The following is a 139003-nucleotide window of genomic DNA, read 5'->3' on the forward strand; positions in this document are numbered from 1 at the left end:
ACCTCTTTGCCAAGAAAACCCCAAACGGGTTTGTAATCAATCGCTCTCCTTCCGTATCCGTCACCAGCCGCTGCAAAGGCACTTCAGCCTGGGTGCGCATCGCCTCTGCCTCCGGAGCGCGTCCCGGGAGCTGGGGCATACGCTGAGGCACGGCAGAAAGTAAGGGCTGGGGGGCGGTCCGACCACGGCCTGCCCCGCCCCTTCGCCCTCCACACCTGCCAGGCTGAGGATGTCTCAGGTGGCGCCCTTGGGGAAGAGCTGCTCACGATGATGGCACATTGATGATCGTTGCATCCCCTCGTCCACGCTTGGAGGATGGCCCGCCTGGGGACAAAGGGGGGCCCGGGACAAGGCTAACCTGATTTCGGGAGTGGGGCCCCCACCGGCTCTCCCCGCTGTTCGCCCAGCCCCCAAATGAGGCAGACGAGGCGTAGGAGCTTAAGCCGGCTCTGGCCGTCAGCCGGTCACTCCCCCCGACACGTTCTAGCCACCCCGAGTCCCCCCAGGTTCTCCAGACCCTCGCCCTACTCCAGGCGGCTTCCGCTGAAGAAGCCCAACCACAACAGACTCACATACGCCGGAAGAGGCTTCTTCTGTCAAAGAGGCACCGCCATGTTGGCTTCCGCCAAAAAGCTTACATCTGACTGGCCGGACACGGCCATGGAGAACCAATAGGAATATCGGAAGGGTGAGTCAGGGCTACCCTCGCTTGATTTCTGGGAACTGCAGTTTAAACGCTGGTAACAAACCAGCGCTTCCAAAGAACGATTGGATTTTGCGTTGACCCCGCCTCCACTCCGCTTTTCCTAAAACGTGAGGTCACCTCAGAACCCTGCCTATCTTCGAGGGCTTTCATAATACTTCAGAACGAAGCTTCTGAATCTTTCTTGCTTTTCGTACCCCACTGGTAATCCATGGAGCCTATGAATCTCTTCTAAGAACAATGTAGTTTTTTTTCCCCCCATTTTATTTAATTTTTTAAAATTTTTACCCAGTTACATTCTAATAGTTTTTTATTTTTCCAAATACATGCAAATAGTTTTTAGCATTCACCTTTACAAAAACTTGTTTTTACAATTTACAAAACAATGTTTTTAAAGACGCAAAATAAATTATCAAAGATAAGAATGGAAACCAATTACACTAAAATATTTTTTTTTTTTGATCGTTCAATTATTCCAGATTAAGAACCTGTGAATTCTAGCAGTTTAGATGTGTGAAGGCATACCTGGTCGTTTCCACGAGGTCGTGCTCACCAGGGATGTGATGAAGATGGAGGATTGCTCAATATTTTCCCAACTATCTGCCTTTCCCAGTCCCTTGTTCCCTCAGCTGTACAAATTCTGCTTCTCCCCACTTCGTCTCCATCCTCACACTCTTACTGAATAGTTTTTTTTTTTTCCTTTTCCTAGGATCCCAATAACTACTCTCCTTTCTGGAAAACAAAGATTTCTGATAGAAATAGCTTATTCATAATTTCATCAACTATGCCTGTTTCTCCTGCTTTCCATTTCCTTCTCCTCAATTCCCAGGGAAGCCGTGAGGTAGAGAGTCTGAGGGAGCCAGCTTAACCAATACCAAAATCACTTAAGAAGCATTTAAGTTTCCACTAAGTGCCAGGCACAGTGCTAAACAATGGAGACAATAAAGGAAGGTGGAACAGCTCAAAGTCTAATGTGGAGGAGGAATAACATGTAAACCGCCATGTATAAACAAGATATATACAGAACAAATTTGGAATCGTATCACAGAAAAGCCACTCAGATCAAGGAGGTATTGGAAGGGCTTCATACAAAACTTGAATGAAGCCAAGAAAACTGAGATAGTGGTGAGAAAGGAGAGCATTCTGGACAGCCAATGAAAATGTCCTGAGGTAATAGGGCACTGATGCAGTTTATTGAATAGGGAAAAGGGTCACTTTGGTGCCAGGATCAAATGTAAATTATCTCTGGCTTTAAAAGACTTTCAGCAGCTAAGGTGGCAAAATGGATAATAGAGTCCTAGCCCCAGAGCAGAGTAGAAATACAATCTCAGCCACATCTAGCTGTGTAATCCTGGGCAAGTCACTTAACAGAGACAGAGAAAAAGGGAGAGAGCACTTAATAACTGTCCCCTTCCTATCTTTCCATTCTTTCTAAACCTCCCTTCCATGTACTTTGCAATCTAGGGACCCTTTATTCCTTATGGTTCCTTCATTTACACTCCTATAACCCAATTCAGGGCATTTTCATTGGTTGTCCCTTATCTCCTTTCTTCTGTCCTCTCCCCTTCTACCCCAGTTTTCTTGAAGTCTCAGCTAATGATCCACTGAAGCCTTTTCCCATCCTTTTTAGTTCTACTTCCTTCTATATGTTGTCTCCTCTTTACTTTTCTTTATATCCCCAAACCACAGCATAGTGCCTAACACACAGTAAGCATTTAGTCAATGTTGACTGATTTTTTGAATACCCAATGCCTAGCACAGTACTGGTCCTTAAGTTTTTGATAAAGCACTTATTGTGTAGCTCATGAAAAGGGTTTGTCACTGAAATAGTTCTTGAGAAAAAAATTGATAACAGGTAGCACATATAGCTCCCCTTTGAGGTTAATAAATTGCTGCACTTATCTCATTTGGGATGGTGACTGGAAGTGCCCTATGGGAGGACAGGAGGGAAAGATGGAGCCCTCTCCTAAAAAGGGCTCAAGAGTGGGAGAATGGCTGTAAGAGAGTAAATAAAGATATTCACTGAGGACATCTGGTTGAGAATGGACATTAGGGGACAGAGGAGGGGTACAAAGGGCCAGGATAGAATAGGATGAGACAGAAAACTGACCTGCTAAGTGGGATGGAGGAAGGTGTCTGGCCCAGAGGCTTAGCCTGCAGAGAACAACAGAGGGCCAGGCCTTGGAACAATCCCATGGTCTGTTCCATAAGGACTGGGTCTGTGATTTCACTGGTACACAACTCCTGGGTGAGCAAACTCCCTTAGCAAATGCAGGCTGTCACCTCCTCTGCAACTAACAGTCTTAAAAGAGTTGCTTAGGGCACAGTGAGGTTGTTTTGTGCAATCACATGGCCAGTATGTCTCGAGGTGAGACTAGCACTCAGACTTTCCTCATTCTAAAGTCAGTTCAAAATCCACAATGCCATGTTTCCTCACAAGATATATCTCACATTTACATGGTACTTTAAGATTTGTAAAAAACATGTCCTTTGAGCCTGACATCCCTGTGAGGTGGATGCTCTGAATTTTACAGATGAGGGAACTGAAGCCGAGACACTTCTGCAGCATAAAGGCAACAGAAGCATATTATGTGCTGGAGGGATTTGAAATGTATACTCTTCTAAGTTACTGAAGTGACTTTCTCAGAAAAAAAAAAAAAAAAAAAAAAGTGGTTTAGGAATATTCCTAAGCCATTTCCTCTCCCTTAAAAAAGGCAAACTGGGAAGTTCCCCCTAGGCACAAGGCCCAGTTGCCTCTTCTGTTTTCCAAAGTGTAAAGTTAACAGATTTTGAAGGGATGACATCAAGAGAAACAAACTCCCAGCTCTTTTTCTCCTTCCCTCTCAAAAGTTGGGTCTCACTAAGGAGAGAATGGGAGCCTGCCAGTGTTCAACATTTCTTATTGGGTGTGGTTGAGGGATGGCCTAGTTGAAAAGTGATCAAAGCTTTAAACTTTGTACTAATCCTCTATCCCCTTAACTTAATAATCAACTTTTTTGTATCACCAAAATTTTTCAGTACCCACTCCCTTTCAGAAAGCTACCCCATATAAAAAAATAAAGCTCATCTATATAGAAAAAAAAATATTGGAAACTAACAATGTATTTTCAGACAAAGAAGGTAATGGTTTGAGAGGCAGATTAAGTGAATAAAGAAAATGAATAATAAAGTCTGGAAAAGAAAAATGCAATGGACTACATAGACCTCCTAAAATTTGAGAGGGAGAATGGAGCTGTCTCATTTCTCTTCTTTACAATCTTGCAATATTCTGCCGTTACAAACTTGTTCCTTCTTCACTATGTTATTATAGTGATTATTTTTCTTGGCTCTCTCTGCATCAGATCTTCTGAGTCTTTCAATGCTTCTCTAGTCATAGTTCTTTATAGCATAGTAAACCACCAGCAACTCATTTTACCATTCCCCATTGTTAAGCATTCACAATGTTGCCAGTTCTTTGCTACCACAATGAGTGCTGCTATAATTTGGTATAGGTGAGAGACTTGTTTTCTTATCAGTAATCTATTATGGAATCTCTCTGATCATGGACATTTCACTTTGCATAATTCTAAATTGCTTTTCAAAATGGTTATCGTGATTGACAACTCCACTAACAATGACCTAATGTTGTCTAGCTTCTCACAAACCCTCTGCATTGTCTATTCTTTTTCCCAATTTGAAGGATGAGGTGAAACATCAGGATAATTTTTTCTTTTCAGTGACTTGGAGCATTCCTTTATAATCATTTACAGTTCATTGAGAACTGTTTGTTAAAATCTTTTAGTAATTTATTGTTCTGGGAGCCAGTGGCTGCTGGGGATCTAATTCTGCCTAGCAGAACAGATCCTTTCATGTGAAAGGATAAGGAAATTTGAGAGGCAATTGCTTTCTCTGACCTCTCCTCTTCCCTCCAATAATTATTTCATTCCCAATTCACAAGCAACATCTGTGTTAGTAAAGGCTGCTCTGCAACTCCTTCAAGGGTGTTATGATTCACAGCTGTGGGGGCTTTTGGAGAATCATCCTGCTCCTTCACACTTAGGCATGTTCTTAACATACAGGCTGAGACATCTCAGAGAGCAATGCCTCGTTGCCCCTAACAACTTATTGGGAAGAGGCATTTGGCATATAACTAAACATACACATGTTGTTTATATATCTTGGAAGGCCATCTCTAGTCCATCCCAATTTATATCTGGCCACTGGACCCAGATGGCTCTGGAGGGGAAAGTGAGGCAGGTAACTTTGCCCAGCTCTCCCTCACTTAAATCCAGTTCATTTGCATATCATGGCATTATCTCCCTGCCGTCATGGTCCTCTTTAAGAAGGAAGGACAAACATATCTTAGAAATGAAAACCTTGTATGAGAAAATAGATGCAAAAATTTGTTTTCCTATTCTAACTTCTTTCATTCTTATTCTAGATAGAATGTTGTTTGTACAAAAATTCTTCAGTGCCATGTAACAGATTATCTACTTTACCTTTTGAAAATTGACTTTATTGTGTGTTTTATTAGGAATACATTTCCTACCTGTATTTGTGAAAGTTAAATGACTGACTTCTCTTCTTTTTCTAGGATAAGATCTTTCCTGTCATGTCATGTATCCATCTTGAATTTAGTATGGGACATGGCATAAAACACTAATCTTAGTATTATTTTTGCCAGACCACTCCTCACTTTTTCTCAGCAGCTTTTCACAAATAGGGGGTTCTTTCTTAAGTTAAATGTTTCGCATTTATTAAACACTGAGTTGAGCTCCATTGTTATTGATTTTTCCCAGATTACAATGACCTGTTTTTTCTATTCTTTTAGTAAACCACAAATCTTAAAAATAATTGTTTTGTAATAGTTTGAAGCTTCAAGCACTATTGTTTTTTTCATCATTAACCATTATTTTCCTTTTTTAGTTCTTTTGTTTCTCCAAATAAATAGCTGAAAGAATATTTTATACTTGAGATCAGACTGTGCCAATATAAATGATAATTCTAACATTACAGTTTAAATGCAATACACATCAAACTGTCAGAGCAATACTCTATAGAACTCAGTAAAACAATAAAAAGTCATTAAAGAAATGAGTTATTCCTTCTAGGTCTTGGCTTCCCATTCTGGAATATGGGAAAATATCATAGAATCTAGAGATATAAAGGGACCTTGGCAGCCATCTAATTAAACCCACACTGGGAAAATCCACATCACAGTATAATAATAGTATACTGAGAGGATAACAAGAGAGACTGGTCAGGGAACAGAATAACTTGGAAGTACTGGAAAACATTTTTATAAAGGACTTTGTCAATTACAAATCTGTGAGGTAGGTAACATGTGTATTTATTTTCCCCATTTTACAGTTAAAGAAAGTGAAGTCCAGAGAAGTTACATGACTTTCCCCATGGTCATACAACATGATTCCACAAAAAATGATTAAGAACCCACCATGTCTAACAGGAAACATGGTGAAGCAGATGAAAAGCCAGCCTCATTCAGGAAGACCCGAGTTCAAGTTTTGCCTTTGATACTTTGGCTAGTTTTGTGACCCTGGGGTAGTCATTTAATCTCTCAGTGCCCTAAATAGTTCCCTTTATAAAGACTTTCTAAGATTACAGGTTGGCATAGCAGGTGCCAATCTTCATAAGAAGAGAGTCGAATAATTGGCATTTCTATAGTGCTTTAGACTGGAAAAGTTCTTTACATTCATCCACGCAACTACCTTGTGAAGTGGGGTGTGTTGTTATCCTCATTTATAGATGAGGAAACTGAGGCTGAGCAAGGGTAAGTGACAGGAAATGTTTGAAGCAGGATTTGCAGACAGGTCTCCCTGACACTGTGCTATCCAACCTTGAATGACCTCACCAGCGGTTCCCTATGGTCTGCTCTGAAAAATTGTAAGACGCTGTGCCAAGCACTGGAACATAAAAACAAAAACAGCCCCAGTCTTCAAGGGATTTGTATTCTACTAGTTATGGAGGGGAACAGAGATACAATATATACATAAATAAATACAAAGTGATTTCAAAAGGGAGTGAGGAATAACAAACTAGGGGGCAGGGTGATCAGGAAAGGCCTTGTGAAGAAGTTGGCACCTGAGTTGAGCTCTGAAAGAAGCCAGGGATTCCAAGAGGCAGAGGGGCAAGGATGGAAGGCATTCAGGTCCTCCGTCCCCAGATAGCAATTGTTTGCATCAAGATTCAAACCCAGGGCTCTTGACTCTGTTCTGTGACTGGAGGTGAGAGCGCAGTACTGATGGAAGGGATTGTCCTTATCCTTCTACAGTGGTACTGGATGATTCAAAGCAAAAGCTGATCAAGGAGAAACAGGAGCAGTGGCACAAGGATGATTGATTCACAGGAGCAGCTGCCACAGTCCATCCCTGAGGAATGGGACTTTATTCATCTGGTAATGGAGGCTTACTGAAACACCAATGCCCAAGGCAGCCATTAGAAGTAGAAATGCAAATTTTTGTTAAGGAGAGGAATGGAAAGGAAACCAGGGATAGAAAAAAATGCAAAGAGAACAGATAGATGCTGAGAGAAGAGACACTGGCCTTCTCCTGATAAATAATCAGTCATCACAATAGGAGAACTGCTTGATTTCTCAGTTGCTCTGTCTCTCCTGTGGCTCTCTCTGTTCCTCAGTTTCTTCCATTCCTCAAATTTAATCCAAAATAATAATAATAATAATAATAATAATAAAGGACTTCGGCACCTATGCTTTCTCAGAGTGCAGCGATGGCTTTGGCAGCCACCCGTCGTCCCAGAGGGAGACTAAGGTCTGTGATGGCCAGAACCACCTTGGGGCTGGACATGGCTGACACTTTGACCAATTCTGATACCTGCACAGAGAAACAGAGGTAATTACTGCCCTTTTCCTACTGTGGAATAATGATTAGCGCTCCCCCCTCCCTGTGAGTGTTAGGGGTCTATGCCCATCCTTCCCCAAATTCACCCCCAACAGCACAGAACAGAGCCACTAGCTCACACTCCTCTCAGTGGGACACGTGAGAGAGAGGACAGTACCCTAAGAGGAAGCCCAGGGCCCCCCACCTCAGCCCCCTGGCTTACTGTGGTGAAAGGCATGAACTGCAGGATGCTGCCTCGGCTGCCCTGCTCCAGGCAATCCACACACTCCTCCATGAACCACTGCACAAACTGGGTGTGAGGCCCCGCTGTCCTGGCCCCCAAGATGGAGGAGATCAGCAGGAACAGGTTTGCTGGGCAGGGACAGAGACAAGAGACACAAGAGGTATGAGGGGCAATCTGCACTTGGAGAAGAGGGAGGGCAGAGAGGCAGGGAGAGAGCAAGAGGAAAGGAGGAAGGGGGTTCAGGGAGAATGACAAGAAGGAAGGGGACAGAAGAGAAGGCAAAAGGGAAGAAACAGGAGGACATGATCTGGTTCAGGGGACTACAGGAGGGATTCAGAGGAAGACTAGCAGAGGGTCCCCACCACCAGGCAAGGGAAGGTGGAAGAAGGGAACACCTCTGGGGCCCACTTGGTCAGGCTTAGGAAGGGAAGGCACTTACCGAGGACTCGATTCAGAGGGTCTCTCATATTGACTGTGTGCAGCTGAGAGGCTGAGAGAGAGCTGTTCATGGACCGGTCAGCTGTAGAAGAAACGGGGGAAAAGGGCAGAGCTGAAGACACTGTTTGCTCAAAAACACTCCCCCAAGGGAAGCCCTCTTCAAACCCTCCTGAGGCCTCCCCAGCCTCCCTTCCCAGCTGACTGGGGAGGTAAACCCAGGAAAGGCCCTTTCTCACAGAAGGGAGTCTCCCAAAGAAGGCTCCTGGCCTAAGGGAAATCCCACAGGGGATACAATTCCTGAGTTGTCAACAGCTTTCCAGGAAGAGATGAGGAAAAGAAAGCACAGCTGCACAATGGCAAGAGTGCATTCAAAGGAAAGTGCCTAAGCGGGGTGGGGGGAAGACACATCAGTGCTGAAGAGACAGGGGGTGGGATGGGGACAACAAGGGAAGAGGAGCCTGGAGTTACCTGCAATAACCAACCTTTACTTTGTGCTGATAACCTGAAGCCCTAGAGCTTGGTGAGTGGACCTCTAAGGCTCCCAGCTCTCACTTCTCTCAGGGCATGGGGGTCAGGGAGAAGGAAGCTGAGACAATGGGGCACAGAGGAATGGACACAAGATGGGAGTTAACCCGGCTTTAACAAGTGCCCACACTGGCTTCCCTCCTGGTGTCATCAGTGGCAAAGGGATCAGAACCAGGCAAACCCTGGCCATCAGCCACTTTCCCTGTGCCCAGCTCCTTACAGTTCCCAGGACCAGGAGGGCACCAGGCCAGGACCAGGAGAAACAACCTCCTTGGGGACATCTGCCCTGAAACCCAATTTCTGTCCAACTGCTCTAATGAACACTCTCTCTCTCAGGTCAACAAAGACCTTCTAGTTGTTAGATCCAGCGGCCCGTTCTCAGGCCTTTTCCTCCTTCAGGACCATCTGACACTGCTGATTTCACACCCACATTCTCCTGGCTCTCCCCACTCCTACCACTGTCTCCTTTTCTATCTCCTCTCACAAAATCACAGACCTCAGAGGCCATCCAGTCCAATGAGAACTTGACCAAGAGCATCCCCATCAAGAGATCATCTAGCCTCTACTGGAGGCTGCCTGTTCTATCCAGTGGTTTTGGATTGCCCTGATTTAGAAAATGGGGCCTCAGAACAAACCAAAATCTGCCTCTTGTACCTTCAGAGTTTTCTCCCAGCTCTGCCCTTCATGGCCAGGGAGAACAAGCCTGAGCCATCTACTGTCACAGACAATCCCTCAGATACATAAAGCTAGCTAACTGACAGGACCCCTCTAAGTCTTCTATCCTTTAGGTCTCTCAATGAGATGCTCTTATGACAAGTTCTTCAGTTTTCTCCCCTTCCTATTGGGCCATATCCTCCACAAGTACCCTTTACTTCCTCTCTCAGTGCCCGAAGTGCTAGGGGAACCCCAAGACTGTTCTTGGCTACCTCTTCTTTCCCCATTCTCTGCCTTAGCAATCCACTATTATTTCTATGCACATGGCTCTCAAATATCTATCTTCAACCCTTCCTCTCTACAGAGCTTCAGAGAGGCATTTCCAACTGCCTTTATCTAAAATAGTTCCCTTTGGATGCCCATCATCACCTCCAACTCACTGGGTCTCACCCAGATATGCCTATCTCCCCTAAACCTGCTCCTTTCTGTGATGTCACCTTCAACTCATGCTATGTTCAAACTCTCATAATTTCCTTTATTTCTTTTCAACCTGTCAGGTCCCAGCAATCACCATGTCTTCCCAATTATAGCTGACACTCACTTTTTCTAATGACCAAAACAGTTTAGCATCTCCTTGCCATTATGTAATAAGAGATCTGAAGTTTAAGGTACAATGCTCTCCTCTGTGTGTGTAATACACATATAATCTACATCTGATAATTTGATTCATTCATAAATTTTTTAAAAGTTTCATTACCGATCCTAGATTCCTCAGCTTCCATGGCTCCACCTTCTACCTCTTACATATTCTCCTTCATATTGATGTTGGGTTAATCTCTTTTATGTACAGATCTAGTTGTATCACTCCTCTGTTCTAAATGCCACCCCCATCTTATTCCAAAAGGAAGAGGAAGGCAGGAGGACCACTGGGCCTGGCAAGCCACAGTCAGAACTGAAGAGAAATATTCATAATCAAGTTCAGACTTGTTAGCTTCACATTCACAATATAAGTATCATTTTGTCTTTTAAAAAAGAGAAAAAAAAATCTGAAGTGCTAGCAAGCCTTCAGGAGACAGGAAAGTGATGTCAATGAGAAGCACAGGGGAGTTGTGATCTACTTTAACAGAAGCAAAGGCATCTGCTTATTTTCAGGAAATTGGAGATTCCCATGATATAGGTTGTCACTTCTCAGGCAGACTCTGGCACAGCCAGCAAGAAGCCAATTTTTAGCAAAAACCAGTCCCAAGGCAGCACTATCACCACATACCACTACATGTTCAAGAGAGACCAGATCACGGGTCCTTATGCTTCACTCTTGTTCCTATATGAACCTGGTCATGAAGGCAAAGATGCACCTGACATGAAAGTGTCGGAAAGTACCACCAAAGGCTGGTTTTCATTAGGAAGAGGGCTACAAAGGTAAGAACACCATCTGGAAGGAAAATGATTTTCTGTCCCAAATATTTGAGTAGGTACCAAAAGAAAGGACTGCAGAAACATTCATCAGGATGGGGTGATGCAGCATTGCCTAGTATAGAAACATTAACCTTAGTAAAGGGGAGTCATAAACTGGCCCCAAAGAATTCATGCAAGGGGATTAGCACAGCATAGTACACATTGGACCCATCAGGTCCTGGTCAGAAAGCTCCATTGATCAACTTGGTCAACACTATGCTGCGGTGGAAACAATTTCTTCTTCTCCCCAATCACAGTGCTCCTTCCTGGGCCTGGGAAGCCTGTTTAGTCTCCACCCAGCAGTCCCAGGTCCTCTCAATCTTACTCAAATTTGAACTCAGATTAAAATTATCTATGTTGTACCATATTTTTATTTTGTCAAACATTTTCCAGTTACATTTTAATCTGTTTGGGGACACATCTGGGAATTATCAAAAGGGAACTGAGGACTGGACCTCACTGGTGCTAAATATATAGATTTAGCAGTTATCTGTAGAAAGATATTAATGAAAGCCAACTGAGCAGGAGCTGTGTTCAACATTTGACTTTCACTCCAACCATTTACTAAATCTTCCTGCATTTACCTCAACATCTCTCAATATCTTCATCCCTTAACCTCTGCTCATACCACAACCACCACCTAGTCCAGGCTCTCACCACATTTTACATGCACTAACTTAATAGTCTCACTGTTCTCCCTGCCTCCAGGTTATCCTGTCCTCAGTCTATCTGCCACACAGTTGCCAAATTGATATTCCTAAGGCACAAGTTTGCCCATGTCACTTGCCTTCTCAAGAAGCTTCAGTGATTATCTATTGCCCTTAGGCTAAAATACAAATTGCACTCATTGGTGATTCAAATCCCTCCCAATATGGCTCCAGTCTATGTTCCCAGGCTGTTTACATATTGCCCCCCCCCTCCTTCTCTTCCCTCTTCAGCCCACATGGCCACCCTACAACAGTAGGGTGTACTGTACACAGCATTTCATCTCCCACCTTTGGGCCTCTGCACAGGCTGTTCCCCATCTTCCTGCTGTCCCATATGTCTCCCCCAGATCTATCACATCTTCTTCCTTTTCTGAGATTCACCCTAAAGACCATTTCCTTCAAAAAGCCTTTCCTGATCCCCCTAAATGTTGATGTCTGCAATTGCAAGGCGTGCAAATATTTTAGCATATATCTTAAATTTACTTAGGCATGACCAGTGAACATTTTCCTAGTATGAGGAAGTTCCATGATGGCAGGGTCTATCTTAGTAGTCTTTCTAGTCTCAGTACCTAGCAATTCTTGGTATGTAGTAGATGCTTAACAGATATTTGTTGTCTTGTTACCTAGTGTTAACTCTTGAGAAAGGTTATAAATTATCTGGGCCCCATTTTCTTATCTGTAAAATTAGGAATCTGAATTAGATAATCTTTAAAGTCCACTCAGCTTAAACTTCATTATCCTATTAATACTAAATATCTGTTAAAAGAAACAGTAAGTTCCCTCAAAGGAACCTGGCAAAAGTTTGCTATTGGGTATCTCCTTCTAGGGTGCCAGCCCCTGCCCCTGCCAAACCATACTCACTAGGGCTAGAGAGAACATTGGCATCATCCTCATTGGAACTCAGAAGTCGCATTAGCTTTGATGGCTGTGTATCATCCAGAGGAAAGAGGCTGATATAGTCCTAGGGAATAGGGTCAGAAGGGTTAATGTTACCCAGAAACTAAATAATATGATAAGGAGACCAACCCATATATCTACTACTAAATATCCTTCCTCCAACGAGAGGCCCTCCAACTTCAGAAAAATACAAAGAACCTAGCTATGAGACAGGAAGAGGCTTCTGCTTTGAGGGTCCTTTTGACCCTCCAAATCAGAAATCCTTCTGGCTATTTTTGTCTTCCTTCTCATTTGAAAAAAGAGAATGAGGTGATGGAAAAACAGCTATTACCTCTCATGAAAAGATGAAGTCCCTGGTTCAATTTTATATTCATTTTTTAAAATTATAGAAATAACCTCTTGAGTCCAGGGTTCCAGTTTTGGGCTATACTTGTTATCTTTTTATTATAATTATTCACAGTACTCACTTCAATATCCTCCCGATGTCTCTTCTTCTGTCGGGAAGATGCCTGCCCCTTGTGAGTAGAGTAGGAGCTCAGGGCACACCACACTGCCAGCCTAAACAAATAATTGCAAGGAGAAAGAGGAGAGAAGAGGAAGTTCATCAGAAAATAAGCAAAGTTATCTGTATCTTCTAAGCAAACCCAAACTAACAATAAAGAATGAGTTGTATGAGACTGAATTTGCCCTTTAGCACCTTTGCTGTGACATGAAGGGAATAGGTTCTTCTTTCAGGTCTGATCTGAAGTCACAGGGTTTGAAGAAGGAAGAGGGGGGAACCTTACTTGGCCAGGGCTGTGCCTGGGGGATCCATGAGACTCTGCCACTTGGCAGAGTCTGTAAGAAGTCCAGGAAGGATGTGACCCAGCAGGACCAGGGTGACTTGCTGCATGTCTAGGCAGAAGATGCTATAGAGCAGCTCTACGGCTCGAAGGGTATACTCCTTTCGAGTTTCCTTCAGCAGCTCCTGGAATAGGGAAGCAGAAATAGGAACATAAGTTCATTCGAAGGTTAAGAATATTAACCTGACCAAGAGGATGAGTGGTACCACAAACAAAACAGGGAAATTTAAAAGGAGGGGTTCATGGCAAAGGGGAAGGGATGTTTATGATTAGTTAAAATTTTCTTTTTATCAACTTAACAAGATAAGATTTAAAAGGGGGTGGGGAGGAGGGAGATAATCTACTGTTCAATAAACTCAAAGACTCTGGCTTCTGGGATATAAGAACTCACTATGAGACAAAAATTGCTTAGGAAAATTGGAAAATATAACAGAAACTAGGCATTGACTAACACCTGACATCCTTTATTTACCAAGATAAAGTTGAAATGAGTTCATGATTTAGACATAAAAGGTGATATTATAAGCCAATCAGAACAAGGGCTAATCTAACCCTCAGATCTTTGGAGAAGGAAGGAATTTATGACCAAAGAAGAATATTATGAAATGCAAGCTGCCTAATTTTGATTATATTAAATTAAAAATATTTAGAACAAACAAAACCAATGCCAGAGAGATTAGAAGAGAATCAGAAAACTGGGAAAACATTTTTGCATCCAAGGTTTCTGATAAAAGCCTCTTTTCTACAATATATAGAGAATTGACTCAGATTTATAAGACTACAAGCCATTCTCTAATTAGTAAATCTTCAAAGAATAAGAACAGATAATTTTGAGAGGAAGAAACTACAGCCATTTTTAGTCATATGGGAAAATGCTCTAAATCACTATTGATTAGAGAAATGCAAATTAAGACAACTCTGAGAAACCAATTCACACCTCTCAGATTGGCTAAAATGACAGAAAAAAATCATAAATGTTAAAAGGAAATGTGGAAAAACTGGAACACTAATACATTGTTGGTGGAGTTGTAAGATGATCTAATCATTCTGGAGAACAAATTGGAACTATGCCCAAAGAGCTATCAAACTGTGCATATCCTTTGATCCAGCAGTGCTATTACTGGGTCTGTGTCCTAAGGAAACCGTAAAAGAAGGAAAAGGACCTACATATGCAAAAATAAATGTAGCAGCTCTTTTTGCAGAGGCAAGGAACTGAAAACTGAGTGGATACCCATCAGTTGGGCTGAATAAGTTATGGTATATGAATGTAATGGAATACTATTATTCTATAAGAAATGATGAGCAGATTGATTTTAGAAAAGCCTGAAAAGACTTGCATGAATTGATACTGAATGAAGTTAGCAGAATCAAAAGAATGTTATACACAGCAAAAACAAAATCATGTGATGAGTAAATGTGATGAACTTGGCTCTTTTCAACAATGAGATGATTCAGGTCAATTCCAATGAAGTGTAATTGAGAGTGCATCTAGAGAGGACTATGGGGACTGCATGTGGATCACAACATAGTATTTTCACTTTTTTTGTTGTTGATTGCTACTTGCTTTTTCCTTTCTTTTTTCCCCCTTTTGATCTGATTTTCTGTGCAGTATGATGAATGTGGAAATATGTTTAGAAGAACTGTACATGTTTAATCTATATTGGATTACTTACTATCTGGGCAGGGAAGGAGGGAGAAAATTTTAGGATACAATGGTTTGCAAGGGTGAATGTTGAAAACTATCTTTGCATGTATTTCAAAAAACTTATTAAGAAAAAAACCAACCACCAAACTAGACAGTGTATTCAAGAGTAAATACTATATTTTGTTTAAAAAAATAAATATGGTTTCTTTTCATTTTTATATTGGTCAGTTTTTTTAAATCTCTAAGCATCATGAATTTAATTTTGAAAATGCTGACTTTGAGGTGCTAAAAGGATATCATCGCCAGCTATCAGTGGAGAAGCAGGGCTAGAGTACAAAGAAGAGATTAAGGCTAGATCAAGATTTGGGAGACATCTTCATGAAATGATCATTGAACATATGGTAGCTGATCAGATCACCAAGGGATTAAGTCTATAAAGAGAACAGAGGATAGAACCCTGGGGAGATACCCAAATTTAGAGACCACTAAATAGTTGAGGAATCAGTAAAGGAAATGTAAAGAGATCAGTCAAATAAGAAGAGATTCAGGAAAAAGTAGTGATCCAAAAGCTAAGGAGCTAAGGATGAGCAAAGAGTTTCTAAAGCTTCTAACTCAAATAAGATGAGGGCTGATAATAAAATGCCATTGGATTTTGCAATCAAGAATTACTGGCCAAGAAAGAATGACTATAATAGAGTTATAAAGTATGAAACCAATTAGCAAAGGACAGAAAAATCAGTGGTAAAGAAATGCGAACTACCCGTATAAAGATTCAGTTCTAGATAGGTATTTAACAGTGACAACATGGAGAGCAACAGAATTTAAGATGGTTCTAGGAACTGGTAGAGTCAAAGGAAGGAGCCAGGAAAGGAGAGACTGAAAATGAAAGAAGAAATGACATAGGCAATACATCAAAGGGAGGGTGGAAGGAAGAGATATTAGTTTTGAAAAGAAAGAAAGATTAGCTCATATTCTCAAATTGGAGAAAAGAAATAGAAAATGTATAAGTGTTTTAAGTTGTGTTACATAGAGATAAGGGAGCTTATAAGAAATGGTCTAAAATTTCTCTGTAATAGGAGACCAGGTCACCTACAGAGAAAGAGGGTATTAGGGATTTAAAAAGAAATTCACTGGCCAATTTAGAGTTTAAAAAAACATACAGATGAAACTGAAAAGCTTTTGCAGTATAGCTAAGATTAGAAAAATTAAGAAAAAATCAGGAAATTAGGAATTAGAAAAATTAGGGGAAAAACATTTTGCATCAAATATCTGTGTCAGGGAATTGACACAACTATATGAGATTCCATTGGATAAATGGTCAAAGCAATTATCAAAAAAAAAAAAAAAAAAAAAAAAAAGTAAATTGTTCATACCAAATGAAAAACTGCTGGAAGCATGACTTACAAGACAAGAATACTAATCAATTGTTGGTGGAGCTATGAACATGTCCATCCCATTCTGAAAAGCAATTTGGAATTATACTGGAAATAAGACAAAAATGTTGATTCTCATTTCTATATATATCCCAAAGATGTCAAAGACAGAAAGGAATGTACCATACATACTAAAAATATTCATAGCAGGCCCTTTTTGTGTTAACAGAGAAGCAATAAGAAATTAAACCAGAAAAATATGCCAATTAAATATGGAGTGGCTAAACAAACTGTGATAATATAAATACAATGGAATATTAATATACCATAGAAATTGTAAATATGAAGGATTAAGAGAACTGAATTTACATGACCTCATGGAAAGCAGACTAAGTTGAATGAGGAAAACAATATATATAAGAACAAAACTCCATGCCTGGAATATTATCCCTCACCTCCTGTTACTGATTTCTCTGACTTAGAGATCTAACTAAATTTTTTTTCTTTTACAAAAAGCTTCTCTTAGTTCTAGGGCCTTCCCTCTGTATTTTTTCTATATATTTTGTATATAATTTGCTTTGTACCTATTTATTTGTAAATCTCCCATTAGACTATAAGCTCCTTGAGGGCAAAAACTGAATGTTACCCCTTTTTGAAGCTCTAGGGCTTAGCACCCTGCCTGGGACTTAATAAATGTTTATTGATTGGTCACTGAACATCTAGAAAAGAAAACTGTGATCGTAGTCACATCTTAGATTCATCAAGAACAAGTCATACAAAACTAAATGCATTTCTTTTTTTGGTAAGATTAGCAAACTGTTAGTTAATAATGATGATGAATTAGATAGCCAACATTTATATAAGGCCAACTGTGCGCCAGTCATGGTGTTTCACAAATACTACCTATTTTTATCTTCATAAAAACTTGGGAGAAAGGTACTTATTAGCTCTACTTTAGAGGTAGGTAGGGTGTAGATATAGTTTAGATGTGACAAAGTTTCTCAAGCTCTTCTTAGGGATAAAATGGAGAGATGTGAGCTAGATAATCTTAACTAAATATATTTCAAGAGGATGAATGACTGGACCCATCCACAGAATAGTCCTGAATGGTTCATTCACCATACATTTAGAAGGAATTAGATCTCTTTCCAAAAGCCTTCAAGCTTGAATGACCCTTTTACTGGAAATGAGGAATTCAGAGATGAGATTTTGTAGTAACCTCTGCACCAAATTGATGAGGATGTATTCTTTGCTCTGGGATTTTTTTTTTCACTGATTTTGATAATAGAATAAATAACAAGCACAGACAATTTCATAATGACACAAATTAGAAAAGGATCACTAAAATACAAGATGACAGAGTAAGGATTCCAAAAAACATTAACATGATACTGATTAGAGTAAACTAATAAGGTGAACATTAATAGAGAAAAACAAACTCTTATGCCAGGTTTTAAAAAAATGAACTTCAGGGATGTGACTAAACAGCAATTTCTATATAATTGATCTGGGGAATCTGTAGCTTATTAGCACAACTTCAGTTAATAGTGTGATATGACAATCAAAAAATAATCTAAACTTCAGACTACATTAAGACAGGCAATAGGGAACAGACCTAGGGAGCTGATGGAAGCACCACTATATTCTCTTTTGCTCTGATCATACCAGTGATAGGAATGGGCTGAAGCTGAGCAGATGCACTGAGGTCTGGTCTGAGCACTTAAGGCTAATTAGCAATTGGCCAATACTCTATTAATTTATGCTTGGAGAAAGAATCGCCCCGCCCACTTTGTGCAATTTTGATGTGTTGTATAGGAGATAGAGGATGAGGTGGGTGGAGTTTGAGAGCCAGAGGCACTGCTGGCTGGATTTGTGTCACAATTGCTCTCACTTCCTATCACCATTCCCCTTCACCTCCACAAAGAATAAAGATCAAGGACTTTTGCTGATCCTGACTCCAGCTGATTTTAAAATACCCTGGGTGCTAAATGTGGTCATCACAGCCAATGGAAAGAACATCCAGTAAAAAGTAACAAGATGATAAACAACTCATGTCATATTAGGCTAAGTTAAAGGGACTCAGTTTGAGGAATGAATCAACAGAACTTATACTACACTATATGCCAAATAATTTTCTAAGGACAAAGAAAAAGAATGAACCAATCCCTCCTTTTAAAAAGCTTATGTTGTACTTTGAAAAGCACTAACTTATAGAGGTGAAGGAACATGAGAATCACCTCAGAGAACTTGAAGGACTACCATGAAGTCACCAGTTGTGTTCTGCTTAGTTCTGGAAGAATCGGCAGCAATGAGCTGAAGTTGTAAAGAGTTGATTCTGTAATTAGGAGAACAGGGAGGGAGAGAGAACTTAAAGATTAAGAAAGAACCAAGAATAGATTTAGAAAGAGTAAGGCAGTTGGAGAGGTAGAAGAATGTGATCAAAAAAGTGTATTTCAGAATGTGGAGAGGTAGAACAATTTGTGTTGATGGGGAGATCCAAGATGGCAGTGGCTAAATATTTGTACATGAAGAGCAAAGACACTAAGATTGATGAACTGGGAGATCCTGGAATCTGAAGTGTCATGAACATGAATAATGAAATCAACAAGAATGAGGGCAGCGGTTAGGATAGCAAGGAAGATTGTCAGCTAAATATTATCACCATTAAAAGAATCCATACAGATCAAAATCTTTATAGCAGCACTTTTTAATACCATAAAAAAAAGATTCTTTCCTTCTTCATAGAGAATGTTTGGAATAACAATATCAATAGATAAAAGGATAAAAAACAAATTTTCACAGGAGGCAAGAATGATCTAGTTGCCATCTGATGATAGGAATGGGGCATCAGAGTTGAGTGTTGGTTGGTTGGGATATAATAAATGTTCATTAAAGACTTCTTAAAGAGTGACTCAGATCAAGGCTTTCTCTTATACCCAGAGTTGTCTGGTTTATTCCCAGCCCAAAATACATACCTTGACCAAGTTGTTGCAGAACCAGTAAACACCACCCATATGCAGCAGGGTGTCAAAGACATGGATGGATCGGCTATCCACCCAACCCTTCTCCAGAACCTCTGCAAAAATGCTTGTCAGAACCTCCTTGATAGGTCTTTTGGGGGGCAGAAGGTTCCAATAGGGCATTGTATCCATGCCAGTACATGGGAACTTAATCTGTGTGGCTGTCTGCTGTAGAACATCAGCGCACATGTGCTCCAGAATTGAACTCATGATCACCACCCTAAGGAGATAAAGAATACAAATATGAGAATCTGCCAAGAAGGGGAAACAGCACTAAGGTCAAGTACAGCAACCCCTGATCTCCAAAGGATAATGGTACCGAAAAACTGAAGACAAATAAATCTACACTCTATAGCGGGAACAAAAAAGAAACTCCTACCAGTACTACACTGGAAAAAGGACCTTACATCAAAATGGGAAATATCTCTCCTTCTTCCAAAGCATTCAAACAGTCCTCTTTCTACCATAGGCCATTACCAAACCCTTGGTCTAAATATAGATACCTAATGTTCTGAGATCTAAGAATCTAGGACTAAGATAGGAAATGGGGCCCTTGATTTTTCAGCCTCTAGCCCAGGACTGGTCACCCCTGAAAATTTTTTTTCCAAAAACAAAAAGGATGCAGAGAATATTCTTTACAGATATTCCAGAGACTGGCTCACCTGGTCAGAAATAGGGATAGGAATAATTCAATTAGGAATAGAGAGGCTTTAAATAAAAATCATCATATTTAAATTGCTTGCTAAAAGTTCCCAGAACATTTAATAGCCTTTGGGATACTATCACTATACATGCCACAGATTTTCAATCTCTACCATCTAGTTTCTTGCTTTTCATCCAGAATTTTAGCAGGCGAAATCTTTTAATAAAAGAAAGCACTAGATGAAGACTCTTATATCATGGTCAACTTTCCATTGAGGGGAACAGAAAGCACCACAATGGGAATACACTCTACAGTGTCTGTAAAAACATTTTAGCTGCACTTTGCCAATTTGTCCTTTTACAAGACATTCAAAACTATAGCTGTTTTTTTTTTGTTTTTTTTGTTTTTTTTTTAAGAGGAACTCAATATTTGCTAAGTGAATGAACTGAAAGATGCCGAGTTCTCCAGAACCCTAAAAATCCCAGGAACAGGGAAGACGAGCCAAGGATCAAAGGCTGCAGAGGAAGACACAGATAAGAACTCCCTCCCAAAGATGCAGAATTAGCAGCACAACACAAATGGTTGGTTTTTCTAGCCCAGAAAGCATCACAGTGATTGGAGGCACAGTATGCAGAAGGGCAAGGAAAGGTTGGGAGGGGAAAGGGAAGATTACAGACCTCTCATTGTAGAACTGTAGGGTATTCTCACTGGAGAGAGGCCCTACCAGTTGTCGAATCATCTGGAGTGATTTCTCCCGCTCATCCAGGCCCAGCATACGGACATGGGCCACAAGCCAAGCAACAGCACACACTGCCAGGCTGCACACCTTTCCCTTGATGTTGTCTGTGATTTTCTGGGAGAGAAAACACATTTGCTGCAGCCCTGCCCTTCACCCTGGACACTGCTTGTCCTAGGGAAGCCTCAGAGCTCAGCCCACCCTCATCCAGGGAGCCCACACTGACAAGGAGGGATGGGAGGGACTTAAGAGAGAGTTAGAGATCTAGAAGTGACCATGGCTACAGAAGGAGAGGCCCTGGATCTCAGAGTCCTACAGACGGGGGGACCTCTACCCTAAGGAGACGCAGTGATATCCAGGGCTGGCAGCCGGCCCTCCAGGGAAGAGAGGAGTGGGACATGGGCAAAATAAGAATGTCATATGCTGAGACCAAAGGGCATTACTGGGGATGGAGAGGGATGGCTACCTGGATGGACTCAAAAGCCAGGACTCCATTCTCCCAGGCATTCAGAATCTCCAAGATGGCAGCTGAGATGCTGAGACAAGCCTCGTGCCACTTCAAAATCTGCCTGTTGGGAAGAAGAGGGAGGAAGGTCACCAAAATGGAGGCAAGAGCATGGTTTTGAAAGAGAAGGACCCGACTCCTGCCCCACTTGCACCCTTCCAGGCCACCTACACTAGCTTCGTTTCAGAGGTGTTGTTGAGCAAGGCAACTAAGGATTCCACCTTGGTGGAGTCAGGCCGGAAGCAGGGGTGGTCAGGATTCAGGATCTTGCCCTCCTCGGGCATACACATCTGCATCCAGGTCTCAAAGAAGGGCACTTCACCCACAGTGCTTGACTCTGACAGAATGACCTGGATGGAAGAACAAGGAAGGAGAGGGATAAAGTATCTCCCCACCAGGTAACCCTGACCACAGAGATGACAGGGGAGTATGACAAAAGCTTTCAGAGGATTCCCCCCCCACACTTCTGCCTGAGGCGGCCTCGATCCCCGACATTCTCTCCCCCCTATGGGACCAGCCACTCTTTCAGGGCAATGAGGAGAAAATAAGGCCTCTGCTTCCATCTTGTGGTCACTGAGGATATGACCCCAAAGATTCTACACGAGCCTACAGGGAGGAAGGAAAGAAGGGGAGAAGAAGGAGGGGTCCCTCTCTTGAGGGCCCGGGCACCCTCCACCCCTGGCCCAAGTGTCGCGATTCCTGAGAGCTGGTGATAGAGGAAGCTTCCTCTGGACTTCCCCTCCCACCTCCCCGAGCCCCCTGCCACCCTCCCCCCCACCCACTGCCCACTGCCCTTCCCCTCTCACTGACCTCAGATCCATAGGTCTGGGCCACATGGCACAGCATGAGGAAGGAGATGTCAAAGAGAAGCGCACGCACCGAGGCTGCTTTGGCTGTGGGAAATGGATGCCCAAGTGAGAAGTCTGGCTCGCCCAGGGCTGGGGGCAAGAAGGCTTCAGCTCAAGGAAGGTCAGGAAGAGAAGGGCTCCATCACAGGCCTGAGACTCAGGCTCCTTTTCTTGGGGTTTCACTTGGAGCATCATTCCTCCCTTGAATTACAGGGGTCCCCCAAAGGTTCTCATGGAGCCCCCCCCCCTTTATTCCCCCCTCCTTCCCCAAAAGCAGAATCAGGGTCACAAAGAGCACAAGTGGGCACAATTCTACCAGAACCCTCTCTGCCCGCCCTCACTTGCTCCAGGCAGGGTCCTTAAGCTACCCTGATTAGTCATCCCTCACAGAGCAAAGACCACACCCTCCCCCCACCCTGACCCCCAGCCCCACCCCAATGCCCCCTGTTCCTAGGGGACTCTGGGGGGATGCTGGGGCAGAGGCCAAGGAGATCACTTACAGTTTTCACCATTGATGTGCTTTGTGAACTCATTCAAGCTGTGGAAAGAGGGGACCTGGGTCAAAAAGGAGCCTGGGGCAACAGAGACAGTGGGGAGGGGTTGAAATCTATGCTTCCTGACAGTATCAGTCTTAGCATTTGGGTTGTAAGTCACATCACACCAAAATAGAGCTTCATCACCACAACCTCTACAAATATCAAAGGCCAGCTAATGGTAGAAACAAATTCTAGTACATGGGAAGGCGGCCTTCCCCTAGAGAAGAGCTAGAACAGGATTTCACAATGAATTACTGAATAATGCAACAGTATGGGCTGGAAAGGCCCTTCAATACCAGTTAATCCAATTGAGGTATTTCAGGGAAGAAATCTATGCCCAAAGGGCCTGAGATCACAGAGCTTCTTAGCAGCAGAATCAGACTTTCTCTAGGTCACCAGATCTCTTACCTCCCTAGTGCAAAGCTCTTCCCAATCCTTCCTATTCTAACTTGTATTTGGTTAAGGACTGATCACTCCTTTGCCCAATATTTAAAGTGTTTTTACTTTCAATGCCATGCCTGCCTCCTATCTTCTTCCATATTCTCATCAAAGAGAAAATTGAGACAAGAGATAAGAAAGGGGCAACATAGAAATCATGACTCTGGACTTTCTATGCATCCTGGGGGCCAGTGCAAACAGAACAATTATTCTGGGGGTTCCAACCTTCTGTCTTTAGTAGATTCACCCATTACCCAGGGAAATTTACCATCATTTCCCAGATATTAACACTTTGTCTCTTTTAGACTTTTATATCCAACTTTCCATTTTTGTTGTCTTTCAGAGTATAGACTCCTAATACTCACCTAATGAATTTTCGGGCAAAAGACTTGAGTTTTCCAGTGGCAGCAGCAGCAGCTAAGAGCAAATCCAGGCTCTTCCCAGAAAGCATGTGGCCAAGAACCCCCAACAGCCCTTCTGGGGACTTGGAATGATCTGCATCCATTGTCTAGGAAGAAGGACAAGAAGCTAGGCTCTGCTGGGAAATTCTCAATACCCCCCAGAGTTCTTGTCTATATCCTAAAGACATAGTTTTCTGTTCAAATCCCTCAACTGTAACAGGACATTGGGCCAACATTCTCTTATCCTTTTTTCCTTTTCTGGAAGGTCCTTTTTAAGTTTTCTTTTCTGATAGATCAGAATGAGATCAATTTATCAGTCACACAATGTAGGAAGGGGCTGCTCTCTAAAACTCTCTGGAATCGTGGGAATTGCATAAAATTGGGAAGAGGAAGACAGAAGCTAAAAAATGAATTTCTTTTTTCAGGAGGGAGACACAGTCAGGGAGAAGAAGTCTCAAGAAAGAACTGAAGTGAGGAGAAACCTTGAGAATGTTGGTGACCGTAGGCTCTGCTCGAAGAATCAGCCCTGGATTGGGTTGGATATTGGCATTTTCAGCTGATTTCAACCAAGGAGACTGTTCTCGATCAGCTATCCTGTGGAGTGGATGAGAATAGAAGGAAATAAGAGTTAAGTTCAAATCCTGATCTCCTGATCAGAGGTGGCTAGGAGGTTAAGGGCCTCCCTTGGCCACACACACAAACTCAAACAGGAGCCAGAAAGGCCCCATCCCGATCCACAGGCATAGGGAGGGGAAGAGAAAACAGCCAGGCTGGGCCCAACTACAGGCACACTCACCGCTTCTCCGTCAGACTGTCTTTGTTCATTTCTGAGAGTAGGCCTTGTTTACTACACTCCTGGAGTAGCAGGTTGATACAGTCACAGCTGGGGAGGAAGAAGAGGGGCAGGTGGGAGGACAATGTTGGAACAGACACACAGGAGAGCCTTTAGGGCAGAGGGAATCTGGCTCCTTCAGACCCACTCCAGCTCTGGAAGCAGAGATTTCGAGAAGCTTTTCTGGGGACCTGAGAAAGGGGAGCAAGGAAGCACTAGACTGCACAGGCTGCAGGTCTGCTCGGCCCATCTGGGACTTGTCTACTCAGCTAATGAGGAATCCTGTCTCACCAACATCTCTCCTCCCAGTCTTTTCCAGGGCAGGAGGCATCTAAGGGGGAAAGGGGGAATGAATCAGGAGATGAAAAGGCTTGACTTGTAACATGCTCAAAGTAGGTCCAGGTGAGCTAGGAAGGAGGGGGCCCTACAGAATGGCTTCTCTTGGGCACATTGACAAGACAGAAGCCAGGGGAACACTCACTTGCACCGCTGATCAGCCCTGTCTAGCAAGGGTGTGAGCTTCAGCAGGAACTCAAAAGCACAGTTGACATCTTCAGTGAAGTCCTACAAAGAGCCAGAAACCCCAATCTGGGCTTGATGCCGCCTTTTCCATTTCTAGTCACACATGGCAATGCTAGGCACAGGTGTTATTTTGCTAGGCCTGTGGCCCAGGCCAACTGGCTGGGTGTGCCCGCTGTTGTGATGGAAAGAGAAGTGGCATCTTGCCTATTCTGCGGAGATGGTGGGGATGTGTGTGTACAAGTGTATTTACCTGGGGTGAAGCTATTAAATATAACAAGCAAAATCCATAGCATTTGTAATATACAAGTTCCTGATCTAAGGGCAATCAAACTATTCAGCTCCCTCAAGAATTCCCTGTTGCCCAGATTCAGCATTCATCACAAATTTCCTGCTTTCTCAATAGTATCCAGTTTCCCTATTGGGCCATAAATGTCCTAGCTCTTCTCCAGCTCTCCCAAGGCAGCACCTTATACCACAATACTGAACATGTGCCCTTTCCAGCCTGGGGCAACTTACCTTGTCCCCTTGAGGGTATTTTTTCAATTTCACCAAAACCTGAGGAATCTAGAGAGAGGAATAAGGGAAAAAAAAAAAAAAAAAAAAAAAAAAGGCCACAGGGAAATTAATTTCTTCTCCTTTCTTCCATCTGGCCCAGAAAGAAAAGTTCCATCATATACATATCTTTCTCATTAGCAGACAAAAATTCAGAGGTGCTAGACCAAAGAAAACCCAGTTTGTGTCAAAGTACCCTGTACCACTGAGCTTCCAGCCTCAGAGGACTGTGGCTTAGGGTACATAATTACATAAGCAAAATCAGCAACAAGTATAACCCCAGACAAGGTATGGGCAACTGTATGTGTTTCCATCTTCTGGCTCCCACCAAACCTTGTACCACAATGTGGTCCTGTTGAACTAAATAGGATTCTTTTGGTGAAGATCAAAGGGATCAGCTTTATCTAATTTAAAGGTCAAGAAAAAAGAAGAACCATCTGGATGAGGCTAATTTAGGGAGATCATTTGATCCCAATCCTTCCCCCAGTACCTTGAGGAAAGTGAAGGCTGTCCACTTGAGCTCTTCAGTGCCTTCAGGAGATTCAATGAGACCTACAAAACAAGCCTTCCAGATCTCCAGGATAAAGAGCGGGGACGGAATACGCTGTAGCAGAAAACAAAAACAATAATGTATATTTAGGATAGGACACCAGACAAGAACCTTACTCTTCTAGTCCAAATCAGCACTAGCACCAGCATGATTCCAACTAGAAGCTCTCTAAGGCCCTGGGAGATGTCATGACTTTCCCTGATCACAGAGCCAGCATATACCCCAAAGAGTCCTTGGGCCCACATTTTCCTGATTTGGAGGCCAGTCCTCTAGTCACAATGTATCCTCATAATTATAGGAGTGTTTTAAAGTTTCCAAAGTACTTACTTTACAACAACCTTAGGAGATAATCAATTTTAATACCTTTATCTTACAGGTGAGGAAACAGAGGCCACTGGATCACAATAAAACACCTACTAAAATTTTGAACTCAGTCCTTCTGAGTAGTGCCAGAATGCACTTCCCTAGTGTCCATTCTAAGAATTAAGAGACTGAGAGATAATCTCCAAATATATTAGAATGAGGGCCTTCAACCACTGAGCTCTCTCTTCCCCATAAAATAAAGGATATGGAACCTCTCAGAAATTGTTCAGAGGCTTCTCCTCACAATGCCCAACAAATGCAGTTCAATGATCTGATTTTTAGCTGGCTGGGCTGCCCAGAGATGAAGGCAAACACTATCTTCACACCTGCATCCTCTTCACCATCATCAACTGTTCAACCAATGGCTGCATCTCTCCTGTCAGGTTCATGGTGCCTTCCAAGAGGACCACAGCATGCACTGTGGGAAACCCAGTCTTGTGCAGCTGCTCTGAGTGCATAGATAGCATGATGGGAATGCTGAAAGGAAGATAAACAGATAAAGATTAGGCAAGAGAATAAAAACTATAGATCAGAGAAGAGTTCAAACCACTATTGAGACATGTAGATGGTAGGAACTCTTGACTTTTCCCAACAGGTTCACTGGACTGGTATATTTCCCCCACCCTTCCTTTTTAAATTAAAAACAAAAAATCTTAAACATCATACCGATATCTTTTGGTTTTACATCACATACATTTCCCAACATATTCCTCTACCTACTCTCTCACCTCCCAAGAGCCATTCCTTATGATAAAGAAATTAAAAGACTAAGTACCTTCTTACAAGTGCTCCACACTCTTCTGCTTGACTCTGGAGATGGGAATTGTTCAGGCTGGCAAAGGTGTCCCCAAGTTTTAAAAGTGACTGCTCAATGGCTGTCCAGGAAGCTGTTAGAGAAAGACAGGATGAGATGGAAAACACTGGCCTCTGTAAAAGTTAACAGTTCATGATATTAGGTACTCCCAGAGAACAATAGGGTATGTACCCAGGGACCTGAGTGGTAGCCTGCACTTTCTACCTTTTTCTAAACAGGACAGGAACAACAGTAGCTATGATTCCTAGAACGTTTTTCAATGGCTCTGGCATCAGGCTGCTAATACCACTACTATATCCCAAAGAGATCAAAGGGAAAAGGACCTATATGTACAAAAATATTTATAGTAGCTTTTTTAGTGCCGACAAAGAATTGAAAGTATCTATCAATTAGTGAAGGGCTAAACAAGTTGTGTTACATATTGTAATGGAATATTATTGTGGTACAACAAAAGACAAACAGGATAATTTCAGAAAAACCCAGAGAGGCTTATATGAGCTGCTGAAAGCAAAACCAGAACATTGTAGCAGTAACAGTATAATGATGATCAACTGTGAAAGCTTTAGGTACTCTAATCAAGACAATGATCCAAGACAATTTCAAAAGACTCCTGATGAAAAATGCTATCCACCTCCAGAAAACTGATGATTTCAAAGTGTAGACTGATGAATATTTTTTTTCACTTTGCTTCTTGCTTATTATTTTTTAGGCAACATTGCTTGCCTTCTCAATGGGTAGGAGACAGATGGAAGGAAGAAAGAAATTGGATCTGAAATGTTTTTTTTTTAATTAATAGGGGTAGCAAGATAGGGCAGTAAATAAAGCTCTCGTCCTGAAGTCAATAGAATCATAATATTATGATCAATGAAGTTATTGGTATTCATCAAGGAATTCCTGAGTCAAACTGAATCTTATAACCATATATACAAAAACAAAATATAATCAAGATCCATTAAGATTCTAACCTATTTTAGGGACACTAATACATTGTTGGTGGAATTGTGAATACATCCAACCATTCTGGAGAGCAATTTGGAACTATGCTCAAAAAGTTATCAAACTGTGCATACCCTTTGATGCATCAGTATTACTACTGGGCTTATATCCCAAAGAGATCTTAAAGAAGGGAAAGGGACCTGTATGTGCAAGAATGTTTGTGGCATCCCTCTTTCTAGTGGCCAGAAACTGAGTACATGCTCATCAATCGGAGAATGGCTGAATAGATTGTGGTATATGAATATTATGGAATATTATTGTTTAGTAAGAAAGGATCAACAGGATGATTTCAGAAAGGCCTGGAGAGACTTACACAAATTGATGTGAGTGAAATGAGCAAGACCAGGAGATCATTATATACTTCAACAACAATACTATATGATGATCAATTCTGATGGATCTGGCCACCTTCAGCAATGAGATGAACCAAATCAGTTCTAATGGAGCAGTAATGAACTGAACAGCTACACCCAGTGAAAGAACTCTGGGAGATGACTAAGAACCATTACATTGAATTCCCAATCCCTCTATTTTTGCCCGCCTGCATTTTTTGATTTCCTTCACAGGCTAACTATACAATATTTCAGAGTCCAATTCTTTTTGTACAGCAAAATAATGGTTTGGACATGTATACTTATTTTGTATTTAGTTTATATTTTAATATATTTAACATGTATTGGTCATCCTGCCATCTAGGGGAAGGGGGGAGGGGAAGGAGGGGAAAAATTGGAACAAAAGGTTGGCAATTGTCAATGCTGTAAAATTACCAATGCATATAACTTGTAAATAAAAAGCTATTAAAAAATAATTTAAAAAAAAGATTCTAACCTGTTTTTATCTGGTAGCCATCTTTCTAAACTTTTCACATTGAAAAATTTTCATAATTCATGTAATTCATAATTTCATAAACCAAACAGAAGCCTGCCCTCTCTGTAAGTAACATCTAGATAGTTAAAAATCTGGGCACTTTAGTTTTCACCTCCAGAGACTCTGTCTGCTCCCACAGTCCAGGTTTTTCTTTTTTGCCTCTGGAAGTTCTGGTATTACATAAAATAAGTAAATGAGCATATGACACATAAAAGCATGCCATTATGCACACTCAAAAGTTCATTTAGGACAAATATACATGACAAGAATTAATTTATTTCCAAATGACAAACTAATAAAATAAAGAACAGGCTACTAAGTAAGTTTTTACTCTTTGCAGTTTTCTATTAATTTTCTCATACCTATAACTGCCTTGTCTCCCCAGTTAGAATAAGGAAGCTCCTTAATTACAGGGCTATGTATATCTTATATCTACTCTGTATCCATAGCAGCACCGAACACATTAATAGTCATGTTGCAATTCCTCACTAAACACCTCTTGGTTGACAGAACGGGATGAGACTGGGTTAGATGACAGTGAGATCCCTCCAAATGCTTAAAACTTTAACTGTATGTTGGGAAGGGTGGTACTATAGTCAAAATTCCCAAAATGTGATCTTTATAGGAAGAAAAACAAAGATGATATGGGACAGTTTCACAACCCACTGAAAAGGACAATGGCATCTCCATCTCCTCTGACATCATAAATAGACATGGAAATGGTGATAGGTGAAAATGAAGAGGCAAAGACAACATACAGGCTTCCTCCAGTTTGGCAATATGCAGCAGGGCTCGATTCTTGGTGCTGCTGAGGATCTTATGAAGTCGTTGAAGACACATGGTGAGTTGTTTCTCCCCTGCTGTGGTCCCCTCCCGAAGTCGTTCTGCTGAGGCTATTGTGCATCGAAGCAGCCAATGAAGAGCACTTAGGAGTGCACGACACAGACCGATGCACTCCTCTGCCTTACCATGACAACTGTAAAAAAATGAATATATCCCACTTGACTTTGAGTCTCCTTCTCAGTCTAGTCACATGGCCTGTCTCTACCCCACTCACTAAAACAATGGTTCTTAACCTTTTTTTAAAAATCCTGGACAACGTAGGTAGGTTGATGAAGCCTATGGACTCCTCAGAATAAATTTTCTAAATACATAAAACAAAATATGTAGGATTATAAAGGAAGCCAATTATGTCAACTATAAATATCAAAATATTTATTTTTTAACGTTCATAACTCTAAGTTAAGAACACCTGTATAATTCTGATTAGCCCCAACATGACTTTTTTCCTTACTCTGCCTTGAAGGCTTTCAGAATTCTTCCTCTGGGAACTAAAATTACAGAGGTCAAGAACAAGAGTATGGTAAGATGAAGCAAGGTATAAATAGTCTATCCAACTACTCTCAGCCTTTGCTAAGTGTATTTCAAAAATTAAAAGTTAACCCCTATGTTCCCTATGAGGAAGAGAATCCATCAAGTTACCTTAGTCGATCACAAAACATGTCCATGATATCCAGTAGGGCCTGGATACAGAGATCCCGGGAAAAATCATCAAACTGTGGGAATAATAGAGAAGATAATGTTCAAAGCAACCCTTTTTTCAGATCATGGGACTCTACCCTTTCTCTCCTGGTGACCTCTATGAGAGTTCGATAACTTGCCCTAACCTTTCCCCTTGAAGTACAATTCTGCATTGCCAACTGCCTGATGGACATTTTGACCCAGATGGCTCTTCCTAACACTTCAAACTCAACCATGTCCAAAACTGAATTCATCCTCTTCCCAATAAAATACACTTTTCCTCCAAATATCTTTATTTCTATTGAAGATACCACCATCTTCCCAAACATCCAGGTCTAAAATCTTTAAATCACACTTCTAACTCTTCCTTTCCCTTTATCCCCTATTTTCAAACAACTGCCAAGTCTTACTGATTATAATTCTATAACATCTCTCCCATCCATCAATGTTTCTATCTCACACTGCTACTGGTTCTGATTTTTATCATCTCCCACAAGGATTAATTATTATAGCTTCCTAATTGATAAGTAGTTGTCAACTCAAATACATCCTTCACACAGCTGGGAAAATAATCCAAGGCTGAGTGCCACCTCCTTGCTCAAAAACCTTCAACAATTTAACATCAAATGAGATAAAATTTGTAAAGCACTTAGCACAGTGCCTGCCCACATGGTAGGCACTATATACATGCTTATTATTCCCTTCCTGATTCTTCCCTTAGTTTCCTATAGCTTAAAGAACTGCAATATTCTGACCCTAGAAATTAAGAACCTCTACAATCTAGTTCCTACCTTATTTTGCATTTTTTACCTTCACATATATCCCCTATTTTAATCACCTCAAATATTATTTCTCAAGTGAAGTCCTGATTCTATGAATTTTTCAAGTCATTGCTCATACCTGGAATGCACTTCTCATTTCCACTTCCAATTTCATAACTTTCTTCAAGCCTCAGCTTGGATACCACTTTCTCTTGAGACATTTTCCCTGATGATTCCATGTTACTATTCTTTCCTTGTGTAAAATATTCCTACAGCAGCACTCTGAGCTTTTTATGCCCACTTTACTGCCTACTTTGTCTTATGCTTAACTTTGTATAAATCATTTCCTGCTGCCAACAGAAGAATGTAAGCTTCTTGGGCTCAACAGTTTTTTTCATTATTTTCTCAATGTTTATCATGTAGGCAATTAATATCTTTATTAAACTGGATGGTAAAGAAAGAGTACTTCTCAAGTACCACTTCTCAAATGCCCTCTATCTTATTTTGGATTCACAAGCAGTTATATCCAGAGTCTTTGAACACCAGAAATTCTTACTTAGTGGACAGATCCCTGTATTTCTGACAGGTAAAAATAACGTCTCAAGGATATACCTGATCAGAAAAAGCAAAACTGTAAGGGACTTTATCATCTTACATGACATCTTACAACACCTCCCACACCATATCTAATTATAATGGAAAAGAGAATAACAATATACCTTGCTGATGGCTGTGAGTACCGTTGAGTAAGACACCATCTGAGAAAGAGAAACAGATAGGAATGAGAAATAAAATTGACCTGAATAAAGGAAAAATAATCGCCAATTCAAATGGTTTATAAGTAAATGCTGCTAATCAGAAGAGGTAGGCTTAGGAACAAGGCATGTCCTGGAAATCTTAAGTCTTCCAGGAAGTACTCCCAATTCATTCTAAGAATAGTAGGAACATGCAAATTCCTTCATTCAATGACAAAAATAAAAACATTGATACAACTATTAAAGAAATAGTCGGTGAATCTTCTAAGGTCCTATGTTTACATTCTAACTCATTTATCAATTATAGGCAATGGTTCATAGATTGAGGATGTACTAGGAAAAATATATGGAATTATAAAGTCAAAAAGATCCTTAAATGTTGCTGGTTCAATCCCCTCATTTTATCAATGAGAGAACTGAGGTAATGAATTTGTTGAACTGGTAGTATAACTTGATTTGCTTTAAGGACACATTCTTTGTAATACATACATTCCAGGAAACTCTGATAACAACAACAAAAAAAATGTCTATTAAATGAATACACTTAAATATCTAAATCTTTTAAAATTATATATTGAAAGGGAAGTAACTTGTAGTGTTTTTCTTCTTTTCTCTCTGGGAACAGGTTTCTCGGGAGGTTTTCTGGAGGCAGTCTTAGTTTAGTTAAAAGTAATAATCACCCAAATGCAACCAGGTGCTAAAAGTTCAGATCTTTTATTGTCTCCAATATAGCCCGGTTAGTTTTCTTAGAGGCCTCTCTCTCTCTCTCCTTGGTTCTAAGAGCTCTTGCAGCTTTGTCCCTTGCTTCTGCCTCTGCCTCTGCTTTCTTCAGCCTTCAGCCAGCACCTCCTTGCCTGGGGCTGGGCAGCTTTCTGGAGAGCTTTTCAGACTAGTGCTGGTCTCAGTGGGGGAAGTGCAGGAGCCCAGCCAACACAGCTGTGTGAAATGAAGTGAATCTGGTTGCGCCTAAGAGAGAGGGCTTCTCCTGAGCTGACTTGATGCTCCCCTCTCAATGTTTTCAGCTCAACTCCCTGAAGGAGCCTTTGTCCGTTTCTTATATATGATCTCTTCTGAGAGAGTGGGATTATGGGTTTCTCCTAGAGTGCTCTCTGGCCCTGAGAGCTTCAAGGGAGGTGTGAATTCGGATATCTCATACTAAACCCTGCAATCTCCCAAATGTGTGAACTCCAATGAGTACTTAAATACTTCTTGCTTATATGAGCTCTCTAAAGGTGTGAACACAAGCATTGTTTCTATCAGTTGTACTTAGTACCTTGTTTCAAGTTCTGGCCCATAACATCTCCTTGTAGGATCAGATCAATCATACTGAACCATGCTAAATTAGATAATTATTGTTTCTATCAACTCTAATGACTTAACACTTTGTAAAGATTCCAACAGTAACTGGCAAAAAATATGATTGCTACTATTATTCTTAATATGTATATCAATAGTGTACCTTCTGAAAATTTTATATTTTGTAACCATACAAATATAGTTGAAAAAATATAATTTAAAGAACAGTAATTATATTGGTGTAGGTATCTGTTCCACCAATAAAGATTACAACCCTTTTACAATTTAACCAAGCCCATTTCTAAAGTCTTCTCAGTTTGAAAGACCTATCAGAGTTAGTCCTCCAAGGGCATAACCCTCAAGAATCCAGGATCACCTACATGATAAGACATCAGAATTAACTGGTAGAAGATCCAAACATATAAAAAATTAAAATATAATAATCAAGCACTATTCATGGTCAAAAATGTAATGAATTTCAAATTACTGGGCAGTATGTATAAAATGAATGTCCTGTTACTTATGACATTAGACCTATGTCCTTGTTGCTGTTTGTCTTTCATTCTCAAAGAGGACCATGTTATCAGGAAGGTGATGCCATCACTGACAAATGAATTGGATTTAAATGAGAGAGAGCTATTTGAGGTCACCTGTCTCACTCTCTCCTCCTAAACCATCTGGCCATCTAAGTCCAGTTGCAAGATATAAAATGGGACAACTGGAGATGGCCTCAGATGCAATGGGAGAGACCTTGACCTTATTTAATTAAGGTCTTTCACAGGTTTGTTTGTCTCAGCCAATGCCCATTCAGTGATTATGGCCTATGACTAGTCAAAAGCAATGTATTGATCTTTGTTTGATATTAATTTGATGTAAGAGTTTAGCTAAGAAATTAAAGAATAATACATAGTATAAAGAGTCAAGTATTGTTGGCAGTTATGGAGGTAAGAACTCAATGATAAAACAGGATCCCTAAATTTTATTTAATTATGTGTTACCATTTGTTAAGTGAATAAATAACAATTCACTAATCTTTGTTTGATATTAATTTGATATAAGAGTTTAGTTAAGAAATTAAAGAATAATACATAGTATAAAGAGTCAAGTACTGTTGGCAGTTATGGAGGCAAGAACTCAATGATAAAATAGGATCCCTAAATTTTATTTAATTATATGTTACCATTTCCGTTAAGTGGATAAATAACAATTCACTAATCCCTTAGTTACTGGAGCAATTAGTTGAGTGCAGTAGAAAGAGTATCAGGCCTGCTGCAATCAGAAAGACCGGAGTTCAAATCTGGTTTCAGACATTTACTAGCTGTGACTTTGGGTAAATTACTTAATCCCATTTGCCTCAGTTTCCTCATCTGCAAAATGAGCTAGAAAAGGAAATGGCAAACTAACTCCAGTAACTCTGCCAAGAAAACCCCAAATGGAGTCACAAAGGATTGGATAAAACTTAACAACAATAACAAAGTCCTTCAGTTCAGAATTCTGTCATTAAGTAAACGATACCTGTAACCAGATCAATAAAATACAAAACAGTAGGGAAGCCAGAAAATGCTTTTTTTTGGCAGTGTGGTTATAACACATCCCACTACAACCACTCCAGTCCTTAATATCTCTACTGGAATAATAGACATTGTCTAAATCTTATCTCCCAGCGGGCAAAGGCTCTATGCAATTCACAATACTGTGCTGACTAAGAAGCCACCACTTTTTAAAAAATAAAACTATTTTATTTTAAAATATCACCTATTATTATTTTACTCTGAACTCAATAAATACCAATAAATGTTAATGTTCTCAAGCACCAAGAACAGAGAAGAGGATTGTACATGGAATCATAAAATGTCTTAACTGTTTTAGAAAAGAACGTAACGCCAGCCTGTTAGTTCCAAAACCGTCCCACTTGCCTAGATTCCTTCTGAACCTTCTTTCAGAGCAGGCCCTTATTACATGATTCTGATACCGTTGTTCCCTATTTCATAAATTCTTTCCTTTCATAACCATCACCAACCGCTCCAAGGGGACTTGGCGCTTAATGGACAAGACACGCCTACTTCCGAAGGCGCATACCTGGGAACTGATGGCGTACTTCAGGTACGACAGAATGAGAGGGTTGGGAGACGGTCCGATCATGGCCTGCTCCAGTAGGGCTTCTACAAAGAGGGCAGAAAAGCACTTGGGGTGACTCGGGGAACCCTTCCTTCTCCCCTCCCGACAGCCAGCGCGCTCTCCCTCCCCCCAAACCTGCAAGATTGAGGATGTCCCAGGTGGCTCCTTTGGGGAAGAACTTCTTCATGTTGATGGCCCACTGATAGTCGCTCCACCGCTCCTTCCAGGCCTGCAGGATGGCCTGCTTGAGATTTACTACCTTCATGGCTTCACTCTGAGGCGGTGGGGACAAGGGTGGCTTTGGGAGGTGGGATCCCCCAGGAGCTCCCCTCGTTTCTCGCCCAGTCCCCTGCTCCGGAATGAGGCAGCTCTGAGGCTGGGGCTGACCAGGCAGCAAGGGGTTAATCCGGCTCGGACAGTCAGCAGCAGCTCCCTCAGTACGGGGGTCCACTCACCTCCCCTCATACGCTGCTGCCGCCGCCACCCTCCGAGCCCTCGAGCCAACTGGAGCGTTCTCAGCTTCAGCTGAACTTAACCACAACAGACCCACACACACCGGAAGTGACTTCTCTAGTCAGGAAGCCCGGCCATTTTGGCTCCCGCCAAAGAGCTCACATCTGATTGGCCAGGCGGGGCCACGGAGAGCCAATGGAAATACTGGAAGAAGGGAGTTTTGACAACTCTAACTAGATTTCTGGGAATTGTAGTTTTAGACGCGGCGAGGGAACTGAGTGAGGTCGCTAGCGGAAGCTCGACCTGGTCCCGCCCCCAATTATCTTTTCCTAGGACGCTGACGTCATCGCACGGACCTGCAGTATCTTGGCTCCTGGCGTCTGTATCAAGACTAGAAGTTCAGAATTTTTCTTGTATTATTTCTTGTACCACTTTGACAGGCTGGTAGATGCCATAAACTGTAACAACGTTTTTAAATGCATGAAATAAAATGCGTAAGACTACAAAGGAAATCAATTCTACCAAAATGCAATTAAAATTTTAAAAAAGCAAATCTTGAGACTGAAGTTACGCATCCTTGAGCCTTGCTGCCTTTTGTCACGCTCCGGGTTGGGGGAAGGGGGTGGAAGAGTGCACTGGATTCTACACCTCCCGCCCGGCTCGAATTCTCCTGTGTGGCTGGGGACGCGTCGGGAAAGGAGAGGAGCCTTTATCCTGGTTTTGCAGAGGACATTGTGCCTTAATGTCCTAACTCACCCCCAACTATCAACCTTCTCTTTTGAACGAACAAAGGGGAGCTAGGTACGAAGCGAAGGCCTCGTTTGTTCCAAAGAGGGAGTCTAGCGGGTGGGATGCCAGCTGCCCCACACCCAGCCTTTCTGAATGAGCCGAGGGGAAACTGAGGCACGAAACGCCGCTGTCCCGCTTATTTGTAAAGGAGCATCTCGCCGCCAGGATGTCTCGGGCGCGCAGCATTTCAGATGCCGGTCTTCCCCTCTGGGAGCAAGGACCCAAAAAGCAAAAGGGGCAAGGCACCCCTCCCCCCAGCCTCCCGAAGGGAGACTGCTCACCCCTTGGCAGGTAGAGGGCGCAGTGGATGCAACACCAGCCCTGAAATCTGGGGCTGAGCTCTTAATCCAGACTCCAGGCAAGGCAGGTCATTTAACCTTTGTCTCTGTTTTCTGTAAAACGGGAAGATAGCACCGACCTCAGGCGGTTATCTTGAGGATCAAATAAGATATCTTTCAACACTTTGCCAACATTAAAACACTATATTTATGCCGGCTACAATTAGTGTCTTGTGCCCTTCCCTCTCCAAAACTCCTCGTATGTCCCCCTCTCTTTTTGCTCCCTACCCTTCACTAGTTGTCTCTCTCATACTCTTTCTCTCCCTTTCTTTCTCTCTCTCTCTCTCTTTCCCTCTCTCCCTTCTCCCTCCCTCATCCTCTCATTCTCTCCCTCTGTCTCTCTCTTCTTTCTCTCCCCCCTCTTTTTCTCTCTCCCCCTTTCTTTCTGTCTCTTATTCTCTCATTCTCTCTATCTCTCTCTCCCTGACCCCCTTCCTCCCTCCCTATCTCCCTCTGTCTTTATTCCTCCTTCCCTTTTTTCCTCCTTTCCTCCTCCCTCCCTCTTCTCCACTCTCTGTTTTTCTCTGCCTTTCTTCCCTCTTTCCTCTCCCTTTCTTTAATCTCCTCTCAATGTCTGTAAAGCTTTTATGTTACTTCTTCACTGTGTCCCTCACTTTGTCCCTGGTCTCAATGGTCCTTTCTCTACCTAACTCCACCAAGAGCTAGAGAACATTTAAATATTGTAGAGCCAGCCCCTCAGCTAGTGAGAGTTGGGCCCTTGGTGGGAGGGAAGAATATTTAGAGGATGAGAATATCTGCATTCAGAGTTTAGACCCTCCCTCTCTGGCAAAGAACTCTGGATAGCTGTCTCTGGGGCCTCCCCTTCCCCCATTTCCAGTTCCAGACTAGAAGACATCCTCTATAGTTCCCTCATTTCTCCTCCCACTTCCCCTCCTCCCACACCAACTCTTTCTCAAAGATCAGGGAAGGGAGCATTTTCTGATCTATCTCTACTACTGTCTTTGTTTTAATATCTTCTTCCCTGAACAAGCTTCTTGAAAACCCCTGATTCTCTTTAGCCAGCTTCCCTCTTCTATTGAATACAGAGACAACCTTCTGCTAGAACAACTTCCAACTCCCCACTTGCCCATGCCCACTGTAAGGCTAGGACCACTATATCATCACTGGAATATTTACAATATGACAAGAAGACTGGATATCGATGGCTGCCATAGTGAAAGCTATATCCTAACTACACTCAGGTTACCAACAGCCTAGTCATTTCCACTACTAATTCAACTTCATTGTTATCACACTACCCCCCTATCCTTTTTTAAAATTCACTTATAACAAGGAACTTAAGTTACTGTTTCTTAGACTCATTTTCTTCTCCTTCCAGAGCTAGAAAGAACCAAAGGAGGAAAGGGCCTTAGTGTTGAAGAAAGGGTCAGTTTTTGCCCATTGGGGAAAAAGCCCATGAAGAAAGAATGATGTCACAACATCTGGTGCAGCTGCGGAGAGACTGGAAAGGAGTCTGGGAAAGGTCAATGAGGAGTCAGAGTATGGGTTGGGGACGTTGCACCACCCAAACTAGGAAGACAGGGATAGAAATTCTGTTTATAGTATGGCATAGGAGTGTTAAGGAACTCAGGAGGAGACCTGAGAGACATCCACTTATTTTGCCTCAAAAGGAGACAAAGTCTCTAGGATAGATGCCTCTAAATGTAGCACTGCTTCCTGAAAAAATGCCCAGGTGCCAAGTGAGGGAGTCAATTGGCAACAGATAGAGAAAGGAAAAGTCCAGCAAAGTGTCGTCCCCCCACACACACACACACATACACAGAGAGAGAGAGAGACAGAGACAAAGACAGAGACAGAGACAGAGACACAAATAGCTAACATTAGGTCAAACTTACCTCAGAAGTAACTGTTTTGGGACAACAACAGTGGATAGCACACCAGCCCTGAAGTCAGGAGGACCTGAGTCTGATCTCAGACACTTAACACTTAACATCTAGAAAGGAAGATGCCTATAGCATAGTAGATCAATTTGTAAGGGAAAAAGTCAAGAATTCCTTTCTTTCACCTCTGACTAGGAACTTTCACTGTCTTTGTTTCTCTTCTTTTGTGCCCTTCCTGTCTCTATCACTCCCAGGGTGGAAAAAATGAGTACGGACAAGCAATGCTTAATTCCCCCCTGGAGCAAAAAAGAAGTGAAAGATACTGTCCAGGGTGCTGAAAGGTAAACTTGAACCCAGATCTTAGAACAGCTTCACCTAATCTCAGTCACCAGAACTCCTGAGAAAATCTCCTGCCCTCATTCACCGAACATGTTCTCTTCAGCAGGAAGAGGGAAATTAGTCACCCAACCTTGGAAACCAGAAACAGAAGAAACCACAGAATTACCGATTTACTTTATTTCTGCATCCATGTCTTGATAATTAACCTTTGCCACATTATCTCTTCTTCCATCTCTGTCTCATATTCTAATAGTAAAGGACCAACATCTCCTAGACAAAGTGTGTCATCATAACCCCTCTTCTAAACTTAAACTATGTCCTTTAATCTAGAGGTTCAGGGGATGGGAATGATTAATAGTTAATTAGTGTGGATATATATGGGAGGGATTGTAATAAGTTTGGCATAAACTAGAACTTGGATTTATGGGAGGAAGAGAGAGTTCCTATAGAAAATAGGAATCAGAGAGAGAATCTAGGGAATCCATGCTTATCTCACTTGAAGATAGTCCAGAAAAATCTAGTTTGATAGAAGGCAGAGGGCAGACATCCTTTACTTCCCTCTTGTTTTATACATAAAGTCAGCCTCTTGCTTGTCTTATGCCGTTTTCTCATTTAGCCTTTTTCCATAGTCCTTCCTCTAATACCCTTCTCTGAGTTTTGAGTCCCTAATTGGGGGGAAAGGGAAATCAGAGACCAAGGGATCAGAGAAAGCAGGGGTAATTATTGTGGAGGACTTAAGTGGCCTCTTTACTACTTATCAGGGTAATTGCTTGATAATTTCCCAACTGTCTGCCTTTCCCAGTCCCTTGTTCCTTGAAGTTTACAAAATCTACTCCTCCCGCCCCCCCCCATCTCCAACCCCACTATATATTCTCATCTAACACTTCTCTTCCATCCTTTCCCTAGGATCCCAATAACTAATCTTCTTTCTGAAAAGATAAAAATTACTGATAGAAATGGCTATATTCCTGGTTTTTATCAACTGTGTGTCTCAGTTTCCCTGCTCACCCTTTCTTCCTCCTACCTTTCAGAGATCTGCCAATCCAAAAGGCAATACCAAGAAAAGCTGGAGAATTTGTTTCCCATTTTATCTGCTAGTACGAACTCTCTTTAGGCCAGAGAAGTCCTTGGGATGGGGTAGACAGAAATCTTATTTCCAGAATTAGCTTGTGAGTGCCCACTGTCTCCCACCTGTCACTAGGATAAGGAATGGTTTGGGGGCACAGAATTGTATGGACTGTTGGCTCTTAGGAAGAGGTCTTCTTAGGGAGATAAGTATCTAGAGCCCCTATTGATAGGGGAATGAGAGAGAGAAATTATGGGGGTACTCTATAGTAACAGACCCCAGCTGGGAAAGAGGAGGGGTTTGGATATTGCTTCTGTCAACAAAAGCCAGAGAACAAGCTGTTCCTGCTGGCTGTTTCTCTAATTTACCAGAATTAAAGAAAAGGGGGTCCTTTTCCTGGCTCTCCTAACCTAAAGATATTATAATGCTCTATTCTCCTTTCCCTCTTCTTCTTTTCCATCATCTCGGGGTGGGGGGAGATAGAGGGATAGGAAAATTCATGTTCACTAACTAGTAAGCTAAAGCTGACAGGGTCAATGGGTAGAAGACAAAATTCTTGCTGGGTAGAACTGATACCAACTTCGGCCTCTATCTTCATACTGTCTGGTCCCACTGCCCTTGAGAGAGCAGGGAGTGAATTGAGTCTGGGAAAAAACTGAAGGTTCCAAGGGGGAGAATGGGTAAGGGATAAAAGAGGTTAGGCTGGGCTGGGTGCCTCAGTGTTGGGTTGACTCTAAGTAACTGGCATGGTACCATCACTCAGGGAAGCATGCCAGTCATTTCCTGCCCTTGCCCCTGTCCCCTAGCCTAGACTGAGTGCCAAGAGAAAGGGCCTGGACTAAGGTTGGGGGAAGGGAAGAAGGTTAGAAAAGACAGGGCTAACTTGCTATGGGGTGGGGGAGCTTCAGTGTCCCTCATCTGCCATGAGATGAGCATAGTAGATGGATTACAGTTACTTCCCCTGGCAGGACTCAGTCTTTTGGGGCTGGAAGTCTCTTCCTGTTCCATTGTCCAATATCTCCAGGACTTCGGTATTTAGGTCACAGGGGATTGAAGAGGTAGTGAGGGGCACATGGAATGAGACATGTGGCAGCTTCTCTTCTCCCTTCAACTCCATTCTTCCCTCATTCTTATTTAGAGTCAGGACTCTGACTATGCCTAGCCTCTATCTCCTACTGAAGCACCTGGGTGTCAAGAGAAGGACATGAAGAAATGCTCTTAATATAAGGGTGGTTCGCTTTACTTCTGAGCTCTGTACCCCTGCCTTCAACATAACTGGCTCACCTGCCTGCAGGAAATGTGGTCACTGGCGAAGCCCTACCTAGGTAATGACTCCTGTGTTGCATTCTCTATGCACTGGAATCCTGTAATATATTCCATCACCCTCACAACCTTCTACATTGCAACTTAATAGTGTAACCTTTACAAGATAACATTATATGGTGAAATCCTTCACATCATCACTATGAGAGAAAGTGCATTGAAAAAGAAAAAGCTATAGATAGATTTGTCTTCAGAAGACCTCAGATTCCGATCCTGACTCTGTATGATCTTGGACATTCTCCTAGCATCAGTTTCTTCAACAGTAAAACAAAGCTCACAGTCCAGAGCAAATTTTTTTCTAGTAAATTTATTTATTTTTAATACACATTGCTTTTCGAATTATGTTGGGAGAGAACAATGAGAGCAAAAGGGAAAAACATGGGAGAAATAAAAAACAGAAAAAAGAAGTGAACATAGCATGTGTTGATTTACATTCAATCTCCTTAGTTCTTTTTCTGGATGCAGATGGCATTTTCTGTCCAAAGTCTACTAGGATTGCTTTGGATAGAGTAATTTCTACAAAGAGTAGATGAGACCCTCCAGCTTTAAAACTGTGATGTTATGATCACTGCATCACACAGTTGGAAGATTGTTTTCTCTCCATCCTCCTGATCCTATGAGAGATCTGGAGGGTAAATCTTCATGAAAGACAAGCCCCCAAGAAAATTTCATTGTGAGAGAATTATTTCTTCAGAGGAGAGATTCATCCAGGATGTTGTTGGTCAGAAAGATTTTCCAAATGTAGATTAGGTGATCGACTAAACTGCACCCCCACTTCCTCATGAGAAGGGAGTAGGGGAAGAGGGGCCCCACCCTAGAGAGCCGTGGGAAGGCAATGGCCTCCGCTGGTAAAACTGGGCTAATGACAGCAGGGGAACCGGCAGGGCCAGAGTGGGGGGCTGGGGTAATTAGAGTTCTGCCCGACCTGGAAGATCCTAAGATGAAAAGGGCTTTGGCGTCACTGGATTGGTTTTATGTCCATGAATGCAGCTGTGTGGATGCATGGGAAGGTGTGTGGGTTGGGGGTAAGGGAGCTGCCACATCGGAGAGGTCTCTTTTTTGGATAGCTCCTACATTTTGCATATACACAAAAAGGTTCTGTTCTGAATTCCGTCGTGTTCTCCAATCCCTTGGGGGAAAAAAAAAATCTCTCAGCATATCGGTGAGACATAAGACCAGATATGTGTATGTATCTTGGAGCTACATAGTCCTTTTTAGGTCTCCTCCTTTAGAATGTGAGCTCCTTGTGGATAGGGATTGTGTTTTTGCTTTTCTTTACCGAGCACAGTGCCCATTAAGTGCTGAATAAATGCTTGTTGAGTGACTGACTACATCCTAACACCTGGGAGACAGAGTGTCTTTTAAAAAAAAGGGGCTGGTGACAAAAAGTGGACTATAGGAGGAGGAAGCCTGGTGAAAGGAGGAGGGCTAAGAGTGGGATAGAAACGTCAGCTGGAATGAAGTGTCAGAGAGTAAATTAACAAGAACCAGGAGCTTCACTTGGACCGACCTGGAAGGGATGGGCATTTGTGAGTGAGACGGCATGGGATAGGATGGGACGAGGGGGGACACGACAGATACATGAATGGACAGAGTGCAGAGTGTAATCAAAGGCAGAGTAAGATGAAGAAGGTGAGAGGAGGTAGGGGGCGGGGCGGGGCCGGGCGGAGTAGAGCCGACCTGGCCCGGCAGGCCCGGGCTGGGAGGGGATGGGGGAGGCCTCCGGGCTGCGAGGCTCGGCCTGCAGGGAGCAGCAGTGAGCCAGGCCCGGGCGGCGCGGAGCCTGGAGCCCGAGCCCGAGCCCGAGCCCGAGCCCGAGCGGAGCGGGGCGGGGGAGGGAGGAGCTAGCACGGCCGCCGCCTCTGCCGGAGGAGCCGCGGGGCCGCCACACTTGCCCCCCTCCCCCTCTCTCACTCGCACTCACACCCGGGGACAGGAGGCGGGCGGCCCCGGCCCCACCGGTCCCCCCATGGCCACCCCCGGGCCCCGGCGCTGAGCCACCCGCCACCCCTCCCCACGCACAGCCCAGCCCGCCACGCCGAGGTAAGGGGGAGGGGGAGGGGGTATTAATATGCAAATACATTGCGATTGATTATGCAAAGCCACCGGACGCTTGCTTGCAAAGGTCCTAGCCCGAGCCGGGGGCGTCCCGGGGGACCCTCTCCCTGCACCACCAGCCCCTCGGTGACACTGTCAGTGCTGGGGTGCTTGCAACTTATCAACTCCCCGGAGTAAATGGAGGATTCGGGCGGGCGGGGGAGGGGGACGGGACGGTTGCAGCGGGTTGCTGGCCAGGAGGGGGGCGGTGGTGGTGCAGGGGCAGATGGCGTCCGGGCCTCGCCCCCCACTCCCTGCCGCCGCCGCCGCCCCACGGGTCCCCGGCCTCTCTCGGTCCCGTCTGCTACGCATTGTCGGAGCCACGGCCCCGGCTGCCAGGCGGCCCCTGTTCCCCCGCCAGCCGCCGCCGCCGCGGTTTGTTTACGGTACGGGCGGCCTGTTTCTCCCCTTCCTCCCCCCGACTGCCGCGGCCGAGCTGCTTTTGCAAAGCTTCCTCCGGCGAAGGGGTGGGGGTGGGGGTGGGTTGCAGCTTACCCGGGTCGCGAGAAGCTTCCCAACCCCTTCACACGCCTCCCCAGTTCAGGGCTGTATGGCCCTCCAGTTGCAACACTCCCAGTGGCAAAAACGCGGCTAGGTAGATGGGAAGAAAAAAAAAAGGAGTTGGTGGGAGAACTCCGGGGTCCCTGGAAAGCGCCCGGAGAGTTGCATGCTCTGGGCCACTTGGGGAAGTATGCCAGAAATGGGGAGGGAGATAAGGGGTTTGCAACGGGTGTCTCGAGCCCCTGGCAGATAGGGTCTCCCTCTCTTCTGGATGGGGGAAAGGCCTAAGGGGTGGCGGGGTCAGAGTTTGAAGGGAGGGTAAGGGAGGAGGAGCGAGGTACGTTGGTAGTACTCTGGGAGCCCTCTGACCTGGCAGAAGCTCTCTGACGTGAGGAGGAAGGGGGTTGTTGTCCGGGAGGTGGAGGGTAGTGGGGAGAGGCTGCGAAAGCCAGACACACTGGGATAGGCACAGACACACAGGGACGCAGGGAGTCAAGGACAGGAGGTTGATAGACACACCCACATTGGGCCAGGAAGACCGAACACTCGTGAGCAAGTGCACACGCTGAGATGGACACACCCACAGGGGGACCCAAGGACAGGGAGACAGACACAGGCACATACCCACACACAGACAGACTCCTGTACACAGACATTACTACACATAGTCCCAGATGCAGTCACAACCGACAAATACTGTATTTGTGGAGGACCTGGTGTCCTGGCACCCCTGTGCTGCTGTGATACCAAGAAAGGAGTCCAATCCACCAACCAATAAACAATTATTAATCATCTACTATGTGGCAGGCACCCGTGATAATGGAAAGGGATACAAAAAAAAAAAAAAAAATGACAGGCATTCCCCCCAAGGAGTTTACACCTAAGTGAGGAAAGGAAACTGACAAAAAATTATAGCCATCTCAGAAATGTACATATATAGTAATGTACAGTACTCTATTCCAAGGAGTCAACCTATGGGCTATAATTTTTTTTAAGATAATTATGTCAATTAAATGATTTCTTTTTATAATTTTATGCATTTAAAAACAACATTCTGAGAAGGGTTCATAAGCTTCGCCAGAGTGACAAGGAAATCCACGACACCAAAAAAGGTTAAGAACCTCTATTTAGATTGTAAATTCCTCGAGGACATGGATACTATGTGTCTTATACCTGTTTATATACAGAAGCTCAGTATTTGTTGACTGAATGATAGAGTAACAAATTTACTGTGTCACACATGCAGGCATTCACAGAAACAAATGCACATATTCTTTCTCTGTCTCTCATGCTTCTTCCTGTGTATGCCTCCCTCCTCTAAAGCATGACTGTTTTATAGGAGCTGGAGAAAGAGAAATCCGTGTGAGAGAAGGGGGAAGGGGATTTTTGAGGACTGAGACAATGACGCTAGACAATAACCGGGTCCGAGCTGCCTTGACAACTGGGGACAGCAAGGTTAGCTTTAAGGGAACCAGGCTTATCTTTGCCTCCTGCTTCCCTACCTTGAAAGTGACTTGGGGAGTCATTTGCGTGAAATTTTCCTCCTTATATTGAAGCCCTCCCCATAACTCCAAGTAGATCTCTTTCTACTATCTTTTTGGTTCCTACCTTCTGTCCCTCTGTTCAAATTACTCTGTGTGTTTTTGTCTCTTTATGTGTTTATCTCTCTGTCTGGTCTCTCTCTCTCTTTGACTCCCAATCTATTTCTTCTCTCCTGTCACTTTCTTTTGTGTGTCTCCCAGTCTTTGTATCGCTGTCAGCATTATAATCTTCTCTCCTAGAGCTAGGGACTGGCTAGGACATCCTTCATATTTCTCTGGTTGCTAATAGTGAGCTTTTCCCTGCTGCCTCCCCAGGGGTCAGCAGGAGGTTGGGGTGGGGGTGGGGGGGTGGAAGGGGCTCTGCTGGCTTCTCAGGACATCCTGGATTTCCTTACCAAGAGAAAAGCACAGCTGTGGCCACCAGGGTTTCTGTGATGGGGGTGGGGAAGGGTGCTTCATATGGTTCTGTTCAAGCAGGCTTCTCTCTACCTGCTTAAGCTAAGCCTAGAGAAAAGGCCTAATAAAGGCTAGCTCTAGGGAACTACTGGGGTTTTCCTAATTCCACTGGGGATTCCTATCTTTTTGGCTTCTCAGGGCTCTAGTAAGTTAGAGTATTGGTGTTTCCTATGCCCCACCCTATCCTAAAATCTATAGAAATTATTACTCTAGGGAAAGGGTTAGGAACTAAGCTATTAACACTGGAGTATCACTCCCACTGGGGCCTATTCCAGGCTCTTAAAGGCCTTATTTTGTTCATGCTGACCCTGAACTTGTTTAGGGCACCAGATTCAAGGACTAGCCCTGATTTCGTCTTCTTTCCCTCCTTTTTTTTCCTTCCCCTCCCTTCCTCTCTTCCCTTCTCCCTCCTTCCTTCCCTTCCTCTCTTCATTCCTCCCTCCCCTCCCTTCCTTCCTCCCCTGTCCCCTACTTTCTTTCCCTTCCTTCCCCTCCCTCCTCTCCTTTTCTTTCCCTCTCCCCCCCTTCACTCTCCTGATTTCTCCTTAATCTCCAGCTTCCCCCAAATTTCAGTCTACTTAAATACTTTGCCACCAACGTGTCCCTTCTCTTTTATGGATGTAGAGACTTTTAAGGAGCATGTTGATATGTGATAGAAATGGCTAACCCTCACCTCCCAAGCTCTCAGAGGACTTTGTGGAGTGGAGGGGGAAAGGAAGGAGGAGAATCCTAGAGCCTGATTTGGCTGGCTCCTCCTCCTGTTCTTCCTCTCCTGTCCCTCTGGTGTCACTATGTGATGGCTGGGATAGACACCTAGGCAACTAGCTCCATTTGACCTGGGCTTCTCTCATTCCCTGGCTTACCTGGAGGAGGTGGCATAGAGTCATTGATCAAAACTATTCTGATTCCATGTTGCCCAGACTGTTTCTCAATAAAAAGCAAAACTGAGTCCTGCCCAGGAATAGAACTAGCTGAGGAAAGGGACCATGAACCTGTCATGGGAAGGGAGCTGGAAGAGTTGGAACAAGTTGGATGGAGAAAAGGGGAGGGTGAAGCTGAGGCAGGTTTTCTTCTGGAACATCTTTGAGTGGAGGAATTGTGGACAGGTCTGTTTTGCAGATTTCCTGTCTCTTTCTCCTAGTCCTGACTCAGAGACCCCTCCCCCACAGAGGTGGGGGGTTGGCGGTGGGGAAGGCAAACAAGTTTTGCAACCTGGAGACTTGTGGAGAAAAGTTTCTGGCTTGGGGATGGGGCCCCCTGGGGTACCCTCTTTCCTCTACCATCCTCCCACTCTGAGAGAAAACTCAAAGGAGTTCAGAATGAGGATTCCCACCCCCTTTCCTGTGTTGTCAATGAGTGGGCAGGTGGGCTAAGCTAATTAAGCATCTCTATAGCTTTACTTGTCCAGTTCTGTTGAACTTGTGGGGTGGGGAGTTGGGTCAAAGGAAAGGTTCCCATTGCTATCCAACTTGACATGGAAAGCATAGTTGGGTAAGGATATATTTGTATTGAAGATTCTTCTCTCCCCAAAATCAAGAACACTATTGTAACATGCGGGGAAAACAGTGGTACCAAGTAGGTTAGGAGGGACGGATCTGGTGGAACATGGGAGGTTTGGGACTCAAACTGTCCATCTCCCTTATACTCCAGTCCCTTTCTATTGCCATGGTGATGAACTTACCATTTCCCTTCCCCCTACTCCTTCCTCTGTTATCAAGCTTCCAGCTCCACCCACTCCAGGTGAGGCATGGAACAGTTGGGGGAGCCGGAAAGGGCTGCCTCCCTGGAGTGGAAACAGGGAACTCTGGAGAGAGGTACAAGAGAATACATCTCACTTCTTAGAGCTGTCAGTCTGTTTGAAGATGGAGCTTGGGGAGTCACCGATAGAGACCCATGCCCAGGGGAGCATTTGGACGACTTTTAAAAGCCTTCAGTCTTCCATGCCAAGGCAGGGAGTGGGGGACTCAGTCTGCAGTCATGTCCTTCAGTTAGGGAATTGTTTTTGATCTTTCTCTGGGGGAAAGACAGAACATGCCCAACATCAAGTGTTCCATGCCTGCCACCTTCTCCACTGGGAGGGGCTTAAGTGCCAGGTAGCACCAAGGGCAAAGGGGATAGGTTTGAAGCCAATAATTAACCTGGCCAAAAAGCGCTAGCGCTTCCCCAGGTGTACTCCAGTGCTGTCCCCGCAGGCAGGTTGGACAGAAGAGAAGATTTTAGGGGGTAGATGGAGGAGGAGGGATGGACAAAGTCTAGAAGTTGTGTCCCGTGGCATGTTAATTTGGGGACAAGGGAGAAAGACTGAAAATGTGCCCAATAAGTGAAGTTAATACCTGCTCCATTAACAGGCCCCACCTCCAAGAGTGGTTAGAGGGCTGGGGGATTAGGGCCAGTCCCTCTGCCCATCTCCATGTTCCCCTGTGGAAGGTGTTGTACCTCAGTTTCTCTTTAGAAAGAGAGAATGCTTATAAGGGGAAGGGAGTTGGAGAGGCACAGAGAGCTGAGCAGTATCTAGGAGGTTTTCTGTTCCCAGGTCAGGTGCTGCAGTTTGGGGTGGGGTTGGGGGTGAGCAGCGACCATCCCTGTCTTCCCTTGCTAGTCTTTGGTTGGAAGCCCAAAAGCCTGAGCCTCTGGCAGCTGCCTGCTTTCATGTATAAGCATGTGTGTACATGTGTGTGTGTTCTTATAATTGTGCATATGTGTGAGCCCAGAGAAAAAAGGGGGCTGGCAGGGAAAGGCAGTCCTGGGATGGGGAGCCGTGTGCAGAGAGCTGTGTGGGCCTCACGCATGCGGGGTGGGTGTGCATGTCTGCACGTGTCCGTGTGTGTGCTCGCTCTGGGGGCTCAGCTGCGCTCGCTGTCTCCAGCTCGCTCGGCATTTCTCTTTTTCTTATTTGTCTCTGATGGTGCTTGCTCTCGAGGAGTGGGCCTGGGGCTCCTCCTGCCTGGGATGGGAAAGGGGGCATTGCCCGTCTCTCCCCTTCCCCAACTGAAGCCGCCTCCCTCTTTGATCCCCCTCTTCTTTAGCCTGGGGCACTTTCCTGCGTCTCTGTGTGTATGAGCTTGCCCTCCCCCAGGGTGCGAACCACCAGGATGTGAGGGGAAACCCCTGCGCCGGAGGGACTCCCTGCTTGCCCTGCAGTGCTGTCTGTAGTGAGAGCCCCTGACTCTTGACATTCATACCTCCAGTTCTCAGCTGCCCCAACTCGGGGCTCCAGTTACTCTGGCTGGGGGTTGAGCTCCTGAGGGAAGGAGGGAGGGAGAGAAAAAATGTGCCAGGTTGAGAAGGGGAACTCTCCCCGCTCTGGCTTTTCAACCCCTTTAATCTTCCTCTTCCTTCCCAGAGGGAAGTTGGGGGGGGGGGGGGGAAGGGAGAGATTGCCGCCTGTCCGGGCTGGTAAGAGGGCAAAGCCAGAATGGGCTGAGTCTAGGGCTAGTTAAGGGAGGGGGAGGAGCCTCCGGCAATGGAGGAATGACCCCTGGGGACTGTCTCAGGGCCAGCTATGAGACTGAGTGGATTTGTCCCCGGGGTGGGGAGAAGGAGAGCCCAGCAGGTGGGTGAGGCTGGGCTTGGGAGGGGAAAAGGAGGCACAGTCCTTTGATGCCGGCTAGCACTGGGCATAGTGCCCAAGTCAGTGGCTGCTGTTTATGTCTCTATGTCTCTGTCCTGGGTGGGGGGAGGAGAGGAATTTCCTGTTGTATTCCTTAGCCGAGGAGGGGGCTTCTTTGTTAAGAAATAAAGCCTCTTCTCTCTCCTTTCTCCTTCTCTTTTCTGACCTGGGTTCCACCTGGTTCCTTTTCTCACCCCTTTGTGGTCCGCTGGTCCATCCTCCTGGGGAGAGAAGCAGAGGATCGGTCAGGAAAGCGAAGGGGCTTCTAGTGGGTCACCCCAGGGAATCCCACCTGCTGCCCCCTTGCCTTTGTCCCCCAGCTGACCAAAGCTATGCTGGATCTGTACTTCTTAAACTACCCATCTTAGGAGTTGGTGGTTTTCTCTGTGTCTCTCCCCTGGCAGAATGAGAACTGGGGGGGAGGGAGGGGAATGGCTTGGAGTACTATCCTCTCCTTGTCAGAAGATGAATGAATGGTTGATGAGCTGTAAGCTAGGAAGCTGGGGAGGAGGTGAACCGGGCTCCAGCCCCAGAGAGGCCAGCCTTCTAGAGCAGGAAGGACAGTGAGGGGGTTTGCAGACGACTTAAGGCTCTCTGTGTCAGCCTGTGCCATGCTGTGGCTGAGTGTACGAGTGTTTGACTCAGTATACTGAGGATGTGGACTACTTCTTGTGAGTCTGTTTCTCCCATGTTGGTGTGGGGGGCGTCTCAGAAGGAGAATGGACCGATCTCTTTTTGTGTGTGGCCCCTGGTTTCCATGCTTGCCGCCTTTTTTGCCCAATCCATATTCTCTCCCTTTGCCCCGGAAAGGATCAGCCTGGGAGCCTGGGGAACCCCACCCCCTCCCAGCAGCAGACTGAGGGGTGAGGGGGAGGGAGGGAATACCCACCAACAAAACCCAATGAGGACCAGCACCAGTTAGGGAAAATCCCCCTTTTTTATTTTTGGATTGGGAAGTCCCCCCTCTTTGTTTTTTCTCTTTTTCATTTGCCTTTTTTCTTTTTTTTCTACCCCTCTTTTATTTTCCCTTTTTTCCTTCCCCCTCCTGTTCCTCTCCCTTTTTCTTTCCTCCTTCTCTCCCCAGCTCCCTCTCCTTTCCCTCTTTTCCTTGCCTTTCTTCTTCCCACTGTCCCTCCTTTCTCAGTATGTGTGTTCCCCTCTGCCCCCATATCTTGCAGGTGTGTGTGTGTGGGGGGAAGTTGGGCTTTCTCTTCTGTGCGTTATGGACAAAGTTCAGGGGCCTGGGACAGGAGGGGCCCTGGCGGAGGGGAGAGAGGCAGGAGTGGGTGTGTGGGTATGATGGAAGTAGATCTGAGTAGGGGTAGGGGTGAGTGTGTATATATACATATAATGTATATGTCATATATTCTCTCCTAGTCCTGGGAGCTCCCCGATGGCATGGAAGGTGCCCACCCTGGGTTGCCTGAGCATTAGGATCAGACAGCATGGAGATGGGGGCCTATTGACAGTGGAAGGTTGGCGCAGTGCCCACGGATGCTGCATTGGCTCCTATCTCCCCCTCCCCCCATTACTGAAGCACTCAGACTTAATGAAATGCTTCCTTCTCCGTGGGCACAGTGCCCGCATTGCCACCCCCAACAGCTCTATAAGGGGAGGGGTGAAGAGTGATGTCAGATGACAGGTGGGCCCTTGCTGTCTCCCAGTCTGTCATTCGAGTTGTTCTGGGTTGAGAGTGAAAAGCCCAAAGTGTTTTCCTTACCCTTTCAGGAAGAAGCTTTGAGCATTAAAGTCAGCACGATGGGGAGGGGGGAGAGAAAGGCCATCTCCCAGACTGGACACTGCAGCCCCAGCCCCTCCCCCAGGCACACAGTAGCCCCACATATGTAAACACATGCAGCTATCCCGAGGGGCTGTACGTCCCGGAAACAGGATGAGAAGGGCAGCGGTCTGTCTGCGTGTCCCCTCTGCTTGCCATTCTTTTGCCTGGGAAATGTGGGTAAAGCCTCGAAGAATAGGAAGAACAACAACAGAAACCAAAACCCGGAAGGCGAGGCCGCGTCTCGTAGCCTGTACAGCCAGCGTTAGGAGGACCCGGTTCTAACTCTATGAGCTGGTCCCGTGGGGAAGTTCCTTAACCTTTCTGATCCGTCCTTGTCTCTGAAATAAGGAACCTGTCTGCCTCACGGAGCTGTGCGCTCGGCACAAAGCGCCTTGCAAAGGCTGAAGCGCTGTGGGAATATCAGCCTTCACTGTCCGTGGCCTTCACCAACTTTCTTCTGGGGTCTGAGTGGCCGGGCCCCTCTTTCCCCTTTCAAAGGAGGCAGAGATGGGACTAGGGGCTGCCGGGAGGGCCGCGGGCCGGGACCCTTGGGCATCCATCAGCTCCACAGGTTGCTGCCCCTCTGGGCGGGGGTCCGTCTGGGCCGGGCCCGGGGCACTGACAGCGCCCAAGCCCATTCTCCCCACCCGCCAACGGCACCCAGGCCCGTACTCCCCGCCATACTGATGGCACCCAGGCCTGTGCTCCCCACCATACTGATGGCACCCAGGCCCGTGCTCCCCACCGCGCCAATGGCACCCAGGCCTGTACTCCCCGCCATACTGATGGCACCCAGGCCCATGCTCCCCGCCGTGCCAACAGTGCCCAGGCCCGGGCTCCCCGCCATGCTGACGGCACCCAGGCCTTGCTCCCCGCCATTAGTGGGGGTCCCAGAGGCCGGAAGCCCCGGTGAGGGGCACAGGGTCTTGCAGAAGGCTTGTCCAAGCCAGCCCTCACTGAGACAGCCCCACCGACTGTCCGGCTAGGCCCTAGGCTGGCCTGTGTCCCTCTCACCGGGCCCACTCCTGCACAGGCCCTCCTCCTTTCCCCAGGGGTGCTCAGGCCTCCTGCTGGTGAGTGGATTTTTCCAGCTTCTGTAAACAAGTGGTGGCAGCGTGCCAGGCAGGCAGGAGACGGGCGGGGGCAGTGCCCGCAGCCAGGGTGTGCCAAGCACCAAGGCATGGCCTGGAGGGAGACGGGGAGACACCAGAGACAGACAGAGACACTGAAGAGACTGAGCACAGCACCGAGAGAGACAGAGAGCCAGGGAGACAGATATCCAATAGTCTCATTGTCCGGCCCCCTCCTCCCCCGCCATCCCCACCCCAGCCCCACCCCTAGCCCAGAGAGTAGCCCCTCAATCACCCCCATCCCCCAATACCAGGAGGCCACAGTGCTCAACCTTCACCCCCCCCTTCCCCTCCCCCAAACTCCCACCCTTTAAGGCTGGCTGCACCATTATAAATTTATAACAGGAATTTCTCCAGCAGCCAAGAAAAACTTGACCTACTTTCCTGATGGCTTCCAGCCTGAGACTCCCCGCCTGGCCCCCCAGCCCCCTGGTGGGCCCCCCAGTCTCCTGCCAACCCTACCCCCCCAAAGATATCTGTAGCAGAATGGGCAACCCCTCTCTTTCCATCCCCTTCCAACTTTAAATGTAGATCCAAAGACCCTGCTCCTGTGTTCCAGGCCTCCTGCCCCATGCCCAGGCTCTTTTCCTTATCTCTCCCCCTCCTCTCTTATCAGCTTCCCAGGGGTGGGGCTTGGGGGCCCAAGGGCGAGGTCTCTGGTCCAGAAGCCATGTGACCTTCTGCCCTCTTTCCTCCCCACACACGTACCAGCACCCACAGGTACGCCCCAGCCCACGATATCTAGTCCTATACCTGGCTATGACCTCAGGGTGACGGTGCTGAAAAGATGGTCCAGGGGAGCCTCATTCTCTGTCCCCTTTCCCCTAGTCTCTCTGGGGAGCCGGAGCATGACTCAGCCCCACCAGCCTAGGGAGGCTTCAGCAGCAGTCTTTGTGGGACCGGGGGGCTCCTGAGTAACTTTGGAGAAAGGGGAGAGGGGAGCACAAATATGGAGAGCTGGCTACCTTTCCATATCTGTGAAGTATCTCCTCTGTAGAAGGTAAGCTCCTTCTGGGGAGGAACTCTCTTACTTCAGCGTTCACATCTAACAACAATAATCATAGGAACTAACATAAGAGTTACAAAGCTCTTTATACGTTATTTCATTTAATCCTTGCCTCAAGATTATTGTATTTTATTAGATTATATTATTGATACCCATTTTGCAGATGTGGAAACCAAGGCAGAAAAGCTAAGGGGCTTACTGAGGATCGTATTTAAATCAAGATTCAAATTCAGGTCTTTCTGACTTCGACTCTGTGATCTATCCTGTGTCAGTGGCTTCACTCAAATAGCCATAAGGACGGGGCAGCTAGGTGGTGCAGTGGATATAGCACCACCCCAGAAGTCAGGAAGACCTGAGTTCAAATTTGGCCCCAGATAGAGAAATACAACCTAGGAATACAAATACGAATACAATCGCACTTCCTGGCTGTGTGACCTTTGACAAGGCACTTAACCCCAACTGCAAAAAAAAAAAAAAAAAAAAAAATGCTACAAGGATCCCTTCAGGAAATAAATTATCATAGAAAATCACATACATACATTATCTATGTTCTGTTGTATTTTTACCTATTTCTGTTAAATGTTTCTCAATTACATTTCATCTGGTTCTGACCCCACTGAGGAGTGATGGAGGCATAGGGCCCATGTAGAATGCCTGTTACCTCTGCTCCACACACTTAGATGCTTCTGGTAGCTGTGACTTCCTTCTTTCTTTTTTTTCCCTAAACTATTTCCACATTTATCATTCTGTGCAAGAAAAATCAGATCAAAGGGGAGGGGGGGGGGGGAACGAGAAAGAAAAAAAAACAAACCAGCAAATAACAACGACAAAAGTGGAAATGCCGTTCTGTGATCCTCACTCCGTCTCCATAGCCCTCCATGAGCCCATAGACTCATCCATAGTCTGGATGCAGGTGGCTCTTTCCATCCTAGTCTATTGGAATCATGTGGTTTCTTTTCTATTTGAGTCTAACGCCACTGACATAGAGGATAGCACAGAGTTGCGGTCAGAAAGACCTGAGTTTATTACATCTTTAAAATGGAAATAAGCAGGGGCAGCTAAGTGGCGCAATGGATAGAGTACCAGCCCTGAAGTCAGGAGGACCTGAGACTTAGACACTTAACACTTCCTGGCTGTTTGACCCTGGGCAACTCACTTAATCCCAATTGCCTCGGCAAAGAAAATAAAATGGGAATAAATAAAATAACCTACTCCCTAGAATGCTAGAGGGTCTCATTTCCCTAACAGTGTACATGGCATACTTTGAATGATCATGTTCACATCTCCTCATTCTCCCCTTCTTCCTCATTGTCACATCATCTAGCACCTATGTCTTGCCAGGTATTTTAAATGCTATCTCATTTGACCTTATGAAACTCTAAGAACTCTGTTATTTCCCCCATTTTACAGATGAGGGGACTGACTTGCCCTGAGTCACACGGCCAGCAAGTGTTTAAGGCTAGATCTGAACTCAGGGCTTCCTGATGCTCTCCTCTCCTTCTTCTCCTAGGAGGTCTTGTTTCCGTTGCCAAAGACAGCCTTAGTCTCATTGCCTCATCCCTCTTTGCTTACGTCACTTCCTGTCCATCCTGCTGGATGTTCAGGGAGACTGGGCCGGAGGTGGGGCAGCCGGGACCCTCCCTGATGATGTCAGACCTCCTTCATTCTGGCCCTGATTGGGGAGTGGGGGGGATGGGGAGTAGAGAGGGAGGAGATTTCTAGCTCTCCCCTTGTCTCATCGCCTCAGGATCACGATGGGCTGCAGGTACCCTTACATCAGTCTGGAATAACCCCCACCCACCACCTTGGGTACCTGTCTCAATCCTTGCTCTTTCTTCTTTCCTCAGGGCCCTCAGGACAAGACTCTACAGCTGCTCCCCCCTCCCCCCAACTCAGGACTCTCCCCAAGAGCCAGCTCACACCCCAGCCCTTCGGCCGCCCCACCCCTGGCCCCCCCTGCCCCCCGCCCCCCGTGGGGCGCGGGGCATGGCATGGAAGGCCAGACGCTGAAGCCCGGCCCCATGGGCGCTGTACCCTAGAGCCCGGGTGGTGGGGGGGAGGCTCACGGCTCTGCTTGCAGGAGGTCGCTGTGCCTACTTCAGTCTGTTGGAGTGCTGGGGGAGGGGGGCAATCCTGGATGGAATTGCAGTGAATGGAACAGAAGCCAAGCAAACTGGATTGTGGGTCTGACCCAGAGGAGAACAGGTAATAAGCACCATAGGCCGCAGCCCCCGCCTTCAGCGGGGCGTCATCCGCCTGAGTTACTGGTGGGAGATCTGAGCTGGTTCACTTTGTCTCTGAGGGTCATGGCTCTAGAGATGGAAGGAACTGTGGAACCCAGGCCCTTTCCTTTCACAATGAATAGGGAGCCACTCAGAGAGGCCATGGGCCGGCCAGCCCTGGGCTCAGAGTGGCGGAGCTGGGCTTTGAACCCGGGCCCTCTGGTGGGAGGCAGAGCCTTGCCCACATGCCGCGTCTCTGCGAGGGTAGCTATGGCAGCGAGGCGGCGGCCAACCACAATTCCCCGGCGGCCCGTGTTCCTTCTTGGAGGAGATAGGGTTACCTTCGGATTCCCGGGTAGAGCAGGTAGTCAGGCTCTGGCAGGAGGTGCCGGTATGCAGCAAGGGCTTGGGGGAGGGGAGGCTGGTGAGCAGGTGGGCATGTGATGTTTCCATGGCGCTTGTGCCCACGGACAGATGGCCACTCTGCACATACATGTTTGGAGCATGTTGGGCTCCTTGAGCTCTTCTTTGTTCATATTCAGGGAAGGGATAAGGGAAGCTCCTGGGCTTTTTCCCGGGGAGGAGGAGACTAGACCGGCTCTAAGGTCTGTGGGTGCCATCGGAGCACCTAGGTGTGGAGGAGGGGGCGCTGCCTCTGCTCTGTGAGAGAGGAATTGGGGGAGAGGGAGAGGGTTTCGCTGCCCACCCTGACTGTCACTATATGGCACGGCGCCCTGTCCCAATTGGCATGGGGCCTAGAGTGCTGGGTACAGCCTGTGCTCGTGGCTGGGGAGGGGGAGAGGGTGCTCTGGGGAGCGGTGTGGCTGTTGCCAAGGAGATTGGAGTTGTGCCAAGAGGCTCGAAGCCCAGCCTGGCTCAGCAAGCCGGTGAGGGGGGACAGGGCCACCACGGGGTCCCGAGGGGAGAGGAGGAGGCAGGGGAGGTCTCAAGGCCCTATCCCGGGGGGAGTGGGTTTCCTGGGCTCCGGAGGCATCCTCTCCTTAGGGAGACATGGAGGGAGCCCTCACCTGGCCTCCGGATGTTTCTTACATACGCTGTGTCCCCACGACATCTGGGCCGTGGGCACCTGACGGTTGCCGTCCGTGGTCCAGAGCAGCATCAGGGATGGGCTCACATTTTGTAAAGCATCCCTCCGTCCCCTGTAAAGGGGACAGGGCCAGTCTGGAAGGGCAGGGACGTAGAGGATCCAGTTCCTGCTGGAGCACTCCCCTTCCTCTCCTAGCCTCCCTACCCACACTGCTTTAGGGTCTCCCCCACGGTCCCCCCACCCATGTCTTTCCGCCACCTCGTGGCCATTCCTGGAATTGTCTGTCCCCAGATATTCCAAGTCAGGTATTTTCAGGGAAAGGCGTGGGGCCTCCACCTTCCAGCCATTCAGGAGCCCGATGCCGAGACTTCAGGCAGTCTCAGGGAGGGGGGCCTAAGGCCTATCTGTGTTGGGGGTGCCACTGTACAAAGAGGCTTGAGGAATAAGCAGTCCACCTCCTAGATGCACATGGATGTTGTATAACCCCCCATTCCCCAGTGATGGGGGGAGCAGGCGAGTTATACAACATCAGCATGCATCCGAGGGTTATATAAAGTGTGTGTACGGAGGGTTATGCAATATGTGTGCATATACTAAGGGTTATATAACATGTGCATCCCCTGCAGCCCGTGGACCATGTGTGTTTGTTTCACAAGTGGCTTGTAGGCTCCTGCATGTCAGCTTGCATAGGCCCTGAAAATCATGCATCGTACACATGCACGTATCCAAGTTTGTGCACGCTGTTCATCCCGAGTCATAAAACCCATGAGCATGGACGGAAGGTTATGTGCCGTGCTTTCACTGGGGGTTCTGCAGGATGGGCAGGTCCCCCCAAGGTGCACAGAGGTCCTGGGACTTGCTTGTGCCTGGCCCAGCACCTTCCCTACCCGCTCTGACCTTCTCAGATGGCAGGACCCTTCCCAGCCCCCCCAGCCGACCTCGGAGGTTGGTGGGGCTCGACACAAGGTGGCAGATAGTTGGGGCTGGGGAGATGCCCAGATGCCTCCCTACAGTGAGTAGGGGCTCGCCAAGGATCAACCGATAGAAAGTTCATAAGCCCTCCCCAATCCCTCAACCAGGTCACTGGATGGCAAGCGGAAAAGAAAGACCAGCCAATGTTCCCTGAAAACCAGCATGTCAGGTGAGATGGACTGTCCATGTCCCTCCCCACCCCCTTTGTCTCCCCTCAGCTATGCAGACTAATCCCGCTGGCTGAGCAGCTGTCAACTCCTGTGCCCCGGGAGAAAGAGATCCTAAAGGAAATCAGGGTATCTAGGGGGGCGTACTCTTGACCTTCGAGGTTCGAGTCCCGGAGAACCACCGTTTGCCTTTTATTTAACACATGTTGTACTTGGTTCCAGGTTGGAGAGGTTAAAATACCAACTCGGTGTCACATTTCTCATGTTATCTTGACTTTATGTATTCCATAGCATGTCCTCACCCCATACTACCCATTACTCTGTGAACTAGATAAAGGAATAGCCTTGAACTAGGGTGGGAAAGGGGATCAGGATGATAAGGAAGTGCTGAGACAGAGAATAGTAGCTTTGATCTCCAAAGTGCTTTCTCCTTGCTTCCCTTCTCCTGCAGGGTACATCCCTAGTTACCTGGACAAAGATGAGCAGTGTGTCGTGTGTGGAGACAAGGCCACAGGTTATCATTACCGATGCATCACTTGTGAAGGCTGCAAGGTACGGCGTCCCACACTGCTCCCTCCTCCAGGCAGCCTCTTCTCACACTGCCCCCCAGCCCTTTCCATCTGGATCCATTACCTTCTCCATCTTTGCTGGGTGCCCATTATAAGACTCCTTACCCTCATCTTCCTCTCAGTTATCCCCTGCTTTTTTCACCATTTCCAGGCCCGTCTCTCCTGACCTTTCCAATTGTGTGCAATATAGTCCTTGAGCTATAAAACCCCATAGAATTCTCTATGCCTCCAGCCCTGTAGGCTGTGATGAGGTATTCTCTGATATCTCTCTTCTTTCAGGCTTTTTGGTTCAAATGTCTGGTGGGTTGGAGGGGCAGGAATCTAGAAGCTGGTCCTTTATCTGCACCCATCTCCTAGGGCTTCTTCCGGCGCACGATCCAGAAAAACCTTCATCCCACTTACTCCTGCAAATATGATGGCTGTTGCATCATCGACAAGATCACCCGAAACCAGTGCCAGCTATGTCGCTTTAAGAAATGCATCTCCGTGGGCATGGCCATGGATTGTAAGAGGGCATAAAGTTGGGGAAATGTGGTCAGGGCAGGAAAAAAAAAGAGACTGGGGTCAAAGTCCTAGCCTTCTACACCCCAGCCCATCCTTGCCATGACTACTCATACAATTGTTTCGATAAGCATGTTTTTTTTTATTATTAAATGTCTGTGTATATAGGCATTGAATAGAGCCTGGGGTATGAAGATAAACACAGATCATAGAGCACTTTAAAGATTAAAGCACTTTCCTTAGAAGAACCTTAAGAAGTTCATAGTCCACCCATTTTCTTTATTTTCTAGATGAAAAGACTGAGGCTCTCAGAGGTCTAGTGGATTATTCCCACTCCAATTAATGAGTTTCTGGAATGGGGTCTCCTAACTCCAAGCCCAGTGCTTTCTGCCAATTTAGATAGGACTCAAATCCTGCTCTCCAGAGTCTTATGACCTGATGGAGGGAAGGATAAACACAGGACTATGATACTGAGTGAGATTAGCATAGCTTGTGATTTCACTGCTATACTCAACTCCTTGGTGAGCAAAACTCCCTTAGCAGATAGAGGGCATCACCTCCTCTGCAACTACAGCCTTAAGAGATTTGATTGCTTTGGTACTATGAGTGCCTTGTGTTGCCACATGACCAATATGTATCAGAGATGAGACCTCAACTCAGGCTCTTCTCATTCTAAAAAGTCAGCTTGCTATCCACAAGGCTATGCTGCCTTACAAGAGGTGATAAGTTGCAGTGACCTGTACAGGATAAATGCCACAGAGACATACAAGTCAAGTGCTGGGGAAATTTGAAACAATCACCTCTGTTCCCCTCTCAGCATCTCTTTCTTAATTCATTCAAAGGGGGCATTCACTGAAGTGACCCCCTTAGAAAGGGGTAGACAGTGTCCAACTCTTAAGGCCCTATTCCTTTCCCTTTAAAAAAAATATATATATATATATATGTTCTCTTTAAACACAGGCTCAATTGCTCTTCTGCCTTTCAAAGTGTAAAGTTTATAGATGATGGAGCCTTAGGGAGAAATGGGATAAAGAGGAAAAAATGCAAACTTCTAGCTCTGTTCTGTTTCTCTTTAAAGTTGCACCCACTGGCCATCAATAATAATATCCTATTCCTGACTGGGAAATGGAGGAACGATTGACCAATAGAGCTCTTTAGCTATTTCCCTTTGGTTGAAAGAATGAAATACAGGGCAGCTAGATGGTACTGGTCCTCAGAAGGACCTGAATCCAAATCTGGCCTCAGACATTTAACACTTCCCGGCTGTGTGACCCTGGGCAAGTCATTTAACCCCAACTGCCTTACACATACACACACACACACACACACACATACATACATACACACACACACACACACACACACACACACACAAGAATGAAATATACAGGGTCTTTGTGCTCAAGCCACTCAAGAGTTAATAGATGATGTAATTTTAAAAAAATGACCAAGGCTTAAGGCACCTTTTTAGCAAAGGCCTTTGTTACTAATCAAAGCTTTCTTGGTCTTAGTTTTCCATTCTGTAATATGGGGAATATAGAGATAAAGGGACCTTGATAGCCATCTATTAGAATCTATATTGGGGAGCAATCCACAACTTACTATAATATAGTATGTTGGAACGATAACATGAAAGACTGTTCAGGAAACAGAATTAATAGCTTGTCTGTACTGGTATATGGTTTATAAAGGAGCTTACTGATAATATCCATATGAGGTAGTATTTATATGTATTTATTTTCCCCATTTTGCAGATAAAGAAACTGAGGTCCAGAGAAGTTACATGACTTGCCCCATGGTAATATAACAGGATTCCACAAAAAATAATTAAGAGCCTCCAGGTATAAGACAAAGAGGCGGTTAAAGCCAGCCTCATTCAGGAAGACCCGAGTTCAAGTTTTGCCTTTGATACTTTGGCTAGTTTTGTGACCCTGGGCTAGTCATTTAATCTCTCAGTGCCCTAAATAGTTCCCTTTATAAAGACTTTCTAAGATTACAGGTTGGCATAGCAGGTGCCAATCTTCATAAGAAGAGAGTCGAATAATTGGCATTTCTATAGTGCTTTAGACTGGAAAAGTTCTTTACATTCATCCCCACAACTACCTTGTGAAGCGCGGTGTGTTGTTATCCTCATTTACAGATGAGGAAACTGAGGCTGAGCAAGGGTAAGTGACAGGAAATGTTTGAAGCAGGATTTGCAGACAGGTCTCCCTGACACTGTGCTATCCAACCTTGAATGACCTCACCAGCGGTTCCCTATGGTCTGCTCTGAAAAATTGTAAGACGCTGTGCCAAGCACTGGAACATAAAAACAAAAACAGCCCCAGTCTTCAAGGGACTTGTATTCTACTAGTTATGGAGGGGGACAGAGATACAATATATACATAAATAAATACAAAGTAATTGCAAAAGGGAGTGGCCTGGTTGGGCTTTTTTTTTTTTTTTTTTTTTTTTTGCTGAGGGAATTGAAGTTAAGTGACTTGCCCAGGGTTCCACAGCCAGGAAGAGTTAAGTGTCTGAGGGTAGATTTGAACCCAGGTCCCCTGACTTCAGGGCCGGTGCCCTCTCCACTGTGCCCTCTAGCTGCCCCTATGGGAGTCTAAGAGGCAGAGGCAAGGATGGAAGGCCTTCGGGTCCTCCGTCCCCAGCTAGCAAGCAAGTGCACCCAGATTCAAACCCAGGACTCTTGGCTGCTCTGTGGCTGGAGGGAGAGCCAGTACAGATGAAAGGGGTTGTCCTTCTTCTCCCACAGTGGTCCTGGATGATTCAAAGCGGGTGGCAAAGCGAAAGCTGATCGAGGAGAACCGGGAGCGGCGACGCAAGGAGGAGATGATCCGCTCGCTGCAGCAGCGGCCGGAGCCCAGCCCGGAGGAGTGGGACCTCATCCACCTGGTGACGGAGGCCCACCGGAGCACCAATGCCCAAGGCAGCCATTGGAAGCAGAAACGGAAATTCTTGGTACGGGAGGCGGGAGCGCACAGTGACAGCGGGATGGACGGAGGAGGGAGGGGTGCTCTGGAGGGAGGACCGCCTTCTCCAGATGGGGGATGGGAGGGGACGGATTGTGATGCCGCTGAAAGAGCAGGCCTCGGGTCTCCCCGGGACGTAGACCAGGAGTCTCCCTGCCATGAGGGCCAAGTCGCCCCACCCAGACCGGGAGGTATCCCTGGGAATAAGGATGGTCAACTTTTTTCTCATTGATTAGGAGTTCCATGAGGACCACAGCCTCTCTTCTGAGTCCTTCCCACCTGGCCACAGCATTCTGTGGACAGGATAGGGATAGGCTGGAGGAAGTCCCAAGTCAGTGGGCACCTGGGGGAAGAAACAGTCTCAGGGCAGAAAGCTGGCACCAGGCTGCCAGTTTCTGGGCTCTGCCTTTGGGACTCCCTGGAAGAAGGGGGAAGGTGGGTACCTAAGTGCCAGCCTCCTTCCTCAGCTGCCCTGGAGCTCCCCCTGGTGGGCAGCATCCTCTAGTGAGGGGTTAAACGGGGTCCCTGGCCCTATCTGACCCCTGACCCTCCCTCCAGCCAGAGGACATTGGCCAGTCACCCATGGCCTCCATGCCAGATGGGGACAAGGTGGACCTGGAGGCCTTCAGTGAGTTTACCAAGATCATCACCCCGGCCATCACCCGTGTGGTGGACTTTGCCAAAAAACTGCCCATGTTCTCCGAGGTGGGTATCGGGAGGGAGATGGGTGTGGGGTCTGGGGAGGCGGTTGGAGACAGGGGGAAACCTGGGGCTGTTCTCAAAATCACCCCATCGAAGGATGTTTACCTGAGAAGCCCCAGAGCCGTTTCATTTCATCCAGTTATCTCCCACCACTGAGAACCTGAGGTTTTCAGAAAAGAATGAAGGGCTGCTCGTTTCTTCCCTCTCTCCCTTCTTCCTACATCGTCCTGCTGAATGATATCTGGAGGAGACAGCTTCTAACACCCTGCCCCTAACCCCCACTCCCTACTCCCCAGCATTCTGTCCTAGTGTTTCCTACCACGTGTATAGTGGGAATTTCTTTCATAGCTAACCAAATAATAACTGATAATTATGTAGAACTTCCAGGTTTACAAAGTGTTTTACATACATTATCTCATTTAATCCTGGTAACTCAATGGAATAGATATAGTGGATATTATGAGTTCCATTTTACAGATTAAAAAAAAAAAAAACCCAGACTTAGCAAGATTTAGCTAGTAAGTATTGGAATATAAGATTCTCCCGATACCAAATCCAGCATCATTTCTATTATCCCAGGGGTTTTCAGTCTCTTTGTGGGGCACAGACATCTTTTGGCAGCCTGATGGGCCTGTTCTCAGACTGTTCTTTATATGCATGAAATAAAATGGATAGGATTACAAAGGAAACCTGTTCTATTGAAATATAGTTTTGGGGTGATAGAGCACCAGCCCTGAAGTCAGGAGGACCTGAGTTCAAAAGTATGGTTGTTAGCAAGGGGGAAATTCAGTGAATACAGGAAGAACCAGTAGGGTTGTTGGAGAAGTATCTAAGTATAAGCTTGGGGGCAGAATCAAGAATCTAGAGGACAAAGGTGTCATGTAAAAACAGTACGTACAGTAATCATGAAGTATTGTTCATTCAGCTTCTGAATTTCTTATGTGTTTCATGCTGGCCCGCGTTTTTAAACAAGGGAATCAACTTCCCTTGTTTCCCAAATATAGTTATAAAAATATTTTAAAAATCAGTTTTTGGACCCCTATATTAAGTTCTCCTCCATTACATTCTTGCAACTAATTTAGCTTTAAGGGGACCCTTGGGCTCCAGCCAAGGCGTGTATGTAGAAGTATAGGTAGAGGTGGGAGAGATCTAGGGACCAAAGAAAGAGGTCTGATGGTCCTGCCTCTTCACCCCATTTCCTCCAGCTGCCTTGTGAAGACCAGATCATCTTGCTGAAGGGCTGCTGCATGGAGATCATGTCTCTGCGGGCTGCTGTACGCTATGACCCCGAGAGTGAGACTTTGACACTGAGTGGGGAAATGGCTGTCAAACGGGAGCAGCTGAAGAATGGTGGCCTGGGAGTGGTCTCTGATGCCATCTTTGACCTGGGCAAGTCACTCTCTGCCTTCAACCTGGATGACACGGAAGTGGCTCTGCTCCAGGCTGTGCTGCTCATGTCTTCAGGTACCAGTTGGGAGAAAGAAGATGCTTTGGGCTTGATCTTTCTTTCTGCGGCTCCTTCGGTTTCCCTCTGTTCTCTCTGTCTCTCTTCTAGCCCAAGTGTCTAGTATTGTCTTCCCCCGAGGGTTCAGTCTCTTCCTCTCTCTCTCATTCCCCCCCTTCTCCTCAGAGTCTCCTTCTCCTTTCTTTGTCTCTCAGCCTCCCCCTCTCCCTTAGTTTTCCTTCCATCTTCTATCCCTCTGTCTCTCCATTGTTCCTCCTCCCAGCTCTCAGTCCTTTGGTTCCTCCTCTGTTCCCCATCTCCCATTGGCCCCTCACTTTCTCCTCCCAGTTCTCCGTCCCTGTGTTTCTCTTCCAGTCCTCCATCTCCCATTAGTTCTGTTCCTGTTCTGCGTCAGTCAGAGTTCTTTCTCCTGATTCTCTCCCTGGATCTTCCCTTAGGGGTCCTTTGCAGCAAAGGCAGCCCCCTCCCCTTGGGCCTTTTCCCCAGTTCTCGGCCAGCAGTCATCCTCGCCTCCCTTCTCTCCCATGTAGACCGCTCGGGCCTGCTGTGTGTGGACAAGATTGAGAAGTGCCAGGAGGCCTACCTGCTGGCTTTTGAGCACTACATCAACTACCGAAAACACAACATTCCCCACTTCTGGCCCAAGCTGCTGATGAAGGTGACTGACCTCCGGATGATCGGGGCCTGCCATGCCAGCCGGTTCCTACACATGAAAGTCGAGTGCCCCACTGAACTCTTTCCCCCGCTCTTCCTCGAGGTCTTCGAGGATCAGGAAGTCTAAACCCCCAGAGCTGCGGTCTGGAGAGAGGTGGGGCATATGGAGCTGCAGGGGGTGCAGCAGGAGAAGGGGCAGGGCTAAGGGAAACCACCCGCCATCCCTCTTCTGTCTTTCCTTCTATATATCTTGGCCTCCCACACACAGCCTAGCCAAGATCCCTCCTCAGAGACCTCCTTCCTGCCCTGGGATCAGGCAAAACAAACAAACAAACAAACAAAAGAAAAACCAACTCAAGAAAATGAAAAAGGACAATGCCAGAAGGAAGGGGAGTCCTCTGGCAATTTGTAGGAGCCCCAACCCCCCAGGGCAGGGGGAAGATGGGGAAAAGAGATGGGACAAGGAGCCATCTGAACTGTAGGGGAAGGATGGGGGTTGTGGGGGGAACTGCCCTCTACCCCTTCCCCCACCAAAAAAGTCTCCCCCTCTCCCTCTTACTCCTTAACCCAGGTCCTGGGCTAGGCCCCTCTTTTCACGCTCAGATACCTGGGTTGCACAGAGAAGCCTCAGCATTGGCTCCTCCCTGGGAGGTTAAAAGTTATAGTCACTCTAACTGCACTTTGGAAGCGAGAGGGTAAAAGAAAGAAAAGTGGAGAAAAAAATAGAGAAAGAGAGAAAAAGACAAAAAAAAGAGAGAGAGAGAGAGAGATGATGATATTAAATTATTAATTAAGGCCGGCTGGGGAGAGGACCTGGGGTGGGGGAGATAGGACAAGACTTACCCATCCCAATGCACTTTGACAGCTGCCCCCCCCCAAAAAAAACACAAACAAAAAACCCAGAAACCCACCATCACATCACCTCCTGGGTGGGACTGCCAATCAGAGTTAAAGCCACAGAGTCCTGGCCACCTCCATTTTCTTCCCCTCCCTACTTGCCTTGCCCCCTTGGCACACACACCTTTGCACCCTCTGCTCGCCACTTGTGCCCGCTAATTCTGAGCTCCATCTACCTCTCACACTGGATGCCAGCCAGTACCCTCTATGGCTCCCTGTTAAAATGCCCACCATCCCAGAGACTTCCCCCCTTCCAGGCCACCTTGGTGTCCACACCAGGAAAGACTTTGGTCCCAGCTCTCCACCTCCTCCCCATGTCCTGCAGAGTTAGCTACAATCAAGAGGCTGCGATAGGGGGTACTTTTGAGTCTGGGTCTCCCCAACTCCACTCCTAGGCCCACTCTTCTCTCCTCCAGGATTCCAGCCCCCCATGATGCACTAACCCCGTCCCTTCTTTTGCCCTTGTCTCCTCCATTCCTGGCAGTGCCCTGATGTCTCAGAAGGCACCTGAAGGTGGTAGTATGGAGGGGCTAGGGAAATGGCACTTAGTTTTGGAGGGGATCACGGGGGGGGGCTTTGGGGGTGTTCATTTATATCACTGAAACTCTGGCCGTGTCTGCCACCCTCTTCCTCCCCCAACCAGGGACTCCCTGCTCCTTTAAACTAATTCAGGAACTCCAGCTTGCTGCGCCCCAACCCTCATCCCAGGAAAACGAAAACCAGGGAAGGGGACTGTTTCTGGCCAGAGTTCCCCGCTTTGTTTGTTTGGTTTGAGTGTGCAGCCCCCTCTCCCCTCCTCCAACCAGGGACTGCAGGAACTAGCCCCCCGTTAAGGGAATGAGCAGGTCTGAGGAATACGGGGTCACATATGGGCAAGGACGGAGACCTTGCCCCGAGAAGCCATGGGTGATGGGATCAGTGCTGGGGGTGAGGGGGTTGTGGATTTCCTCCTCTTTGCACTACTTGGGCAAAAATGTCTTAAGCAGCTGAGGATCTGCCACGTCTCCCCTCGGCCTAAGCCCCTGCCTGACACCCCACACCGCCCCTCCTCAGCCTCCACAGCCCTGAACTCTCCGGAGCAGAGTCCGGCCTTGGCCCCCCCCCCCCCCGGGTCCTCCTGGATTTCCCAGCACATCCCCCAGACCCGAGGGGGGACAGGAGGACCCAGGCTGTGTGTGCGTCCGTGTGTGGGTCTGTGCGTCCGTCCTTCACACCCGCTACCCGGAACGCTCTAGCTCTCCGTCTGTGCCCCGGGTCATAGGATGAGTCTCCCCCCAGCCCCGGCAGGGCCGGCAGGGTCCCTGCTCTGTCTCCTTTTATTCAGCCACGGACACAGCAGGGAAGGCTCCGGGGCTTGGGCCCCTTCTAGGCACTTGGGAATTACTTCCAGCACACCACCCGCCCTCGCGCCAGATGGGCCGGCCGGCCCAGCTCCCTGCACTGCCTCGGCCTTGGGGTGGGGGCGGCCGCTGGCCCGCTCGAGGACGTGCGGAGGATGCATGTTCTGTGTGTCTGCGTGTGTGTCTGGGTGAGTGTCCCCGTCCGTGTACGCTTAATTTGGGGGGTCCGGAGGGGCTCGTGGACACAGGGAGTCTTAGAGCACCTGCTCTAAGTTCACAAATTCCCCTGTCCCTACTGTGGGAAGTAGAGGACCAGGGGTCCAATCTTGGAGATCATTGGTGCTAATAAAGGAGGGAGGGGTGGATGGCGTGACTCGAGGGTGCTTAGCAAACCCCCTCCAGTATTGGGCCAGGGCGCTTGGGTGGGGGGGCCTAGTGTTGCAGTATTGGCTGTGGGAGGGGTGCCCAGGATAGGATGGGGGGGCCCTAGAGCCATGACCACTACACTGCCCCCCTTCCCGCTCTCTACCCCCGCCCTGCCTCCTTCCCCATCTCAGTATTCCCCCACCCATCATTTTTAACACACATACCTCATCCAGCTCCCCACCTTGCTCTGTCCCAGGTGGGGGGAGTGGGGAGAGAGGAGTCCCCTGTCCCTGCCCTCATCCCCTGGTGGCCGGCCTACAGGGTGGAGAGGGGGTGGGGGGCAAAGACACCGTCCACAAGGGGACTAGGGGAACCCCTACCCCATAACTCTTGGGGGGGGTACTGCCTGGGGGCGCTACTGAATGTATGAGAAGCTGGTGCTGTGGGTGGGGGTGGGGGGAAATATGGCTGGCTGGGGGCAGCTCCTTCCCCTGGGGAGGGACAAAGGCCGGTAAGAGGAATGGGGGGAGGCCTATCCTGACCCCCACCCCCATATTGACAATCAGTATGTCTGTTATGTGCGATTTTTCACCCCGTTGTGTTTTGGGTCAGGATTTTAAAGAAAGATATTTTTATGGTAATTGTCGCTCGTCTATTTTACTATATATTTATGTAATAAATATATGATGAAAATACCTCCCCTGTGGACCCTTCTGTGTCTGCATGCCGTCTCCCTCCCGGCCCGTGTGCTGGCCATCAGGCCCCCGCCCCGACAGACACCACACACGCCAGCTCAGATAGATGTCAGCTACTGATTCCAGAGGGGGCAGGACGGGGCAGGGGGCGGGGGCAGTTCCGAGGGGGCTATGTACAAGGAGGCAGGGTGGGGCAGAGGCTCGCAGGAACATTTTATAACAATATAAATAAGATTCTGGGGCAGGGGGTGCTTTGTCTCTTTGAGGACAAGGGCAGAGTTCGGTTCTGTACAAGGAGAGGCCGGTGGGGACGGCGGTCACTGGGCGTCCACCCGGAAGGAGAGCAGCTTCTCGGAATGCATGTTGTTGAGGGTCCGGAGATCGGGCAGCTTGAGCAGCAGCTTGGTGAAGCGGGAGGTCTCCGAGGGCCTGTTCTTCAGGACCAGTGCCCGCAGGGCCCGGAGCAGTGTCTCCTGCAGCTGCTCCACGGAGGCCGAGTTCTCCATGCCTGATCGGTCTGTGGGAGAGAGCGGGGGCGACTCAGGGGGCATCCCCACACACGGCCCCCTAAGGGACACGCCGACGCTGATGGCCTCGGGGCCAGGGGGCAGGAGTGTGGGGGGCTGCCTGGTACCCTGAGTCTTTGGGAGGCCCCCCGGGGACACGCGGGCCCACTCCCCACAGCCCCTGGGGCCGAAGCCGAGGCCTACCTGCAGAGACAAGCACCACTGCTGTGAACAGGCCCAGCTCCTCCTCGGTGAGGGCCAGGGAGTTGAGCTTCTCACTGAAGTCGAACATGGCACTGAGCAGGTCGCCCATGCCCATGGCGCCCAGCTCCTGCAGGCTGTATGTGGTGCGGCTCAGGAACATGACCGTTTGCTCTTTCACGTTGAACAGCGAAGCGAAACGTACCATCAGCACCTGGGTAAAGGGGCGTGCGTCAGCGCGGGCACCTGGGAAGCCGGGGACCCCGGCCCAGCGCCCGGTCAGAGAGCGTGCGCCCGGCTTGTACTGGAACAATGTGTTTTCATTTCCAGGATGTATCTGGATTAGGCCCAAGAATTTCAGTCCCTCTGAAAATGGAGTCTCTCTCCCCAAGGCAGGAGAAGGAGAGAGAAAGTGTTTCGCTATGGGAATCACCCAAACCACTTTCCCCTCCTTGATCTGGAGGGAGGGGGCGTTGGGCTTGGGGAAGTGGAGGGAGGGGGGCTGGAAGGTTTGGGTCCCGAGGCTCCCAGCTCCTGCCCCCCACCCAGCGGCGCTGCCAGTCAGGGGCTCACCTCAAAGGTGCCAGCCTTGAGCAGGGTGACCTGGTCATGCTGAGAGAGGTCGCAGAAGCCCGGGATGTGCTTGGCAAATTCCACAACTTCGCGCACGGCGGGAGTAAAGCTCATGGAGAAGTCCTCCCAGATCTCCTGCACGCTTCGCCCGCTGCGCCCGTGGGGGTACATGTTCATGGGGCATGCCTTGGAGGAGAAATGGGAGGAGGTGGAAACCGGATGGGCCTGGGGGGTTCCAGGTACTGACCCACGGGAGGCGGGTGCCCAAGGGCTTTTATCACAGACCAGGCCCCCTTGGACTGACATACCCAATGGGGGCAGGCAGTGGGGATTAAGAGGCAGAAGGAGGGAGCGCCTGGCCAAGCCTCGAGCACATCACAGAACGGCGCCCTCCCGTGCCAAGTCCCCTGGCTCCCAACCACCAGGGGAACACCGAGAGACTCGTGCCCCTCCCACCTTCTTAGAAAAGGGGGCTCCTCCTGGTGGCAGAGGCTCTCAGAAGGGGGGAATTGGTGGCTCATGCTTGAGGCCTCTGCCCCCACTGCCTCAGCCTAGCCCAGGCCGCGCCCCTAACTCCAACTCACCAGCAGAATGTTCTTGGAGCGGTCCTGCCAGGGGCAGCCGGGGGAGGCGTCGGCCTCCGGGCCCTGGTACATGTGGGTGGGGCAGAGACGGTGCCCGTTTCCGTTGTGCTGGTGGCACCCGTGGTGGGGGGCGGTGGCCGGCCAGGGCGGTGGGTACGAGCTTGCAGCCGGGCGGAGGCCATTCCGGGCCTCATTGTGGCGCTGGGTGGCAGCAGAGTTGTTGTCATCGGGAGGTACTGGAGGACAGCAGTGGCTCTCCCAGCGAGGGGGGGTCGATGCCGGGGGGCCGCTGGGCGTCTGGTTGGCATTCATGCCATTGGGCGCGGTGCCCAGTTTGTCATGGGCATAGGTGAAGATCTCTCTGTGGGCTCGAGCCACCTGGGAGATCACATCCTCCACCTTGGCCTCGGGGCTTGGAGAGCGAGGGGGTGTCAACTGTTGGGGAAACTGGGAGAAGCCCACAAGGGGGGAGGGAGCTGGAACTGGGGGTGGTGAGGAACCCAGGGGGCCTGCTGCGGGGATTCTGGCGGGAGAAGCCTCGGGCGGGCACTGAGTGCTCAGCTGGTTATTGGCCAGGTTCATGGCACTTTGCATCTCGGCAAGCATCCTCTGCTTCTCTCTCTTTGGAATCCTCCCAAAACGTACAGCTGATGGGAAGGGAAGGGAAGGGAGATGTCAACTTACTCTGCTCCCACCCACACCTCCCTTCCCTGCCATCAAATGGGATCCCTCCAGCTCTGGGGAGAGCCAACAGGGAGCTCGTGACACTGAGGATTGGAAGGGGAAGGGGAGTGAAGAGTCAACTCCGAGCTGCTTCCACTAAGCCGGCGGGGACCGTCCAGTCTGGCCCGGAAGGAGCTAAGGACGACTCGGCCCCGAGCAGAGCTCTCAGGGGGCCTGAAACAGCAGGAAAAGCTGGCTCTGGGCGCCAACACTAACCTACAGTGAACCCAAGGAAGTCCCTTGACCTCCCCGGACCTCAGGGCCTTCCTCTGATAAAAGGAGGCAAGTAGTTGAAATGGCTGAGCCCTCAGTCCCCTTCCGGCTCTGACAATTCTATAAAGCCATGTTTCTGTGGGCCTGGAGCGAAGGAAATGGAATGTGAATTATTCTGCAAATCCATTTCCGTTTTCAGGGTGAGAGAGGAGAGTCCTTTAAAAGTCACCCCTGAAGGGCGCAAGGACTCCAGGGCTGGGGTCGGAGGGAGAGGAGGGGCCCTTGGGCTCGCACCATCTCGGGACATGCCCACGGATAGGCATTTCTTGAATCGGCACTGCTGACAGCGGTTACGGTTAATGCGGATGATGGAGCAACTCTCGTTCTTTAGGCACTTTTTGTACTGGATATTCTGCTGAATGCTTCGTCGGAAGAAGCCCTAGAGGGGAAGCGAAGGGGTCAGCAAGGTCCACGACAGGCTGCAGGACTAGCCAGAGCCAGGAAATCACCCTCCCCCACTCTGTGCCCTTGCACTCAGGAGGCCCTGGACACCAGAAGTTCCCAGCCCTTCCCCAAATCCCCAGGAAGCTCCCCGAGTCCCTGTTCACCTTGCAGCCTTCACAAGCATGGACGCCATAGTGGAAGCCGGAGGCGACATCCCCACACACCTTACAAAGCAGCACCATGCCATTAAGCTCTGGAAGAAAAGAGGGTTGGGTAGACAGAAACAACGTGTAAGCCAGCCTTCTTGGTGGGTGCTTCATCAACCCCCAGAGGAAAGGGTTCAATCCCATGGGTTGGGTTAGGTTTGGCCACCAGAGGCACAGCCCAACTGAATTTTTTTAGCTGAGATGGGCTGGGGGATGGAATGGGGAGAGTGAGAAGGGAAATTCTACTCGTTTTTAAATAAAATGAAATTTATGCAAACAAGAGGAAAAATCAGCATCTATTCCTTAAGCAGTACCACCCCAGCCCACTCCAGGACTCACTAGTGATGCTGCTGGTACTCTTGCTGGGGGACACTCTGCTGCTGTCCTCCATTGCCACCTGCAGTCCTCCAGGGGAGCTTCCATTATAGAAGGAGGCAGAGGAAGAGGAGGAAGAGGATGATGATGATGAGGGGGAGAGGTCTTCCCTCAAGCCAGGGGGGGCACTCCCAAAAGGCCGGCCTGGATCCTGAGTGAGGGAGCCAGTGGGAGAGGGTGGAAAGTAGGTGGGGAAGGCATGGGTCAGGGACTGGAAACTGCCATTGGAGCTCTCACTGCAGAGAGAAACAGGGCTGGTTCGGCTGGGAGATGAGCCATTGGAACCAATATAGGTGATGACTCCACCTGGGAGGAGAAAAAAGACAAATGGAAGAGGTTAGCCATTATACTGACATCCTTCAGGGGGCTATCGAGTCTCCTCAAAGGGCCTTCCAACCCTAAGGAGTTATCCATCTACCTTATCTCAATTCCCTGAAGCTGGGTGGCTAGTGGCCTCTAAAAGCCAATTTTTGTCCGTTTTCTTACTCCAAAAAGCAAGCCTAAAATGACTGATGCAGAGTTCTGATCCTATGCCATAGGCAAGTCCCTCTCACCAACACATATTATTGCAGTAGAAAGAATGGTTGAAGGCTTTGTAATCCGGCTCCCACACTAGTCTTGGGTCCCCTCCCCTACAGAGCACAAGTTGCTACGGCTGACCTAGTTGTTCGTGGCTGAACCTGGGAGGATGAAAGGGAGGAAGAACCAGGTCACAAGACCCATTTCCTCCAGAAAAGATCTTCTCATCTTAGTTCCAAGATCACCCCCAAAGGTGAAGATTCAGCCTAAGGCTGTACCCCCAGTGGAGAAAGAGGTCATGTTAAATTAGGTAATGAAACTCTGCCCTGTTTTTAAACTCATGTCTTCTCCTAAGGTTTCTCAGGTTTGTAAGAAATAAAGCTGTTAAAAGACTTTTGTGAAACCTCTTGACTTTAAAGTTAGGGAAAAAGAAGTCATGGAAATGACTTGCCCAGGATCATATAACTAGTAATAATTAGCATCTCAAAGATTTCCAAGCCAGATTTTTGGACTCTTTAAATGTAACGCCCTTTTCATTACAAGTTCTATTCTTTTTATACTCATTATTCCATTCATTATAAGGTCGCTCACTCTGTTGGGGAGGAGCAGTGCGGAGAGCATAACATGGCCAGAAAGTGCTTTATTCCGTGTTCTTTGGGTTTGCATAAATGGTTTAGAGGTGACGGCTGGCTTTCAATAACAACGGTCTGGCTCTAGCGCCAGAGAATGCAGCTTCCCAGATTCTGCCCAGAAGGGCACAAGAACTTCGGGCCTTTGGACAGTGCGCAAGAAAACCGTATCACGGGAAGACGCCCGGGGAGCCGCGCCACTCCGGTGCCAATCGGGCGCTCTGGGGGAAGGGGCAAGATGTCTGCCACACCCACGTGGAAACCCTGACCTGCCTTCTGGCCGGACGGCCGGGGTGGGCAAGGGAGGTGAAGGCGGAGGGCACGTGGGAGCGGGCCTACCGCACACGGTGCCCCAGCAGGCACACGCTGACTGCCCTCACGCTCACAGACACACGGGGATGGGCGGGGACCACCTCAAAATAGCTCTCGCCTGGCCGGGCGAGCCCCGCTCTCCCTAAGCCGCTTGCGCAACGCCCAGCTCCTGGAGTTCCAAAGTTTGGGGGCGGAGAGGGAGCAGGAGCGCCAGCCTGCCCACCGATCGGCCCCGCGCCTCCGAGAGCTCCGCGCTCAGCGCCGTTGGCAGCGCGCCCCCGCCCGCCACGGTTCGGGTGTCGCTTCCCCGCTACTCCCGGGGCTGAGGGACAAGTTTTTTCTTGCGTAACTGGAGCTCGGGCGGGGGGGGGGGGGGGGGGGGGGGGGGGGCGGGGCACGAAAGCAGCGGAACCCCAGCAGAGGGCCGGGGTAGCGGATGTGTGATTGCCGGAAGCTAGAGCGGGGCGCCCCGAGCCCAGGTAGGGCTCTCGGGGACACCAAGGCCGAGACAAAGGCATCACGGAAGAAGGGCGCCACGACTGGGGCGCGGGGAGAATGCGGCACTGGGGAGAGGCGCGGGGCTCCTTGGCTTTAGAAACGGGAGGCAGTGCAAGGTCACGCTGAGCCTCAGCCAACTCAGCCACCGTGGGGGAGGAGGAGAAGGAGGCGGGCGGGGGCGGTGAGTCAGCCCCGCTTCACCCAGATCCCGACGCACCGGGCGGGGCGGGGCGGGGCCCTCAGCCGGCCGCACGTCCCCGCTCCACGTGTGCCGTTCGCACGTGGCTCCCCAACGAGGAACCCCGGAACTGAGGCCCCGCCCCGCGCGCTTCCCGTCAGGGCAGGAGGGGCCCCGCCGCGACCTCCCGGGGCTGGAGAGTCCGGGGCGGAGCGGAGGGGGAGCCGGGAGAGCTGGATGGGGCGGGAGGAGAGAGGCGGGGGAGGAGGGGGATCCGCGTTACCCCGGAGACGGGGAGGCGGAGCTCATTATGTAACGGGGCCGGGAGGCGTCGGCCAATGGGGAAGCGGCCGCGGCGACGGCTGAATGAAAACAAACGCAGCACGTGGGCCCAGCCCGGCGGCCATGTGAGCCCTGGGGCAGCCGGGGCAGCCGGGGCTCCCGAGCGGACCCCGGCCCAAGCCGGGCCCCCCACCCTGGTCCCGGCCCGACTCCCGCCTGCCCTCCCTCCCTATACTCTGCCCAGGAGGAGGAGGATCTGCTCCCCAAGTGCCCCGACCCCCGGCCCGCAGCAGGCAACCCAAGCGACCCTCCCCTGCGGAGGATGAGTCCCGCTCTTGGGCTCTGCTTCCCAGCCCTGACCTGCGGCGAGCGTAACCCTTCCTTCCTCTCAGGTTTCAGGGAAGCCCCGAGAGGGGAGGGAGGCAAGGCGAGGCGTTCGCCAGCGGACAGAGCCTCTGCTCCACGGCGGCAGGGCAGACTGCAATGGGAGGGAGGGACAGAGAAGGGCTCCCAGGGGCCACTTTTGGGGTCCCCAGCTCAGCTTCTGACTCTCAGGGTCTCCCCAGAGGCCATTCTCCTCCGGTTTCGGGAGTTCCCGGTGGAGGGCTCCAAGAAAGATACTCCTTATCCCCAACCCGGGGCCGTGAACCTGAGCCCCCTCCTCTTGCTGCCAGGAAAGGGGAGACCTCGGGAGGTGCCAGCGGTGCAGAGATGGTCGCCCCGGAGCCACTGTACCTGTGTTATTGTTGGAGTCCAGAGTGGTCGTCATGTCTTCACCGACTGACAGCTCTCATTCAAACAGGACCGTGTCTCAAGCTGTAGTTTCGGACTGTGGCCCTCGCCCGCTGCGCACTGGCTGACGGCGGGGAATCCCCCAGCCCAGCACTCTCAGAGCTGGGGCTCCCGGCACCTGGCGGCGAAACCTTTGGGCGACCGGATGGCGGCAGCCCTCCAGGAAGGGCGAAGCGGGAGCAGCAAGGATCTGCTTTGCATGGGAGGAGCAGCAGGGCAGAGAGGGTGCAATCAGTCTGCAGTAGCTCCGGCTGGGAAAGGAAGAGGGGAGGGTCTCTGCAATGCACGGTAGGGGTGACTGCCCAGCAGCTCTGCGGCAGTGCAGCGTGGCAGTCCAGGAGGCGGCCGATGCCAGTGGTCCTGGCTGGAGTCGGGAGGTGGATAGGGGATGGGGAGAAGTCGAGTGCCCTGATGCGCTCGCTCAGCTGCAATATTTCACTCTGCCAATCTCAGCCGCCTTTTGCCCGAGCCTCTTCCCTGGGACAGAGGACTCTGCGCAGGCGCCAGAAGCCCAGGGCTCCCGAGCCCGCACGCGGCACTGGAGCAGGTACCATGTGATCCCAGGGAGCGCCTCGTGCCCCAGTGACACACTTTTCCAGCAGCAGGCACGTTGAACTCAGTGCGCCTGCGTCGCCCGAGGGTTGCTGGGATTTGTAGTCTGTAGAGGCGGCAAGCTCCCTCACACTGTTTTATTTCTTTCTGCCTTAGAAAACCTCTAGCGCGGCCTTAGGCGGAGCTGCAAGTGGAGTGGGATGGGTGGAGAGCAGGGGGTGACGGGTTTGGGGAGTGTATGTGGCAGAAGCATGTGAATTCCTGAGGAGTGACTGGCCAGCCTGCTGCTCCCTCCGAGATCAAACAGCCCTTTCTGCAACCTTGCAAACGTGAGGGGTTCACGTGATGGCAGCACTGACCTCGGGCTGAGGTTGCCAGCCACACGGGGAGGGACGGCCGGGATGTGGGAGCCGGGCCCGGGGCCAGGAGGAAGGGGACCTCTCCTTGGCCAGTCCCCTCCGGACCCCTGCTGCGGGACGCCGCCGAGGGGGAGCCAGGGGCCCTTCGTCCCTCGGGCGCCGGGAGCGGCCGTTTGGAGGGGGACAGCCCGGCCCTTTGGGCTGACCACACCACCCATTCGGAGCGACCTCGGCATGAGTCATTTCCCTTCCTCTGGGAGCAACCCAGTGAAAGTGCCTTGAGATCTTCCAGTAACGACAATGGCCAAGCCTAAATCCTCTGAGGTGGCCCCACCCTGCGCGCCTCCCCAGAAGCCAGGGGATGACCCGGGCACGGGAGAGGGAAACTAGGCCGTCGGAGCTGGCCGTTGGGGACACAGGAGCTGGGTGGTAGAAGGGTCGGGGGGGGGGGGGGGGGGGGGGGGGGGGGGGGGGGGGGGGGGGGGGGGGGGGGGGGGGGGGGGGGGGGGGGGGGGGGGGGGGGGGGGGGGGGGGGGGGGGGGGGAGACAAGTAAAAGGGACGCTTGTTTGTTGATCTGCCAGGTAAACCCTGCGGGGGAGAGAAGGCTGGACTCCAAAACACAGGTGTAAGGCTCATCTCCGGTATTCACCACCTCGTGGGCTACAGATGAGTTACTACCTCACTTTTCTGAGACCTAACATCCTCCTCTACAAATGCCCATAGTAATAGCCAGTCATAACAACCTCACAAATAATAATCATGTATAAGTGCTTAAAAATAGAAATACAAATGTCAGCTATTATTATTCGTCCTTCCCATGCCCAGCTGCCTGCTTCTCAGTCTCACAGTGTTTCTAGGAAGACTTTCTTGATTTAGCTCTCAATCTCCTACTTAGGACCTCCACTTACTCAGATTCTATCCCTGGGGACAGTGTCTGCTGGAGACCTGAGAAACAATAATAGTTACCATTTACAGGGAGAGGCCTCTGGAAGGAAAACGTGGGGAAGTTTCACGGTTAGGAAACTGCTCTCAACAGAGGAGAAAAAGTCTAAAGGGGGAAAAAGCTGGAAGGCTGCGGGATCTCTCTGACCTAGCTTTACCCAGGAAGCAAACTGTCCCGAATGGGGTGGGTCTTCACCTTCCACATCTCACCACTTTTTGGTCTTCCACCAGTACAATGGATCTTTGGGGAGTTAAGGAGAAAAAGTGTACCATTTCTTCCTTCTACTCAAGCATATTCCATCCTTTTGCCCAGAGCCAGTGAGGTTGGCTGGGTCTGGGAGGGACCAAACCACACAGGCAAAGAGACTTTTCAGGAAAACTTGGTTCATAATTCAGACTCCTCCTGCTCCTTCCTCACCACTGCCCCTCCTCTTCCCTACCACAGGAGAGAAGGAAGAGAAGCAGGTTGCTATACTGTTCTGTCTACTTCATATCACTTCCAAGGTAGAACCAGTGGTTAGTTACTTGTACAGTGCTATTTTCTGGGACAGACTAGAGCCAAGAATGGAAACAGCAACCTGAGAACCATTTCCCTTGCCCCCAACTCAGATGATGAGGAGATTAAAACCCTTCCCCTCCCCAAGCAGGCTCTCCCAATACCACATCAGGGTCTTTTCTGGAACCATATGGTTATTGTTTTTTTAATTTCTAAACTCTTCTCATTATTTTTTAAACATATGACTTACCAATTTGCCATTTTGAGTAGATGCACACACACACACACACACACACACACACACACACACACATACACACATACATACATACACATACACACACTCCAGGGTTCATATCCCAGAACTTTGCAATGAATTGAGGGGTGAGGGAACAGATTTAACAGGGAGTTGCATTGAAATCAAGACCTTGTTTCCAATCAAAAAACCTCTTGTCTAGAGATTGAATTGTGATGACTCCCACTGACTTGTGTTAAGTGTTGGGGGTGGGGACTGTGTTCTATAGAGTGCTTCTTTTTATTTGTTACAGAAAAACTTTGGGAGTCTCCTTCTCAAACAGCCTAGGAAGGAGAGGTTGGGGGGGGGGGCATGAACGGCTGCCAGCAGCAATCCTGATCTTCCCCTCTGTACATTCTGTTCCTTGGGCAACTAGGGATAGAATGGGAAGATTAGAGAAAATCTCTGCTTTAATTTACAGGGCCAGAAACCCAGGAAGAAGAGGAAAGGCTGCTTCCTAGTCTTTTGGGGATCTACAACAGCCTCCTCTCCTCTCTCCTCCCCCTCACTCTTTCATGGACCTTTAGGCATACAACAGGTGTGCCTCCCCTCATCTTTCTTCCATTGCCTAATCCAGCCTAGGAAAGGATAGGGTTTCTAATAAAATGTTAAATCAGGATGAATAGGAAACCCAGTGGATACTACCTGTTTTTCCTAATGCTTTGTGAGTGTATTTCCCCACTGCTGCCATCTCTTCTGTCTAGGGTTCTGGGATTGAAGGTCGGTTTCATTGTTTAAGCTATTTGTACCAAGTAGGAATTGTTTCCAAAGTGTCCTTTTCTGTCTCCCCTTGATTCCTGTGGCAAACTGTTAAAGGGGCTAGAGACTTTGACCTGAAAAGATTCTGAAAACAATCTTGGCACTTTGGTTAGGCTGTAGGGTACTGGGCTGGGAGACCCCAGAAACCCAGTAGTCTTCCTGTCAGTATTTGGGGGTAACGCCCCGTGGGTGGCCTAGATCTCCGGCAGACTTACTGACTGTGGGTGGGTCCCAGTTGAAAACCAGGTCAGGTTACAGTCTGGTTCTTCCAACCCCTCCTCCCCTCACCAGGTGAACCACTGCCCTGTGTAAAAGTCTGCCAAGCTGTGTGGTGAACCTTAGGAGAGGAGGGGGGCAGGGTGATGGCAGGGAGGAGCAGGGGACTGGCTCTGAGCTGCAGCCGCCGACTTCCCCTGGTGTCCCCACCGATTCGTCCCTGTTCCCCAAGAAGGAGCCTGGCCTCTTTACACTTAGGGCAGGCTGTCCTCTCTCTCCCTCAGTCAGAGAGCCAGGGTGACCTCCTGATCTGCCCAGGCTGAGTATCAGGCACTCACTCCAGAAGGGGCAAAGTCTGACCCATATGCCCTGGGGGGAGGGGCCGTTAGATGACGTGACATTTGTCCAGGGATGGGTCGGAAAATTATTTTTCCGCTCTGGGTTTCCCAGTTCCTTTTCCTGGATACTCCTTGCTCCTCCTTCCCAAGAAAAAGCATTCCTTTGAAGTAAATATTATTATCTAAGGGATGTTTGACAGGACTATCTTGGTGTCCCCTCTGGACATTTCTCCTTGGTGACCATAGGATGGTGGCTTGCCTGGTTGGCTGGAGAGCCTGCACTGTCCCCTCTTCCCCACTGAGTGGATATAGACAAAGAAGGAAATGAGCATTTATTAAATCTATTAAGTGCCAAGCACTGTGCTACATTCTTACAAATATCTCATTGGTCCTTTTTGAACAAAGGACCAAACAGCAATTTGTTCCTCACAACAGCACCGAAGGTAGCTATTGTCTTTATTTTATAGTTGAAGAAACTGAGGCTGAGAAAAAGATTAAGTGACTTAGACAAAGGTCTCCAAAGGGTTCCTTTAACCACTTTTTAAAATCCCCCTAGCCTCAATGGCAGCATCTTTAACCATATTTTTTCTTCATATAAACTTATCCTCTTCACATTCTCCTAAGGCAATGATTCTCACACTTTTTTGTTTCATGACTCCTTTATATTATGAAAAATTATTGTGGATCCCCAAAAGAATTTCAATTATGTGGGTTATAGTTATTTATATTTAACTATATTAATATTATATTTAAGGCTATAAATTAATGTTATCAATTCTATAATTAATATTTATTTTATAAATTGACTTATTTTATGTTCATAATTTACAATATTATAAAATAATTTTTAATTCAGATGTCCTGAAAGTGTCTTGAGGACACTTAAGGACAAAGTGTCTTAGGGACTCCCTAAGCCCACACTTTAAGAACCTCACTGCCCCTAAGCAAAGAGACAAAAGATAGGATTTCTTAGTAAACTGCCAGATGGAGAAGAGATCCTATTCCAACTTTAGTGTTCAAGAACTTCAGAGAGCTGGATTGATAGTTGGATTGTCTGCCATTGTAACATTTTGCTATTCACAGATTCTTGGTAACAGAAAAGACCTTAAAATAATTTATTCCAATTTTTTCAGTTAATAAGCATTTATTTTCTCTCTCTCCTATCTTCTTCCTCTCCACAAATTTCAAATGGTCAAGGATCCTTGGAAAACAAATTTTCACACTGACCATGTCCAAAAACATGCATCTCTTATACCCTGAGTCCATCACTTTTTCACAGGAGGCGAGTAGCATGTTTCATGGTTAGTCCTCTGGACGGACTCATGGCAACACTCTTATTTTAAAGAACAGGAAAGAGATTTGTCTTGTCACTAATTTCTCACAGGTCACACAGCTAGAAAGAGGCAGTGCTGGGATTTTAGTTCAGATTCCTCTGACAATCACTCAAGTCAAGACATCCTTTTTGTGATGTCACTGGTCCTCTTTAAGAAGGAACAGCAACCACCACCTTTCTGTGCAAAGTGCAATATTAAAAGTCTCTTCTGATGGCTGCTGTTTTTATAAGCAACACCAGTAGCCTGGCCAGAAAGACAGTTTTTTAGGCATGCTTTGTTAGGAGGGAAACTATCTTGGATTTACATAAAGGTAGTAGATTATGAACTGGCATGATCTTTAAAGTGTCATCTAGTTGAATTCCTTCATTTGTATGTTTGATTTTTACAGACGAATACATCCAGGACCCAAAAAGTGAAATGACTAACTGGAAGTTACACAGGTTGTAAAGTGATAGAGTTCCCCTCCCCCCCATTCAAACTCAGATATGACCACAGATGCAAAGCTCTTCCAGTGCATCAAAGGAAGTATTTATCTTCTTAGAGCAGGCAGCCAAGTCACCTTTGCCAGTTCCTGAAGAGTTACAGAAAATCACAAGAAAAGGAAGACATAGGAAAAAAGGAGGCAAAGGGGAAGCAAAGGGGAAACAGGACTTCCAGGGTACAGACTCTGGTCTGCATGGAAATTTCCTCCCCAATAGGATTTGCTGATTGATAAAGATGAGCCATTTTTTGAAAAAATGGCTATCAAGTTATTTGCCCAAGGGCCTCTAAGCTCCAACATTCAATTCTGGGAGGCAATATGGTCAAAGAAGACAGAGAAAATAGTCAAGTTCAAGTCAAAAGAATCAGGATTCAAATCTTGCCTCTAATGCCCACTTGTTGTGTGATTTCTGAAGGGAAGAGGGAATAAGCATTTACTAATCCAATAACAGGTGCAGATCCTGTGCTAAATGCTTTATCAGATTCTTACAACAACCCTAAGAGGTAGGACTTTGATTATTTCCATTTCAGTTTCATAATTGAGGCAGACTAATATTAAGTGACTTGACAGGGTCACACAGCTAGTAAGTTACTGGAGGTTGTCTTGGAACTCAGGGCCAGTGCTTTATTCACTGGGCCATCTAGTTGCCTCCACTTGAGCAAGTAACTGTAATCTCTCTAAACCTGTTTCCTCATCTGTAAAATGGGAATTATAATGGCATTTACCTCACTATAAAGATCAAATGAGAGAATATATGTAAAATTCTTTGCAAACTTTTGTTATTTCATAGTTTATTCTATTTAACTATCAAGTATGTACATTATAGGAGGCACTATTCCAGGCCTTGGTTAATACAAAGATAAATGAGAATCCCTCCCCCACAGGGAGTTTACATTCAAAGGAAGATACACAGCTTGTTGGCAGATAAATACAAAGTAATTTGAGGAGACTGAGTATTAACAAAGAATCTGTAGAGGATAGAAAGGCAGTATCGAGGAATACTTCCTAGAGGGGGTGACCCTTGACTTCTTCCCAGGAGTGCTTTCTTTTGACAGACCTTCTAGTAGGAAAGAAGCCTCTGTAAGGGAATGTGGGAAACTCCTGAACCATTCTCCCCTCCCACCCTCCCCACCTCCATCCCCAGCCGGAGGATCCACTTTCATCCTTTTCTTCACCCATTGCCATTACCCTGTCTCCAAAGCTGCCTGGAGTAGCCTACTGTTCATAAAAGTTCTCTTGAGGGAGGAAGGAAGCCATCCTTATTGATTTGTCTGTTTGGCAAGGAGCAAGGGGCTTTCATAAACTTCAGTCTGGGGCTGTGAGGGAAAGGGGAAGGAATGTGGAAAGGAGGAAAATGCAAGGACGGTGTACAGCACCCTTTCCCCTCCTTGCCCTTCCCGCCCCACATACTCCCAAGCCTCCATGGCTTCTGTTAGCCAGGAAGGAGAAAAAGCTCATCCTGCAGTCACCAGACAGCCTGGGCCTGCAGCTGTTAAGAAACATTGGAAAAGCAGCCGGGGAGGGGGTGGGGGAGGACGAGGCCTGCAAATGCGGATATCGTCCTTCCCTTTCCAAGAGAAGAGGGTGGGGAACATTTTTTCAAAACACAATTTGTAAATGAGACTTTCAGCGCAGTGTGATGCACTTTCACTCATTAGGATGCACAGTTTGCACCCTGGGGGGGGGGATGGGAGAAATCTGTTGTTGAAGAAAAAACATGCCAACCTTGTGTGTAAGGACCCAGTAGAAATTAAAAAAAAAAAAAAAACCCTCCATCTCTGCATTGCAGGATCTGGGAAGTTTTGGTGTGATGAGGGAATGTAGGTCGGGCTCCTTTTGCTTGCTTGTTCCTGCTAACCTACTGTCCGCCTGACTCAGGCACAGCCCCACATTCTACTAAGAGGCACTGTAATCCCCAAAAGGGGTCAGGGGATCAAAGAGGGATAAAAAGTCTGGACCAAGAGCGTAGAAGGCTGGGAAGGGGTCTTGGGGTGCCTGATGAGGCCTTTCCATGCTATCCTGGTCTTTAGTTCCCTTTTCCCACCTGAGCCCTCTGTTTCTACTCTCCTGATTAGGGGACGGAGCCCTAAGGAGATAGGATACCAGGAACCTCTCTCAGATCTTTTTTGTTGGTATAAATTTCAATTCTAGCCCCCCCCCCCAAAAAAAAAATGTAGTGGAAGGCTGTTCCCTAGTCAGCCAGTGTAAGTGAAAAGGGGCTGAATTAGAATTAGGGAACTCCAGGACAGAAATCTGGCTCTGCTGTGTGACCGTGGGTAGCTAACAGCCTCTGAGCCTCTTTCCTTCACTGAAACATGAAGGGGCTGGATGTCTGGGCTCCCTTCCCGATCTAAATCTGTGACCCTGTAAACTGAAACTGCCCCATCTTACCAGATTCCTGAGCACTGAGTGAACTTTTCCCCCCAAAGAAAAGCTTAGAAGCTAAGGTTGATGAGGGGGGCAAAGGCCCTGAAAAATGAGCTGCCAGCCCTCTGAACCAGCGCTGTCCACAGATTCTGTCAGGGGTTAGGGAGGCCTTTCTCTGGAGCCTGGCCAAGCTTTGGTCGGGCCCAGGAATCCTGGAGGCTGAGCTGGGAAGGAGATTGAAGGTCATCGAAGATAACCGCTTCATGACCGGATGGGGAAACTGAGGCCCCGGGGAAGCAGCCAGGTCCTCTGCCTGGCTTTCCCCCTTAGAAGACCAGCCTCCGGGGACCCCCGCCTGCCTCGGCTTTCCCTCCCCCTCCTGGTGGGCAGAGGAGGGAGAAAGCCAGAGCCTCGGTGTGTGCATGTGTGAGTGTGTTTGTGCTTGCTCACGAGGGTGGCTCGGATCACATGGCTCGGGCATGTGCGGGCTGCTCCATTTTTACCACAACAGCTCTCATAAACAGCCCTGCTGCCGCCGCCGCTGCTGCAGAGACATGTGCGCCGGAGCGGGGGTGGGGCACGTGGCCCCGGCTCAGCCAAGGCAGCCAGCTCCCCGCACTCCCTGCCTCTTCCCAACCGGGCCCTGGCTCCCTCCGTCTGGTCACAGGAAATTCCCAGTCCTGGGCTCCTGCTGCAAAACATGTTTTGGGGGAAGCAGCTTTCCATTAGGCTGGAGTCAATAGCCTTTTAAAAAGAGATGTTGAAAGGAGAGCTCCACCAAGCTCTGCCAATGCACTGAGCCCCCTGATGTGGCCCAGGAGAGATATTGGAAGTAGCTTTGGGGGAGAGACAGGCTCAGAACCCTCCCTCTCCCACAACCAGCCAGGGCCTTCAGTGTCGGTATGGCTTGGGCAAGGAGGAGTGTGGCAACGCCAAAGGTGGCCAGACTACCGATTCCCTCTCCCAAGAATTGTCATTTCTCGGTGGACATATTTCTTTATTAGACAAAACAGAGGATCCTGACTTTTGGGATACCTGCTTTCTTGAGGGTGACCAACTGAGTTCCTCACAAAGGAAGAGTATGGGATGATGGAGGAGTGGAAATCATCATGGGAGAAGGGTCAGAAGGAGAGAAAGCTAGGATTACAATTGTTTATCCTTTCTCCATCTTATCTATTTCTCTTCCTGTCCGGAACTTCATTTAGAGAGGCAGCTGTTTGTGGTTTTAAGGCTATTTGAAGTTGGTGGTTGGTCCTTGTCCTATCCCAAACTGAAAAGAAATTCACAGCCACATCTGTCACCATCCTTATTCACCCCCTCCCAAATCCCTGTGACAATGAGTATATTTTCCTGGGCTTTCTGCTCCCTCATAAGTCTCAGGGGTGTGGGTTCAGGAAATCAGCATAGAGCTGTGAGATCCCAGTGGATTGGGAGTTTCCAAAGCCAAATGAGTTTTACAGATACCAAGTGGCAAAGTGTCTCACTGGAGGAGGGTGGGGACACCCCTGTCTAATTCCAGCTTCTCTAGATCTAGGAATGTCAGCCAGAGGAGTACAGAATAACTCAAGAGCTAGTTTACAAATGCTCCAGAGAACTGAAACTGGGAGGAGTATGGAACTTGTTCACTGAAATGAGCTCTATAGCATCATAAGTTCTTAATCTAAGAGTTTAAAGAAGGGACTTGGGATGTTTGAGATCATCCTTAACTCTTTTAATAGATTTAATTTAATCCTGATTTAATTTTTAAAATCTCTGTAGAGTTCATCTAGTTCACTCCCCTAATTTAATAGATGAGGAAACTGAGGCACAGTGCAAGGCTTCCAAAAATAAGAAGTTATCCAATAAAACTCACTTTACAAATGTGCAGTCCAGGGAGTGGAAATTATTTTCCTAATGTGACACAAAGGGAAAAAAAATTGAATATAGGAATTAGGGAGATGGGTTTAAATCTCAATCCCCAATACCTAGTAGTTGTGGGGTAAAGCCAGCCACTTAACCTTTCTGAGATTGTGAAATGAAAATACCACAAGATTATTATGAATATCAAATTATATAATAAATGTAGACCTAAAGCATTTTGTACACTCTTAAAACATATCATTGTCAGCTCTCAATAATAGGATTCAGGCCCTGTTTTTTTAGACTTTGAATCCTGTACTCTTTGCATTATCTTGGTTCACTTGGACCAATAGATCCACTAAAGAGAAAGGGGAAGGGAGAAAAACACAACTAAGGGCCTCTGCCCTCTTTTTATTTAGTGACTTCCTTCCTCCATCAAAAGCAACCTCACTAAGGACCAGTTACACTAGTCTCTATCCTTTCCTTAATTGGGATGGGCCAGTTGCTTCCTTTTTTTTGGTACCTCTCCCAATTGTTACTTGTCTCTTCCCTTCCGAGAGAAACCTCTCCTTTGATTCTGATTCCACTCACATTTTTAGGTGCTTAAAAAATGCTTGCTGAATATTTGTTGAGTTGAATCATTGCTCTGCCTCAGCCTAGCCCTCTAAGCTGTTTCTTATAATCTCTTCTCAATGTTTGTTCACCAGATTTGAAAAGGACTGAATTAAAGAAGTTTGTCTACTCTAGGTCAAGCTGTGACCTACATTGTTGTTCTTACTGAGCTGGGAGATGGGGAATTGAAGCTTCAGGGCAGAGGTTTGGAGATCAACTAGGCAGAGAGGACTAGAGGCTGAGCAAACCCCAGCAGAGTTGCAAGAATGATTTAGGGGAGCTTTCGGAGCTAATCCCTACACCATTCGGTTTCCAAAGTAGTTCCCTCAGCCTGGGGCCTGATTAGGGCCTTCTGCTGCCAAGAATAGGAGATGCCCCTCCCCCACAGCGAACCATTTCTGGGCAGTCAGCTCCTTGGACAGGATCCTGAGGTCTCTGCCAGGTAACTCCCTAGGAGTTTTGGCCCCCAGTTCAGGCCAGAATCTGTGAACTAGTAGATCCCATTAGGAATAATGAAGAGGAAACCTTTCTGAGTACTTTTCTCACTTGCGAGCCCCCATTCTGCTGCTTGTTGCAGAGTAGGTAGCCTTGATCTAGTCTGCTTAATACAGAGCCCAGCAGAGCTTTTTAGGGACCCGGGAAGAATCCCAGAATCTCAAGGACACTACCCGGACCAGGGTATCATTGCTGCCCAAACTTTAAATGTCTCGGGGGATGGAACCAACACTGATCTCTATTGTTTTTCAATCACAGTTACTGTCAAATCACCAATCTTAGAGCAGGAAAAGAGCTTCTCGAGGCTGGTCCAGCCCCAGCTTTCAGGCATGTAAAGCATTTTCCTCTTTCTTCGACTTCCTATTCCAAGTTTACACGGGAGGCCTCTGGGCTGTGGTGCATATCCTTAAAGCTCCGAAGATACCCAGAAAGAAAATTCCTGGGGTGGGGAGGTGGTGAGCTGGCCTCCCAAGGAGGAAGGCCAATGCTGGCTGGGGTGGTTCCCCTATTCTGGGGCCTGCCCCTTTCCTTGGCCCCACCCCACCGCCTAGCCCAGTCTGCAGCTGGGCAGGCAGGCAGAATGAGGGAATTCTCTAGGAATCCTGGGGTCTACAAAGAAACAAGGACTTCGCCAGGGGTCAGGGTGAGGAAGGTGGCAAAGGAAATGGGCAGGGAGCTGAGGGAAGGGGGGAAACAGATTTCCCCCTCCTTGGCCATCTAAGGAAATGGGTAGCGCAGAGGAAGCCCGGCTGGTTCCAGGCTGACCCGAGGCCAAGGGCAGGAGACCGGCAGCCTCTCGGCTCGGGGTCATTCTGGACATCCCCAGGCGCCTTTGCCCCGCCCACCCCCTCCTCCTCGGGGCCTGCGCTTGAGCTCGGGAGCCCCTGTGTGGCGGCACCGCGTTGTTGCAGCTGCCGAGAGGGCGGCCCGAATTCTCTCCCTCCCTTTCCCCCTCGGTTGTTTAGGTCTCTGGAAATAGCGCCTGGAGCCGGGAGTGCTGACAGATGCCGTTCCAGCAGGCCAAGTGCCCCGCCAGGCAGCCCGCCACCGCACCAAACACCCTCTCCCCCGACCCCAGTCCCCAGGCCGCTCCACAACGTCGCGAGGTGGGGCTCCCCCGGGCCTCAGGGTCTCTCAGGCGCGGGTCGGCTGGCTTATTGTTCCTTGGGTAGTTATGACAGGGTGACCTTGGACAAATAACTGCATCCCGTCTACCTTACCAGTGCCCCTCCATCGTTCCCTTCTATCTCCATGATACAGTTATGGCCATTGTTCCTGAGCAATGGCCCAATACCTGATTAATCCGGGTCTCCCCCACCCTCACAACTATCTCCCTCATCATTCCACAAGGAAGGAATACTCAATTTGGAGTCAGAAACTTCCACTCAAATTATCTCTGAAATTACCTAATTATGCCTCATTTCTTCTGTGAAACATGGGGATTAGTATCAGCTACATTAAAGGTCTCCGGTGTCTCCCTCAGCCTCCCCCCCTTCTCCACCCACTCCAGTTCCACGTTTGACATTACAATTTCATCCTTATGTGGCCTATATAAATCTTCCTTGTACATTCACATTAGGCAAAGTGGGATTGTGGCAAAACCCAGGTTAGGAGTCATGAGAAACTCCTGTCCTGGCTTTTCTTCCCCCTTGGTCTCTTGATCTTGTTGACAAACCTGGCCACTATGCTGTTATTTGTCCAGATGTCTTTCCTTCCCCTCCTCTCAAGATAATCCTGACTTTTCCCACCCACTTTCCTAGAGCTGGGAGAGGGAGGGAACCAGTGATGTAAACAATAAAGTCGATTTCTAACCCCAGAGAGGAAGAATCATTTCCAGAGTTTTTCCCTTCTGTGTGTAACAGGAAAGAGCATATCCTTTAATCCAAGGATCTTAGTAACTAGGGAACTGGCCCTTAGCTGGTACCTAAGGATGTCCCAGTACTCTAACACCATGTGGAATCTGGAGGGAGGAGTCAAAACTCTTTTGCAGCCATCCATCTAAAACAGTATTTCCCAGAATGGGTGTTTCTGATGCCATCCTACAGCCCAAATCTTCCCACCAGGGCTGTGCAATTCTTCCAGCGATTAACTCAAAGCTATATTGACCTGAAACCTCCAAAAAAAAGAGGCTTTTTCATCTTGAGCATAGCCCCGGTGCTTTCCCACATTCACCCTGAAGAGGGCAGTTGTACCCAGCCATTTGGCCGTGCCAACAATCCCAGGGAGGCCGGTTAACAAAACAACCTAGTCACGTGTTGGAGGGGGGTACTCGAAGGGGTTGCTGGGACAGGGAAGGGAGGCCCACGTGGGGTGGGCAGAGCCAAGGGAAGGCTTTGGCGGGGTTGCCAGCAGTAGAAAATATCCAAACTTGAGCTGTTTAGGGGAAGGAAAAAAAAAAAAAGCAACAGGGAGGAGGGCCTCCTAGTTACAGTCGAGAGGCCCCTACAGGGAAAGAGGGGAAAAGGGTGGGGGGAGGCTCCTTAACATACACATACATCCATAGCTTGTAGCAACTTGGAATGCTGGGCAGGATTTCTACATGAAAGCACCCTGTAGATTAGAACCTATCAGCCTATCTTTATCCCCCAGGTCCAGGTTGGAGATGGGGGCAAAGGGAAATAACCTCTACTCGCATCTGATTTTTGTGCCATGTGGCACAAGGTGATGCTGGTCTGATGCCAACCACTCCACTGTAATCTTTATCTTTCCAAGAGCCTTAGGAAACCCACATAGATGAATCCCTTGTCCTGGTGAGCACCCAAAATGTCTCCTCTCCTTAAGCCCAACCCTGCTCCAGGAACACAAGGGGAAACCAAGTCCTGAGAGATCAGTACTAGACATGAGGTGGAACACTATTGATTCCTCATCCTAGGTTCAGAGGCACTATCTTCACTAATACAAAGAATAGAAAGATGTAGCAGTAAACTTGTCCATCAAAAAGCCAAAGGGAAAATAGGATTTAGAGCTAAAAAATAGTCTTTTGATTGTTTAAATGAACAGGCTACGTTAAGATGAGAAAGCCCATTATTTCCTTTAAAAAGGGATCTCAGGGGAGCTAATTTTACAGGGTTTTAAAATTATTTTTCTTTGAGTTTTTAGCTGTAAGTCCCATTTTTCTTCTTTTGAAATCTTTGGGGAACCTCCTTGTCCCCAGTGTTAGCCAGTGCATAAAGCTGAGGGGTTTGACTCCAGTGCTTTCTCTGTCTACAGAATATTTACTCCAAAAATGCCCCTGCTGGTTCATCCTGCTTATTCAGGGTCCAGCGCTTAAGAATTCTCAGAGCCAAAAATTTCCAGCTGGAGGATTTTTGTTGATTTACAAGAAGGAACCCTAAATGGAAACGGGACTGGCTCAAGGGTACTTTGGGAAATAGTCCTGGGCTAACAGAGAGTTACATTCTCAGTTGCAAGGAGCCTTCTGTGGAGTGCTGACCACTAAAAGGGCTTCTTTGCTCAGATCCACAGGCTTAAACCTTGGAGTGTTTCACGTTCTTGGGCTGCAAGATGGGGGAGGGGCTTAATTAGAGGATTTCAAGATGTGCCAAAGGTTCCACTCTCCCCCCCCCCCCCCACACCTCAGGTGGGGCTCAAGACACAGGGGAGAAAAACATTCCACTGAAATCTTTTGACGGTCCCTCCCCCCCTCTCCCCCCTCTCTCCCCTCCCCCCGAGATAGGAATTCTGTGAAAAATATAAAAAGGGGGCCAAAGTTCCCATGGACGTTAAAAAAAAAAAAAAGAGGAAAGGATAAAGAACGTGGTTGAAAAGGACAGGCTTGAAAACAGAAGACTATGGAAATAGGACTCTCATATCCAACAAAAAAATGTCCAAGATAGCACAAATCAAAATTCAAAACCCTCTTTAGACGTTTCTAAGATACCTTCAGCCCTTTAAGAGCCTTTCTAAGCGTGGCTGGGGATGGCTGTTAGAAGTGGCAGTTGAGGAAGGGCAGTTGGGAGTTGGGAGCATCTCACCAGGAGATTGTGATGACAACTCCCACCCCACCCCCCCAGGAGATCCTGGGTTTTCCTGCGGGAAAAGCCATCATCAGACAGCCCATCCCCCTTCTATCATGGCGTGGAAGGAATAATATAAAAAAGGAACTGCCCGCCTCAGATGGAGACTTGGACCCGAGATGCATGCTCTAAGGAATGGCCAATTATTATTCCCCACTGCCCAGGCGTGTAAGCGCAGGAGAAACATGGCCAGGGAGGGAGAAAAGCGGTGGGCCGCGTGCCATTCTGCACCCTTCTCTCCTCCTGCATCCAAGGACAGGAGGGCACCATGCCGGGAGTCATTGCTCTGCACCAAGTGGGTGGGTGCTCGGGTCACAGTGAAAGAACGGAATAACATTCAGACCCGGGAAGAAACCCGCAGCCCCCGCCCCTGCCTTTTTCCCTAGCTCCTTTCTTCCCTGCCTTCCCTTTCCCTAGGGGCCCCTTCAAAGCCTAATCCTCCCAGACCCCACCCCCCCCCCCCCCCCCCCCCCCCCCCCCCCCCCCCCCCCCCCCCCCCCCCCCCCCCCCCCCCCCCCCCCCCCCCCCCCCCCCCCCCCCCCCCCCCCCCCCCCCCAACTCCCTGCAGCTTTCCTCCTTTCCCCGGGCTGTGAGGCTTCTCCCTCCAAACACCCGGGGCCTCCTCCTTTCAGCTCTCTCCCGCCCCTCCCTCTCTCCCTCCCTCCCTCCCTCCCTCCCGCAGCAGCTCCTAGCTCCCTCCCCTCCGCGCCCTGAATGGCGGCTTCGGCCCCTTTCACAATAGCGCCCCCTCCTCTCGCCTCCTTTTTCCCTCCCTCCCGCTGCCCTCCCGGGCGCATGCGCCCTGCGCTCGGCGGCAGCGGTGGCTCCGGCTCCGGGAGACTCCGTTTTTTTTAAAGGGAAACGCGAAGGCACCGGGGGCGGTGAAGGGGGTGGGGACCCCCAGGCAGTGGAGACCCTCGGGGGGGAGGGAGGCAGCGGCGACGACCAACCCCACCAAGCGGCGGGCCCACCCCGCACCCCCCTCCTGAGGAGGGGGGGGCCATGGAGGCGCGGGGCGGCTGAGGCGAGCTCCAGGGCGGGGGGCCGGGGCCGGGCGGCGGCAGCAGCGGCGGCGGACTCTGGGGATGAGCCCGGGGGCGGCCGGGTGCGGGCTCCCGCCTCCCAGGCGCAGGCGGAGGCGGCAGCGGCAGAGGCAGCAACAGCGGCGGCGGGGCCCCCATGGGCGGGCGGCGCGCCCCAGCCGCGGCCTCGACTTCTCCTCACGGGGGCGGGATGGCGCCCCGGCCCGGGGGGAGCAGCGCTAGCCGAGGCCCGGGGCCGCGCCGCTGAGTCCAGCGTCGCGCTAGCCGAGCCCAGCCCGCCCAGCGCTCCAGCTCCCGTTCCCACCTGCCCTCGCCCCCCAGCGCAGCCCAGCCCAGCCCGCGCCCTCCGCCCCGGGCCACCATGACCATGAGATCGGCCGTGTTCAAGGCGGCCGCGGCGCCCGCCGGCGGCAACCCCGAGCAGCAGCAGCGGCTGGACTACGAGCGGGCGGCGGCGCTGGGCGGGCCCGAAGAGGAGCCCGGACCGCCCGAAGCCCAGTTTCTCTCTCGCCACCGTAAGCTCAAAGAGTCCGGGCCGCCCGTGGCCTCCTCGCAGGGGGGAAGCCCGGTTCCTTCCCCGGTCGGAGGCGGCGGCGGCGGCGGCGGCGGCGGCGGCGGAGGAGGAGGAGGAAGCGGCGGCGGCAAGGGCCGGAGTTTGGTGCTGCCGGCCGGGGCGGCCCCGGGGCAGCAGGAGGAGAGTTGGGGCGGCTCCGTGCCCCTGCCGTGCCCGCCCCCCGCCACCAAGCAAGCCGGGGTCGGGGGGGAGCCGGCCGCGGCCGGGGCGGGCTGTAGTCCCCGCCCCAAGTACCAAGCGGTGCTGCCCGGCCAGACGGGCTCCCAGGTGGCGGTGGCCGCGGACAAGGGCGGGGCCACCCCTCCCGCCGCCACCGCCTCGGACTCGGCGGGACCCCCGCCGCTCCCTCCGGCCGGGCCGCCGCCCCTGCCACCCGCCGCCGCCACCGTCACCGCCGCCGCCGCCGCAGGAACCCTGGCGGCCTCGGAGGGGCGATGGAAGAGCGTGAGGAAAAGCCCCCTCGGGGGCGGCGGCGGCTCGGGTGCCAGCAGCCAGGCCGCCTGCCTCAAGCAGATCCTCCTGCTGCAGCTGGACCTCATCGAGCAGCAGCAGCAGCAGCTGCAGGCCAAGGAGAAGGAGATCGAGGAGCTCAAGACCGAGAGGGATTCGGTACGGGACGGGTTAATCGCGGTTCGGCTGCTGGGGGATCGGTGCGCATGCTCCCCCTGGAGGAGGGGGTGGGTGGCGGGGTTAAAGGGCATCGCATGGTTGGGGGCGGTGAAGGGCCGTGGTCCGCCTAGAGTTAACCTGGGGTGGCGGCGGGGGCTGCGGCCCCGGCTGCGGTGTTGGTGGTGGCGGTGCGCATGTTTCTCTAGAGAGACAGGGACCGGGGTTAAAGGGCAGCGGCATGGGGAAGCGGGAGAGAAGGCTTTGCGCATTAAGGGTTAAAATGGTAGCTCTGCTCTGGGTTTGGGAAGGGCTGGAGAGAGAAGGGATCCCGGCAACGAGGAGGTTAAATATTCGGCGGAGGGGGCCGCGCTGAAAGGCGCTGTGGGGCGCCTGCTGTGGGGCTGGTGTGGAAGGGGTTAACTTAAAGGGCTACAGGGTTGCTAATGCATTGTGGGGGAGGGAGGCAGCAGCTGCTGCTCGAGCCACTGCAGCAACATCCTTTGGCAGGAGGGGTAACTGGCTCTTTTGTGGCAGGAGGTCTGGGGGTGACAGAGCGAAACCCCACCTTAGATCCTAAAGGAAATCATAGCGAACTCATCACTGCCTGTGGTGGGGGAAGGGTCTGCAGGGGGAACCTGAGCTACAAAAACACACCCATGCAGAACCCCCCTTTTGAGCTTGAGTACTGGCTGTTTGAGGCTGGAGGAGATCTCCGTAGAACGTTGCAAGACAGAACACGTTGAATGTATTAGAAAAAAGCAAAATCCTCATTTTAGGAATTTCGGAATAATAAAAAAAAAAAGTGCTTTGATATGTTGTCTTTTTCTTGGAGGAAAAGAATATCCAGCCATATTTTAATAATTGGTAATTGAAGATACGTCCATTTTAAAGACTATTCCATCTCCTTGAAATGTCGCTTAGCAGTGGGGTACCATGGTCTATCGTTGTCCAGGTCCCCATAACCTGAGGCAGCTTTGCAGCTGCCTAAAAATAAACCTGTTCCCTATTTCTACACTGTCGTGTTAAGGCTGCAGTGGACTTTTTTTGGGGGGCTTTGTGTGCGCCAGGGGATGAGCCGGGGAGCAGAGTGCCATTGCCGTTTTGTTTGCTTTCCAAATGATTCGGATCAGGCGGCAGTCAATCCTTTTATTCGAGGGTGCAGTCTGCAAGGTGGGATGGGACCTGGGACAGGTCTCCTCAAAACATTTCATGGTGTTGATTTGTGGAAGTTACCCAACATGGAGGTGGCCCTGCTCTGCTACTGTACTGCAGTCAAAGGGTGTGATGGTACTGTAATTACAACACATCCTATCCTTACGTGAGGGACTTGGAGGGGAGGGGGGCTGGACGGGAGGAGGGGGGAAGAGAAGAAATCAAGGAAATGTCACCCACAATCCGTGGTTAAGTAACGTTAAGGCTGTGACTCAAAACAGATACCAGGAGATGAATTGAGAGTTATGGCTGACACTGGGGGGCCCTTTCTGCTGATTGTCGAGGTCTCTGCTCAGTTCCTGAGGTAATGGTCCCTACGAACTGCTCTCCTAGGCAGAAAGAGTGGGGTGAGTTGAGGATAAAAGAGTGTCAGTCTTAACTTGGCGTTCACTGCTTCTGTTGTGTATTGCAGTCTTAGCGTTGCTTAAGCTTCTTTCTCTTATTCCATTTTTGTTGGCCTCTGAACTGGAATCTTTGCAGCTGAATGAGTATAATGGAGGTAGCACTGATTACTGTGTAACTAAAAGGAAATTCTTGTTTCAGATTATGGATTGAATGGTTGGCACCTTTTCTCCAAATATTTTAATTTGAAGTATTGAATGGTAGTGAAGGCCTCCATCCTTTTTATTTGATGATTTTTAGCCCCCTTTTTCCTTTATTTTTTAATTTTAGGGTGGGGGGAGAATTATCAGTATTAGGATGGCATACAAGTCATTTATGACAGTTGACCTCAGATACAAAGATTACATTGAGGATTTCTCTCATGATTGCCTGGATTTTAAGGAATTGATTTCTTTTCCAAATGCTTTAAATGGAGGACTTATTGTTTTCTAGAGAGTTTTTCAATTAGCAGTAAGATCCTCAGAGTAGCACCTTCTGTTGTGAGCTCTTATTTCGTGCACAAATTTAAATCTAAATCTTTATATACGAGAGTTTGGGAAGGTACACCTTAGAAGAAGAATGGAGATATAGAAGATGGGGTCTAGGGAAATTTGGGACCTACCAAAGGTGAGTTCTAAAAACTCCATTGCTGATTTGGGGCTGCTTTATTGGCAACACAACATCAGAACAGTGAAAGAAGAGGAAGGTTTTCCTGCCTTTGGGAAGCATCTCCTACCAGAACAAGATGTATCCTGTATTGACTGTATCCTGTTTAACCCCTACAGTTAATGATGTATCTTGTCTCCCATATCTTGTATGTTGAGCATTCTCTAAACTGATGTTTGTCTGCTAATGGAAAATTAGTTGAATCTGAAAGGGAAGGGGGAAATAGCATGTCCTGCCTCCCAAATAGGACCGAGGAATTGTGTTTATTCTTTATGTTAGACCATATGTTTTGTAACTTTTTCCTTTGTAGCTCCTTGCTCGGATTGAACGTATGGAAAGACGGATGCAGCTGGTGAAGAAGGATAACGAGAAAGAGAGGCACAGGCTGCTTCAAGGCTATGAGACTGAAGACCGGGAGGAGCCTGAACTATCTGAGAAGATTGAGCTGGAGTGCCAGACTGAACTTTCAGAGACGTCTCAGGCCCTGCCATCGAAACCTTTCTCATGTGGACGGAGTGGGAAGGGACACAAAAGGTAACATAGCTGTCCCTCCTAGCACTTGAGGCCTGGGGCAAGAACTTCTGCCTTCCAGGAGACCTGTGTCTGTGGGGAGAAGGCTCCCAGGCTGGGACACAGTGGGGCTGAGGCCTCCAGACAAACCCAACTGTCAAGTCGGCCAGGGTTTTAGTTGCCTTTTGTGCACCTGAGCTCTGCTGGGCACATGGGCTGGTTCACAGGAGCCACAGAGACAAATCAGTCCTGTGAAGATGGCATGACAGAACTACAGATGAAGTGGACAGAGAGCCCCGAGGTCTCTGTGTGACTTTGGTCAAATCACTTTAATCTGTCTGCTTCAGTTTCCTTTTCTGTAAAATGAGGATAAGAAATGCACCTACCTCCCAGGACTGTTGTGAAGATCAAATGGCATGATACTTATAAAATGCTTAGCACCTAAAGAGCACTAGAGAGGTTAATTCCCTAATCTTCATTGCTGGAAAGCATAGGAAAGACCCTAAGTGCTCTAGGGATGCTGAGATGGGAGGACTCATTTTCTCATGTGAAATTAGAGGACAGATCTGGGGGAGGGAGTAGGGGGAAGGAGGGGAAAAATTGGAACAAGAGGTTTGGCAATTGTCAGTGCTGTAAAGTTACCCATATATATAACCTGTAAATAAAAGGCTATTAAAATTAAAAGAAAAAAAAAGAAAGGATATTAGAGGACAGGACCAGAGGCTCCCTGAGCCTGAATGCACTGAGCATGTGGCTCTTGTTGGGGTTAGAAGGGGCTTTGGAGAAAGTGTTGGGATTTATAGAGATAGATGAAAAGGATGAGGGCTGAAAGCATAGGGAAGGTATTTTTGTGGTTGGTGGTTTTTTGTTGTTGTTGTTGTTGTTCTTTTTGTTCTTTTGGTTTTTTGCTAAGGAGGCAATTGGAGTTGTGACTTATCCAGGGTCACACAGGTGGAAAGTGTTAAGTATCTGAGGGCAGATTTGAACTCAGGTCCTCCTGACTTGCTGGTGCTCTAACTACTGCGCCACCTAGCTTCCATAGGCAAGATATAGGAGCAGGAGAGTAAGGAAGTGGAAGTAAGAGTGGAAGAGAGCATTGGTGACTTTATACTGTGAGTTGGATAGTAGAGAGTCCTGACCGTCAGGCTAGTAAACAGGACAGAGCTATTAGAAGCTGTTAAGCTTTATAAAAAGATTTAGAAGGCAGAGTAGCTTAGTGGTTAGAGTGCTAGACTTGAAGGAACCAGTTCTTCAATTGGGTTCTTTTTCTGCCTCAGAAACAGTTAACTAGCAGTGTTAGTTTAGGTAAATAACCTTTCTAGACCTCAGGTTTCTATCTAGATTTCAGGAGTTGCACTAGAAGCCACTGTCTTGTTTTTAAGATATGGTGCTGTGATCTATGATTTGAATTAACCTGAGGGAAGACCTAAAGGCTGCTTGTAATTTTTGCTTTAAGAATTTGTGCCAGTGTGTGTTGCAAAGGTAAGATTCCTGAACATTGGCATTTGGGGACAGGGGGCTAAAGTTCTTACCCTCTTTCATGAAATTTCATTCAGAAATCATTACATTATATTTATGTCTTTCCCCTTTCCATAGGAAATCCTCATTCGGAAGTGCTGAGAGAAAGACTCCAGTTAAAAAGCTGGCTGCTGAATTTTCAAAAGTCAAAACAAAAACTCCTAAGCACTCTCCTGTTAAAGAGGAACCGTGTGGCTCCTTACCTGAAACTGTGTGTAGACGTGAACTGAGGAGCCAAGAGACTCCAGAAAAATCCCGATCTTCAGTGGACACCCCCTCTAAACTCTCTGTCCCCCAGAAGGCACCCAGCACTCACCCCAAGGAGAAAGGCTTCACAAGCGAGCTAGAAGAATTGCCGTACCTTTCCACCACAGAAATGTACTTGTGTCGTTGGCACCAGCCTCCCCCATCACCGTTACCATTACGGGAACCCTCTCCAAAGAAGGAGGAGACTGTAGCAAGTAAGGCATAGCGAACACTTGCCCTTATACCCTAGTGGTGGTGGTCAAGCTAACATGTGAAAATGCCATTGGCATTTTTTAAAAGGTACAATCAATAAAGCAGCATTCTGTTAAGAATGTGTAAGTTAACAGCCAGAGACAGACACTGTGCAGGCATTGCAAATAGATGGAATTATTGAAAAAATGTACTCAATGTATTTGCCTGCTTACAACCCTGGGAGATGTATTTGACAGTAAGTTGCTTTTCACATGAGCACCAGACTTGGGGGTGTAGTCTCCAGAAACTTGCCTGCCCTCTGAGGAATGGGGACTTTTCTGTGCTCTGAGATGCATAGAATTTACACTTTGTCATGCATAACTGTTCCTGCAATTGATAATTATGTAAAGCCTTAGAGGCTAGGTTCTGGGTGCTCTCAGGGACTAAAGAGTATGTTAGGAATGAGGAGGCAGTTTGAACCAGGGAGGTTTACTTTGGGTCTTCCCTCTTCAACTATACAAACACTCAATTGTATCTTAGTTTTGGCCTGAGGGGACAAGAGGGTATCCCCTAAAGACCAGTAGTTCAGTTTTTTTCTTAATATGTTTCACAAAGGGTCTAAAATGTGAAGAACTCACTTTAATTTCAGGTAACCTATTGGTTATTGATATATTTAAATAAAATGAAATAATAAGGACTCTCTTAGGGGTATCTGAGCTATTGGAAGCGGGGGAGGAACAGTACCTTTATCATCTCCCTTCTCTGCTTCCTTCCCCTCCCTCCATGGCTTCCCTACACAGATGCTTTCATACCACCCATGCCAATCTGTAACTTGAATGCTCCTTTAGTCATAGAATTTGAGCCTGTTAGTCACTGTGGGTGCTCCAGGGTGCTGGGAAACCTTGTGGAATAGAGTTGCAGCCTGGAGGGTGTGCTGTTATGCTTTGTTTCTAGCAGGCATGGGGATGGGAATCCATTCCAGAAAGGAAAGTGCAGTCTCCAGACTTTGTCCATCTGTCCTAGTGCTGAAATTGGAATGGTGGAAAAAGATTGCTCTTGATTTCACTGGACCTCTGAATTTAAGTAGGTGGGAGAAAGAGTAGGCCAGAATCCTGAATTAGGTCTAGATTTTTTTTTTGGTTCAGTCAGATGAACAGGTTCATCTCTTTTTGCTTTACCTTATCATAGCAACATCATATAACGATGTAAAGAACAATGGGGAAGCAGCTCCCCATCCATTCAGGAAAATGGCTGAGCTGGAAGGACTATTCTTTGGCCTGCCTGATTTTGAAAACCAAACTTCAGTTCTAAACCATTTCCTTGAGATAATGGGAGAAAGCAGGGACTGAAAGGTCTGATTTGGGAACACCTGAATCCATTGAAGAGAGAAAGCTGTGAATACATAATATGAATCATTCTTGATGGTTCTTTTTCATGTGAAATGTTTTCTTTCAAGGGAACCAGGGTTTCTGGGCTACATCAGCCAAAGGGTAATCTATGTGAAGGGGAAGAGGGCATTGTTAAAGAAGAAAAAACACATCTGCTAGTCTTAAAAACACCAATCTTATATTTGAAAATTGGGGGGAAGGGGGAATTGAAAAAACTCTTACTCACCTGCCATGTTCTGAGTTTAGGGTTTTATATCCTTGGCCATCAACAGTTGCAAAGAAGCCACCCTAAATAATGAAGAGAGAGAAGAAATCTCAGTGTAAATGGTGGTGGGCTTATTTTGCCTCTTTTTCTTACTTCCTCCCCCCTTCTTAAGAAAGAGAGAATTTCTCCCCACCTACCTTCCTAAAAAAGAACTCCAAATTTCTTTACTGTTGATTTCTTTCCTCCATATCGAGTGTAGGTTTTTTTTCCCCCTTTTACACTGAGATTTTTCTTCTTTCCCGCATTATTTAGGATGTCTGATGCCATCAAGTGTTGCAGGAGAAACTTCAGTCTTGGCTGGTGAGTAGAATAGGAATTTTGCTGGCTGGGGCCTTGGATGGGTGCTGGGAGGCTGGAAGCTACATTCTTTATCCTTTCATATTTGGGGAAAATTAAGGTTGTTTAGTAGATAAAGTTCTCAAAATTACAACAAAATAGCAGTTCTTTTTGAAGAACCACAATTCCATTTTATGAGTGGACAGTTATGGGCTTAGTTTTTTGTTTGGACTTTTAGTTGGTCAGACTGCACTGGTACTTGAGAGTTTTGTATGCCATAGCAAACACACTAATTATACCTCCAGGAGAGTCCATAGAATGAATCCTTATTGCCTAATAACTTTTTTTTTTTGTCTGGGGAGACAAATTTTCTTAGCAAATAAAAGATGTCTTATGTGATTTTGAATTTAAGGATCTTTCTTCTTCCTCCCTCCTTTTTTTTTTTTTTTTTTTTTCAGTTCCTTCTTGGAGGGACCACACTGTAGAGCCTCTGAGAGATCCAAATCCTTCAGAGCTCTTGGAGGTAGGTGTCAAGAAGAAATTGGTGTAGGAGAGACATTCAAGAGGAAATGTGGGTTTTAGTTGAATATTTCTATAGTCCATGTCATTTTCCTGTGGGTTAGAATATTAGGCCTAGAAGAAATTTAAGAGATCATCTAGTCCAACTGTTTAATTTTCTTCAAAATAAGGATAGAGTCTGGACTCAGAAGAAACTTTCTGACAGTGCAAGTCTTAGCTGCTTGACTTGCTCAGGGTCTACATGATCATGTTGTGATAGAATAAGAAGTGAAAAGCAGCTTTTTTCTGGCTCCAGAGCTAGCTTTTGAACCCCTCCACTACACTGTAGCAATCTGCCCCAGTGGGTTCTCCCAACTCACTACTGAAAGGAAGGAGGCATATTTTATCATTAGTTCTCCAGCATTCATTCCCATTATTGTACAGAGGAGGAAACTGAGCTCAAAGGAGGTAAATAACTGACCCCTGAGGTCACACATGTTAGCTTGTCCAAAACAACAGCTGCTGCTAAGGTACAATCCAAATCAGGACAAAGGAGATTACAGTGACCTCTTCTGTTAGGCCATCCAGTCCCTCCCCATCCTACTACTGCCCCCAGACCTGAACACCCAATCCAAGTAGTGTTGTACGTGACTTTCCAGATGATGGGCTTAGCATGGGCAATTCCAGTTTGATAGAAAGCTCATTCCTGGTGGGAAATCCTTGTGTGTGGGAGAGATTGGTCTGGAGGGAATGAACTCTTCTGTCATCAAGAAGTTCAGTCTCTGATGAGAGAGGGCAGAGGGCAGATGGATATTATCTGCTAATAGAAAGCTTTGTGTCTCCTGTTGTCTACACAGAACCTGGATGACAGTGTGTTTTCCAAGCGGCATGCGAAATTGGAGCTGGATGAGAAGAGAAGGAAAAGGTAGGACCTGAAATGGCCATCCTGGGGCCTGCTCTTCCTTGGGGAGTGGCACACAATGCACACAATGAAGTGGTCTTGTCTTAAGCAGCTTTCCTAGATGCTGGAAGTCTGAGTTAGGTCATCCTAGGGTTGGCTCTTCAGGCAAAGGAAATAGCGGGAAAAGAAATGACTGTGATAGGTGGGCATAGTGAAGAACCCTTTGGAATATAATTTTTTTTTAATTAAAGCTTTTTATTTTCTTTTGTCTTCAACATTCACCCTTGCAAAACCTTGTGTTGCAAATTTTTTTCTCCCTCCTTTCCCTCCATCCCTTCCCCTAGATGACAAGTAATCTAATATATGTTAAATTAATGCCAGAAAATTCTGGGCTTCATGGTACCTGGTATTTTTTGGTGTTGTCTCTTGATTATATGTTACAGTGAAGTCTCCCAATAACCTTTGCTGAAAAGTAGCATAATATAATATTTGACAGTTATAGCGTGTTAAAATTTGCAAAGTACTGTACATACATTCTTTCCTTGAACCTCACAAAAACCCTGTTAGTTCTAGAGGAATTCTCATTTTACAAGTGAGGAAACTGAGGTTGGGAGGGGTTGGGTTACTTGCACCTAATAGTACAGGAGGCAGTGTTTAAAGTCTTGCTGACCACTCCAATTCTGACCATGCCATGATTCACTCTCCTGTTTGGAGAGGGCCCCACAATTTTCATGCATAGGTGTGGAATTTTCAGACTCTGCGTAAGTATACAGATGCCCTGGCCCAGTTCTGTTTTTCAGTAGCTGGTTTGTTTTTTTTCCAGATGGGATATTCAGAGGATCAGGGAACAAAGAATTTTACAGCGACTGCAGCTCAGAATGTATAAAAAGAAAGGAATTCAGGAATCTGAGCCTGAGGTTACCTCATTTTTCCCTGAGCCAGATGATGGTAAGTTCCATGTACCCAGTGGTAGGATTTTGTTAAGAACAGTGTTACTGAATCTAGGGTACAGCATGCTTGGGTCTGTGGAACATGTAAAGATGGCTTACAGTGTCTTTTTGACAATGCTTACTAAAAAGGTTCCATTTTCTACCCCATAGTTGAAAGTTTGCTGATTACCCCCTTCTTGCCTGTTGTAGCATTTGGACGACCATTACCAAAATTGACCCCACAGTAAGTACAGACTTTTGTTTTCTTTCCTTTTTTAAAAGTTTCATTTGTGCCTTTTGTGTTATATATCAGTTATTTTCTTACAAAAAATCTATCCTTCTGACTCCATCATTCCCTGCATCCCCCACCTCTTCTTTATAACAAAACAAAATAATTAAGCAAAATTTAGCAGCATAATAATCTGGCACTATACATATCATTCATTTCACTCTTTTGGTCTTCCACCTCCTATTCTACTGTTCTCCAGGACCATGATGGTTAATTGTGGTCACTGTTTGGCTGCTTTTTGCGTTGTTTTCTTTTACATTATTATAGTAATTATTTATGTGGATTCATGGTTCTACCTTTTTTTTTGTTCTGTCCCAGTTCATATAATTTCCCCATGTTTCTCTGAATTCATCACATTCATCTCATGGTATAATAATTATCCTAATATAGTACAGCATGTCCTATCATTGCTCACCTGATGGTATTTATTTGCTTAATGTCCAAGTCTCTTGTTACCTTAGAAAAAAATCTTTTTTAGCTTTTTTTTTTTTTTTTTTTTTAAGCTTGGGTAGCTCAGCTCCCCTAGTGAGATATAAGGTGGGGCAAAAAGCCATGGTTCTTCTTTTAGAAATTGACTTTTGGAATGTAAAATCCCTTGAGGTAAGAGTTAGGGAGATTGAGTTAGAAATACACACTCCATCTACTTTGCTACCAGGACAGACCTTAAGGGAGAAGACATGCCTCAAATCTGGCTAGCAGAAGTTGGGGTTTGGTGTGACTCTAGTCCTGTCCTGAATCTCTTCTTCGCCCATTGCTGCCAGTTAATTTTTGCTATTTTTGCTAGGAATTTTGAGCTGCCCTGGTTGGATGAGCGCAGTCGCTGCAGGCTGGAGATCCAGAAAAAGCAGACACCTCACAGGACGTGTAGGAAATAACTGTGCTGGCAAGAGACCTTTATCTTCAGATGGTTGTAGCCTGCCATTCCCAGAGAATGGCTGAGACCTGTATATGTGACCCAGTTACCCAAACCTGTGTTCTCCTATCTATTATCACTCACTGATAATGCCCTTACATGCTTCGAGTTAAGGTGTTTTTGTTTTTGTCATTCTGTTTTCACAAAAACTCCTTTGTTGAGCTAATTTGGGGGAATGGGATTTTGTTTGTTCTTGCCCATTTTATTTTGGGGAATGAGTTCTTGAGTTAAATCTGCAAGGCCCTCTCTGGCTGGAAGCTTCAAAGGGTCCTGTATTTGATTTTTAGTGGTCACTAGGTATAGATTCTTGGTGAGCCAAACTTTGCCTAAAAAAGATGTATATTAGTATTCTGTGGCATTGGGCACGGTGGTGTTGGTCCACCCTAAAATGGCTCAACGTTAGCTTAATGGCCAAATGAAGAGTGGAGAATAAGATGATGATAGACCCTCCTCATGGAGTGGAAAGAGGTCTGAGGAGCCAGTGGGCTTATTAGACAAGGATCCTTTTAAATCATTCTGTGATTTATCCTCATAGGAATGGGCGAGGGGAAGTTTAGTTATGGTTATTTTCTTGGTTAGCAAATTGAGTCCCATTCCATTTCCCTCTTCCTTCCCTTCTCTCAGTCCTCCTCAAAAGCCTTTGTATCTTGTGAGTGGTAAAGAGAACGGGCTCTTAATTTACTAGCCCACCCTACCCTCATGGTGTAACCCAATAAAACCCGGTAGCCTGAATAACATGGCATTTGAGATGTCCGTGTGTCAAATCACTTCTGAAGTATTTCTTATTGAGACTCTTGTCCTTTTAGTTTGGTGGCGGGTAAAGATCTGGGGGGTGGGGGGGGAAGAGGAAATGCTTCTATGTACTTCATTTGGCTGACAAATATGTCTGCATATTGATGTACTTGATAGAATATTCTTTGTGAAAATAGAATTCTACACGCACAATATTGGTTCCTTTTTTTCCATTTTGTTTTAAGTGTTTCAGGGTAGCACTCCCAGACAACTGTGTAAGAGACCTGTATTAGCTGGAGGGGAGATAGAGCCAAGGCTTCAGCTATAGGAATTGCATTTTGTTTTAGCCTTCAGGACTCTTGTGAGAATTGAGTTTCTAGTCTCTATGCAGTGAAGGGAAAAGGACTTGGATCCTTAAAGGAAATTTGCTGTACCTAAAACCATAAGCACTTTTAGGGGAGAAGTCAAAATAGAGGGTGTGGCTAGCCCCTTATGGAAATAGAATAGGACACCAGTGTCAGAAGGAAGAGGAGAAAAGTTTACTTCTTACACTGTTTTATCTTATGAGGTGTTGGTGTGTATTCCTTGGGTTTGAATCTTCAAAAGGATTCTCCCAGCAACACATACAGTATTCATGGAAGATCTTAGAACTTTTTTTTTTTTTTTTTGTGGGGTTAGAGTGAGCTATGGTTTTTCATTAACTCCTCCTGCCAAGGAAAATGATCTTACAACTGACCCTAATAGTCAGGTTAATGCAGCAAGGTGATAGAAGGAAAATAGGACTCCTTCTCCTAGCTGCCTTCAGCTAACACCTTAAAAATTCAGGAGGAGATGTCCAGAAAAATCAGACCAGATTGTTTTTTATGTACTTTTTCTTTGCTTTCCTCAGTCTCTATCCCAGGCTTTTTGGTGTTCCTTATCTCACCTGGGGTACTAATGCATCACCATTTCCTGACGTTGGAAAAGGAAGACTAGCCAATGCCTCTGCTTTCTTCTTCACTGTTTCTCCCTGGCTTCTGTCGTTTGTTATTTTGCTGAGACTCTTCCTACGGGGCCTGCTTCAGCTGCTGGCTGAAGCGAGTTTGACCTTCAGCTTGTGTCCTACCCAAGGCATTTGTCAGGATTCTGAATTCTAGCTAGTATCTGAGGAATCTCTGAGGTGCTGTCTGACCAGGCAGAAGCTGCTCCTGTGCCCATGATTCTCCCTGCCCTGCAGAGGTCTTGTTGTATCTTGCTCCACTGGCAGGCAGGCTTCTGCAGTTGTTTTCATGCTCACACATCCAGGTTTCCTGAGAAAAAGGGTCAGAGTAGGCTAGCAAAGTACCAAAAGTTAAATTGACAATGGGTGTTTATTAGAGTGTGGGGAAAAATTAGTCTTATTTCTCCCTATATGGGATACAACACTGTGAAATTCAATCTTCAACTGAAGGCCCTGCAATTCTTTCCTATAACATAGTTCTTTGTTCTTAATATCTTGCTTTAACCAAGTTTAAGCTAGTGTTAATAAATTAAAAAGAAAAGCAACTTGTCTGTCCACTTATGCTTTTTTTGTTTTACACCCATTTCACACATTGTTGTCTGTGTTGTAATTCATACTTTTGATACCATTTCTGATGTGTAAAATTGGTTGTCTTGTAAATATCTTATAAAAATTCAATTGTAAATAAACTATTGTGGCTGTTAATTTTTTTGAATTTCTGCTTCAGTTTGTTAGATTTAACAGTGTTAATGGGGAGTATTAAACATTTCTGCCTGTATGTTTTAAAAAATTGAAAAAATCATTTTTTACAATAAAATAGAAAAAACAGCCATGGTTTTTCCTGTTTGTACAAAAGAACCACTTCTGCTGGCTGCCAGGGGTGTGCAGCTGTGCATTTCATATTTCTTGTTTTGTGTCCCCTTTGTGTATGAGTCTCCTGTAGTTTAGTTATGTTTAAGATCACATCAGATTTCTTGATAAATGCAAAAATCTGATGATCAAAATCAAGACATAGATAGGGGCAACTAGGTAGAGCAGTGGGTAGAGCACCAGCCCTGAAGTCAGGAGGACCTGAGTTCAAATCTGGCCTCAGACATTTAACACTTCCTAGCTGTGGTGACCCTGGGCAAGTCACTTAACCCCAACTGCCTCAGCAAAAAAGGAAAGCCATATGACCATGTAGGTATGCTCCTTAAAGGTATTTACTGTCCTGTTAAGGTCCAAACGGAAGAGATACTTGTCTTCTAGAGGATCCTGATTGCAGATGAGTTGATTGCATTGTCAGAATATAGCAATACCTCGTTAATGAGATTTACAAATACTCAAAAAAAGGTAAGCCTAATAATAGACATATTGCAAAACTAAGATGGGTGAAAAATGCCCTTTGTCGCCATTATAACTGGCCAGTCCCCAGGAAGAATGACAGATTGTATTTGGGAGCTTGCATAGTGCTTTGAGTAATCTCAAACTACTACCCAGTGGGAAAAAACTTTTTAAGAAAATAGAAAAGTTTTTTTCCAGCGGTCCTTTAGGTTTCCAAATCTAGGAACACTCCACTCCACAAAAGATAAGTTGGAGGTGACCCAGACGGCAAAGGAACACATTTATCTTGGTCTAGACCTATTCTTTATTTGTGTGGGAAACTTAACTACTCACATTGATCAGAAGTCACAGGCGATACTTTGTATGAAGTACTATCTAATTAGCAACTTATTGGCAACTGTTAACCAACTCAAAAACTCTCAAAAATAAAAGTCTGTCTTGGAAGGAGAAGCGGCAGCACTTAAGGTCTAACAGATTCAGAGACTGGTCTTTCATTCATCACACATCTATTTCCAACTCTGACCTAAAGGGGCATAAAGACTATCCAGCAGATAATGGCGAGAAAAAGGGCAAACTGACTAGTGAGCAGCTTCGAGTCGGGCAATAGCGCCCACGGAATAGAAAAAGGGGCAGAGAAGACTGGCCCGGAAGGCACGGAGGCGCTGGACAGCCAGGTGGCCATCCAATCCACACGCACAGTCTCCGAGGGGACCGAGTTCTTTAAAAACAGCAGCGTTTCCTCGGCCCTGGTCTCAGCTCGACTGCAGGCCAAAGCTGCTTGCTTGGAACCCTGGGGCGTCCCGACCCGGGAGAGGGCTTTCACGGAGCGACTAGAGCATTCTCTCCCGGAGCGAGCAAAAGGGTTGGGAGTCATGGGCTCGCCAGCCGCCCCTCCAAGCTTACAGCCTCACTCAGGCTGAGAAGATGGCCGGAGCGAGGCGGGGAGGTGCCCTCATTGGAGGAAGGCCGGCTAGTTCCTCCTTGGCTCGCAGTAAAGGTGCTCGGGAAGGCGGAGGCCCGTGCGCGCAAGCGCTCTGCTAGCGAGGAACAAACCCCCGCCCCCACCCAGTCCCCCCCACCCAACCACACTCTCTCCCGGCTTTCCCCGCCCACTGCACCATTTGTCCTTGCCCAGCCGCCAAGAAACACTGGAGTTCCGAGGAGCCGAGCGCCACCACGAGACCGGAAGCAAAGCGGAGCGACGGGCTCTTGCCACAGAGCACACTGGGTTTTGTAGTCTCGCCTGCTTTCCTCCTCCACCGAGCTTCGGTCTCCCAGCGGCCCCTGCGAACGGGCGCGGCAGACAGGCTGACGGGCTGGCGGGCGGCGGGGGGGAATCGGGTAACTCGCGATCGAGCGAGGGAGCGCGGAAGCCCGGACGGGGGTCGGTTCTCCGCAAGATGGCGGACCGACGACGGCAGCGCGCCTCGCAGGACACGGAGGATGAGGAGTCCGGAGCCTCGGGCTCAGACAGCGCCGGTTCCCGGGGCGGGGGCGGCGGAGGCGGCGGGCCCGGCGGAGGCTCCTCGTCCTCGCTGCGCGGCGGCAGGTCCGGAGGCCTCAACTCGCGGCGAGCGGAGGGAGGCGGTCTCCGGAGTCCCGAAGAGTCCGAGTGTGTGAGTGAGCGGGGCCCAGGCCGTTCCGGGCGGAGCGCGGAGCGGCGGGCGGGGGGGAGGAGGAGAAGGAAGGGGGCGGGGCCTGCGGGGAGGGGGAGGGGACGGGACGGGACGGGACGGGACGGGGATGGTGATGGTCTGGAGGGTGGACCCCTGAAGGAATGAAGCGGAGGAGTCAGGGCGGCGAAGTCGTTTTCCTTTCCCCCCGAGGGTCGAGAGGATTAGATCGAGTGTTTTCTCTGCCACTCCCTGAGTTTGAAAAAAGGGGGTAGGAAGTGTGCCCATATTTGTCTTGCCCCCTTCCTTCCTCCCTCCCCTCCACCGGTTCTCTCAGGTGCGTCTAGTTGATTTTTCTCCCTTCTTCTTGGCTCTTTGGACCTCTGGCCCCATCCTTCTGTTTTAAAACAGTTAATACTAGTAACTAACGTTCCTGAAGGGCAGCTGAGGGTTGAAATGGACAGAGAGCCAGGCCTGGAGTCAGGAATACCCGAGTTCAAATCCCTCTTAAGACACTTCCTAGCTGTGACTGTGGGCAAATCACTTGATCCTTTTTGCTTCAGTTTCCTCATGTGTTGGAGAAAGAAATGAAAATTTCTTCAGGATCTTGTGACTCCAAATAGAGTCACAAAAGGTCAGATAGGATTAAATAACTTCTAGAGAAGGAAATGGCAAACCACTCCAGTATCCTTGCCAAGAAAACCCCAAATGAGGTCATGAAGAGTCAAACAGGACTCTGCCTATAGCTTTTGTGCTTTACAAATATCTCATTTTGTCATCTGGGAAATGTCCATAGATGGGTGGGGGAAAATGTAGAAAATTGTGAATTTCATGTAGAATTATAGCCAAGAGTCAAACTCGTGTGTCTTCTTTTATCTAGGAAAGTGAAGACTGCATAGAAGGCGATGGTGAGTAGGAGCTACTTTGGACTCAGTGGGCAAGCTATTGATACAAATTTCAACCTCACACACAAACTTGCTCTTCAATTACTTACTCTTGACAATCTATCTTTCCTGAGACTGCTATCTTGGGTGTAGTTATTTCCTAATTTTAAATTCTTTACATCCTCTATTTTTGTATAGAGGCATTCTCTAATGGCTGTGCATTCTCTATTCTCTTATAACTCTAAATTTAGCTGTGATGGCAAAGAGGGTTTGTTCTTACTGAGCCTACAACTACATTGGGTTACCCTGTGGACAGAATGTGTGTTTATAGTTACTTTGTCCAGATGGTTTGTTTGACTTCTGATTTCTTTCTTTTCAGCTGTTCTCTCAGATTATGAAAGTGCAGAGGATTCAGAAGTGAGTACAACATTTTTCTGTAGTACATGAACAAACAATTTGGAGTATGCAGACAACTCTTAGTACAAATCTTGCAAGTCAATCAATAATCCGTTATATACAGAGCTCTGTCACAATGATGTGGTTGCCTTTCTGTTCCATTTTTCCTTTTGTGCTTCAGAAAAACTGTTTAGCATCAGAAATTGACTTGATCTTACAAAGGGATTTATTTTATATTCCCTTTATTTGATATGAATAGGATGTTTTGTAACTAAAAAAAAGTGGTAAAAATAAAATAACAAAAGCATCTTCTTAGGTGTTATACCTAGAGCCCTTCTACTATCAGATTTTTCTCAGTTTTGCCTTACAGTGGTTAAGTAGTTCATTTTAACTGCTATAAAGCTAATTGTCTTGTGGGTGATGTCAATTCCAACTTAGGCCAGCCAGACAACACACCTTAGGCAGCATGAGAGCAGTAGTTACTTAGAGGGTTTAGCAGTGGCATGATCTGAGTGATAATGATTGTCAGTGTTCCTTCAGTGCTGCAGGAGTCTGTCATGGACGTGTCTTCAGTGTGATTAGGAGTTTCAGGTTAAAGTATCCATTGGAATGGCATAAGCATACCTGTCCCTTCTGTGTATAATGTTGTTTAAAATAACAACAGATGTTGCTGTTATAATTTTTAAAGAATTTGTTTCTTCAATTACATGTAAAAGCAACTTTTAACAAATTTTTGAGTTCCAAATTCTCCTTTCTTCTATGTTTTTAAGAGTTGTGGGACAACTTGACTTCTATTTGCATTTCATCAGATAAAATAGATATCTTCCCCACTTCACAAAGATAGGAAATTGAGATTCAGAAAGATAAGTGATTTAACAAGTGTCAAGGTGAAATTTGAATTCAGGTCTTTTCTGATTCCAGGTCCAGTGTTTTTTCTACAACTACACAATGCCTCTTGATAATCATGACCTTGCAGATGCAACTTTCCTAGTTTTTGGGCTGGGATTCTTGTGTGTACCTTGAGTGTAAGCCTTTGCAATGAAGGAAATTTATTGTAAATGAGAAAACCTTAGCTGATTCTTAGTGTTGAAGGTGCTGTCCAAGGGGAAAGATAAAACCATGGGACCCCAGGGCAGCACTTTGGCTTGTTAGATTTCAATTTTGGGGTATAATTTGGATTTTCCCCAGCACTGTACTATTTGTATCCTTCCTTTGCTGAAAAAAAATTTAGTTTCAGAATCCTTTATACATTCAGCTACAGACTGGAGACAGAGTATAAACAAGGTCACCTCATTAATCATTCAGTTACTACTTTAGGATGTTTCTTCCAGTCAAAGAAAAGTTCTAGGCCCCCTGTTTGAGGGACAGTGAAGAAAGGTCACATGTACACCAAACAGAATATTTAGAGCTCAGGCTGAGAATCGATAGGGAATGTAGTACCAGGCAGAGAAATGGATGCTAGCCATCCATTGAAGGAATGAAGAACTGGTTTCTTGTTGACTAAATGTAGGAAGACAGACTCCATAAAGCTATGAGACTTTTAGAAGGATTTTAGAAGGACTTGTAAGAGTCATTATGCTATTAAATAGAAAATATTTACTGATTTCCTGGATATTTTTAGCATTTATTCTTTTCAATTAAAATGTTCTTGACATGGTTAGAGCACCTGAAGTCAGGAGGACCTGAGTTCATTTGTCCTCAGCTACTTAACACTTCCTAGCTCTGTGACCCTGGGCAAGTCACTTAACCCCAATTGCCTCAGCAAAAAATTTAAAAAAAAATTTTTTTTTTAATGTTCTTGACTATTTCAAAAGGGAGAATTCATGCTTTGTGTCTGAGGTTTGGATAAAACAGTATGTGAATACTAGTTAATTGATGTAGAGCAGAGATTCTTAAAATTTCTTGTGTTGTAGCTCCCTTTGGTAGTCTTTGTGAAGTATCTGAACCCCTTCTAAGAATGTTTTTAAGTGCATAAAATATAGATTACAAAGGAAACCAATTCTTCTGAAATTTTTTGGGAAGTGAGACAATCAGGGTTAAGTGACTTGCCTAGAAGTCATAAAGCTAGTAAGTATTAAGTGTCTGAGGCCAGATTTGAACTCAGGTCCTCTTGACTTCAGAGCTGGTGCTCCTTCCATTTCTCCATCTAGCTGTCCCTGAAATGCAACTATTAAAATATTTTTTAAAACAAGTTCACAGACCCTAGCTTAAGGATACCTGATCTGAGAGCAGTTCATATGTGACCTCATACACTAGCTATTTCCCGCCTTGGCAAATCACTTAAACCCAATTGTGTCTCTTCTCCCCCCCCCCCCCCCCCCCCAAAAAAAAAAAATTTTTTTAAAAGAACACCTTATCTAGAGAGATAATTAGTCACCTGATGATTCTTTGTTAACTGTCTAGTATGTCTCAACTTCTAGAATTAATTCCAAAAAAATCTAAAATCTAGAATTTCATTTTCATAAAACTTTTGCTTTACTTTTGCAAGAAGATGGGGAAAGTAGCTTTTAATTTCAACTGATTATACTAATGATTCTTATCAAAAGGATAGGTTTCCCACGGGAAAGATTCTTCCTGATTTTTCTTTAAGAAGTGACAAGTACGATATCTTTTTAGGGAGAGGAAGAATACAGTGAAGAGGAAAGTTCCAAGGTGGAGCTGAAATCAGAAGCTAATGATGCTGCTAATTCTTTGGTAAAAGAAGACAAAGGAGAAGAAAAGCCTGATCCAAAAGGAACTGTGACTGGCGAGAGACAAAGTGGAGATGGGCAAGTAGGTACCCATCAGAGGACATTTCGTCTTAGGGCAAGATGAATTATTCTTAGCTTGGAGAAATAAAAAGTCCTTTTGCTTTCCTTTCAGGAAAGCACAGAACCTGTAGAAAACAAGGTGGGTAAAAAGGTCCCAAAGCATTTGGATGATGATGAAGATCGGAAGAACCCTGCCTACATCCCCAGGAAAGGGCTCTTCTTTGAACATGACCTCCGAGGCCAAACCCAAGAAGAAGAAGTCAGGTAACACTTAGGAAGGGGCTTCTCAAAAAGGATTTGCACAGAAATAATTGTTTCTCTGTTTTAGGAGAAATGCATAAGATGACTTGAAATGCTATACAAATTACATTTTTTTAAATATTGTCACAGCTGAGTGACTATATATACCAGACTATATTCCAAACAGCTATTTGTTCAACAAAGATGTCTTAAATGCCTGAGGAAGTTGCAAAATTTAGATAAGAGGTGGCCTTTCCCTTTGTGGAATCTATAGTCTAGTAAAGGGGTTTGGCATTAGTATTGTCCAGATCTCTGGGAGGCCTCCCTGTTTTGACTGGGAAGCTGAACCAGGCTGAATCAGGCAATGTTTATTTTGTCTATCTCTTCTCAGGGAAGACATCATACTTCTTCAAAGTGTTTTTCAGCTTGGTAGGTCCTACAAGCTCGAAAGATTTTTTTTCCATTTTTGTCTAGACCCAAAGGACGTCAGCGGAAGCTGTGGAAGGATGAGGGTCGCTGGGAGCATGACAAGTTCAGAGAGGATGAACAAGCACCCAAGTCTCGGCAGGAGCTCATTGCCCTGTATGGTTATGATATTCGATCAGCTCACAACCCTGATGATATCAAACCCCGGAGAATCCGTAAACCTAGGTGAGGAATGGCTTGAAGTAAGGATTATTGAAAAATTTCAGGTAGAGAACTTTTCTTTACTGCCACCATTCATGCAGTCAGAAATTGTAGCACCATTGAAGAAGATGATATGGTCCTATAATCACCAGAACTTGTAGTCCTTTTCATCACTAGGTTATAATGGTTTTTTGTTTTTTTGTTTTGTTTTGTTTTGTTTTTTTTTTGCTTCTACACGTCAGGTTTGGAAGCTCTCCACAGAGAGAACCTAACTGGGCCAATGACCGGCCAAACAAGCCTCCTCGTCACCAGGGCTCTGGGGGATCCTCTTTGCCCCCAAGAACATTCATTAATCGTAATGCTGCTGGTACAGGCAGAATGCCTACATCTAGAAACTTCTCTCGAGCAGGGGGCTACAAAGAAGGAAGGACCGGGTTTAGGTCTACAGAAAATGGAGGGCCACATAGTATTCGTTCTAATGACTCTGCCAAGCATGAAAATGGTTATCGTTCTCGGCGCCTGGAGTACATTGAAGATGGGGATCTGTCCCCTGAAATGGAGTCTTCCCATGTGCTTGGCAGCCCCGAAAAAGAGGAAGCAGCTTCAGAGCCTCCTCCCCCTACTCCTGAAACTGTACCACCACCCCCAGACAGACCAGTTGAAAAGAAGTCCTACTCTCGTGCAAGAAGATCCAGAAACAAAGCTGGAGATGCAAGCAAGTTGGCAGAGGAAGTGCCACCTCCTGTGGAGGGGCCAGCCCCTGCACCTCCACCTCCTGCAACCACCCCCCCAACACCTTCAAAGACTGGAAATTGGGAAGCCCCAGTAGATTCCAGCACGGGAGAACTTGAGCAAGATATGACCCAACTGAATCTGACAGAACAAAATTGGAGCCCAGGGCAGCCTCAATTTCTACAACCAAGGGAGCTTCGAGGTAAGTAACCCAAGGATGGATGACCAGCTTTTTTTCTTTGCCTTCAGAAAGTTAGATGATGGGATGTGGAAATCTTGGAAATGAGTTGTCTGGGTTAGTCTGACTGATTAAAGTCTCTGAGACAGTCATTTTTAGCCTGGTGCTTTTAAATACCATGGTACATGTATATTTTTAAAATTTAAGTATTTAAGTATTGATTGTTTAACACTATTCACTTCTAGTATTCAGAGCTCTATAATTGGATGTTGTGGACAAAGAAGAAGGATCTCTATTCCCTTTTGAGCTAATGATAAAAGAGGCTGGTTCTCTAAGGCAGAAATACCTCTCAAGTTTTAAGTTAGTATCTTAATTTCCTGTGGAAGAACATCCTTTCTTTTCCTGACAACCTTCATGTTTGGAAACAAGTCCTTCCCCATTGCTAAAGTGTGCCCCCCAGTGGTCATTTCACTCCTTCCTCAGCCACTAGATGGCTGAATATGAATGAGTTCCTACTTCCCTAAAAGTGTTTTCATGACCTGTCAGAGTCTAAGAATCCTTTGTTTACTTTTCACATGAAAAGCTCCCACTCAAACAAGATGTGGAACCCTTGTCTTGGTTGGGACTAGAAAATTGGCAAATGAGTGAAGTGTATCTTTCTTTAGATATTTTTCTCTTGCCAATCAAGAGCAAGATAGACCTTTTACTTACATAATTTTTCCCAGATAGGAATGGCTACAGAACAAAACTCTTAAGGCCTCCAGATCTAGGATGTGATCAGAATATGTAGTTTAACAAAATATGCCTCCCCTTTCTAATTGTTACCCCAGATTGATAAGTCTTGATAATTTGCCTGTTTGTTGTAATGAGCTAAGTATTTACAACAAATGAATATTGTAGAATGAAATATTCATAAGAAAAGTTTCTTTCTTGCTGAACTTTTTCTTTTTATCTATTTTTTTCATTTAAAAATATTTTTTATTTTAGATCTCCATTCTCTCCCTTTGTTTTATTTCTCTGCCCTCTTCACCTCACACTGAAAAAGAAAAAAAAACAAACATTTCAAAACATTTCATGATTGGCTATAACACTGAATTAATTTTCCAAAAGATCCTCATTGTTATGTCATAAATAAGAGAAGGTAGTAAATTTGCTAGTAGAAAGCAGAAATGGTTTTTGAAGGGATTTTCTCTAGTAGCTGTTCAAAGGGAAAAAGCTATTGCCAGAACTGGAGTCTACAAACTCCCTCCCTCCTACCAGGAATTATCCTGAATTGCTGTGTTTGTGCTTATCTTATACTCTCCAATGAATGGGTTTTTTGTGTGTGTTTCAGGTATTCCCAACCACATGCACCTGGGAGCAGGCCCTCCACCTCAGTTTAACCGTATGGAAGAAATGGTAAAGAATAGTGACAAGACATTGGAGGAGGGACAAGTTTAGCTTGCAGTTTGGCATACACTTTTTAACCCAAGCATTAATAGGACCAACGAAGTAATCCTGGAATTAATTTTTCCCTTGCAAGGTTCTCACTCCACTTAGGGGGTTGTCCAGGAAAGACCATTGTTTCAGTTAATAGACTTTTTTACCTATCGGACAGTTTTTACTGGGCTAAGGGAGAGGGTGAGTAAAAGGTAGGACCATCAGAGTCAACCTTCACCTAGTCTTTGATATTTCTCTTTCAGAGTGTTCAGGGTAGTCGAGCCAAACGATATTCATCCCAGCGTCAGAGACCTGTCCCTGAACCACCGGCCCCACCTGTACACATTAGTATCATGGAAGGGCACTACTATGACCCATGTGAGTTTGAAGAATACCCCTTAGAATTAGGCTTCTTATCAGAGTTCTGATTCTGCATTGAGAGGAGATTCTCAGACAACTTTTTCTCTTTAACACAGGAATGGGGAACGTCCAGTCGTCCTAATCATTTGGTCTGGCCCAGCCAAGACAACAATAATTTCCCCATTGCTTGAGTTTGTTAAGTTGATAATTTTATATGGCCCCTAAATGATGATATCCAAATATTCAAATGGCCCTTGGCAGAAAAAAGGGTTCCCCATTCCTAACATCTGAATGTGGACAATAGGAAGTTGCCTGTTCCATTTTCCCAAATAGAACCCTGAGAAAATCTTTACAGGAGTCTTTATTGTTTGGAGGACAAAGGAATGCCCGTGTGGCATCAGGAATAAGAATCCCTATTAGTGAATTCCCCTGTGATATCTTGCAGTGCAGTTCCAGGGACCAATCTACACCCACAGTGACAGCCCTACCCCGATGCCTCCTCAAGGCATGATTGTACAACCAGAAATGCACCTCCCCCACCCCGGTAAGTTTATGCCTCTAATTTCCCTTTCAGCAGATAGGAGAGTAGGAGCAGAGTACATGAGACATCCTGGGGGGCTCCTTTGTGTGACCTGAACCTTTCCCACTTGTTAAGAGGGACCAAAATCTAATGAGCTTCTTAAAATAGTCCTGAATAGCTTAGGAAAATAACTATTTCTGACCGCTGTTTGGGGCTAGGAGATTTAGAAATTATCATAGAAATAGCATTCTCTTCTCCTACTTCAGTCTTTGTTTCATTCTCTTTGACCAGGTTTACATCCCCATCAGACGCCAGCACCTCTACCTAACCCCGGTCTGTACCCCCCACCAGTGTCCATGTCCCCAGGACAGCCACCACCCCAGCAACTGCTTGCCCCTACCTACTTCTCCGCTCCAGGTGTCATGAACTTCGGCAGTCCCAGCTATCCCTATACCCCAGGGGCACTGCCCCCTCCCCCACCTCCTCACCTATACCCTAACACCCAGGTAAGGTAACTAGCAAACTGTAACATTGTCCTCAAATTCCCTATGATGATATGGAGATGCAACTTCTTTGATAAATCTCAGGATTTGTAAAGGACTAAGACATTCTGTAATAGTCCAGCCTCCTCATTGTACTCCCTGTTAGTCATTATCTAGTTTCCTTTATTGTTTTTTCATGTATGCTTTTTGGTTAGTGACAGGAGTCACTCAGGGACAGAATTCCCTTCACACAATAAATAGGCATTTAGTAAATGTTTGCTATTGAACTACATGGCATTTCCTCATCTCTATTCATTCAAGATATCTATCAAATACCTGTGTGCCAAGATGTCTCGCAGCAAGTGTTGTCATGGATATGAAGATAAGTAAAAATCAGTTGCAGCATAGTCTAGTAGGGAAGATAAGATACACCTGAAGCTATTGAATAGGACAGGGTGGTGATAAAATGGCTATAGGGACAAGGAACAAGATTTTTTGAAATTTCAGAAGAAGGAATGACCACTTGATATGATATATGCCCTAGCATCAGACCACTGGCTGCCACTGGGAAGGCTAATAAACTGAAGAGCCTCCAAAAGAGTGTGATTAGGTTATTAAGAGTCCAAGAGCATGCTGTTTGAGGACTAATTGAAGGACCTGGAGACATAAGCTGGAGGGGGAAAGGGTCATGATATCTTTCTTCAAGTTTTAAAGAGATAATTTAAGAAAGAAAGAGACTTACTTTGGCCTCCAAAGGCAGAATTAAGAGCAAGAGAAATAGGTAAAAATTTCAGAGGTAGATTTAGATTTAGTATAAGAAAAAACTTCCAAATAGAAGTTACCTATAGGTAGAATGGGCTGCTGTGGGTTCTCTTTTGGTGGAGTTCTTGTTCAGGTACTAGATGTCTTAAAGTTTTACAACGATTCCTGGCCAGGAACTTTAGGAACCTTAGTTGAAGCAGGCACTAATCACATAATCTCAGTAGAGTAGGAGGACAACCCAAATAGAAGGAGCAGCCTAAGGAGACAAAAATTAAATCATTTTGAAGGTATTGCTTAGAAACCTCCATAATTACTAAAGACTGTTTATTTGGATTCTACTGTGTGTCAACTTTTACCTCCATTCTGCCTTAAATTAACCCATTTTCCTTTTATCTCCTTGCCATGTTGGACTTAGGCTCAGTCTCAGGTGTATGGAGGAGTAACCTATTACAACCCAGTCCAGCAACAGGTGCAGCCGAAACCATCTCCACCTAGGCGGACATCCCAGCCAGTCACCATCAAGCCCCCACCACCTGAGGTATAGCAACTTTTTGGGTTAGCTTAGTGCTCCAGACTATCATTGGGTTCCTCCTCTCCCTGATGATACTTTGTTTGTCCTTGGGTGGGAACCCTAGGAAAAGTGCTGGGTGTGTTTTGAAAGATACCAAATTCTTAACCTTTTTATTTCAGGTTGTAAGCAGGGGTTCCAGTTAATTTGAATTTCTAAATACTTTAAATCTAACACCACATAAAAAGTAAGTACAAATGTGACCTGTTAAAATAACTGTCATGCTGTTGCTTTAAAAAACAAAAACTTTATACTTGGTAGTTGTTTTTTTTTTTTTTTTTTTTTTTTTTTTAATGAAAATGAGGCTTTTAAGCATGCCTAATAATTCTTTTGCAGCCAGAGTTTGATGGGATAACTAGCAAATATGTAGGAAAAATCAAGAGACCTTGCATCCAGCAATACTTTTCCTATTAAATTGGCTTTAATTTTGTTAGTTAGGGCACCCGTGGGTTTGAGTTGAAGAAAAGGGGAAATGAAATGGGAAGTGGGATTGATGTACAGAAAGGAAGGCAGGAGAAAAGTTAGCCTGTCCATATCCAGAAAGCGGAGAATCTGAGCCTGGTATCCTGCCCCGGAGTGAGTCCTAGAATTTTAGTGCTGGGATATTCATCAGTCTAGAATATGCTCTTTTAGTGATCTGTCTGGCTCTCTAAAAACATCCTGTGGTTAACCCAGGAAGGTGTATTAATGTGGTGGTGGTTCTTCCTTTTTCCCTACTTCCAGAACAGCAGAAGTGAGAAGATGAAAGCTACATCAGGCCACCTGCTGCTGGGAGTGCTCTGATGATATCGTGGCCCCCATCAGCTAGCAGACTTGTTAAACATCCAGAATGAAAAGCTGCCTTACCTCTTCTTGGGAATAGGCTTTGATGGGAAAATAAGGATATCTTTTTCCTCTAGAGGAGTGGCTGTCTGTACTCAGGGCAAGGAAGGCCCTAGTCAGCCAGCCAGCTCGTGTACCCTTGTCTCTAGACCTAGAAGCTCATGTCTCTGCTGCTGATCTTTCCCTCCTTCCATCCTGCCCTGGGATAGAAATGTCCTTCCCTCCCATGGTGGGAACCTTCTTGATCTTTCCTTGTTTAAGATGTTGAATGAAAAAACCTTTGCTTGCTGTTTAATATTCTTCCTTTAAAAAAAAAAAAAAAAAAAGAAATGAACTCATTTTACTCAATTTACCAATTCCTCTGGATTCCCTTTAGATTCCCTACCACATCCCTCCCAGATGAACATGAATGTACCAGCCAGCTCTCTCCCCAGCTACAGTCCTCATAGGAGCTGGCCTTTCTTTGGTTTTGTTGTTTTCTCTTCTTGTTCTTGTTGTATGTTATTTTTTAAATTCTAACTCTTTCCCAACCCCATGAACACATAATTCTCAGCAGAGTATAGCATTGAGAAAGGCCCCGAGTCAATAGAAGTGCCCTACCTTCCATTTTCAGCTTTTAGGGATTTGGATCCCACTATCTGCTGTGATTGATGGGTTTTAGATTAGATAGGTGCAATCTCTACTTTTGGAGAGAGGCAATAGATCAGGTGCTCTTAGGAGTGGGGAGGATAGAGTAATGGTATCCTCCCCTTCTCCTCCCATAACCATCCTTAGGGCTATTTCTTCATAGTGCCTAGGGCAAGACAATGCAATGCTGTGGGAAGAACTGGAGGGTCTTGAGCCTCTTTCCTTCCACTCCCATTTGCTGCAGTCCAATGCCTCCCTCCAGACAACTACTTCTGAGAGTTACATTCTCAAGTAGCTCATCCACTTGGCCCTGAAACTTATGTGCAATGCTCCCAGCACGTTTTACTTAATTCCTTTCCCCACTTTGATAGTCTCCCTTTTAATTAAAAAAAAAAAAAAAATGGCATAGCAGCCAGACTTAAGGCCAAAAGGTAACCAGGTGCTTCTTGGGCTCAGGGCAACTTAATCCATCTGTCTCTCCAGAAGAGTTCATCACTGTACTTGCCAGGGGCCATTTGGCTGCTACCCCCAATGTACTGCAAAACCTGAGCATAGTGGCCATTTCACCTCAGCATAGTCACTGTTTTTCTAGTCACTTCAGCTGGATTGGTCACTGCAGGTCATCTTGGCCATGGGCTCAATCAAAAAGTGTGCATGTAGGAGTGTGAGGAGGGATGGGATTCAGCCATTTCCTTCCTACTTGATAGAGTTAAGAAAAACCCGTCTGTTAGAAGCTAAATGGTGGCTATATCTTTCATAGGCTGTCTTGCTGCCTTGAGCCCAAGGGCCACATGACCAGTCTCCCAGACCTTATAACACTGTGATGGTTATGTCTATTGAACCATGTGTTTTTCTCTGGGGTTTTCTTTTTTCTTTTTTTGTTGTTCTGAGGAGTGTTTATTTGTGATTTACATTGTGACTTCCTGATGATAAATTTTAGATGGGAAATCTGACTACCTTGATTGTTTTACCTTGATTTAACTGGGGGATGCGAAGAGATTCATAGAATCATTAAGTTGACAGGGACTTCTGTTTGATCACTCATTTAGATACAGATGAATTGTAAGCAGGGGTTCCAGTTATTTTGAATTTCTTAATACTTTAAATCTAATACCACATAAGAAGTAAGTACAAGTGCATTTCAGAGATCAAGTGACTTGTCCAAAGTCAAATGTGTCAAGAGTTGGGGATTTAAACCCAGGGCCTCTTAATTCCAGAACTATCACTCCACTGCACTGTCCTGCCTCATTGGACTGGGTTCTTAAAACAACATCTAGATACTTTAAACATTCCAATTTTTGAACATGGGGAGGGAGAGAGGGAAATCAACTTTCTTCACAAGCCTCGGGGAAATTAAGAAAAGCAAAGGTGAGGAAATCTGATCACATTATGTCTGAGCTGCTGACTCAGCATCTTTGACCAGGCAGTGACCTCTTTGGGGTGCCAAGGTTGTGGAGAGATGTAATAGGGAGACTGAGATTCCAAGATGCTCCCCACAACTAAAGGGTAGAGAATAGGAGTCAGTTTTGGAGTTCCTAGAGTACCTTGTGAAATGTCCCGAGTGCTGCTTTGAGGAGTTGATCACCAGGTGGCAGTACAACTGCCTTGACTTCTCTTGGGGTAACTTCACCCTCAGAGGTAAAGGAGTAAGGTTTGGTGGGGGGTTTTTTCCATCCACTTAACTATTCATGTAAATTAGAGGGGAAATGGGTAGCACTCTTATCTGGTACAGCTCACTATCCCCTGTAGAAAAATTAACATTGTATGTGAGTATAGTGGAATAATTCCAAGTAGACATTTTAGAGTCTGATGTGGAACTGGCATCATCTGGACCCAGCTATGTGGGCTACATCCAAATTGAAATGTCTCTGTTTCTCCCTGTAAAGTCAAATGATCTGAGCCCCCTCAGTTCTGCCCCCTGTTGAGTAGCCACAAGCGACACTCTTTGAAGTCCATCTTTTTTTCTTTTTTACTGGCTGGCTGTGGGTTGGACCATGTGCCCTATTAGGGGGTGGGGAGAGCATTTCAGGATAATAGTCAGACTTAAGGAGGAATGGCTGTGAGGTGCTTCCACACCCCTCTTCTGCTTTCTCAGCCCTTTAGTTAGATCCCTTTTCTCCGTTGCCCTGGTAACCAGCTTGGCAAGAAGAAACCCAAGCTCAGCAAAGCCCCTAGCTTTCAGCACCCTCCTGAATTGGTGTCCGCAAAGGAATTGAAGGGATTTGTGGATGGTCAGCCTTAGGTAATCATGTCCAGAGTCCTTTGGAAAAGCTAAGGGCCAAGCCTTTACTATGGCAGTTTTGGGATTTGGTCTATCTGAGGAGTGTCCTTCCATGAAACCATTTTCTGTCACCACTATCAAGTGTGCACACTGCCCATTTGGGCTAGGCTCTTCCTAGAGTTAGAGGTAAGGCATCCAATTTCCTTGGGTTGCAAAAATGCCCCATTCTCCAGACTCGCCTCTCCTAAACTGATCTCTAATTGTATCCTTTGCCCTCCCTAGCTGGCAGCCCCAAATCTTGCCCAGGGAGGTTGCCAAGGCAACTAGATTAATCTGGTAACAGCCTTGTGTGAAGGGAGGAGCTCCCGCACTTTGCTCACACAGAGCTGCTGCCTCCAGAGCTTCAGCCCACTCTAGCTGCCCCATTGTAGTCGTTGTCCTTGAATGTTCTGGTGTCCTACAGAAAGGATTCAGGAGATCTGCCTCCAGGTCGTTGTTGGAATTCCATGGTGCCACATGCTCCTCCCTCAAAAACCCACTGATCCACGTTGTTCTATATGGCTGTATTTGGGTGAACACATTCTAGCACACATGTACCCTGGCATGCACATGCATAGACATGTATATGCATCTAGTTCAATTTTACCACCACTCCCTGCTTTCCCCAGCCCCACCCTAGACCAGGGCACAGTAAACACAGGTGGGGCATTGCCCAAGGCTGGTACTACCTCACCTCTCCCACACAGCACAACCTAAGAATGCCCAGCCCCACAGTTTAACCTGTACACAACCCAAGTCTGCCCTTCACAATTTACCTTAGGGGCAGAATTTTAGTTTGGGCATTAGGTCTCCAGTGGGTAGAAGACTTTTGCAACCAATTAGAGTGCAAGACCGCAAGGTCCAGATTGCCCTTTCCCAATCTTGTGCCTTTAGCGCTGTTGCCAGCCGCAGACAGGTAAACGAGCACCCCTTGCTGGAATTCAGATTCCAGCTCCTGTTGCCAATTGAATTCAGGTGCCTTTAAGCTGTTGGTCTCTTCCACCTGGCTGTTGCTGCTGCTCCTTCCTTACCCAGCCTGACCTGCCAAAACTTGCTCATCGGCTCCTATGTGCCCTAGAGAGGGCACCAGGTACCACCTTATTGTGTCCTGTCAGGCTTCTGGGCGTCGGAGCAAGCAGCACCACCCCACTGTGCCCTGCCCTGCTGCTGGACAGCACCGGCACAGCCAGAGATGGCAGACGGGAGGGTGTGGAGTGGTGGTAGAACCTGCCCCTACCAGTACTCCTATGGGACATTCTCTTGGAGACCGAAGGAATGGAGAAGACAGTATTCACTCAGTTATCCACCCTGGGCCAATGGAGCCAGAGAACTGGATGTCCGTGCCACAGATCCCCCTTGAAATGAAGCCTGACTGGACTCGTCCTAGGATGGGAAGCAGACACATTCAGACCTCCGTAGTGCCCCCTGCTTCCCCCTCCCCGTTTACTTTTGAATGGCTATTGTCCGCATTGACCCCACTTCAGACCCACATCTCTCCAAGGGGCCACACATCTTGGCCCAGCACCGCCCGTGGGCGGGTCCAAGGATTGGGGCCGAACCTGGGAGGGGACGGGGGTGGGTCTCGGGCCGAAGGGGCGGGGCCTCAGCTCTGCCACCTTCCCGGGGGCCGGGAGCACAGCCGTCGCCGCCTCCTCCTCGGTGTCCTCGGCTCTTGCTATACGCCTGCCGCCTCTGCTGCAGCAACCGGGCCCGGGGCCCGCGAACTAGGGGGCACCGGATCCATCCCCGGGTCACCCTCCGGGCCCGGCACCATTGGAACAGGCATGGGGGGCTGCTGAGAGCTTGTCCTCTTCCTGCCGGCATCTCCTGAGGGCAGTGGACACTGGACTCCAGCCAGCCGCGGGTACCTCTGCTCCCAGGTCTCGGCGCCTGACACAAGCCTTCGAGCTGCCCCACTTCGGTTCTAAGCATCCCCGCGCTACCCCCCGCCCGCGGCCCGGACACCTGGGTCCTCCCGGCGGTCCCGGCGGGGGCGGGGGGGTTGGGGTATGAAGCCGCTGGAAAAATTTTTGAAGAAGCAGACGTCGCAGCTGGCTGGGCGGGCTGTAGGAACAGGACCCGGAGGGGGTACTGGGGGGTGTGGCGGGCCTGGGGGCGGAGGGGGAGGAGGGCCTGCGGGAGGCAGTGGCCCAGTGGGGGGACCCCGACAGCTGCAGAGACGCCAAAGTGTATCTCGCTTGCTGCTCCCTTCTTTTCTCCGGGAACCCCCGGCCGAACCCGGGCTGGAGCCGCCTACCGAGGAGGAAGAGGGAGAACCCGGCAGGACCGCAGGGGAGCCAGTTGGAGGGGGACCCTGCTGGTTGCAGCTGGATGAAACCCCGGGCCCCGGCCCCCTTGGAGTGGGGGGGCCCCTTCGCTCCCCTTCGTCCTACTCGTCGGATGAGCTGTCCCCAGGAGAGCCCCTCACTCCACCTCCCTGGCTCCCTCTGGGGGCCCTCGACCAGCCCGAGCATCTACTGAACCGAATCCTAGAGCGGCTGGCTGGAGGGGCTCCCCGGGACAGTGGGACCTCAGGTAAGCAATTGGCTGAGGCTGCAGCAGCAGCAATCCCGAGGCCGCAGAAAGGAAGGGGGAAGATGCGTCCTTCTCTTCTTCATCCTTTGGCTAGGGGGAGGGGAACATTCAGGATGGGTATGAGAGTATCAGTTACCATGGGCATATTGTGTCTGTTGTGGGGGGAAGAAGGGGTGTTCATAGGAAAGCCATGTAGTGCATTCCTGGACAAGAGAAGTTGGCACACCTCTACCTGTATCCCTTCACACATGGCCTCCTCAGGTTATTTAAGATAAGGCTCTGATCCCTTCCTATCTGGCTACCACCCCAGTGCCATTCAGAACCTAGCCTGCCCTTTCCACTGAGGCATTCCATCGGCAGAGCATTAGGAGTCCTTGATTTTGAGTTACCTCCACCCTCACGCTCATATCAGAGCTGGGGCTTAGCATCTAAAAATGCCATTTAGGGTGGGACTCGGGCTAATATGGCCCCCAAAGAAAGAGAAGACCTCTCCCCCAGAAGTTAACTTCACAGACAAATTCATAGCACAGTCTAGAAATTCCCAAAGCTAACATCTAGGGCTGGTCACTGTCAGATGGCCATAGGTGATGCCTGAGCTTCTTGAAATGTTCCTAATGGGGAAAGGTATCCTTATTGGTATAGATAAGGGGGAGGGGATGGACTTGCTTATGGATATAAGTGGGAAGCTCAGGGTGCTAAATGTACCTCCCCAGTTGATTCCATTCTCCCCAAGTTCTAGGCCACCATATAAAGCCTCATTAACATAAATATACCCAAGGAAGTCTTTATTTAACTAATTATAGTGTTCTTTCTACCACCCCTAAGTCTAATAACAGTTTAGGAAACTGAGGCCCCAGAAACAATAATGTGTTAGGTCACTGAGTTGTAAAACCCAGAGTGACATTAAGGTAAAAGGTGGCAGGCAAAAGGAAGTCCAGAAAATGAAGGGAATCCAGAATATAGGAAAAAGAATGAAGAAGCATGAGATTCCTTCCTCCTTCATCCTTTCCCAGGGGACCCCCAATGGGGGGGGTGTAATTCCTTTCCTAGAGCTCTTGGACACTAAGGTCCCCTCCTTTTGGTTCACGTTGTAGATGCCCTGGGGAGCTGACACCTTTTCGATTTAATTAGAAAAATATCAGAGAGACACACAGCTCCCCTAACTGCAACTTCTCGCCTACACCACACACCCTCTATGCGCGTATATGACACATCCCCTTTTGCAGACAGACAGCAAACTATACCCCCCACCCCATGTGAAAGCTGTTCTCTATTTCTCTCTCCTTAGTTCCCTTACAAATTGAATAGTCTAGATGGAATGTTATACTGTTCCTGATATTTATCCTAGGAAAGCACTAGGAATTCCCTTTGCCTTAGTTTTCTTCCAGAGTTCATTAGGGTAGCTGGGGCCACTGGGGTAAGAAAGGGAGAAGATGCTATTTTTTTTCCTTATACCTGAGCATGGCCAACAGACACTGTATTATTGTCTGTACCCTAACCTCCAATCAGGTTAATTCCTCAGAGCATGTATGTGTTGGAGGCAAGAAGAAAGCAAAATAGCAGGGGATCGTGGTACCAAGCATGAGCTCTGCAGATCTATAGGAGGAAGGGAGTTGGGGAAAGATAAATCAGCATGTCATGGAGGGATGGCTGCTTTAGAAGCCTTAATATGGTTAGGGAAAAGGAAGGTGTAAAAGATCCCAAGCTCTAGGATGCTCTGTGCATCCTGAGTTATTTGGGGGGGGGCAGCAATGAGATGGGCACCCCTGTGAATCAACAGAAAATTCCAAGTCCTCAGACTTTTTGAGGCATTATCTGGCTCAATGAAATTCTGGGAGTTAAGTAGAAAAAATACTGTACTGGGGAGTACTGGTTCTCTTACTAACTAGCTGTGGGGCTTTAGGCAATGAAAAAAAAAAAAAAGAGGGCTTTAGTCTCCCTGAGCCCCTCCCCCCCTTTCTCTCCTCAGAAACCAGCAATGTCAGAAACACAGCAGGAATTTAATAAATATTTCTTGAATTAAAATGAGGGCATTAGATTAGCTCTTGACTGACCCTTATAGCTTTGCTTCTGTGTTTCTACTTGTCCTGGGGACCTTGGCTCAGCAGCTAAGACTGAAGACTGCTCTATGGATATTCCAGGAGCCATCTTATGGGTTGACTTCTCCCCGGAGCAGTGTCTGAAGACTCGCCCTGAACCTGCCCCAGCTAGGACACTTGGCTCCCTCTCTACCTCCTGTCTGTGTGCCAAGTGGCCCTGCCCTACCCCTAAACTGGCTGCAAGTCAGGGCGACCTTGTACCTGGTTGACTGGCTGAGCCAGGCCTGGGATGGGAAGGAGGAAGGGCCACTCCTCCTCCCCTCCCTCATTAACCCTTTCATGGGATGGCACCCAGAGGCAATGGGGCTCCTGCTCAATGCTTTAGGATCAAAGAGGCTCCTGCTCTGCTCCCTGAGCAGGGCTGGTCTTGGCCTGCCTGCCTGGGACTGCAAGTTGTTTTTGAGGTGTGGCAGGGGAGGAAGAATGGAAGGAGACAGAAGAAGAAAGACAATAAGCTGGCATTTTAAAGAACTAGCTGATGCAATGGATGGAATGCTGTATTTCAAATCAGGAAGTCTTGAGTTCAAATTCTGCCTCAGATACTAAGTAGATGTATGACAACCAACAAGTTATTTTACCTTTCTCAACCTCAGTTTCCCCAGCTTTTAAAGGGGGATAGAAATAGCATTGACTTCACAGGGTAGTTGTGAAGAGCAGTCAGGAGTAAAGAAGGCATTATGTATCTGCTAGCTAGTTATTTTGTTTCCTCCCTTTCCTCTGGAGTTCCACCCCTGAAGTCTTTCTGGTTTAGATTCCCTCTCTTGTCGCCCGGGAGGGTTTCTATGACTTAAAGAAGGTTAGATGATGTCTTGTTGCCAGGACCCTCTCCGACTTCTCATTCCCCTCTCAGGCCTGATGGAAAACGAGTGGAAGAGTTAGTTGAGAAATGTTCTATAGGAGAAGCAAACGAAGGTGCCATAGCCCCTCCCTCTCCTCCCTTAGCCCCTGAAGTGATTACTAACCCTGCCTTTGAAGCAGGAGGCAATAGTGTTCCTACATGTGACTTGGAGAGCCCAACATGTTCAGGCAGGTGGCTCGGGCTCTGACCTAGAGGGGGAAGGGCGTGGAGGGGCAGAGCTTGGCCCCCTGGCAGGTGGGGCCGCACCGTGCTGGTGGCATTCTGTGTCTGGGGCATTCCTGGGCCAGGCGGTGCCTTTCTGACACCTGCCCTGCCAATCTCCGTACAGACATTCTGCTGGATGATTTTGTCCTCACTCACTCGCTCTTCCTCCCTACTGAGCGCTTCCTGCAGGAGTTGTACCAGTAATATCCTTTCTTTGGGAGTTTTGGGGAAGGTCTGGAAGCAGTTCCCAACCAGCCAGAAGTAGACACCCCATATATCATTGAGGCATTTCCCCAACACCAATGTACTACAGTTACTATCAGGCCACCTGCTGGGTTATTGTGGGGTTTGCTATAAATATGAGACCACCTGGTATGTCATTTCAGGGTCTGCTATAAGCACTAAGGCACCAGCCAGCCTGTTGGAGATTTTGTTACTGTCATAATCTAACTCAGGGGTTCCTCCCGAGCCATTCCAAGGGCTCCCAGGGATAGTGTTCCCTGAAGAAAATGACTTCTATATTTTAAATTAACATCTAACTGAAATTTATCATTTTCTTCAGTTATTGAAAACTATTATTCTGAGAAAGGGCCAAAGATTTCACCAGATTTCCAACAGGTGAGGAGCCCCAGCTCAAAGTGAATTCCTAAGTGGGGTGGGTGGGTCAGGGCAGCCTGCATTGGAACTCAAATTGGCAGTTTGTGGATGGTGTAAAAACTGGGAATGCCCCCTCCCTATCTCGAGCAAGTTGCTAAGGCTACGGAAGATAGATTATCCTGACCCCAAGTGAAGGGTACCCCATCTGACGCCCTTCCTCTCCCATCCACCAAAACCCAAAGTTAGGGGTTGGAGCACTATGAAGATAATTATCTGTCTCCCCAGTCCCTAGTTTATAGAAGAGTGAGCAAAGAATCTAAGGCGGGAAGGGGGAGTCCAATCTTGCAATGCCATTTTCCTTAACTTTGGAGTCAGCTTTGTTCAGTCGGACGGAGTTGAGGGGGCTGAGGGGTTAGGCCGGAAACAAGCGTGCTTGGCTGTGCTCCTCCACTTTCTGGAGACATACCAAGGATTACTGCAGGAGGAAGAATGTGCTGGTCGAATCATTAAGGTGGGTGCTACCCACTTAGCAGTCCGGTAAAGGGAGGCCCTCTGAAGCAGGGGGACTATTCCTATTGAAGAAATGTTCTATGAGCTGAAGACTCCGAGAAATAAAATACTCAGAGGAAAGAAATGCTCATATGCGACAGCTCGGAATAGTCATGTAACTTGAGAAGAAATAGAATCGCCTTCAGTCCCAAACACATAAGGTACAAGAGTCCTGCCAAAGCCCTTAACTCTGAGTGATTCCATACTCTTTTCACTTCCCAGCGACTTCTGTGGAAGATAGGGCTGGTCCAATTTAGGTAAAAAGTCTGGGCCCAGGCATGGCGGTCCTAGTCTCATCCCTGACTTGTTGCACATTCCTTTCCCCCAGGACCTGTATCTGCTGATCATGAAAGATGAATCCCTCTATCAGGATCTTCGAGAGGACACCCTGAGACTACACCAGCTGGTGGAGACAGTAGAACTCAAGTAAGGGTTGGAGTAGGGAGGAGGGAGAAAATGGCAGCAACTGAGTTTCCCTGAGGGTGATACTGAGTTTCCTGTACCCAGGATTATTTCCTTCCTATCCCCCATATCCACCAGCTTTGGATGCAATGGAAATTTGTTGAACAATTTTTGCTATATTTAGGCCTGTGGAGTGAGTGGGGGAGCGTGGCAGAGAAAAAGATGAACACAATATACAATACTTCCCCTGCCCTCTAGGAGCTTATAGTCTAGTTGGGGACTGGTAAGATATGCATATAAACTATTAGTCAGTACATGAAAAGTAGCAAGAAAGGATACAGGGACTAATAGTAAAAGCTATAGAATTTATAGAGGCTAGCACAAGATTTCCTGGAGGGGGTAGCATTTAACTTGGGCCTTAAGCTATAGATCAATATTTATTTGAAATAGTGCTCCCAGATGGCTGGCATTATCAATTATTCCATCCCCACCTCCTTGACCCGCTCACCTCACTCAGAGGGGTACAGTCAGAACCCGGTGCCTATTTGGCCACAACCTCCCTGAGCATTCCTGCTGGTTGGTGCTCCCTCTTCTGGGGCAGTGCTCACTGATGCCGCTCTGGTTGCTGCCAGGATCCCGGAAGAGAGCCAGCCACCCAGCAAGCAAGTAAAGCCCCTGTTCCGTCACTTCCGCCGAATAGACTCCTGTCTGCAAACTCGGGTGGCTTTCCGGGGCTCGGATGAGAGTAAGTGCCACGGGAGTGGGCAGGTGGGTGGCAAGGTTGTATGAGCATACCTACAATCTCCATTGTCTGGCTTTTCTGGGGTCCTGCTGAGGAGTCATTTTGGGTCTTGGAGTCTGTTAAATGGTTTCTCTGGGCCCAGTAATTCCCTAGGGGAGTCTCTCAAATCCTATCCCCAAACTTCTTCCTCTCCCGGGGTCACCCTCATATCTCACTTCAGTCTACCTCACGCACACAATGGATCATTCCCAATGGAAGGTGACAAAATGCATTAGCTTTTGTCATGGCGCTGGGGTGCCTTTCCTCAGATGCCAAAGCTATAACAGCCAGCTGGCAAGGGGTAAGGAGACAGTGAGAGCTGGCTGTGGCCATGGTGTTCTCCTGTAACCAGTCACCCTCATCCCTCCCTGCTTTTAGTCTTCTGCAGGGTCTACATGCCCGACCACTCCTACGTGACCATCCGAAGCCGCCTGTCTGCCTCGGTGCAGGACATCCTGGGTTCAGTGTCAGAGAAGCTGCAGTACTCAGAGGAGTCAGCCGGGCGGGAGGACTCCCTCATCCTTGTGGCTGTGGCCTCCTCAGGAGGTAAGTGAGACACAGGGTGGGGGTAAGTGAGACACAGGGTGGGGGCAAGTGAGACACAGGGTCGGGGGTAAGTGAGACACGGGGCTAGGATAGGGCTGCTGGGGATTCTAGATAGGGAAAGTGTCATTACAGAGATAGAGGGCCCTTTGGAAGGGGAAGGAGTAAATAGGGCTTACCAGAGTCAGCGGATCTGCAAACCAATTCCATCTCATGCTCTGAGTTAGTACAGGCAGACTATTTTATCCATCTTCAAAATTGTCTTTGAGGATGGTGCTAGGGGAAGGGGCCTCTATATCCAGGTGAGTAACAACACACCAGGGGCACAGTGGATAGAGCACTGGCCCCTCAGGGGACCTGAGTTCAAATCCAGCCTTCTAACATTTCATGCCTGCTAGCTAGGCGAGTAACTTGAGCTCAGTTGCTTCACTAAAAGAATTTAAATTGACAAACATTAAGCTTGCTGGGTCTTCATAGCCTTAACTTTCCTATCTGTAACATGGAGAGAATAATCCTCACTTCCCCCACATACACACACACACTTCTTTGAAGAGATGTTCAAAGTATAAAAATGAGAGAAGTGCTTTGGGGGGGAAAAAGAGAAAAGGGTGCTTCAAATGCAAAAGGAATTGTTATTGTTGTTTTAGAAACTTTAAGTCTAGCACATCCCAGACTAGAGGTGTCCTAGATGGCCACATGTTCCTGAGTGCCCCCAAACCAGATTGAAATATATTTCCGACATAAAATAAATAAAAATACAATAGAACATAATGTTACATGTGGTTTTGTCTTTTCCTTTTTTATTCTTTTTTTTCCCCCTGAGGCAATTAGGGTTAAGTGACTTCCCCGGGTCCCACAGCTCTGAAGTGTTAAGTGTCTGAGAGATCAAATTTGAACTCAGGTCCTCCTGACTTCAGGGCTGGTGCTTTATGCACTGCGCCACCTAGCTGCCCCTTTTTTTTCTTTTTTCTTTTTTCTTTTTTTTTTAATAAATAGTATTTTTTCCATTAACATGTAAAGTTAGTTTTCAACATTCATTTTTTATAAGATTGTGAGTTCCAAATTTTTCTTCTTCCCTCCCTGCCATTCCACCCCAATACAGCAAGCATTTTAACATAGGTTAGATACTATATGGTTTTCTAAGTCAATATGCAGCAACAAGAATCCTTCAGTATTGTTTAGTGGCCCCCATTTCTATTTGAGCCTGATGCCACTGACTTAGACTACTTCCTTGAAAATCCTCCAATAAAATGGCAGTTTTGATGAAATTTTTGCTGCTAACATGCTAAATCCTCATATCCATAGGGCATTTGAGTAGTCATTTTAAGATTTGAAGATTTGAAAGTAGATAAGGATCTAAGATATAATTTAGTTCAATCCCCATCCCCTTACAGAGGAAGAAATTGAGATGATGCAAATTCAATTAAATCCGCTTAACCAAGAATTTATTAATATATGATTTTCTTTCAAAAGAAAGAATACAGGGAAAAATTGGGCAATGTAAAAAAAAATAAAGCTAGCATTTACATATTTCTTTAAAGTTAGCACAGCACTTTACATATGTCATCTTATTTTAACCTAGCACAGCACTTTACATATGTCATTTTATTTTAACCTCATAATAACCTAGTATTATTCCCATTTTATAGATGAGGCTGAGAAAGCATAAATGACTTGCCCAGGATCATATAGCTAGTAAGTCTTTGAGCCAGGTTTTGAACTCAGGTCTTCCTAACTTCAGGTTTCATACTCTATGTGTCATGTCATCTAGCTGCCTCTATGAAAATAAAAAATATCAAAAAAAGTATTTAAAAGCAAATGACTAACCATTTACCAGGTAGCTAGAATGTGCCAGGAACAGCTCTAGGTGCTAGTTATACAAATTCAATCTTGATCCACCTCTTAGAAGTTCTTGGCTCAAATTGTTGCTAGTTTTATTTATCATTTTCCTTAAATTTGAGAGAGGGAGAGCTCTGTAGAGTTACTGGTATGGACTTGGTCTTAATGTATTGGGAAGGGGACATGTCAGTGACTATTGTGAAGAAGAGAAACCAGGAATTTTGAGATCCTAGACCATGGATTAAAGAGCTGCTTTTCTGGTTTTGCCAACAGAGAAAGTCCTGCTACAGCCCAGTGAGGATTGTGTCTTTACCACCCTGGGCATCAATAGCCACTTGTTCGCCTGTACCCGGGACAGCTATGAAGCATTGGTAACACTTCCCCAGCCCCCACCTCCAGCTTCCATATGCTAAGAGAGGGGAAGGGGAGAACCATGTACATGAGATCATGACCCTAAGTAGCTCGGCTGAGGACACCTTGTGCTCCTTTCACTCAGGTGCCCCTCCCTGAGGAGATCCAGGTGTCCCCTGGGGACACAGAGATTCATCGAGTGGAGCCAGAGGATATTGCCAATCACCTCACTGCCTTCCACTGGGAGCTATTCAGATGTGTACACGAGGTGGGATGGGTGGTAGAAAGCTGGGGAGGGAAGAAGACCAGATTGCTAAGGGGAAAAGGGGGACCAAATCTGAGAAATAAACTGGGAGAATACCAGTAGACCTTGTACCAACCTTACCTTTGTCTTCCCCCTCCCTTTTATGTTGAATCTCTTTTGTCCTGCTGTCCACCTTCACCTCCTCCCCTTGGATGTCCTCATCCTCTGTCCTTTGCCTTCCCCAACCCTTTGACTTTCCCTCGGTCTTTTCTATACTCCTCCCCGGACCACCTGCCCTCTCTCATCTGCGGACTGACTGGTGGCTTAGCTGGAGTTCGTGGACTACGTGTTCCACGGAGAGCGGGGCCGACGGGAGACAGCCAACCTGGAGCTTTTGCTTCAGCGGTGCAGTGAGGTCACCCACTGGGTGGCCACCGAAGTTCTGCTCTGTGAGCCCCTTGGGAAGCGAGCACAACTGCTCAAGAAGTTCATCAAGATAGCAGCCATGTGAGCCCCAAATCTGACTGGGAAAGCAGGGAAGGGGGGAGCCTGATGGCTGGGGAAGATCTGGGTCCCTGAAACCTACTCACCATTCCCTCAACCCTTTCTCTAAACAGCTGTAAACAGAATCAGGACCTGTTGTCTTTCTATGCTGTGATTATGGGGCTGGATAATGCTGCTGTTGGCCGCCTTCGGCTCACCTGGGAGGTGAGGGGATATCCCCTGCCCTCTAGGATTCTCCCTCCTTTCCTGACATCCTTCTATCTTGGGTTCTAGCCTTTCTTCCATCTCAAGGTTCTTTTTTTTTTTTTTTTTACCAGCAATTTTCTTTATGTTATTATTAGCTCCTCAAATGAACCCTTGTCCCTTTGTCACCCCAGTAGCCTACATTCTCGGCAAGCTAGTCAACTTCCTTTATCCACCATCTCCCACAGTCATTAGGGGGTTAGCTAAAACTGCCCTGAAACCAGTGTCTTCTCGATGAACATTTCCTTTTCTTTCTTAAAACTTTTTCTTCAGAAACTACCAGGAAAATTCAAAAACTTGTTCCGAAAATTTGAGAATTTGACAGTGAGTATGGTTGCTTCCTCTTTCCTCCTTCCACACATATGCTCACCTCCCTAGGATCCCAGGGACTCTCTTACCACTTGTCTAGTCCAGAGTATTAGCAGATAGAAAAGGATATAAAGAAGTGTATTGGTGAGGAGCTGGAAGAGCAGTCACCATCCTTCTTTCCCTAGAGCTCAAAAACCAGGCCCACCGTCAGAAAGGGAACTGGGCAGGAAGGTTAGAAAGGAAGTGGGAGCCCTCACTAGCCATGATTGATCTTACTTTGATTCCTGGCCAACTGATAGCAGAGCGGTTACAAAGGTGGACTTTGGAAGCAGGGCTCAGATTCTGCTTCTTACACTGACTTAGCTTGTGACTGAGGACTGAGGACATGAGCTTCAGTTTCTTCATTTGCAGTATCAATTAGTGAATAGACAACTGGTATCAGATTCAGGAAGACCTGGGTTCAAGGCTCATGGCTGATACTTGCTAACTTTGGCAAGTCATTTGTCATCTGAAGAAATTCTTAATGCTTACATTGAAGAGAACATATTGATTGAAAAGGAAAACTTCTCTCTTTGAGCTTCCTATGCTGATGAAATCACAGGAATGATCAACAAAATTTTTAACTGTCTCTCTAGGGCTACTATGAAGCTTAAATGAGATTACATTCAAAATAGTCTGCAAACTTGAAAGCCTTATATATATACTAGACATTATTCTTATTCTCTAGGATCCCTGCAGGAACCACAAAAGTTACAGAGAGGTTGTATCTAAGATGAAGCCACCAGTGATCCCCTTCGTGCCTCTGATCCTCAAAGGTGAAGAGCCCTGACCTTAAAACTTGAACTTTCATGACCTTTCATCAATGCTCCAACTTCTAAGGTTATCACTTGAATCAGAAACCAGGATCTGAACCTTTTTATGTATGTCATAGATCTCTTTGGCAGTCTGGTAAAGCCTGTGGACCCCTTCTCCAAAGAATGTTTGGAAGTAAACAAAATAAAATCCAAAAGACAATGAAACAAATCAATTAAACTGATATAAAGATAGAATGTTTTTTACCACTCAAGTTTATGTGTTCTCTGGAATCTATCTATGGATCCCCAATAGGCTATCAGATTAAGGAGTTTTGTCTTAAATCCTGAAGCTTAATCTCAAATCTGAAGTTCTCCAGGCTAGAGAGGATTACAGAATTTTGTATGGTTTGGCAGAGAAACCCTCAATTATTTCAACTCTCTCCCATAGTGATTTCCACTGGGTTTCTTTGGCTCCCCTATCCATACTTGATTCTCTCTTCCTCCTTTACCCTTATAGACTTGACATTCCTGCATGAAGGCAGCAAGACTCTCCTGGATGGATTAGTCAACATTGAGAAGCTGGTGAGTGAATCATCCATTCAGGTGTCCTTCCTCATGGACCAGGTTCTACTTTCCCTTCCTAGCTCATGGTGTTCTGTGCCTCACCCACCATACCCAACAGACAGCATTCTTTCCTGCAGTGCCCAATCTAGTCAGGAAGATTCCAAGCCCATCTCTAAGGCAGCATTACCATGGCAACACTCCTACATGCGACAGACCTGACACCCAGTTACTGGGATCTCAGGATAATTCTGGGCGTTGAAGCCCGGCCTAGCTGTCTCCCATCCATACAGTGTCCACTCTCATATGGATGAAGCTAGATGGCATAGTGGAATCTGGAGTCAGAGGACCTGGCTCTGCTGGCTACTGTCAACAAACCACTCAACAAGCATTTTTTAATCATTTTCTATGCTGTGATTAGCTGTGCTCGGTAGTAGAGATGGGGAGAAAAAAAAAGCTCCTGTCCAAAATGAGCTTATCTTTTTTTTTTTTTTTGAGTGGGGAGGGTCTGAACAACATCTATATGTATATTTAGATTCAGAATTTATACAAAATATAAATAAGAAAAATAAATAAAAATTACAGGGCCCAGATACACTGGTAAGTGGGCAGCTAGTGACCATGGAGGTGGAACTTAGGCTGAGTTTTGGAGAAAGCTACTAAGGATTTTAAGAGGGGGAGTTAAGGAGAAAGTGCATGTCAGGCTTAGGGGATAACTACCTATGTGAAAACCTAGAGATGGGAAATGAAATATTGGTGTGAGGAACAGATGGTGAGAAGGTGGATTGTAGGGTGTGTGAAGGAGAAGACAGTGATTAGTGAGCTTGAAAAGGCAATATGAAGGGCTTTCAATTTCAAATAGAGGACTTTATATAGGCTCTTACTGGCTTTAGTGATCAGTTATATGAATTTTCTTCTATAGGCTTCAATTTCCTCCCTGGAGGGAGTTGGAGCCATTATCTCTGAGGAATCTTTTCACTCTAAAGTAAAAAATCCTGCTTCCTTTCTTTGGACTATTCAGCAACTAGAAATGTGGGAGTAGGTCGAGTTCTAGCTGGGAGGGAACCCAGACTTAGAGGTAGGAGAGTGAAGGGATTGAAAGAAGGAGAAAGGGCATTTGGGTTTGCTTTTTTTCCATACTGATTCTGTCTGGTTTTCTCCTCATCTTCATTCCTTAGCATTCAGTGGCAGAAAAAGTGAGAACAATCCGGAAATATAGAAGTCGGCCCCTCTGTGAGTACGGTAACAGCGGGGCGGGGACATGTGGGTGAAGGTGCTGTGTCCATGGAGGTCTCCTACCCCTACTTTCCTTGGTTCTTCAGCTCAAGGAATTTATCTTCTAATTATGTGGGCCCTTGCCTTCCTCCTCGGGGGCAGCTGCCTCTGCTCTCCCTCATTGCCATGGCTGCATGGGTGTGTGGTGAGAATGGGGACAGGAATGACTCCCCTTTGATGCTCCCTTAGGCCTCGAGATGGAAGCGTCACCTCACCACCTGCAGACAAAGGCCTATGTGCGCCAGTTCCAGGTCATTGACAACCAGAATCTGCTCTTCGAGCTCTCCTACAAGTTGGAGGCCAATAATCAGTGAGGGTGGGGGGACTGGGGGTACCAATCCAGCTACCTCTCTGGGAGCCCTTGGTACCCACACCTGGCACTCAAGCACTTTCCCCGTGTGTCCCTCTCCTCTTCCCATCTCCTCCTTGCCCTGACAGATCTCCCTCCTCCCTGGAGGGTTGGTTAGAAATCAGCTTTGTTGCACTGAGATCTTAGGCCTGTTCTTTCCAGGCTACCTAAATTTTGGTTTTCTAGATTCTTTCTTTCCTGTCTCTCCTCTACAACAATCATACCCTCCCATCCCAAGCCCCCAGACAGAGGAGCAGTTTCCTCCTCTGTGCCCTTCCTGTAGGGGATGGGGATCAGTCTAAGGAAGGAATTTCCAGCCCTCCTCAGAGCAGGGTAGGAAAGGAATTGTGGAGGGAAACCAGCAGCCTCCATTCCTTCTAGCTTCTTCTCTGATGGTCTTGGGATCCCTCTTTGCTATCAGAGGAGAGAGATTCCCTTCCCAAATCTTACTCTTACTCCTTTTACAACTCTCCCTTTCCTAGATTTTGTTGGGGGGGGGAGGGGAGGGCTTGTTGTGAGAAAGGAATGGGATCTCTAGGTATGTTGTACAAGGTGATCTCTGAAGTTTGGTGCTACCCTTGTCTGCCTCGGCCTGGGAGGGGCCTGGGTATTTTCTTCATTCTCTCTTCCCCACTAGCCCCTTCCAGGTTTCTCCTCCCACTCTGCTCCCCAGATGCTGCCCCACAAGCCCAAGCTTGTGGGTGAAGCTTTCCCTGGGGGCAGGGAGCAGCAGCAGGTGGGAGGTGTACCCATGAGCCCCTGCGCAACTCCCTCTCTCCTTCCCTCTCCCCCATTTCCAAATTATCCCTGGGGAGGGGGTGAGAGGGCAGCAGATGCTCAGGGAAACATAGACTTAAGCTGCCTACTGTACTCAACCCTCTTCTCCTGGGAGGTATAGAAGAGGGAAATGAGGCACAGAGTCAGGAGTTAAGGGTCCTTGCTGACAATGTCATTTCTACCCTGTTTTGTTAGCTTTGGGGTATCTAGTCGCAGAAATGGGAATTTTCTCTTTCCCTGCTCCATTCCCCAGCCCACTCCCAAATCTCCTTCTGTTCCCAGAATCTGGCACATCAAAGATGGGAAGATGGATGTCTGTGTCTCTCCCTCTTTTTCTTCTTTCTTTTCTCCCCATCAGGGTTTGGATGGGTCTGGCTTCTTATTCCTTGAGCAGGGAACCCTCTCACCCCGAGAAGGGAAGGCTCCAAAGACAGAGAATGGACCTTGTGTGGCAATGCCTTTGCTACCTCTCTCTGTCTCCCCCACTGCGGGCCTCCCAGGTTGGGAGTCGAGGGGGTGTGGGTACAGGGGCCCCTGGCAGCTACTGGGCATGGTTTCTTGGCAGTACCCTGCCCTCTTATTTGGCTCCTCCTCTCCCTTTTTGTGGCAGCTGTGGCTGCTTCTTTTCCTTTGAGAATGTATATATTTTTTACCAAATGCTCTTTAATTGTAAATTTATTTTTTAAAACAAAAAGAGGGAAAGAGCCTTGTATAATATGTAATGCTGTATCATACGTAACATTGTACAGTCCCTTTTATATGGCCCATCTGTCTTGTTCTTGCTACAAAATGTCCCTACACCCACACGCAGACACTACCATACACTCCCACACTACACATTCACTGTTCCCAACTCATCTCCCTATCCCATTCCGTCTGTGCACTTTCCTTCTTAATCCCCCGTATCTTCTCTCCCCAATGCTCCTCAAAAAATCACATAGCTTTTTGGCCACACTCACCCTTACCTGCTGTAGAATCTCCCTGCCCATTCCTACTCCTATGGATACTTGCACAAGTGTGTATGGGCATCTTGGCCCATTTGTAAACACATTTTTGGTCACACTGGCTCCCATCCATCCCCCTGATTCCTACTTCCTTATTCTCACCCACATACCCACTGCCTGCCTTTATTCCCACCTCCCCCTGCACCCCTCTACCCAAGACAGCTTTAACAGAATGAATGGTGTGTACTGTGCAGTTTTGGTTGTTGGACGGAGAAAAGGCCAATAAAGTCTCCGAACTAATATGTCTGCTGCTCTCCTCTTTTAACTGAGTCTGAGGAGAAAAGGGGGTGGGGAGTAAGGGAGACAGTCGGGTGTATCCCCAATCTTCTTTTAGAAGCTAACTTGGTAATGAATCAGTCTGGTAGTGGCTGCACATGGGGTAAAAACATGGGAGCTTTGAAAAAGTGAAGATTTTACTGAATACCTTTATTAAATTCCTACTATGGGCAAAACAACAAAAAATACATAGATGAATGTCAAGTTCCTACCTAGAAGCAGTTTACAAAAAATCAGGAGAGATTAAATATTGATGGCAATGTTAGGAAGTATAAGATAAGTATTTCTAAAGGGTCTACAGGAATTTAGAAACATAGAAAGGGAACATTTCTGGGTGGGAGGGGGTATTGTTATTTTTTAAAATTTGTTACTTTGTTTTTTCTTTTTTCTTTTATTATTTATTATTATAGCTTTTATTGACAAAACATATACATGGGTAATTTTTCAACATTGACCCTTGCAAAAAACTTCTGTTCTAATTTTTCCCCTCCTTCCCTCCACTCCCTCCCCTAGATGGCAGGCAGTCCCATACATGTTAAACATGTTAAAGTATATGTTAAAAACAATATATGTATATATATATATATATATATTTATATATATATATATTTATATAGTTATCTTGTTGCACAAGAAAAATAGTATTTAGAAAGAAGGTAAAAATAATCTGGGAAGAAAAAAATGCAAGGAAACAACAACAGAAGGGAGGGGGTATTATTTAAAGTGAATGATAATGGGGGGCAACTAGATGACACAATGAATAGAGCACCCGCCCAGAAGTCAGGAGGACCTGAGTTCAAATCTAGCCTCAGAGACATAATACTTCCTAGCTGTGTGACTCTGAGCAAGTCACTTAA

General features: G+C 47.0%; 6 protein-coding genes, 2 long non-coding RNA genes and 1 other non-coding gene across 15 annotated transcripts; 5 read left to right on the forward strand and 4 right to left on the reverse strand.

The window, feature by feature from the left end:
* Positions 1–6630: 6630 nt before the first annotated feature.
* MED24 (mediator complex subunit 24) lies at positions 6631–35980 on the reverse strand. Of its 2 annotated transcripts, XM_031966212.1 has the most exons (25): positions 35529–35980; positions 35355–35437; positions 31944–31982; positions 30425–30498; positions 29701–29918; positions 27041–27152; positions 26592–26742; positions 25843–25956; positions 25317–25364; positions 24760–24842; positions 24243–24329; positions 23929–24040; positions 23411–23553; positions 22572–22609; positions 22034–22116; positions 21395–21573; positions 21185–21287; positions 20660–20835; positions 19295–19559; positions 13245–13426; positions 12927–13017; positions 12424–12523; positions 8223–8303; positions 7763–7911; positions 6631–7533 (listed from the first exon to the last, which is right to left on the reverse strand). In XM_031966212.1, exons 1-25 carry the CDS (start codon positions 35656–35658, stop codon positions 7417–7419), a joined length of 2958 nt encoding a protein of 985 aa, XP_031822072.1. In that variant the 5' UTR covers positions 35659–35980; the 3' UTR covers positions 6631–7416. The 2 variants fall into 2 exon arrangements, with proteins under 2 accessions (XP_031822072.1, XP_031822073.1); XM_031966213.1 differs by lacking the exon at positions 25317–25364.
* Positions 22178–22282, reverse strand: LOC111720517. Its single transcript, XR_002770174.1, has one exon. It is a non-coding gene; the product is annotated as a small nucleolar RNA SNORD124 (small nucleolar RNA).
* On the forward strand, positions 35213–36405 carry LOC116423304. Its single transcript, XR_004233863.1, has 2 exons — positions 35213–35378; positions 36180–36405. It is a non-coding gene; the product is annotated as an uncharacterized LOC116423304 (long non-coding RNA).
* Positions 36406–41969: 5564 nt separating this feature from the next.
* LOC116423305 lies at positions 41970–44586 on the reverse strand. The gene is made up of 3 exons (XR_004233864.1): positions 44510–44586; positions 44135–44230; positions 41970–42671 (listed from the first exon to the last, which is right to left on the reverse strand). It is a non-coding gene; the product is annotated as an uncharacterized LOC116423305 (long non-coding RNA).
* THRA (thyroid hormone receptor alpha) lies at positions 43332–65809 on the forward strand. Of its 3 annotated transcripts, XM_031966217.1 has the most exons (10): positions 43571–43585; positions 53486–53657; positions 55511–55868; positions 58013–58074; positions 58524–58624; positions 58999–59146; positions 61895–62100; positions 62670–62816; positions 64019–64277; positions 64809–65809. In XM_031966217.1, the coding sequence occupies exons 3-10, from the start codon at positions 55816–55818 to the stop codon at positions 65057–65059; spliced, it is 1227 nt and encodes a 408-aa protein (XP_031822077.1). In that variant the 5' UTR covers positions 43571–43585; positions 53486–53657; positions 55511–55815; the 3' UTR covers positions 65060–65809. The 3 variants fall into 3 exon arrangements, with proteins under 3 accessions (XP_031822076.1, XP_031822079.1, XP_031822077.1); XM_031966216.1 differs by lacking the exon at positions 53486–53657 and having other exon boundaries at positions 43332–43585; XM_031966219.1 differs by lacking the exons at positions 53486–53657; positions 55511–55868 and having other exon boundaries at positions 43332–43585.
* Positions 65810–67968: 2159 nt separating this feature from the next.
* On the reverse strand, positions 67969–75994 carry NR1D1 (nuclear receptor subfamily 1 group D member 1). Of its 2 annotated transcripts, none has more exons than XM_031966214.1 (8): positions 75209–75994; positions 72020–72361; positions 71639–71727; positions 71325–71469; positions 70095–70741; positions 69511–69696; positions 68941–69151; positions 67969–68747 (listed from the first exon to the last, which is right to left on the reverse strand). In XM_031966214.1, exons 1-8 carry the CDS (start codon positions 75240–75242, stop codon positions 68548–68550), a joined length of 1854 nt encoding a protein of 617 aa, XP_031822074.1. In that variant the 5' UTR covers positions 75243–75994; the 3' UTR covers positions 67969–68547. The 2 variants fall into 2 exon arrangements, with proteins under 2 accessions (XP_031822074.1, XP_031822075.1); XM_031966215.1 differs by lacking the exon at positions 75209–75994 and adding an exon at positions 73166–73870 and having other exon boundaries at positions 67970–68747.
* A 15076-nt stretch (positions 75995–91070) lies between these two features.
* On the forward strand, positions 91071–105193 carry MSL1 (MSL complex subunit 1). Of its 3 annotated transcripts, none has more exons than XM_012548373.3 (9): positions 91072–92593; positions 95163–95386; positions 96959–97341; positions 99224–99271; positions 99706–99770; positions 100603–100670; positions 101470–101594; positions 101747–101819; positions 102649–105193. In XM_012548373.3, exons 1-9 carry the CDS (start codon positions 91772–91774, stop codon positions 102737–102739), a joined length of 1899 nt encoding a protein of 632 aa, XP_012403827.2. In that variant the 5' UTR covers positions 91072–91771; the 3' UTR covers positions 102740–105193. The 3 variants fall into 3 exon arrangements, with proteins under 3 accessions (XP_031822081.1, XP_012403827.2, XP_031822082.1); XM_031966222.1 differs by lacking the exon at positions 91072–92593 and adding an exon at positions 94130–94152; XM_031966221.1 differs by lacking the exon at positions 99224–99271 and having other exon boundaries at positions 91071–92593.
* Positions 105194–106148: 955 nt separating this feature from the next.
* On the forward strand, positions 106149–119744 carry CASC3 (CASC3 exon junction complex subunit). The gene is made up of 14 exons (XM_031966220.1): positions 106149–107427; positions 108305–108332; positions 108688–108725; positions 111321–111476; positions 111567–111718; positions 112169–112345; positions 112564–113255; positions 114565–114629; positions 114914–115028; positions 115456–115554; positions 115822–116036; positions 117190–117312; positions 117465–117529; positions 118066–119744. The coding sequence occupies exons 1-13, from the start codon at positions 107212–107214 to the stop codon at positions 117486–117488; spliced, it is 2100 nt and encodes a 699-aa protein (XP_031822080.1). The 5' UTR covers positions 106149–107211; the 3' UTR covers positions 117489–117529; positions 118066–119744.
* A 2909-nt stretch (positions 119745–122653) lies between these two features.
* On the forward strand, positions 122654–138114 carry RAPGEFL1 (Rap guanine nucleotide exchange factor like 1). The gene is made up of 15 exons (XM_031966223.1): positions 122654–123586; positions 126873–126951; positions 127721–127856; positions 128223–128320; positions 128929–129041; positions 129456–129623; positions 131733–131830; positions 131956–132078; positions 132383–132561; positions 132672–132762; positions 133075–133125; positions 133838–133925; positions 134422–134486; positions 135644–135698; positions 135930–138114. The coding sequence occupies exons 1-15, from the start codon at positions 123061–123063 to the stop codon at positions 136052–136054; spliced, it is 1995 nt and encodes a 664-aa protein (XP_031822083.1). The 5' UTR covers positions 122654–123060; the 3' UTR covers positions 136055–138114.
* Positions 138115–139003: the final 889 nt, after the last annotated feature.

The sequence above is a fragment of the Sarcophilus harrisii genome, chromosome 4 (genome assembly GCF_902635505.1).
Source record: "Sarcophilus harrisii chromosome 4, mSarHar1.11, whole genome shotgun sequence".
In the NCBI taxonomy this organism is placed as follows: Eukaryota; Metazoa; Chordata; class Mammalia; order Dasyuromorphia; family Dasyuridae; genus Sarcophilus; species Sarcophilus harrisii.

What these genes read in the sequence shown, in the direction of transcription:
- MED24 (XM_031966212.1), bottom strand. Translation starts at nt 35,658, where the DNA reads ATGAAGGTAGTAAATCTCAAGCAGGCCATCCTGCAGGCCTGGAAGGAG. An exon ending in TGATGGTGAAGAGGATGCAG is followed by an intron (nt 25,957 to 26,591) that starts GTGTGAAGATAG and finishes TTTCTGCTACAG; the next exon opens with CGTATTCCGTCCCCGCTCTT. An exon ending in GCACATCAATGGTGAAAACT is followed by an intron (nt 22,117 to 22,571) that starts GTAAGTGATCTC and finishes CATTTCCCACAG; the next exon opens with CCAAAGCAGCCTCGGTGCGT.
- THRA (XM_031966216.1), top strand. Translation starts at nt 55,816, where the DNA reads ATGGAACAGAAGCCAAGCAAACTGGATTGTGGGTCTGACCCAGAGGAG. An exon ending in AGCAGAAACGGAAATTCTTG is followed by an intron (nt 62,101 to 62,669) that starts GTACGGGAGGCG and finishes CCCTCCCTCCAG; the next exon opens with CCAGAGGACATTGGCCAGTC. An exon ending in AACTGCCCATGTTCTCCGAG is followed by an intron (nt 62,817 to 64,018) that starts GTGGGTATCGGG and finishes CATTTCCTCCAG; the next exon opens with CTGCCTTGTGAAGACCAGAT.
- NR1D1 (XM_031966214.1), bottom strand. Translation starts at nt 75,242, where the DNA reads ATGACGACCACTCTGGACTCCAACAATAACACAG. An exon ending in GAGTACCAGCAGCATCACTA is followed by an intron (nt 71,728 to 72,019) that starts GTGAGTCCTGGA and finishes CTTTTCTTCCAG; the next exon opens with AGCTTAATGGCATGGTGCTG. An exon ending in TCAAGGCTGGCACCTTTGAG is followed by an intron (nt 69,152 to 69,510) that starts GTGAGCCCCTGA and finishes CCCTTTACCCAG; the next exon opens with GTGCTGATGGTACGTTTCGC.
- MSL1 (XM_012548373.3), top strand. Translation starts at nt 91,772, where the DNA reads ATGACCATGAGATCGGCCGTGTTCAAGGCGGCCGCGGCGCCCGCCGGC. An exon ending in AGTGGGAAGGGACACAAAAG is followed by an intron (nt 95,387 to 96,958) that starts GTAACATAGCTG and finishes CCCTTTCCATAG; the next exon opens with GAAATCCTCATTCGGAAGTG. An exon ending in TTACCAAAATTGACCCCACA is followed by an intron (nt 101,820 to 102,648) that starts GTAAGTACAGAC and finishes TATTTTTGCTAG; the next exon opens with GAATTTTGAGCTGCCCTGGT.
- CASC3 (XM_031966220.1), top strand. Translation starts at nt 107,212, where the DNA reads ATGGCGGACCGACGACGGCAGCGCGCCTCGCAGGACACGGAGGATGAG. An exon ending in GACAAAGTGGAGATGGGCAA is followed by an intron (nt 111,477 to 111,566) that starts GTAGGTACCCAT and finishes CTTTCCTTTCAG; the next exon opens with GAAAGCACAGAACCTGTAGA. An exon ending in ACCTATACCCTAACACCCAG is followed by an intron (nt 116,037 to 117,189) that starts GTAAGGTAACTA and finishes TGTTGGACTTAG; the next exon opens with GCTCAGTCTCAGGTGTATGG.
- RAPGEFL1 (XM_031966223.1), top strand. Translation starts at nt 123,061, where the DNA reads ATGAAGCCGCTGGAAAAATTTTTGAAGAAGCAGACGTCGCAGCTGGCT. An exon ending in CTGCAGGAGTTGTACCAGTA is followed by an intron (nt 126,952 to 127,720) that starts ATATCCTTTCTT and finishes CTTTGGAGTCAG; the next exon opens with CTTTGTTCAGTCGGACGGAG. An exon ending in TAGTCAACATTGAGAAGCTG is followed by an intron (nt 134,487 to 135,643) that starts GTGAGTGAATCA and finishes TTCATTCCTTAG; the next exon opens with CATTCAGTGGCAGAAAAAGT.